Genomic DNA, 144,179 nt, shown 5'->3' with positions numbered 1-144,179 from the left:
CTGACCATCCTCCAGCCTGGCTTCTCCACCAGAGGCAGTGCTCACAGCTGGCTGCTGCTCTTAGTTGGGTAAAGGAAGAAAGAAAACCTGTGAGAACCTGGAAGGAGGTAATAAAGTGTGCACGCAGAACAATCACACTACTGAGTCCAAGTGGTCCAAAAGCCTTTCCTTAGCTGTCCCCACAGGGATGAGTCTCCAAGTGCAACAGAATCCTTGCATGGGTCACCATCAGGCTTATAAAACCCACTGCACATATCACATTTCTGACTTAAACCCCAGAGCAGGCTGGGGGGGATTTCTCTTGGGGGGTTTCCTCTGCATCGGGGCAGCCCTCTGGGCTCCTCTGAGCACAGCTGCCTTTAAACAGTGGAGGGGCAGGAGCCATGGGGGAGTTTCCAGGCACTATAAACTCAGACTGACTTAAAAAAATAAAAAATGTCTTAATCCCAATCCAGCAGTTACAGAATGCACCTCATGTGGTGATCTATGCGTATTCCCTATAGGCATATAATTCTGTAATGAAGAGATACTGAAAGTATGATCTGCAGATGAAGAAGAGAAAGCTTCCTGGTCCCCCTGTCTTATTCCTGTGTGCTGTGGCACAGCTGGGTCTTTCTTAAATCCATTTGTAACCCTGAATTTCCAGTGTTTACAAAGCCCCATGTTTTGCTTCAAATTGCTTACTCATTCTTGCAAAAGGAGTAATTTTTAAAAATGGTAGCCTAGTAATTTGATTTTGAGAAGCACTGTGAAGGATACAAGGGTAGACACATATAATTTGTCTCCTACCAGCTTTATGAGTGTCTCACTCTCAGGAAAGGTAACAATTCCACCCAGAAATAATTCCGTGAGACATGAAATATCAGAGCTGTGAATCACTGGGCCTTTCAGAGCATCATTTCACAAACAGAAGAGTATCTGAAAACTGCACCAGAGGCTGCAGTTTAATTCTTATTGTAGCACTAGGGAGGGAAGCTCAATCACAAACAGTTATAGGAAGTTGCAATACAGCAGAACCATCTGTTTTACTAGTTGCCTTGCTGGGAAAAGCAAACCAGGAGATTATAGTTATTCTTCCAGCAATTCTGTTGATTTGGTCAGGGTAGTAACTAGGATTCACAAAACTGCAATCAAGGGCACAAGACAATGTGTTAAATAAACCCTTCTGAAAGGTTGTATTGTAGCAACCATGCACAAGATGCTTTTGGGTATCTGTATAGTAGGATAATAACTGGTTGTCCCAAGGAAAAGCATTTGTGATTTTTTTAGAGGGCAGTGAGAATGATCGGTGTAGAAGCTTTATAAAAGCAGAATGGATTCTGAATTGTGGGGGTCAGTCAGTTATCACCAGTTTGAAGGTTTTAGGTCTGACTGCAACAGAAAGTTGCCCATTTCTTGTTCCTCTCTCTGCAGCTAGACATGACACCATCATTGCAACGCAGAAGAGATTTCCTTTACAAAGGAGGTCCTGTGAGATCGTTATTAGTTAGCCAGGGCAGTTGCTTCACCTGTAATTTTTAGAACCACAATGGGCTTTCTTACTCTTCCCCATCCCTGAGTTGGACAGAAGAAGAAAAATGAGCATGTTCATTCGGAACACTGTACATTGAACTGACAATACTCAGGGCTCTGCCGAGTTACCAGGCTAATATATAGACATGGGACCTGACCTTCAGGAGAAATAAATTTACAGAAATTGCTTGGACCTTAAGCACTCTGAAAGCTAGCACATTCTACCTGCCTTCAGATTAATGCTGCCTGTGTAAAACAGGTGTCAAAAGCTTCTATAAAAAAATGAAGGCCCTTGTAGCTGACATCATGTCAGACTTGTTGTGCCAAAGTCTAGGCAGCTAAAAAAGGTAATCTGCTGAGTATTGACCTTATATGTCTTAACTGGATTAGACTTTACATCCAAGGTGTCTGGACTGCCTCCAAAGGCCTTTTCTTGAAGCTGTCCTCCTTTGCATCCAGCTCATGGAGAGCCATTGTTCACAGACAGTCCTGGTTGCCTAATACCATGATGAAGATGGAGAATGTATGTTACACAAGGACATCCTAAACAAAAAACCTCTGCAAAAAGTGGTGGCAGTTTTTTAATCTGCAGTTTTTTGATCCTTGGTATCAAAATACTTTGCCGAGTCAGTTTTTTCATGATAGAGCTCTATCTTTCTTTAGGAAAGGTTTAACTTCTGTCTAGTTTTTTCAACAGGCTGCTGAGGAGCATATGTGCCCTTCAGTCCAGTTGTTTACCTGGCGATGATACAGAGAGATGAGTGCCTACTAACTTTGGGGATCCTCCTTCCCAAGCATCCAAGCCTGTGTCTGGCTGACACCCTGGGCTTCTGGTCTGACCATTCTGGAGCCACCTCCAGTGTTTGGCACTGATGTGCTTTTCAGGGGACTGCCCTGTAGCCAGGATCTGCTCTCTGTTTCTCAGAGACTCTCATCATGGCCTGAATTATCAAAATAATCTTTGAAATGTACTGACTGTTCCTCCTCTGCCCATTCCCATCTCTCAGTCCCAGAATCCCAATGCATCTCTCAGCTTCCCAGGACTCAGGAGTATAGTACAGTGAGGAACAAAGGCCTCAAGTGAGAGATTTCTTATGGAAAAAACCCAACAAAACAAAACAACAAAACCCCCAAAACCACTCTGAAATACTGAATACAATGTGTTGATCTATTTATGTCACATATTTTGTCTGTAACTGCAAAAATACTCTTATTTTTGGATTAATTCTACATTTAGCTGAGACAGAGGGCTTTGGAACAGAACTGGAACTGTCAGAGGTGCCTGGGTCTAAAGAGAAATGCCTGTACAGCAAAGAGATAGATGTCCAGTTTGGCAGAAGGCCTTATTAAAATAATTCATGATGTATTTCCTGCATCTGTCTTGAACTGTCAGGAGTCCTTCAGCATGTCCTTTGTAATTTCCCATCCTTCTTCTTCTTAAAATTTTATCTCTGCATCAGCAGAGACTTGTGGCACTGTGATCTCAGGTGAAATCCAAGAGGGATGCCCTTCTGGTCTCTGAAGGCCATTTTGCATTCATAGGGATGGGTGGTCATCAGCAAGTGACATGAGCCTCTCCAACCATTTATTTAAACATTCCTATGCACTGATCCACATAAAGTTATAAACAATGTGATCTGTCATGTGTGTGCACAGGTGCAGATAAAAAAGAACAATCTTGAGAACTGTGCCGAGATATCAAAGAATCCTTTTGGCTGGAAAATACCTTTAAGAACATCAAGTCCAACCGTTAACCTAGCACTTTCAAGTCCACCATGAAACTATGTCCCTAAGTACCACATTTACATGTCTTTTAGATACCTCCAGGGATGATGGCTCTATTACTTCCCTGGGCAACCTGTTCCCATGCCTGACTACCCTATCCATTAAAAAATCTTCTTAATATCCAACATAAAACTTCCCTGGCACAGCTTGAGGCCACTTCCTCTCATTTTATAACTTGTTATTGGGGAGAAGAGGCTGACACCCACCTTGCTACAGCCTCCTTTCAGGCAGTTGTAGAGAATGAGGAGGTCTCCCCTCAGGCTCCTCTTCTCCGGGCTAAACAACCCCAGTGCCCTGAGTGGTTTCTCCTAAGATTTGTGCTCCAGATCCTTCACTGGCTTTGCTGCCTTTCTCAAGACACACATCAGCCCCTCAACGTCCTTCCTGTGCAGAAGTGCCCAAAAGTGAACACAGGATTTGAGGTGCAGCCTCACGAGTGCTGAGTGCAGTGGGAAAATTTTGTATGTCCTTGCTAGAAATGTGTTGAGGTTGTAAAGGCTGAGCAAAAATAAACAAGAGGTAGAAAATTCACTGGTTCTCACCTGCCTCCGAAGAAATAAATCACAAAACTCTCCATGCCTGCCTTGAGATACTTCATTGCTCTGCCCTCCCCCCAGCCACAATGAAAAGGGCTTTTCTTCCTCTTGAACTGACCTTTGGCAAACATTTTCTTTACAATTAAGATCTGAAATGTCCATGTGGATTCCTGTTGCTGGAGATAGTAGAAAGAAGGCTCTCTGAAGCCACTCACACAAGAGTCTGAATTCACAAGGATTATTCCAGTCTAGACAGAGAGAAGTTATCTAGAGGTCTCCATTGGAGAACAATATGTTTGCCTTTCTGGACTCTTTGATCTCCTCGTGCTTACTGCTTGCTCTATTTTATGAATATTTCTCTCAAGGACTGTTGAGCAATTACTGTGTATGAGCACTCAGCTTCCTGTCCTCATGTTATTATCACTTTTATAGCCCAGTGTGAGCCTCCCAGGAATGAGGCTTTCACTGTGGCTTGACCTGGCTCACTGGAGTAAATGGAAAGCCTCCTGCAGACAGCAGACTGGGCGTGGGTGTTTGGCACTGGGAAAGTTGTTGCCTGAGTGAACTAAAGAAAAATTATTAAAAACATACATCAAAAACTTGCTGCATGCAAAATTATAGGTGAAGCTTAGAGTAACAATATAAAGCCCCAATAAAAATGGGCAGGATAACTAGAAAAGGAGAAACATCAGATTAATGACTGCAGGAACTTCAGAGGGTTGTACTGAGCATATTCCTGTCCAGTCCAAGTTCTCCAGATTTTGCAAAGTCTTGCTAAGGGACCAATATTTCAGGTGAATTACCGGCAGGAGACCAGCTCTGAAATGCTTGGGTTTTCACAGTGCAATTACCTGAGTTTTGTTGCACTGCTGTGTCAAGGCAGCTGTATTAACAGTGGTGGCACTGGTAGGATGGTTGAATGATAATATATAAGCTTGGCTTGTGAAAAGAAGTAATATAATTCAAGACACACCTAAAAATCTCTCAAATACTCCCATGCAAGAGAAAGGGAAAGAGGATAAACAGTGGCCCAGTGTCCATCCAGTTCTTGGTGAGTGGCACATACACTACATGCCATATCTATTTCTCAACTAGCAGCTCACATCTTCCTTAGGTCCTAAGCCTCCTAAATGGCTTTGGTGCTATCAGTTTTGCCCCCTTGCCAAAGATATTTCCTTTGTTTGGCTTTGGCAGGTTTTGCCTTTCTCAATACCTTTTTCCTTTTCTCTGGTTACTCCTTTAATGCTTCTTGTCAATGGCTTCCCCCCATTCTTCTCTTTTCTTCCTTTAAAAAGAAAATCTCATAATACATTAGTCATCTTCTCTGCATCCTCGCTGTGTACTCTTATGTGCTTATAAAAGTGACTCATTAACCTGGAAGTCACATTACTAGGCTAAAACTTCAATATCCTTCACATCTTACTTCCCTTCTCTTAGTCACTGTTCTCCTTGACCTCTTTCCTTGTCTTTCAGGTCAACTGTAAGGTGAGTTCCCAACTTGGCCTTCCTTGTATCAAAATGATTTAAACCTAATCTATGTGCACTGATAAGGAGATCTCCTTCCCCATTTCATCCCCTTCTGCTGCTGCTGTCTTCCTTATGATTGCAGCAAGCACAAATACTCTCTGCTAGCTTTCCAGGGTTCTATCTGTTTATTTACTTTAATGTCTTGTTGATTTGCATCCTCTGATATGCCAAAAAATTCTTGCCTCATTTGCCTGGGTATCTAGTTTCCTAGTGAATGTAAGCACATTTCTTCACCACAGAAGGAAGGCCCTTTTGATACCAGTCTTTAAAATCTGCATCTGATCATTTTGCTAGGCATTTTTATTGTGCTGCCTACACAATGGGGCCAATTAAACGTGATTGTGCAGGCATCCAAGGAAATAAAAAGGCGTATTCTGTGTGGTTTTTTGCCCACACATTTACATGTATGTGACTGAACTATTCATAGCTACTGCGTGATCTGTTTAAACAGGACTGAAGTATGTGAGGAGGAGGTAGTGTGAGTAAGTGCATAAAGAGCTGGGTTCTCTTGGCTTTGATGCCATCTCTGCCACTGCTCTGGCATGCTCTGAACAGTCATCTGCTTGTATCTCTGTTTCTCTGTCTTTGAAACAGGAATTATTTTGTGCACTCTATTTAGCAAGTGCTTTGAGACCAAGTGATAAAATGTGCTATGTAATAACCACTCAGAGTCCTTTCTTCTGTACAGTTCTCTCTCATTGTGTGCCACATCAACCCGTTTAATCTGCTGCTAAATTAGACCATGGACACCTAAAGGAATCCTACATTTCCCACAGTATGATGGCAGAGGTGTTCCAGTGCTCCTTTACTTTCAGGTACTAATGCAGCACAAACAACAATTTTCTTAAAAGCACCTCTCCTGGAGCTATGGACAGTGCTACAAAGGGGGATGTTAAGTGCCTGAGCTATATAATAGTGATTTAAAGCAATTTCTTGTTACATTTTATAGTCTGACGGTTGCCTGAAAGAGACCCCATATGGGATATTAATTGCACGTGTTGCTGCCATATGCTTGGGGAAGAAAGATCCATTTGTTCTTTTAGAACAGAGAAGCCTGCTGAATTCAAACCAGAAGTCAGGTACACATCATGTTCATCCCAGCCTGTGTTAGGGCTGTAGCAGTTCTTTCTTCTTTTGCTTCTGAGTGCTTCATAAAGCTCTGCTTGGTGTAGCTGAGTTTCTATCAATCACAGAGTTTGTATATTATTTTTGAAGGGATTTATCACATCCTGGTTGAAAACCCTGTTTCCTATGTAACATATGAAGGCAAACTCAGACACAAGCCTGACTTCCAGTCACATACACGAGAACTGAATTTGGTCTGAGGTGCACATTAGTAGACTGAACTAAGAATTTTCTGTTTAAGCCTTTCAAGATTTTTATCCTTCTCTAATAATTCACAGGAGAGAGGGAATGGGTAGTGAGTGTAGTCTCAGTTTTCTCTATTCTATGATTCTCTGTTCTGATGCCTTAATATTTTCAGGGGTTCTTGTTCCTTCTTTGACCCCTGTAGCACTTCCACAGCAATGCATAAATGCAACACATAGCAACAGGGGAGGGACTAAAGCTGCCAGGCTGAACATCTCCATTAATAAGATGCACAAGATTCTGACATTTCCTCACCCCTGCTGTAATTCTAGACACAAGGCAATTTTTGCTTAAGCTGTTGTGTTCTGACTGGAACAGCACAATAGTTTAGGCCCTTGAAAGTATCTGTGATTTCATAATAGCATCTTTCTCACTTTGCTTTTTTCCTTTGGCCCTGAGCCATAAGAATCACGAAACATCACCATGAGAGAGTATTTTCCCCCAGGAAAAAAAATGCCATGCTTTCAGATGTAAACTTTTTGCAGGATCTATGTACTAGTTATGTTCTTTTGCTTCTGAAGTACCTGTTACACAGGTGTCATCTGATGTTACAGGGTTTGCAGCCACTCATCAGCTGCATCAAACAAGATGCCACAGGACGGGTGCCTTTCACTTAACTTCAGATGTCTACACTGCTGGTACTGAGGCAGAGGTTACCATGTTTGCTGCCCTTGTAGGCTGGGGATAGAAACAGGAATTCCTGAGAGAGACACATTTCATCCTGATGTGGATATTCAAAGCAGTCCAGAGATCACATGACTTAGACTCAGCCATTGCTTTCTCCCAGCCATAAATGGGGTATACGTGACCCCCTCACATATCAATATCACCAGGGAGAAAAGTCCTTCTCCAAGTGTTTCCATGTGGACTCCTGAAGTTAATGGCTGCTTTGAAAATTTATGCAATTGACTTTCCTTGGGTCAAAACGTAAGTCTACAACACAGTCTGAGTAAAGGCTACAGATGACTCAGTTCGTATGCTAATCACATCCCTGTCTCTAGCTCTCTGAACCATGTTCCCATCTCTTTCATTGCTTATTTTTTTTGATAATGTGACCAAATTAACACTTTTACAGTGAACGTTTGAAAGAGCCACTCACTATCTGTCATTTGCATACTGATAAGTCATAAACCATGAAATAGGCAAGTCTTATATCATCCATTTTTCCACCTTCCTGCAGGGATTTGAATATGTCTCCTATGAATAAATTTGAGGCAGTTTACCCACCTCTAGGCAAGGGCAAAGCATCCCTCCTGGTTTTCTAACCTACATATGGACTGCCTACAGAGAGCATTACACTCAATACAGCATTTAAGAGAGGGAAAATAAAAAGCAAGCCAAGCCTGTAAAAAAGGTTCCTGAAAGAGAAAAAGAAAAATAAAAAAAGGAACATGGAAAAAACCCCAAACCACTACCACCAACAAGAAAAAAACAAAACCCCAAAACCAATACATTAGAAAAAGAAAAGCAACTATAGTGGGTTAAAAGGGAATTTTCCAGTGATACTGCTGATGAGAGCTTTTGTGGCACTTGGATGCTGCAGTGCAGAGCAGAGACCCCAAGCCATGTTGGGGGCTGCATCCTTTTGGTTCAGTCTCTGTGGCACGATCAGCATTGCTCTCTGTCTCCTCACTGCACGAAGAGTAGGGGCAGTCAGAAAGCAGACATCCCACCCTCAGGAAAGCTACAGGGTTTAAAAATTTGGTTTCATTCTGAGTCATTAATATAAGTGACTGTCACAGATTTTTTTTGGTGGATGGAAATGTTAAAAATTAAGAGCTAATTGTTTCTTTTGGACTTAATTAGACATCATTTTGCATTTATGTAGAATAGCAGTGTAATATAAAAGCTGCAGAAATAAGGTAAGAACAGGATATTTCAACATCTTCTGCAAATATTTTAATGAAAGCCATGTGCACCAGTAAAAAATTCAGTTGTGTAAAATCAGCATTTTCCACTGGAAAAAAAAATCTCTTAAAAACCCCCCACCCTTTCTTTCCAATACATTCACCTACCAGTTAAAAATAGGTATTAACAATTCAAAAATATTTATCTGCTATGCATCTCTTTTGATTACTTATCTGGAACAAAAAATGTCATCTAATGAATTATAGAGGCCTGTGAAGACCAATAGATTTTTTTTTTCTGATGGAGACAGGCCTGAGAATTTTTCGTCTCTGGATTATATCAGGATTTAGGTTTCTTTACAAAAAGTAAAGTTGGTAGAAGAGCAGGAAGAGACCATAAAAGAGCTGTGCTGGATGGTTGCTGATAAACAAAGTCCAACCTCACAATTTAGAACTAAGCCAAACTGGATGTCTAATATTTGTATAACATCATCATTTCTCATTATTATCTTGTCAATATGTTGTAGGACTTAGGGGCCAAGAGTCTACTGCATTCACTTCTGAAAGAAACAACACCACAGCCAGCAAGCAAATAAAGTCCCAGAACACTCAGGGAAGTAAATATTCCTTTGTGGGTCATTTGTCCTCTTCTCAATGATCTCTTTAGTAGTAGGTTCATATAGTACATTAATGTATGTGGTTGAGCATTCATGAACCTCTACTAAGCTTGCTTAGGCCAGAAAATGAGCTTGTGAACTTTTTGATAATACAGCATTTATTAATCATCATGTTAGTTTCCTTTGGGAAGAAACAAGTCACTCCACAGTGCATTAACAAAGCTTTCTAAATATTTTTACAAGGTAGCTAATACTTTACAAATTATTCTATAAATATATCCTTGGGAGGGGTGATTCAAATTGAAACTTAACTTAAGGAACACCTCTTTTGATTAAAAAAATATGTTCCTAAGAACAGCTGGAGCTATTCACCAAAATAAATCAGAAGCTACTTTCAACTTCTATGGCTTGCTAAACCCATGAAATGTATGGTCTGTCTAAGACTTGTTGGCTGCATTCTTGTACTATGGACACAGATACTGTTGTTCACTAATAAAGAAAAATGATGGACCTGGTAGGCTATGGCAAAGCTGTATTTTCTTTTCCTACTCTTACTGATTAGAGCTGAGAGAAAACTGCTCCAGTGAAGCCTCTGGAGCCTGCTGATTTGTCCATATTAGACATGAGCTGAAAACATCCTGTATTTCTTATTGCCTCCTTTACCTCTAGAAAAGAAAGTAAAGGAAACATCACCGAGATTTTTTTGAGGAAGAGCAGAAAGTTCACTAGCAAAGACCTGGAAAGAATAATGGTTTTTTTTTTTTGGAAGGCTGCCTGAAGAGATAATCTTAGGAACCACTATGTTGCTTGTGTCTCTAGCATCTCCAAGTTTATGATAAACTCATCTTTTTTTTTGGACACTGCCAACTTTAAGGAAAAAAAAAATCACTTAACCATAGTGTTGCAAAATCAACACAGGAGGAAATGTGTTGCATTATCCTTCCCCCTTCCTCCCCTCCCATGCAGGGCAGAGCATCTACATGGGAAAAAAAATACCCACAAACAGTCATACCTGAAGACTTTTTGCCAGGGAGCCATGGGGACTTGATCTGTAGTGCCCAATGGTAAACTTATTTTGGGTGCTGGAGACAGAGATGATCAAGGATGAGGATGATGTAAACAAAAAATACAGGTATAAATTAATAAACACAGAAGTCAGGTCACAAAATACACATGAAAAATCACAAATGTATAATGAGGAGGCACCACAAAAGGACAACAAAATGCTTTGCTACTTTGCAGTGGAAGTTCAGAGGTCACAGAAAGCTCCATGTCAAAGCAAGCCCAGAAAAGATGGGATATAAATGATCCGCCCAGTTCACATCTTGTTTCACTTTCCTGAATCTTGTGTTTCTTGGGTGGGGTGGCTGCAAAGGTAAGGGGTGGATGTACTGATGTAGTCAAGGGACTTAACTGATTTGCAGTGAAATGCATTGTTTCTTCATGGAGATCTTGCATTTTCTTCTGTTGTTTTGTTTAGTCTCTGCTACTATTCATGTTGCAGTTGTTCTTCTGCTAATCTATAAACTGCTTTGAAACTCTCTCAGCTGAATTATCAGCCAAAATTCAAAGTGTTGCTTTTGTTGGCAGCTAGGAGAGAAATCACAACATTACATTATACAAAAGTGTTTAGTCTTCTACTCCACTCCCTCTTTTCTTTCCCCTCTTCTTTGGCCTCGATAAAAAGCAATAGCAAATATACTATTAACACTCATGGGGACAATATTTCCATTGAGAAGTCTTCAGAAGATATTCTATTTAATTAGTGATTTCAATTCTGAACTTTCAGACTAATTGTCTTAGCAATTCCTCCAACGTAGCCTCAGGAAGAAGGGGATTGTGCTGAAATTTCTTCAAAAGCCATTTTAGTTGGTTCAACTATTACGCAAGATTCGAAAGAAAGTTATTTCAACCTTTCCTCCTCCTGGTTTGTTTCAGCAGTGACAACTATGTAGCCTTTTGCTATGTGGAAAAATCCATTTCATGGAAAATGCCACAGGTGAGCTCCATACAACACACCTGCAGTGAGAATGTCTTTCTCCACTTTGTGCCAAATACTGAGAATTCCCGCATTGCACTAATGACATTTTGAAAACAAATCATACTGCTTAGACCAGTCAAGGTTTATAAGTTTTAGAAGTAGTGTGGATTAAGTTAGAGAAAAATCACCCAGTTACAGAAACAAGCTATCTGTTTGGTAGCTTGGGTTGAAGTCATTTGTATAATTAAAGTTTCCAGAGAACTTTTTAGTACAAATGGCACTGCATAGGGTAAGTGTGGTCCTGCCTGCTCTTGTGGAGGAAAAGAAACAGGGGAGACCACATACAAGAAATGGCCTAAAGAAGAAAAATCCATACTTCCACTCCTTTCTCTCACTCACTCGGTCCTACATTCACAAACCTACACACAGATACATTCTCCCACCCTTTTTACATATTACACAGTGACTTGTGCTGGTAGCTAAGAAATGTGAGAGGTTCAAAAGATCAGAGAAGTGGTGTGTTTTTCCCACCTACTGGAACCAGAAAAATTGGGAAACACTATAAGAATTCATTGTAGCAATAGCAAAGAGTGCAAGCAGTCAAATAAATTCTCTAAAGGAAGTCCAGGGTGAGGTGTGTGTTTTGAAGCACCTGTAGGAGGAAAGAAGAAGAGTGTTTTGTAAGCCAGATCATTTCTGTGTTGTGTTCATTACAGAAAAGATGTGTTTTCAAAACTCTCAGAAATAGGGAAAAGGGATATCTCTGTATCCTTCCCACACTTCCTCCTTCTAGACTGGAAAGAAAGCAACAATGATACATTTCTGAGGATGTGTGCACTTGTTCTTACACAGGTACAGTGAATATAGCACCAAAAAGCCCAGAGGAAATGGCAGGCACATGGGTGGGGAGATTCTGGGAGGAACAAATCACTGGTTATTGGGAGAACTGCAAATGTGCATGGGCACAACTTTCCACGTGCATAGCCACCCTTTGCTGCACAGACATATGGGACATGGACACTCTGAAGGGGTATCAGCCTGTGGGAGGAATGTGGTGGGACAATATACTGAAATGATTAATAGGAGCATGGTGAGACTTGCTGTTTATAACTAGTTATTCTTCTCCCCTGCGTTAGGAATCATCTCATACACTAGAAACTGAAAACAGATTGAGGTGGAGTATGAAGTGCATATAACTGGGTAGCATTAAGGTAGCAGAGGCCATGCTGGCACTCTAGTGAGCTCTGCAGAGCTGCTGTCACATTTTTTCAATTAAAGAGGAGACAAAGAGTTTTTGTTACCGCCCTTCTCTGTCCATCTCACACAAGCATTTGGAATTTGGGGTGTGGAGGCAAGAGGCTGATGCACATACAAGGATTGACTCAGCCCCAGGTCTAGAAGTGGAAAGAAGACACACACAGATCCAGAAGCTGGGAAATGCCCCTAGGCTCCACAATATAGACTCAGATTGGAAACTGAAATTAGTAGACAGATAGATAAACCAGTAACTCAGTTTTCTGAAAGACTTTCCCAATATTCCTCACAGTCTTCTTCTCCACCAGTGCCTTTATCAGAAACCTGTAGTACAAAGCATCTTGGGACACTCTGCGGAGCCTGCTGAAGAAAGATTCATTTGGGGCAAAAGGGTGGCCTTCATTCACCCTAGTTAGAGGGAGAGGAAATCACAATACTGTCTGGTTTTATGTTCCCCTTGTCAAGATGTTTCTGCATGACCATAAAAACATAGATATCAGAAAGACATCAGGAGTTGAGTCAGAGGTAATGTTCTGATGGAACAACTGCTAAGGAGAAAGTATTGAGAATCTAATCCTATTTTATATCCTCTTTTTCCCTGTCCTTAGTATCTGAAATATCCCATGTGGAGACCTAGGCAGTGTCAGTGTCATACTCTGTCACGAGAGACCACAGGAGGTGCACGCAAAGATCCAAAGCCTGGGTTTACAACTCTGCATGCAATATTCATTATCATGTGCGCACACCCACACTTGGAGATCTGCCCTTGCATATAACTCTCAAAAAGGAGTAATCTTTTTAAAAAGGATTAATCAGAACACATGCCAGCTTGCAGTGATGTGAGGCCACTCATGGCAGGATCTGCATTGCAAGGCACTGGCTTTTCCAGGTGGTTGGCTCTGGACGGGATACCCTTATGCTGGAGCCCAGAGACACAGTCTGAAATATGAAATGTCCTTATTTTTACTTGCAGCACTTTTGCTAGAGGAACTCCCACTTAATACTGTAAATTTCTTACAGTGGGAATGTGTCTGTCAACAGGTATTTGAGGAAAGCATATCTGAGTCCCCACAGGCACACTGTTTCTGATGATGTTGTTCCAGAAGACCTAGAGAAATGGACAACATACAGGGCATTATTCCAGGAATCTCAACCACACTGGGGCCAAGAGGTCTCCTGAACCCACTCAGAAGAAAATTAAGGCAATGACTTATTTTCTCTTGGGCTTATACCTAGTTTATGTAATCTGTGCTGGTCATTATTATTTCTGTCTTCCCATCCTTTCCCCCTAACAGATGGTTCATCTTGTGTTAATTTGATTCGTAAGATTTCTGGGATAGAGAAAGTACCTCGCTGTGCTTGCAGTACATACATCTGGTATTTCCTAGCTCCCAAGTGCTTGAGTATGCAATCTAAATAAATATAGCTTTTGTATAGTGGTATTTGTAATACACTTGTATTGATATAGTTATATGAATAATGCATCATTAAACATTGGCATAAAGTAATTTGAAATGCAAAATGAAGAGAGGTGGATATGAAAATATTATAATTCTGTAAAATCTGGAAATTTGCAATATATTCACAAGATGACTGAATTAGGCATTGCACGGGTAACGACATACAGTACTTCTAATTTTCTAATGTCTGACATAGTAATTTGAATCTTGTTTCTTAAGACAAAGCCTTTGCATGTTTTTATTTTTTAAAGGTAATTGTCCAGGGTTTTTTCCATAAAGTAGAAAGTGAAAAAGAACGAATCACATGTATTTACAGTAACCAGCTGCCAATGTGGGAAGGGCTTGAAATCCTAACACAGACACGGAGGATGGGACTAATCTCCAGATCTGGACACCTCGGTTTAGTTGTTGCTAAAACAGGTGTCTACACACGAACCACTTACCTCTCCTGCTGCTGTCTCAATGGGGTCTGCAGAGCTTCCCTGAGGTGGGCACGTCTGCTGCACTCACAGTTCTCCAGGTTCTGCTCAATGGTACTGCCTCACAAGTGACAGTAATGGGAGCTGAGACACCTACCCTGCCTGCAGCCAACTATATTTAATTGTCTGAAAATGAAGCTGAATAAGAGGTTTTGAATCCCTTCTCTAATTGTAGACACCTGGTGTTATATTAAATACTAGAGGAAACCCTATTTTCTCTCCAGACGTCTTTTCAGAAGATTATGAGTCCCTTGCTTTTCCTTCTTCCCCACAGAAATTTCAAGAAGAGAGGAGGACATCAGAAATAGCACAAGAGATTTATAGTTGGACAATTGCATTGAGCCCTGAGTCCCCTCCAGGATGGGGAATTCAGGACATATTCAGGACTTCCACGCCCTACATGCTCCTTACTTACTCTCTGGAGACAGGGGGTCTTTTTGGCATGCATGGGGAAGAAGAGCTGAAGGGAAGACTGGGAACACTGGTGTGTAACATGGTGCCCCAGAAGAGAAAGTGCTCTGCTGCTGTGTACTGGTCTCAGAAAAATGTATGCTTGTACTAGGAGGGGGAACACCCCTGAGAAGTTTCTCTTCTGACTACTGATTGCTTCAGCAGAGCTGCTGGGGCATTCTGAGGGGACCAAGATGAGCAGTTTCTCTACAGTCACAGCCCATCCTTAGAAAGCTGATGGTGGCAAGGGAGCAAGTTTTTCCCAAAGATGAGAGTAAAGGTGATTTTTTTAAGGACAATATACTTTTCCACAATCAATTAGCCAAAACTAAGCAAGAATTCCACTTCTCCAGTCAAAAGGCTTTGCTGCTGCCCCCAGGAAACTGAATGTATCTGAAAGTTTCTCATGAGAAGTCATGATGGTCTTTTGTAATGGAAAGCATTAAGCAATGTAAAATGACAGGGCTCTTATCCACTCCTCTTGAAGTAATCAGTAAGTGGTATAGGCTTTTAAGAGGGGATAATGAGGATGTAGTTCCTTATCACAGACACGATGCCATTTACATGGGTGCCTGAGAGGCAAATTGTCTTGGAACGTGTGAGCACTCCACCAAGTCCCCACATTGTTTTGTGTGATGCTCACCGAGTCTGGAACACAAAATCAGCTGCTCTGATGGAAATCACAACTCTGTGAGCTATTTTCAGAAGACATTCATGAGATTTTGCCTTGGGCTTACCAGCACAAAATGGAAAGCCCAAGGAAGGTATAAAGAACAGTTGCTTCATCTACATAAAACAGAAGTTCAAGTTTACCAAAAAGTAAAAAATTAGTTAAAAATTAGTTTGAATGGGGCATCACCTGACTTGATACAGATCCGCTCCTGTGCCAAATTAGAAGTGTACTGGTTTTATGTATGGATCGCCCTTCTCAGCTATTTTACAGGCAGGGTGTCTATAACACCACAGTTTGATGTTCTGTCACGTGTCTTCCCACCTGGTGAAGACCTTGTGCCATTTGCCCAATATGTCCACAGCTGACAGGTGGTCATTTTCATGACTGTGTCATCCAGAAATGTATCCTGATACGCAGTCATCCTTGTATCCCATTTTATTGAAGGTGACATGCTCGCCTATTTATGTTCAGCCCAGGGATGTGATGTCAGTGAGCTGTCATGCCCTCTCTATTAATGGCATACTAGACCACACGTCACCACTGTGGCCAAAAACCTCAATGGCTGGTGCAGAACAGCAGACAGGTTTTGATTTCTCCTGGGATGCTAGGACTTTATGTGGCAGTCAGATGTTTTGTGGTTTCCTACACTGTTTCCAAACCGCTGTGTTCAAGAGCTACTAATGATAATTTTTGGTACCTTTGTCAGTGGATATCTGCATTGCCAGGCTGTGAGAGAGCTGGAATGACTCATGGTTCTGCAGCAGCAGTGGCAGAGCAGCCTGAATCAGGGACTTGTCCTCCAAGCTCCCTCAGCATGCACAAGTAGCTTTACTTTTTTTCACATCCAGCCTCTACACACTCAGAGGTGGAAAACAATTTAGAGGTGTCTGGGAGGTGGGTTGAACTGTATGTCCTGGCTGGTATGACCTGTGATTCTGTCTCTGATTGATGCTGAACTCAAGCTGGGGCTGAGGAAAATTGTGAATGAGCCCTCTCAGGTACCAGGCTGAGAACTTGGTATTTGTGCTTCTGTTAACTGTTCCTGTTAGTTCTTTCTCCAGGCTCAGACCAAATGTCTTAGTTCAGATTTTTCTATAGTCTCATCTGAGACGATATCAACTTTCCTGATAGACATTTTTCTTGTTTATGTCCTGAAGCAATAACAACACATTTCTGACCATCTTGTAACTAAGTCTTGTGTGATTCCTCAGGAAGTCTCTGGAAAAGCCCCTGATGTTGTCTCCCTTTCTACTTCTCAGCTGCAAAGTTTCAGACTTTGGAAGATGAGGCCACTTTATGATGGAGCAAAAGGCCACTGTGACCCCTGAAGAAAGTCATTGGAGTGCTAAAAAAATATCAGTAATCTTAGTCAGAATATGTGAGTGGGTTAAAAATCTACAGCTCTTTGTTTAAATATTGCATCCTGGGCAGAGCATGGAACTGCCCATAGTATGCTATTAAAATACAGCTAGGGAGAATACTTTATACATATTAATATATAGAGCATCAGAAGGGCTGTAATATAGAACTAAATCAAACCACGCATTTTGCAACAGCTTAAACTCACCCTCAGTCTGATTACTAAATTACTGCTGCAGATGCTGCATGGATATGCTAGGAATGTAACAAGAATTATTCTGACTGTTATTCAACCCCTTTCTTGTGGAATGACAGTTTCCCATTTTTCTGTCTCCAGTGCTTCTTCCTCTCTGTTCAAATGTGCTTAATTATTTAGATTGGTTTAATTATTTGTGTTCCTGTAGCACAATTCATATCCCAATACTCAACACAGTAACTGCCATACCAAGAGAAAAAACAAGATGTCACAGAAGACACCATCTTCTGAAAAGGTTATCTCTTCCTTTCTCTGTGGAAAACCCTTTTGTTTGGTTTTATCCTCTTAGCAAGATGCAAGCTTTTATTTTTTTCAAACAATTATTTCTTTTCTATAGCTATTCTGTATCTTAGTTGGTTCCTGTCCTTTACATTCATTTCTCCTTACAAGCACAGAACCATCCTGTGTGCCCTAAGTTCTCCACTGTTTTACTCCTGAACTGTTGCTACTTATCCAATACGAGGGTCTCATACCTGCCATCCCATGGAGATATATTTGTGGCTATGCAATATTATAAAGCAGGGTTTCTTGGTTTGTGGCTCCCATCCATCATTACCTCCAGGAGTTTCCAAATACCAACTTTCATTTTGTGGAGGGCTGCCTCTTTCTGCATCTGACTCCTCTTTCACTTGCTTCTCCCTTAGAAGGACCCTTACTTGCTGACTTCTGTTCCTCACCCTTAGTTTGCAGTAATGGGTGGTTTTGGATGGTTTTTAGGTTGGTTGGTTGGTTTAGGGTCAATGTCACAGTAATGGTTCTTTATCTCATTTTGCGTCTCTGGCCTTCTCTTCAGGAACTAGGCCAGAAGAACTGGTTGATGACTGCCAAAACTGGTTATTGGCTCTGTGTTGCTTCTTAACTTACTGCATTTGTGTTTCCTTCCTACTGCTCCTCTGGAAAAAGATGCTGCCTGAGGCAATGAAAGCTTTATAGCATCCTGAATCATGCCTCACATAAAGCAGGGTGATCTCCTCAAGGGCAACAGTTATGTTAGGAAACAGTCTGAAAAGTCTCCTAATCTCTCTCCATTCTGGTTTAAACATAGTGATCTCCTTTTCCCTAGGTTCATTTGCAGCAGCTGTGCTATTTGTTTAGTAGAGGATGGCCACTGAGTCCTTTAGATTTTATCCAACACTTCCTGAACAGTGTTACTAGCAATGCAGGAGTTTAAGAATTCGATAAATTAGGGGCATTTATTGAGTTAGTCTCTGTAGACTCACCAAAAGAGTCTGTAGAAGACAAATATCCAGTAGGGAAACTTATTACAACCTTTTTGTTGTCTGAACATTGATCCTATCTGTTCATAAAGATGAGTGGCTGAGCATTCAACTCTTATCTATTTCCTTAAATCTTTACTATGGCTTTTGCGGTATGGTTTTTTTTTTTAGCTTGCTACTAATATTAGCACCCTATTCTCCCTGACTGCTGTAGACACAAAGAAGAAGGTCCTTCTGAATTCTCCACAGAGCAAGAGTCACTCTCCTCTAGAGCATGAGAACAGCCCAGAATATATCGACAGAGGAAGTAATGAAAATAATCTACTCTGTGAGCAAAAACATTTTCCTTACATATACAAATGCAGAGGTCCCCTCAGTGTTCCTGAGGGGGCAGGGCAGCACAAATGGGTGAAGGGAAGCTCTTTGCCTGCTTCCACCAGCACACACCCCCCAACCCATGTCAGAGTCAGTGGATAGAGCCAGAGACCAAGCAACATGCATTCAGCTGAACCATGACTTGATCATATCTGATGACACAGAAACTCATTAGCTGAGCCTTGCACATAGAGTTCAGCAAAACCCTCAATGTTTTCCAGTCATAAATTGTTAAAACAACTCTCAGAATTTCTTTTCCTTAGTCTAAAATGTGAAAAGATATGAATAAATTAGCATGAGATCAGAGGAGACAAACTAAATGAGTTCTGAAAGCAAGATGTGGAACAGGTTAATCTTGAAACCAAACTTTTCCAGTTGGGCAGAGCCTCCAGGTAGGTTTAATGTAACACCTGGTGGGAAAACCACCCATGCAATGCTAAGAAAGGAACAGAGCTGACAGGGAGGAAAGAAAGTGCACTACTGGGTATGGAAGTTGGTGCAAATATTTCTTTGGTTTCTAGACATCTATAGACTCTCATATTTCTGTAGCAGACAACTTCAAGACACAGATACCTTTTGAGATTAATAGAGCCTTCTGCATGCTGAAAGAAATAGGTATGTTTTCTGTACAGAGTAAGAAACAAGAGCTAAAAATAGCCTGTAGAATCCAATAATTCTGAATATTCAATAATTGAATTATGCTTAGTAGTTGCACAATACCTTTCCAGAGCTGTGCACAAACAGTAATTAATTGTCATCATAACAGCCAAAAGATTCTATAAATATTATCTCTGGTTTATAAGTATGACAAAAAGGTGAAGAAAAGTAAGTGAAATGTCCAAGGCTACTGAGGAGTTATAAGGAGAGGCACAATGAGAAAGTGGGACCTCATCTTCCAGTGGTCAGCAGAATGGGTTGTTCTTCACACCATGGCAAGGTGAGCAAACACCATCACCAGTGGAGGATGGGAGAGCATTACACATGCCGCTGGCTGCTTCAAAAGGAGTGGTAGGTAATGACACATGAGGTTCTTTGTCTCCCAGTCCCAGGTTCAGATAGTAACAGTGCCATACAGCAGCCTTCTGCAAAGGAGGCATGGTTCAGCTACCAGGAACTCAGGGCAGAACTGGAATCAATTAACTCTGCATTAAAATTAAAAGAACCCCAAAACTTACGTTAAACATTAATTCTGGTAAATAATTTACCTTCTACAGAACAGTAGAAGACAGTACAAAGGGACTTAATAAATATGGGCCACTTTGTGTGCATAAATTAAGATCCATATCCCATTGAAGTCAGTAGGATCAAGATTTTACCTCCTTGGCTTTCATTAATTTAGTAAATTGTCCACAGGTTTTTAGTCTGAAGACTGTAGAGGACACCATATGATTTGTCATTCTCATTAAGCAGCAGGGACAAGGAAAAGGATGGAGAATTTTCATTTCCTGGCATAGGTTAATAGTAATAATAAAATTTTTCCATCACCCTGAGAAAAGGTGACACAAGTGCTTCACCAGGCACCCCTACTAATTCACATGTTTCTCCTTCAACTCCATTCTCAGATCTCTGTTGGAATAATTTTTCTGTAAGTAAAAAAGGGTTATATAAGCAGAGGGCACAGCAGCTCGATATAAGTGTGAGCTCCTTCACATGCCCTCCCAAGGCTGGCTGCCAGCCATCTCTGTCAGATTTCTGCTCTCATCTGAACATGCTGGTGGCTCCAACCACCAAACCTGAGAACTGTGCAGAGAGCCCAGCCATAATCAGGCTTTCTAATTTTACATGCCTACTACTACATTACCTCTAGTCAAATTCTGCAAGGCACTGAAATTGATCTCAGCAGTAAAACTGCACCCACGGCTGCTGCCTGTATGACCCTGTTTAAATTGGAGCACTGCAGAAAAGACAAACTATTGTGATTGCTTTTATTCCAGCCTCTACAACAGATATTTTCCAGCCTGATGTGTTGGTAGGAGTGAGAAGAAGAATAGTCCTTGACTGTCTTAGCTGTGTCAGCAGAAGCCTCTGGTGCTGATCCATCTATACTGGCAAGGGTTAATGTTTGCTGGGATAGTTCGGCTTGCACATAACATCCAGCTTTGCTTGCTTTAGGAGAGCGAAGCACAGAACTGGTGATACAGCTTCATGCCCAAGAGTGAACAGACCATTTTGTGCAAATGGGTGTACCTATATCACTGTGTAAGTAAAGCCCTCCTAGCACCAGCACAGCTTCTGACTGCCACATGTGAGCTTTGAATACCTGAGCTACTGCTTTAATACATGACCAACTCCAGCTCTCCCTCACTCCCAAATGCAAAGGCTGTCACCCCCCTAGCAATGTGAGATTAAGCAAATGTCACCTGTTCCTTGTTTGCTTCAAATGATGGTCCACAGCACTGGTTGAATGTGTGGGGCTGTGAACTGGGAGAGGTTGTAGCTGAATGCATCTCCCCTCCTGCTGACTCTTACAAGGTCCTCCCTTAGCAGAGGGATGGAGTGGGCAGCTGGAGGCAGTGACATCTCAAACTGCTACAGCAAGGGGTTACCATCTAGAAACGTCCTTTATAATGAAATGGTATATACTTAACTGAGAAATATAAATGTAAGTAAGATACCAGGGGCTAAAACTCAAACAAGCAAGGGGAATATGTGGGAAATTTCCTTTGTGTGCTAGCATTGCCCCAGGATTTGTGTGTCTGAAACCAGGAGCCACCCTGGTGCTTTTCCTTCTGACTCAATCTCTAACAAGAGAAAAGTGATATTTTTCCAGCTCTGTTGTGCTTGCTGGTAAGTAAATCTGCAGACTGGGACCTTTATGGTCCCTGGGTGTGTGGGCAGGGTACAGTATAATCCTGCAAACTCTTCTGGTAGAAACCTAAACATGCAAAGAACCTTCCTGCCTGCCCTGACTCTGGCTGGAAAGTGAGGGTGATGGAGCCAGAAGCAAAAGAGGCAAGAGTAAAACAGTTCCCCTTAAGACTTCAAGATGGACAGTGAGTGTCTTGTCCCCAAACACCCTGGATCCTACTTGGTGACCACTTGTGTTATTACTGACATATTTCAAGGAGAATTGTCTCCTGCCACTTCCCAGATGCAACTCAGACTCCCTCTTGCTAGCTTCCCTGATGAGCCCCATTAATGAGTGCAGAGGGGTCCTCTGTCAAGAGGAGAGTCAGGGGGTTCTTCATACTCCCTCCCTGGCACTCCTCTATGCTCAGGATGCCATACTCTGGTATTGGACAAAACAAGATCTTCTTAGGCTTGAGGAGAGCAAAGAGCCAAGGCTCCTCACACTCAGTGCACGTATTCTGCCCCCCAAAACTATGACATGATCAGATGGTAGAGAGAGGCAGTTGAAGAAAAAGATATGTTGCAGCCTTTTCTTTAGAAAGCTGCTGATCCTGCTCAGAAAAGCAGTATCTCTGCTGGAATGAGTCATCCAGCATTTCCTACTCATTTCTTAAATTATCAATGGAGAGAGAGAGAGAGAGAGATGCTCAAAGATGCTGAAGTCATATCTGGAAGTTTCTAGGGACACGTCTTTCCCTCTTTTAATAGTACAGAGAATTTGCTTTAGGAAGGCTTGAATAAATGTTTCTACGCCATAGGCTAGAGGCCACAAAAGTATATTTTTCTGACATAAATATTGTTGGGTGCTTCTTTGTGCTTGGACAATGCTAACTCAGGAGACATGCTGTAAGAGTGCACCTATTGTGCTCCAGCCACCAACTGGGCTTCAGCTCATGGGACCAGTCCAGAGCCAGACTCAAGTAAATCCCCTGAAATTCATATAGTAAGGATGACAGATCCTTAGTGCCAGAAGACCACTCCAAGGTGTGTTTCTGCTGCTTCTCTTTACTGGCTGATGTGAGCACAGCCTAAGTCAGCAGTGCTGCAGCTGCTGTGGCATTTATGAGGCAGGACTTCCCTTCCCTTCCCTTCCCTTCCCTTCCCTTCCCTTCCCTTCCCTTCCCTTCCCTTCCCTTCCCTTCCCTTCCCTTCCCTTCCCTTCCCTTCCCTTCCCTTCCCTTCCCTTCCCTTCCCTTCCCTTCCCTTCCCTTCCCTTCCCTTCCCTTCCCTTCCCTTCCCTTCCCTTCCCACTGCTTTTCTCTCTCCTCTTCTACCACTGTTTTCCTTCTCATTTTTTTCTCTTGCTCCCACTCAACAAGCTTCTTGTCTTCCAAGGGCAGTTTTGCCCTCCAGATCACAGCTGCTGCTAGTGACTGTTTTTATTTCTTGTTAGTGTTTGAGGAGTTCCCTCCCTGCCTCCTAGGTCTGTCTGCAATGGCAGTGATGACATATATATATAAAATATCTGAACCTCCAGTCTAATGACACAAACTCAATTTCAGTATTATTGAACTAACAGGGCATCTTAGCAGCAAATATTTTTTTTAATAATAGTATTCCCAGCCACGTTAAACAAGCACCTGCTGCAACAGGCAGAAGGATGCCCTAGAGCATTTTATTTTGTCCCACAACCTTGTTTTCTGTTGGCTCATTCTCACTGGAAAGAGTTAATGAAGTTAAGCCCATTGTCCCAGAGAGGTTGTCTTTGGTGTCCTGCCATCTTCTCAGAACAATATCAGAGAAGAAGCAGACCACTGTGCTCCTGCTAGCCACCCACACAGCCTGGAATTTCTTATTGTTGTTGCTTATGGTGATCTACTCGGAGGGATAATGTTTGAACTTTCTTGCATTGTCTCTTTTTACTGTGCACCCAAAGACTGCAACACTCCAGCTACTTCCCCAGCAATGACAGCCCTGCTGATACTGCTCTCTTTGGAATCAACCCTCAGCTGACATCAACTCCCTGAAGCTGTCAGAAAGCAACAGGTGACATCTCAGCTAACTTCCCTGACATGTCCTATTCATGATGCTCACCACAAGGTTTACCGTGCATTTCCTCCGGCCCTTACTAGAATTCTGGAAAGGTTTTTCCTTTAAAATAAATTTTCCTCTTGAAAATTAGATATAGTTGAAACATGCACACATCAGGAGTAATTGCAAACATAACCACATAGCTTTGGTGTTTTATTGTCATTGTACATTTTGCAATTACCTTTTTCTCTCCCCTACTAGATAAACTGTGAGACTGTGACACCAAACCATAATTTGTATGGTCACCATTATAAGTTCATGAAAGCAAGTAATAGTTTGTCTCATGGAATAAAATAACACAGCGTGAAATTATAGTAGCTTATCTTCATATTCCTTGGGCAGCACATTGTGCCTTTCTGATGAGCTGAAAGCTCTTTTGATTAGGCCCACAAGTATCTCTTTGAACTCTCCTAGTGAGATATTTTGGTGTGAGAAATATCCAGGGGCTTTATTTCACAGCATATCTCTACACAGGGTAAATCCATCCTTTCTTATCCCCAGCATTCACTGGGGTTTAGCTTTGTTATGGGGAAGGAACACTACAGTCATCAGAAAGAACAGCCTCTCCTAGCAGGTATTTTCCTGGGGATTGTTGGGCACTACATTATCCACCCCTCCCTATTTTTCCTCATATTGCTTCTCCACACATTTGTGTGTCGCCAGTAATGAATCAAGTGACACCTGAGCAGCTCTGCTGAGTATGGTCCAGCCATGGCCAGCAGGCACTTGCCTGGCTCTCAGGCACAGTGCTGGCTCCTCACTGACTCACTCTTCTGCAAGGCTGACTTTAGTCTAATCATTTTCTCTCTTTCTCCTGCCACCTTCCTTCCCCATTTACAAATGAGTGTTTGTGTACAGCTCAGGGAGAAACACCTTTCACAGCTTCATAAAAAAAAAATGTCAGCCTGCTGCTGGGTAAGTCAGGAAGTCTGATGGGTAAGTCTGATGAGGTCAAAAGCTGTTCAAAAGCTGCCATCAGGCATTATTTAGCCATTACTTCTGTGCTAAGTGGGTAGATGGTACAAACTTTGTGCATGGGCAAGGCAAGCGGAAATGACACCCATCACCCTGAAACACCCACAAAACTGTAAGAAATATGTGAAGAGTTACTGTTTGTGCCTGGGTAGCTGCACGTAATGTTGAAAGAGAAACATAACTCACCTCTGTCATTCTTGCTTGGGAAGGTTCTAAGTCCAAAACACACAGCATGACCTCTGCTCATCCCCAGCCAAGTGAAAGAAGTGTTTTGGGTAAGAAACCCTATCCTTTTGGTCTGAAAGCAAACAACTCTTCCTCTGACTCAGCACCATGTCATTAGTGAAAGGGACTGAAAGTGGCAGCTTCATCATTTTATTTGATTGCCTGTTGTGTTAATTAGATATGGGAACGCTTTGAAACTATTAATCTATTGATTTGTTCTTGAGAACATAATTTAATTACTTTTTTGGGGTGCATTTTTATTAGTTTTGTAAATAAAGTAAGTAGCATGCTTGCTTCAGTTTGTATTTAATCTATCACTCATTTTGATAAACTCTACAGAAATGGCCACTGAGCTGGTTTACTCTTTAAACCACACCAAGGCCCACCTGCCTACTACAACAAAGCCAAGTCTTGCCATGTGGGTCTTCTACACCACCTCTACACAACACATTCAGCTGCACTCTGTGTCCAGCAGCACTACTCACTACCCAGGATACTCACTACTGCAAATGCATCACAGTCCTTTTTTCTGATTTATGAGCCACATTTTTTGCATTTGCATTAACCAACCTTTGCCACTGTCCCTCTAAGCATGTGGCAGCTTCAAAATACACCTAGGTTTCCTAGGTGGAGCTCTTCTTTCCATTCACCCAGAGTAGCTGTATGTCCTGGTTTGGGTCAGGATAAAGGTGATTTTCTGTCTTGTACTTTTGCTTTTCAGCTAAGTCTCTTGTAAGTAGTTGCACTTGCTGAAATCAACAGCAAGTTTCTCAGTCAGTGTCTGCTTCTAGGACTGATAGCACTCGATGTTTATAGCTACTCCTAGAGACTGGTGTGCAGAACCAAGGCGCTGCTCAGTCCTGAGGAACATTTTACCCTCCAGAAGGAATAAAGAGGTCCCACCCGCAGCCCTCCTTTGGGGAGGAACGCACAAGATAAATGCCAGAATTGACCAAACAGAGTATTCCATCCCATACACATCATACTCAGTATAAATTTGAGGGATCACAAGGGTCAAGCCAGCTTCCAGTTTCCTGACCTTCCTGCTTTCCTGCTTCCTTTTCTTTGCCCATTCCCTGTTTTGCTTTGGCATCCTGGGAGGATTCCATCTGTTTGCCTGTCTGTGGTCCTGATCCATGCCCTCCTGAATCTGTGTGTTCCTGACTCCAGCTCCCGACTGCTGCTGACTCCAGGAGTCCAGCCTGGACTTTCCCAGGGCTGCCCTGCAGCCTCGGTGGTGATGTGAGAGTTATTGGGGGAGAAGGGGGGAAGGAACGGGAAACCAATTTCCTGTATATTTGTATATATTTAGTAACTTTTCCTATTTATCATTACTGTTTCATTAAAGCTGTGTAGTTTAGTTTCCAACCCATAAGTCTCTCTCCCTTATTCTCTCTCCTTTCTTTATCAGGGAGGAGAGAGAGATTAACAGAGAGCATCTGTCACTCAGTTTAATTGCTGGGCCAGTGTTAAACCGTGACACTGTACATACATCCATGAACACACATACATCCATATGAACTAGGGCAACCTGAACTCATAAAAGCAGGCAAGCTTGTGGTGGTTTTGACCATTCTTATTACTGTTGCACAGCTGAAGCAGGAAAGATTGATGTAGGCCAGCCATTTAACTTCCTGTTCTCCAAACATAAAGAAGTTTTCACCAGTGCTGAGATGTTAATTTCCATCCTCTGGTTTTGCAAGAATCTGACACCAGCTTTAAGGCAACACTTCTTGCTATAAATTTGTTTTCATGACTCTGAAAAGAGGAGATACCATGTAAGCTATAGTGCTGAGTGCTGCTTCATAAGCTGGCCTCAGTTTAACTTTGTTTACAGCTAGAGCAGCAATGCACTTCAAAGCACAAGTTGTAGGGTAGGTAGGAAGTGAAAAATCTGACCTTTAAAAATATAGCTTCCTTGCCAAATAAAAATATAATCACCTCTTCTTTCTCCCTCCTATGAAGGCCCAGCTTCCCCCTCCACGCTCTGCAGCATTGTCACCCTTCAGTTTTGCCGAGGAGATTGAAACAACTCTGGAAACTATCAGTGACTGGAAATTAACTGGTGACTATGAGTATTTTTTGATCATAGACGTTGACAGTGGGTAATTAATTACGTAAACAGTTAAGTATGAGGCTGCAAATTAACTGAGAAAAAAATGGAGAAATGCCCCCTCAAGTATTTATGCCTAAGCAGACATATGATCCTTCTCATCCAGGCTTGTATCCCTTCCCTTTGTTTTGCAGGAATATTTGGAGATGAATCATAGTTCACCAGCATTTGTATACAAAGACAAACATCAGGAATTGGTACCAGTCAGGTTTAAGCTTTGCCTTCCCATTGGGAGAATGTGAGGAAGCACAGGGAGACCAGGGAATAAAGTGTCGAACACCTTTACCCCAGAGCCACGTGAGTGATGGGTGGTGGTGGTGGTGAAAGTGAGGAGGAATCCTTGAGACATGGTGAAGCCCTTGACCAGACATGAAGTGTCCAAGGCCCAGAGCGCAGAATGGGGCATCTGAGCAGGAGCTGGGCAGAAGGCTGCAGCTAAAGACAAGCTCCTTATGTGCTTTAGCTCTGACCTTAAAGACAAATGAAATGGGCTTGTTTGGATGGAAGAGGGAGAAACTGATAACTGCTTAGTACATGTTTTAGTGGAAATGGATAGCTCCCAGATCTGCTGTCCTGAGGTAAGCATGGAACAAGGATTGCACATCTTGGCTAGATTTCTGCCGCAGCTGAATTCAAACTGCAAACGAATACATCATTCACAAACTCTTCAATCTTATCTGCCCCCTTTGCTATGTTGAATCAAGGTCCTCTGTCTTCCTGGAGTTCAGTGTTTTTAACTGAAGAACAAACCCCTGGTTTAGGGGCAGGCAATAACTTAATAAAAAGATTGGTATAAATAATCACTCGTGATTTGGAATAGTGCTAAAATAATTTGGGCCTGTAAAGCTTAGCAAATGTTTCTAATGTAATGTTCTGCCATGAGATTTAATTAACCTTATACAAGCCATTCTGTAGGCAAAGCACAGATGTAGAACCACGTAATGTTTATTAAATCGGTATGTCCAGAAACAACAAGGTGAATTTGTCCATCACTAGATATTATGGCAACAGTATACAGATTATTTTGGATAGATAGGCTCAGCTCTGGACTCCAGTTAATTACTCCAGTTTGCTGTTCTCTTATTGTATTAGTTGTGCTTCATGAATTCTCATGATTTTTCTGTGTACAAACAATAATTTATATTGTGGGTTTCTTAGTCATGTGTCTCTTATGCCATTAACGGGACAGTGCCACACCAAGGACTGGACCTTTTTCTATGGGTTTGGACTGGCAAGTCATCACTCCAAGAGCTTATGACTGATGTATGAGAAAGGGTAAATTTGAATTCACAAAAATTATAGTTGGATGTAGCCACAATTACCATATATTCACTTATTTTAATAAAGTGTCTATGACTTTCCCAATATACCTCCATGTTCTGTCCTTTCAATGTGCAGGAAATGTTGCACTTCTCAAAACTTAATAGAAATAAGCGGTATCATGGTTGGCTCTTACTTTAGGCAGTGCTATGTCTTAGTTAAGCTCTTTGTTTTCTTCTCATCAGTTGTGGTGGATTTGAATTACTGTGATTTCTCTCCTGGTCGCAGTGGTCTTTGACTATAAAGCTGGTTAAAACTTGCTCAAACCCAAAGTAACCTACCATGAAAAAGTTATCTCAGACAAAAGCAATGGGAAAGTGGTTAAAAATAACGTAAATGGAACTGAAAAGCAAAAGCTAAGAATGGAAGGAATTCAGCCAAGACCTGACATCTTCTGTACTTGATCTGCATTTTTCTTCATCACCTTTCTCTGGATAGGAAAAGGTGATATGCTTCTTGCAGTACCACCTGCCTGTTAACCAGGGAGATAAAGTTCTTCAATAGAAATTTGCAATGCAGAGCTGTATGCTTTCAGAACTAAGTCTGATTATTTAAATTCAGACCCCTCTCATAGTATGCTGCATTTCATCTACAGACTTATTCCCATGTTTTGAATTAATATTAAACACGAACAACTGGAAGAAAGGAGTGAAAAGCAGTGTTGCAGAAACAGCTCCTGGATGTGTACAAGTTCCAGAAGAGACCTTCAGCATTTCCCTTCCTTGTTTACTGTGCCTAACCAGAAGAAACTCCCAAATGCTCACATAAGCCTGGCACTGTGTGACCCTAAACTTGCCTTATCATCTATCTTCCTGATTTAATTTCTCTCTGCCCTCCCTCTATTACACTTTAAAATAAAACAGGACTAAATAACTTATTTTTAATGAGTGTTAACTACAAAATGCCCTAGTCCCACTCTTCTTAGAATGTGTGAATAGTCTGCTGCTAAACTGTTCTGAACTTGACCCTCATTCTACATCCAAATTCAACGATACCGTCATTCATCAGCTTGATTTTGGCAGTATTATACATGCCCTCTGAAATATTATTTTTGGCTGGCTCTCAAAGCATGAATAACTTCCAGTATACAAATCTCATTGACTTGCTTCATAGTCTCCTTCATGATCCTTGATCAGCATGAGTTCAAGACCTTGGCTGACAACCCAAACCCCAAACCAGTGCATTTGACAATGCAAGTCTGAATAACAATTAACGTGCAACCTCAGTGATAACCATCAGTATCCCTATCAGCAGCTCTGTGGCTGCTTTTCTAACCTTTGTCCAGCTAAGCTGGGTGTCAGAAGGAAGGTGCCAAAGAAGGACCTGCAGCTGGTCCTTCAGCAAAGCAGATGTTGCTGTAAGTTGATTTGCTCCACCAGGAACTGTCTGGAGATGGTAACTGCAAAGAGAAGGCCACTGAGTCATCCCTTTTTGGTTAGAGAGGATGCAGTAGTAACTCTGCATATTTTTGTAAGCTCTGGAAAAATTTAGAAGTGTTTCTATTCCTTTGACTGGTTACAGTTGATATTAGTTATCCCTGGGCTACCAACAAGGAAATGGCAGCACAGAACAGGGCAGGGGCTGTCACTGCCACTCAAATTTAGTACATGGGGACCAGTTCCCAGTCTTTTTCTAAAGTAACTGGATCTCATCTCTTCAAGTATTCAAAGCCTCTGGAGAAAAGTGCAAGGTGCCCCAGGATCCTCATATACAATGTGTCCCTGCAGCAGTTCTTCGGAAAAGCAGCAGGAAGTATTTGATTACTGCAGTGCTTTATATAATCCAGCAGCTAAACATCCACATGCAAAAGGCACCCAGTCTACCCACACCTGAAATGTGCTGTGGGGATCTGCTCAAGCTCACTTCAGCAAAATTGACACCACTGCACCCCAACCACCCTTCTTCAGAGAAACTCCTGTAGGAGAAAATCCAAAGGAGCTACCTGGGCCCTGGCATAATCCACCACACTCACAGGGAGAAGTCTCAAGACCCAAAGTGATTCAGCAGAACATGATGCAGCACAGAATTGATTTCCTTGGCAGGCACCCCACTGCAGGTCTGCTAATGCTGTGGCTGTACAACACCTTCCACTGATAATGAGCAAACCCTTGCCTTTTGTGGAAGGGAGATACTAAGCATGATGCTGTTCAGCATCGTATTATGAAGATAATATCCTCATTTAGCAAGTAGGAGTCATTCTTCATAACTAACCCACACCTCCTTTCTTACAGCCAGGCTAACCAGCATCTTTTGCTTTTGCATGGCCCAGGATCCAGCCATGGCCAGAAATATGGTTTTGTGCCCTTTTAACAAAAGAGCACCCAGACTACAAGCTTGGTTCTTCAGTCAGCTGTGCATATTTTTGTGCCACTAAATAACCGTGGTGAAATCTGTGTTGTAAGCCAGTAAAAGCTATTTTGTGCTGATGAGGGATCAGGCTTTGTAAAACATATCCAGAAATTAAACAAGTAAAACAGAGTAAACAGCTCTGGCCTATCAAGATAATTTATATCATGTTAACCAGAAAAACAAAAACAAAGCAAAATATAACAGGCACAAGAGACATCTGGAAGTGAAAATTAACTAAAACCAGCCTAATGACACAAACAAGAGAGATGCACAGCCTCCAGATCTGTGTAGCTGAGCCTGATGGATATCACAAGCAAGATTTCTAGGGCTTTTTATTTTTAAAAGAACACAACAAATCATGGAGGGAATTTTACATTTAAAGCAGTAACTACTTGATTCAGGGATGTGTGGGGGCACGAAAGACAAAAGCACAGAAAAAAAAAATTGGCTGCCAACAGCTCGAGATGCATGTTGAGCCCAGAGCTAATTTAAAAACAACAACCATTATTTAAGAATAATTTTTGTTGACAAAATGCACAACTAATATTATTTACAATCTGCTGTGTGACCACCTGCAGATTTAACTGAACTAAAAAAATACATATATAAATACACACCTAAATAGTCATGAAAAATTATTTGAAAACTGTTATTGCTTAAAAATGCCAAGTAAGCAAGTTCTCCCCCTGTTGCAATTACTGTCTTGCACTGAGGGCATTTGCTCCTGGGTAGTGAAGGAATTTCTGGTTTGCTGCATCTCCTTTAAGTGTGTGAGAAAGGCTGCCCGTGCCCCTGGCAGAAAATCTGGCCACAGTTCTCACCTCAATGCTGACCTTGAAACCACTTTACTATTTTCTTACAAATCTAGCTATAAAATCTTCATCCTAACTGCAGTGGCCCCAGCCATCTGGTCGATTCCCCTGCAGATTTGGACAGAGCAGCTTTATGATCTGCTTTCATGTCTATAATAGAGAGTATTTTTATAAAGGTGGCAAATGCTACTGCTTAAAAGGCTGAGAAGATGTTGCTTTCCTTTTGCAATGTTGGCAAAAATATCTTTATGGAGCTTTTATTTGCTCATGTTACCCAAAACCCCATCAAAAGAAATATTTGTTAAAATAATAGTAAGTTAAGAAAAGCAGGAATGATCAGGTTTTGCTTTATATACCATTATATATTATATATATTTGGAGTCCACAACATTTCTAAGCACAAAAGTAATTTTCAAGCCCCAGGCTCGGTTTGCAGTGCTGACAGATTAAAATGCTCTCTTTTTTTAATGCTTAGAAGTTGACCCAATTCAACAGAAAAATTTTCAGGAGAAAGCAAATACAGAATGTTTTATTTGATACTACTTTACCAGCTACAGCAATGCTCCGAAAGTCAGTGCCATTAGCCAGCTGCTAAAAAAAAAATCCTGCATTAAAACATGTCCCTGGAAAGTGTACCTGGTTCTCTCATTCCTGCATGGAAGTGGTGAAGTTCCCTCCTCCATCTTGCTCCCACTGTGCACTTTTTTAGTCCTGCACAGGAGTAATACTCTGTCAGTAATTCTTAAGTATTACAGAGCCCCTTGCTGTGCTTCTGGAGTCAGCAGAAGGTAGTAAAAAAGCCCAGTATATAATTTAGGTTGGCTTCATGTGCCTTGTGCAGTCCGTGTGGCTCCTACACTTACTGACACTGTGGAACTGCCATGGGATCACCTCCCCAAAAGTGGCCTGTGGGATAAAAGATCCTGCAGATGTCTGCAAGCTGGGCTGAGAACTGGGGAGGATTGTGAAATGCAATCTGGAAGTGAAACAAGCAAATTGCTTCCCTGAAATGGAAAAAGATACAAAGACAGAGAGAGTTCATTTTCTAAAGCCTGTAGGTTCCCAGCCACCAAAGTGCTGAGGAAGAGACTTACTGAGTTCTTTTTCTGTGTGGGGAACATCCACGTGTCACTGGAATGCCTTCAACTACTCCCATGGACTGACAGCACACTTGGTTTTGCTCTTCCATGAAGTCAGCATGATGCCAGGAAGACCTGGGATGTTCTGGTGTTGATCTGCAGCTCCTGAGCTCTAGGTCAGAAGCCTCAGGAGAAGCTGGACAGTGTGGGAAGGTCTTCAGAGAGTAAATCCAAGGAGTGTTAGAGTGCTGATGCTTATGCAGCCAATTTTTTATGTTTCCTTTCAGCATGTGAGGCTGAATATTGAATACAAGTGACTTTTACATCATTAATAATTCTTTTAAAATGAGTGAATAAATGCCTTATTCCATTTCCTAATACAGCTATACTCCTGTTGGTTGCCAGTCTGAAAAAGAAACATTAGCAAGCATATGCAATTGAGGACAAATATGGAAAAGAATTATACATTTCTAAGGCAATCAACCACTAAAAAATATTACAGACTCAGCTGTACATCATAAAAAAAGAGAAGCCCTATCTAATTCTGTGTTAATTAAAAATCTGCCTCCCTATACCATACTCAGTCTGGTTCCACCTGACTCAGCATGAAGGACCAGTGAAGCCAGCAGCCCTTGTGCCTTATGCATCAGTGACAGTGGCATGGGGCCTTGTCTGCTGTGCTGGGTGTTGGAGATAGGGCACATATTGTTTAGCCTGGAGAAGAGGAGGCTCAGGGGAGACCCCATCACTCTCTACAACTCCCTGAAAGGAAGGGGTACCTGGGGGGGGGTTGGTCTCTTCTCCCAACTAGCTACCAGTAAGACAAGAGGGCATGGACTTAAGCTCTGCCAGGGGAGGTTTAGGTTGGATATTAGGAAAAAATTCTTTACAGAAAGGGTTATCAGGCATTGGAATGGGCTGCCCAGGTAGGTGGTGGATTCTCCATCCCTGGAGGTTTTTAAGAAGAGACTGATGTGGCACTCAGTGCCATGGTCTGGTACCCACAGTGGTAGTGGATTAAGGGTTGGACTTGATGATCTCAGAGGTCCTTTACAGCCTTGATGATTCTGTGATTCTGTATTAGGAGCTGATCTCTTTGGCCTGATGCTATCTGTTGATGCTGTTGTTTTCACCTGAGCTAAGCAGGCAGCTAACACAACAAGGGCCCAAGAGAGACTCTAAGGCAAAGACAGGAAGGGGTAATGGTGACAGAGAGGGGAGGCCTATAAGCAGTAGCCACCTCAAGTTCAGGTTATCAGAAAGCAACACAGAAGATGTACCCCTTGGAGCTGCAGGGAGAGGACGCAGCCGTGTGTTATCCACCAGTATCCAAGGGAAGTGGGGGAGCATGAAGGAAGATGTCCCAGTGGCTTTCCTGTGCACTTCCCTGCCCTTCTGCTCTCAACTCCCTTTGCCTTGAACCCATCCTTTTGCTCCTGCTGCTCAAGCATATGCTGCTTTGTTCCCCGTGCCAAGGAGACTTTGCTTCTTGTATTCCCTGGCCTGAGCCCACCTGGGGTGGGTGGCCAGCTTGGAGCACAGGCATGGGCATGGCTACAACACAGCTCGGGCCAAGAGCACGAGTAGAGTGCCTAGATGAAAAGCATCTGCTGAGAGAAGAGCAGCCTTTCCCCCAAGGCTTCTCACAGCATTTTCTCAAGCACATCTTTGATTTAAGATGTGACACCAGCACCCATTATCAAAGCTGTCCATGAGCTCAAGCAGTCAGGATTCTAGGAATGGTAGGAGGGTGTGCTAGAGCCCTTACAGGTGGTGGTTTGTACTACTGGTAAGACTGGCATGGACTGAGCCTCTGACTGTTTTCTGCTACTCCATTTAGGGGAATGGAGCTTAGGAAACTGTCATGTGGTTGTGAAGGAAGCAACACTGCTCACTGAAGGAGCCTGAGAAGGATGAGCAAAAGATGTCTCCAGGAAACAATGCTGAGACTGCTCTCTCAGAAGAAAAAGGATGTAGGTGCAAAGCAAAAATCCTCTGCAAGGGCACAAGAGTTGCCCTCATCCACCTCTCTCTGGCCATCCAAGAAAAAAGCACTGTTTGGTTGAGCCATTCACATCTGCTCCATTCCCCAGCATCACAGGGCAGGAGCCTGATCCAGAAACAACAGCTGGACCACCAAGCAAGAAATAGATCTTTTGCATGCTCATGTAACAGAGACCTGTATGAAACATGCAATAGGTGGTCCTTAAGAATCAAGACCTCTGGCTAGACTGGTCCTGAGGTGGGCATGCTATGCTCTCAGTCTTGTTTCTTTGGTTGTTTTAAGATTCATTGTCATTATATTTTATCTGTAATTATTTTTTAATGTTATTGCTTTATCAGCTTAATTTTATTTGATAAAACATGCTATTAAATTGTAATTTCCCCCCCTTTTTATCACTAGCATGCCATTGTAAAATAAATGGCTATTTTAAAAGTCAATCTTGCTTTCTGAAGGCATGAAAAGGATTCATTGTTTAAAGGAGGAGACCTAGACACCACGTCAAGAGAAAACACATTGGCTCAAAAATAATGCACTGTACCTCAGAGTTCCTTTCACTGTGTATGTGGTCTCCTTTTGCCACCTTGAGCATTGCTCAAGAGCTCTTGGGCTCAGGAGGTCACTGAAGAGCTCTAGGGTTGACCATGGCCTCTGTGACTCTCTTCACACTGTCCTTTAGCCTCCTCTGTACCCTATAACGTTAGGATTCCTCCAGCTCTCCCAGCATATGTTCCTTCATCTGCCCACTGGAAATCAGGTCCTCCCAGTTGTACTCTGAAGTTAACAATAGAATTAGCAGGTTACTGATGTGCCCCTCTTCCTATGGTGCTTCACCTCATCCTATGTTACTGTCTCACATTAATGTGGTATCAGTTTCCATAGCAGTGGAAGTTCCATATCCTGACCTCCCTCAACAGCATCCCTGTTGTTATTAGTTATCCCACACCTGAGGTTTCCCAATCCTTCTATCCACAAGGTGAGGACATTTAGGAGTCCCTGTTCCCTGGAAACATTGCATAATTATCACTTACATGTCAGTCAGGAGTCTGCAGCTGCCCCATAGAAGATGTCTGCACCTGCAGAACAGAAAATCTGGAACCTGCTTGCTTGCCCAAGCTCTAATGGGAACACTTACAAGCCTGCCATGACAAAAGGTGACTTCTGCCAGTGCTAGAGAATAGGTCAGGATTCCCAGTTCTACCTGTACCTGCTGCAGGGCAGACTTGGCAGAAACCTAGTGAAAAAAATATTGTGGCACAGACAAGAAAGGAAAAGGAGGAAAACAGAAACAGTATCGAACACCACAGTGTTCAAATTTTAAGGTGCAGTTCTAGCATGCTTTTTGACAGAAGCTAAAGCACCCAAAATCATGGACAAGGGGGGGACCTCACTGATGCTCCTTAATTCCTCACACAAGGGGTTAACCTTTTTTTCCAGAAGAAGAAATTATCTAATTCCTCCCAAAGCTACCTCCTGAGCTTAAAAAAATGCCCAGGTTTTCTGGGGACACCAGGAGAATCTAGCACTAGTATTCAGAACTACAAAGAAACAAAATAATTTTTAAAAAGAGAAACCACAGATTGTGACAACAATGTAAGTGACCTGGTAAATGTGCAGGGTTAATTGTCACTTCATTGCTAAAGATGAAGATTATAAAATTGTATGGATCCATTTTACTTTCTGTGCGTCAAAACTCGTATCATCTGGAGATGTAATAATTCTTCTCCTGAAATAATGTAGATAGGCTCTTTGTCTATTTTTCAGCTTTCTGATCCTTTATCTTTTTTTGAGTCCTCCACTCTTTCTCTGTAAATGCTGGTGATCTTAATTTTTCATGTTATGGCTCTTATACTGAGTCATAAATATATTTCTATTCCTCTCCCTTCCAAGAGGACACTTTGCATAGCTTTTAGAGTAATCAGGAAAGTCATCACAAACTATTACAAGTGTCTGCCTAGAAATTTTACTTTTAAACCAAGGTATTTGCTGAGAAATAGAAAAAGTTAAGAAAAGCATATTCATATCAGTATTACTGAAAAAACCCAGAGATTCATTTCCTATGCTGTAGGAAAGGGGATAAAGGACATCTCTTCACCACACACTCCCTTCTGCCTCCACACGATTTGTTGGATTTTGGGATGAAGCTGCTCAAGCTTCAGCAGTAAAGCTGCAAAAATGTAAGAATTCCATTGTCCCCACAGCAAGGAACAATCCAGAGCCAAAGGGAGATCACAGCACAGCAGAGCCCTTACTTTGTCATCTAAGTAGTATAAAACAGCACTAAAAGAAACATGGCAAGTGGATATACCCAGTTGACATCAGGCTTTACCTCAGTTTTGTTAATCTCAGTACCATTTTTGATCTTGTAACTCATTACTTTGTATTGTTAGAGGTATAAAGCTCATTCCTTTCACCACCTTTCTCTCCTAAAACTTCTGCTGATTCTTATTCCCTTGACATCTTTTTTTTGGCTTAACATAAGCCAAAAGCCTTAATTTACTGAGCATAATTCATAAAGCATGATGTCTATTCCTATAAGGCGTGCTACAATTTTCTTAAAAGGTCTAAGAAAGCTGCTTTGCATTACTACTTCTTCCTTTGTAAGTACATACTGCTTGCTCACCAGTTTGAGGTGGCACTATGTTTTCAGTGCTGCAGATCCATCCCACAAGCCCCTTTTTCCAAACTGGTGGCTAATATGTGTTTCATCCTCACTCATACTTGTTGACAAACTGCTGAAGCTTACGTCTGCATTTGCTGCCTTATGTCTGTGCTGCAGCAAACTGCATGTTCCTCATCAGTTCCTGCAAATGGGCATTCCTTAGTCCTGATATCAACAACACATGTGCCTCCTTACAGGGTCTCCTCTGACATATCATCCTCTGAGACTGGCTGCGCACCCCCCCTGGATCCTCTGGGGACATGTAAAACCTGAAGCTTCCTTAGAAAATACATTTTGAGGCTTGAGACATGGTTTGGTCTCATTGGTGCACCTGCCAAAAGCAAGCTACTGACAGGTAGTCAGCTGCCATCCAACAGCTCTGCTTTTTTGGAGGCAAATTAGCACACAGAGGTGTTGGTGAGACAAGTACAGAGCCTGCTGGACTCACCCAACACAGCACAGCAAAATTATCAGACTCTTATTTTCCTCTCTTCTTTCTGCCTTTTGCAAAAAAATATATATATTTTTAATTCTGTGATGGGCTGACACAGGCTGTAGGTACTGCCAGCTGGCAGTACCTGCCACTGGCAGGCAACATGGCAAGAGAAGGAACCAGAGAAAGAAAAAAAAGTCCAAACATCTCATCTCAGGGGAGTCTGAAGTGAGTGTGAATTGTAAGCCTGAAAGCCCGGTGAAGGGCAGCAGAGGTTGCAACCTTTGCCTCAACATCACCACAGGGAATCTGGGGAAGGTTATAGTGGGTATGAAGAGAAGAAAGCACATTTCATAACATATGGTATAATTGTAGGAGGGTATGAAGCCTTATCATACTCAATACAATGGCTGTTTATGTCATTCCACCACTTGCCCCAGAAAGTGTCTATTTAACCACCAAATAAGCAATGTCAGATTCAGGTAAGGATGGGAGTCCTCATTTTCTTTTCCTGCAATATGATACTCTCCTGTTGTGAGATGAAGGAGCTCCTTCTAGACCAGTGCTCTGCAGACAGATTTATTAATAAAGAGGATATTCCCTGTTCATAATGAAGAAAAAGAAGCTCACTGTCACTGATTGTGAGAAGAATCCCCTGCAATACTGCTCATGGTTTAAAGAAATATTTTTCAAATGACACAGTTAGGCAAAAATGTCTTGTTTTGAGTAACTACAAGAATGTTCCCTCTGCGGGAAGATGTGAAGAGCAATTATGTTCCCTACTTCGCAAACATGGATTACAGAACTGAAAGTGTATTTTGCTTTAGAAAAAAATTGCTTTGATTTTGTTCAAGAGATGCTTGAAAATCTGTGCTTCCAAATCTGCAAAAATATGATAAAATAATTTAAAAAGGTAAACATGTTTCTGATGCACATATGGATGCTAGTGATTGTTTGGTAATTCCATTTAAGCTTTAAACATTTGATGGCTTGGTGCTGTTGTCATATTTCAATGGCATTTGCTGTAACCAGGCAGATCTATGTCCAGCTTGTTCAGACATTCTCATTTTAACACAAAATCTGCATCTGTGTACAATAAAGTATACACTGCTTGACTCTATGTCAAAAAGAAACCCATCTTTTCTCCAAAGACAGTCTCAGCAGAAGACTGTAGGTTTGGGTGGCAATAACATGGAGTATCTGGTTCTCAGTTCTAAGGACTCCTTAGAAGCCTGCACTGTTCCCTGCCAAGCAGTGGAAGCCAATGTTTTAGAGGGGAATGATTCTCTGGGTGCCTAAGGTTAAGCTGAGACAACTTAAGTATCTCAAGCAAGGCATGACAAAATGAAGTGACCTAAAACCACACACTACTGCCAAAAAAATGTACTAGCTGTTGCCTTTGTAAAAATCAACATGTACCAAGACAGCCATACATGCATTATGTTCATTAGATATTTAAATTCTGGTTGATATTATATTTTGTTTCACATTTAATTAAAGACACTTGAGGTGGAGGGGAGGTACAGCCATAGCTGCTGAAATAAATGTTTACTGACCCTGGCCTTTGGCATACACCTTGATCTTTTCCACAGCACATATGTGAGAGGCAAGAGGATAAGTTTCTCCTGCACTTATTTAGCTCTTTTCTGTAAAAAATATTACTTTAACTTCTGTGCAGTTAATATTTATAACTGTTGTTACTGTCAATATATTTTTTTGCTGTTACTGCACTTATTTACATTTTAATGGCCAAGTCAATAAAGATTTATGTATCTGTCATCTGAATTTACCACAAAAGCCGTGAATGATTAAAAAAAAAAGTATCTTCCACAGAATACTACCTCTCTAAGCATCCTTTAAACACCTTAATCGTTTGGGGAAACAGTAGGCTATCCATTAAAGCAACTAACTCTTGAAGTCATAAGTCAAACCCAGCAAAAAGTTGCAGCAGTCTTCATGGCAAAACTTCTGTGTCTTATAAAAACACTTGTTCTGTGATTCTTTTTTCTGTTTTTTAACACCATCTCCTGAATGGCAAAGTCTGGTTTATCGCTTTGATACGCTTCAGCCACACAAACCACATTGGTTTTGTTGCTTGAGGAGATACCCTACTTAGCACTGACCCTGTTTCGATTTTAATGCAGTGATGCAGTTCAGAGCACTGCTTTAGGGGGTGTGGAGGCACATCACTTGGGAGGGCCACTCTGTGCTCCAGCGTTCGCTCCCACGCAGGCATCCCCTCCTCCAAAATGTGGAAGGAAAGCATTCGCTCTATGACTCCCCATGGTCTGTGTGCAGCAGTTCAGGCTGTCAAGGTATATGTGCATGCTCATCCTGGACATGGCTTTTCTTGAAGGCGGCCACACCACACGCCTCTTATCCCTACCCAGAGGAGGCTGGAGAGACCCATATCAATGCTCTGCTGCCAGGAATCTGCAGGATCAGCTCCCTTCCCATTCCTCAACTAATACGGTTATTTCTCTCCATCTCTTGCTGGTTTTCATGGTGGTGACACTAACTGGAAGCAGGCTTTCTCCAGGGCTCTGTTGTATCTCCAGGGTATGTTGCTGCTCACCATCCATCCTGGCCCAGCAGAGGTGAGCCTGGTGTGCTCTAGCTGAATCTCAGAGGGTCTCAGAGACATAGAGAAGTACAGTGTTTCTGATTGGTTTAGGCTGGGATCCAATATCTGGATGAATTTTAGGATAAAGTTCAGAATCTAGGCTAACATGAAGCCAAGGTTGGGGACCAGGCTCCAGCAGTACCCGAGGTTCTTGGACCTGTTCTTATAAGGTAACACTCAGAAATCTAACTGCCCAAACCCAACGCCTTTCAGTAGGATTGCCCAAGAGACCTGTTTCAGAGATACAGAGATGGATGAGCTCTGATCCTTCAGATGGGCCTGGGGCAGGACCCTTGCTCTTCGATACAGCCTGGCTCACCCATACTACATGGCTGTAAGCAAAGCACCGTCAAACCTGTGGTGCTCGCACTTGCTACCGTCTCCAGCCCCTGAACGTGAACACAAACTTTCATCGTGGCACTGAAAGACATTTTCTACCACGCAGCCAATGTCCTGTCCAGCTCTGTTTTTCCAGCCCCCACTGAGCGCTTCCAAACAATACCTGTGACCATTTCCACAAGCCAAAGGGGGCAGCCGGCAGGAAGTGGGGGTGGGGGTGGGGGGGATGGCGTGGGGCGGTTCTTCCACTTTGCAATGCCTCAAGCTTCTTCAGTCCCCCACCCTGGGGGCAGAGCTCACTGTTCTGCGGCCACACACACCTACACCCTGGGCAGATAAAAGTCTCAGCGACTTCCTAGGCGCGGAACATACGCGGCGGCAGCAGTGGCGGAGCCCGGGCCGGGGCTTCACCCCCACCGCCCCCTCGCCCCTCAGGGTGGGGGTTTCAGGCGGGCGGCGCCCCCTGGCAGCGGGGGCTGGTGGCGCAGCAGGCGGCGCCGTGAGCCGGGCCCGGGAGATCCCAGCGCTGAGCTCCGCTCCCCCCGCCTTCCCCCCCCTCCGCCTCCCTTCCCTCCCTCCCTCCCTATCTCCCTCCTCCCGCCCGCCCCCTCCGCCTCCGCCTCCTCCTCCCGCGCCCAGCCCGCAGCCGGGATCTCAGTATTATGGCATCGAGGAGAATGGAGACCAAACCCGTGATAACGTGTCTGAAAACCCTCCTCATCATCTACTCCTTCGTCTTCTGGGTGAGTCCGGCGCGGCGCGAAGCGGGCGCTCACCCACCACCGGGCAGGGTCCGACACCTCTTCGGCTGCCGCAGACCCCCATCTCCTGCCCAGGGCGGGGGGCGAGGGGTGGGCGACCGGGCCGGTGACGGCCGCCTGCGGGCTGCGGGGTCTGGGGAGCGCGGCTCCGCGGGGATGTCACCGGTGTGCCGTGGGGGGACATGGCTCTCTGGATGCCGGAATAGATATGTGCACGCATATATATATATATACACATATATATATACATATGAGCTCACACACGTATATACACACATATACACGCACACACCTATATAATTTTTTTTAAATTTTTTTTTTTTCCTTTTCTTGCTCCCACGGGGAAAAGTTGCGGGGGTCTCGCCGGCTGCAGCCATGACCGCCCCCCTCCCCTCCCTGATCGGCTGGACCGCTGAGGGGGGGCTGCAAGGCGGCCCCGCTGCCTGACGCATCCCCGTCCTGCCGCGGGGCCCGGCCGGGTGCCGTCTCCGTGCCCGCTGCCCGAGACCACCCCTCACCCCATCCCTCCCCCCCCCCCCCAAGGTGCTCTTACCTGGGCGCACCGACCCCCACCCGCTATATCGGCCGCGCAGCGTTTCGTAACCCTGGCTCAGGCTCCCGTAAACCATTTTTCTGACCCAGATACATTAATTGAGTTGCAGCGATTGACTTGGGGGGAGCCAGGTTTTTTAGGCGACCCCGGGGGCTGAAGGGTTTCCGCAGCGTCCTGGCCTGTTGTTACTCAGCAGATCCCTGACGGGAGCATCGCGTTGAGGTGGCGATCTGTAGGTTGAAGACCTTTTAATGTACGTGGTGACAACATTTGATAATGGCTCCCCTGTGCACTGGCAGCGACTGTAATCTGGTACAATACACCGAAGCGAATTTGTTAATTCCTAGCTGACTGTATGTTTACCGTCTTGATAGCTTTGTGCTGTGAGAAGTGCCTGTGAAACTCAGATTTTCACCATTCTACTTAAAATGCAGAATTCTAAACTCCTTATTCACGCAAACATGTTTTATATCTTTATAGCAAATGTAAGACTTCCTGTTTCAATTTTAGCATCGTAGGTTTTTTTATTTAAGAAACCAAAAAATAATGAAGTCATTTTGCTAGTCCATATTTACAGCAGTACCTCTGCATTACTGACCCCCCCCCCCCACCTTCAGCACTGAATATACCCCCTCCTTTTTTAACAGTTTTGGTGGTAGCCACAGCAAGTGCGTCTGGTGGCTAAAACGGATAGGAAGCTGGAATCATCTGATGGGGTTTTTTTTTGTTGTTGGCAAGTAGATCCTTCACACTAGTCTTAAGGAGGTAGGTTGCTAAGTTTATACACTTGCCACAGTTGAAGGATTCATCCTTTTCAATGCTCTATTCTCAATGGATCTAGAAGAAACCCCTCTTCTTCCTGTGATTAATGAGCAAACTGCAGGAGCTCTGGTGAATTCCTGGTATTTTTTCAAATCACATCTTTTTAAAAGTAACCGCTGTCGCCTGAATAAACAGAGGACTTCAATTGGCATGCCTGTTGACCTGGCACATTTCATGAAAGCTAATCTCATTAAAAAAGGGAGAATTGTACTCTGAGCCAAGCAGCTGGCTAAGGGCATTTGTGCTGTAGGCTGCCGTGATGCCAGGCCAGGTTGACAGCTGGGATCTTGTAGGGTAAATAACACAGCTGAGTTCTGGTTTGGGCTTCAGCAGTGCATCTGTGCTGGTGGGATGCTATAGTTCAAATTCTTTTCCTCTGAACTGTCTGTCAGGCTCCCGGGTGTCCCAGTTTACTCCAAGGGCACGGCTCATTAATGTGGTTCTTACAGCTACCTCACACCTGACAGCTGTTCAGGTGTTTGTCTTTTTTGTCCTATTCCTTGAGCCTGGACAGGGAGGAAGAAAATAAGTCATTGGAGACAGAATCCTGCAGTCATGAGCTTAAAAATTTCTTTTCTGTCATGCTTGCAGTTGCATCTGGTTTCCCAGTACGCCAACCTAGGGAAACCTAGGCAGATCTCAATGGGAGAATATAACAAAGGGCTTGGTAAAGGTTTGAAGTAAGTGACAGAAGACCCTAAGTTTTCATCAGGTTTTTTTTTCTTTCCTTTTAGCACAGAGCCAAAGCTAATTCACATTTTTTGCCCTTTTCTGGGCTTTGAATCAGTCCATTTAGTAGAAATTGGAGCAAGACTACATATAGAAGAAAGATGGTGTGTTCTGGCTTTACCCTCATTTTCTTTATACAGGCAAATTTGAGAGATGAGGGATGAGTGGAGTTGTCTCAAGTCCCCTCAGTTATTTTCTGGGATGCTCTGTATACTCTCTCAAGCTTCTGGTTTCTGTCAGTGTAGCTCCTATTCAGTCCTTGCAAATTCTCAGAGCTGAAAATATGGAAAGTATTCAATAGGAGTAATTATTTTTAAAATATATTGCTTGTGACTTACCTAAATACCAGAAGGAAACCATGCCAGTACCACAAATGGCTGGTTTGTAGAATTTTATTCTGTCTTCCCCACATTTTTTTGAGAGGTTGCACTCTGATTTCTGAAGGAGAAAGCCCTGTGTTGCTTAGCTGCAGTTTGTACCTTTTTTTCTAGCTGCAGGGATGGAGATGCAGTATAACACAGGGAGGAAAGTAGTCCAGTGATGGGGAGGTATGTGATAGAAACCCTTTAGTTATCTGGCCAAGTGGTAATGGATTGTGATGTGAGAGAACAGGGAGAGAAGATGGTTCTTTGAATCCTTTGAGCTGTTCTGAAACCTCCAGAAAGACTTCCCAGTGTTTACATTATTTGTAAAAAAGAAAAAAAAAATCTATCTGCGTAGAACATTCCAATCATGAATGATTATTTCTCAGATTATTTCTCAGTTAAGTATGAACGCATTTGTATCAATGGGTGAGACATACGCAGATGAAGGATTTTAGTATAAGCACTAAATGAGGCTCCACTGACTACATGGGAGCTGCAGGGTGGTAATGAAGAGACACGGTTCATCCAAATTTTATACTGCGTAGCTAGTTCCTTTCCAGATAGGTCTTACTTAATGGCATTTTTTATTTTGGTAGCTTCCTCTCCTCTCCTCCCTCTGCTTCCCAACTTTTTTCCTTAAATGTATCAACATGATAAAAAAATTCCATAAACAGAGGTAACAAGCTTTTTATGTGCTCGTGTGTATTGTTATTCATAGTACATATTAAATGCCTAGGGTTACCATGTTTGGTCCTTAAGGGGCATGGTAATAAAAAATTCATCAGCTATTTTTTTCCTAATCAGAATTCTGTGTTGAATGCATCTCGTTCGGAACTAGAAGATTAAAAACAGGCAATAAAAGCACTGCTTGGCTGTTAGCTATTTTTATTTTTTTTTCCTTTTGGATATCATAAATTGCTTACATAGAAATCAGAGCTGTAACCTGTCTTGTTTTTAGGGGAAGATGAATTTTGGATTAGAATTCAAAGTGGATTTTTTATAGGGGTTTGAAACATTTGAGCACCCCTCAGTACCTAATACTTGCCCAGTTCTTAGGTGATCTTATTCCTTAAAATGTATGTATATTTAATATTTCATTCTAGGCTTTGAAAAATATTTTGTTATCAAATTAACAGCTTGCCTGAATGCGTTTTGGGAGAGAGCTTTAAGGGTCTATGCACTGCTCCTTAAAGATATAGGATTGCAGAAAATGGGTTTCATCTTCCATGATGATGGAAGGCTTGTTGCCTGAAACAGGCACAATAGCAAAGTGATTAGCTGCTGATTTTAGGCACTGTGAGACACTTGGCACTTGATTGAGTGCTTTGTGTGTACTGTCCGTCTGGTTTGGGGGTTTCTTGCTGTGAATTAATGTAATAAAAGCATATAAATTGAGCTTCCATTCAGATATTTTTCCAAGGTGGTTCATGGATCTGAACAGCATCTTTGGACCAAGACATCTGCTTTGGATACTAAATTAGGTTCTTAGAACTAATCTTATCTTTTGTTATGTGATAAAACCAGAACTAAGATACTTATTGGCAACAGTAGTAGTTTGGTTTTTCCAAGTATTTGTCACATAGAAAATGGAACTGTGCACCCTGGTACAACCCCTCAGAGGCTAGCAGGTGGCAGGGGACATCAAAATGTACTGGGACAGCTGGGACAGGTAAATGTTACTTGGGTGTGAGGGCAGAGCCAGTGCCGTGATTCTAAGGTTGTTTGAAATTGGGTTTTTTCACATCATTTATCTTCTTTTAGCCAGTTCTGCTGGTGGCTGTGGGAATGCAGTGTCACCAGTGTGGAGGGCTGAGGTGGTCAGAAGATGCCTTCGTGAAGGACCAGGCATGCAGGGATAGACAGACAGTGTCTGCTTTGGAGAAGCAGCCCCATCATCTCCCTTTTCTCCCAGGCTTCCCTGAAAAGGATGTTGGGTTGGGGGGAGATGAGGAGAGGGGTTGGGTGGGACTGCAGTGGTGGCTTCTGGTCCTTATGCCATAGCAGTACAGCCCAGGTGAGATTTGTCTACCATTTGGGGAGTTCACAAAAGTGTTTTCTGGGAAATGCCCAAGACAAAGAGCAAGGGGGATGGCCAGCTCTGTAACCCAGATTTATGGCTGAACTGATGACATCTTCAAATGTAGCCATTTGAGCCATACATTATAATATAGGATTAAATTTGCGTGTTCCTTTTGAGTTACTAGGGCATTATTCATCTTGGCTCTGAATGTCCAGCTGGGTTGCTGAAATTGCTGTTTTTCTCCCCAGAACTTATTTCCAGTGCTTCTGCATTGATTTCTGCAGATGTCTGGTCTCTCATCTCTTACCATGTTGTTTTTTTTTCCTTTTAATTTTTAAAATGTCTGCTAGCACACAGTTTAAAGATATTTTTGGGAAATGTTTTAACTTTCCCACATGGCTTAGACTGCTCAATCTTATGGTAGTCCATTGTCTGCAATGTCATCACTGCCGTTTTTTAGAAAGAAATTTTATTATTTGTACACAGTTACCCAAAATCCAGAAAAATTACACCCTCAAAAATGCACAGCAGCCTCACTGTGATGGATTTTAGGTGCTTCATTTTTCAGGCACCAACCTCATGCAGTTGCCTCCTTAAGTCAGTTGTTTCCTGGTCTGTTCTCATAATGACACACATGAAAGATTAAAGATAGTGGTGTTTTCTTTTGAGTGTAGCCCAAGGTGAATTCTGGTGGCTAAATAAATAACTGGATTTTAAAAAACAAAGGGATAGATAGTGTTTAACAACATACCTCCAGAGTCAGCTTTCTAAGTTCCTTGTTGGAGTACTTAACCTGGCTTGGCTGGAGCTATTCTGTCAGGACTGCTGGGAAGAGAGGCAGGGGCAGTGGAAAGCTGCCGTGTGGCATCAGTTGTGCCTTAAGACACCAGGAGGATCTCACTCTGTTCTCCTTCTCGGCAGCGAATTGGGGTTTTTGATGGTATTTAGCTTGAGTATTTTGGAGCAGAGGTGTTGGCAAGTTGGTGTGGCATTGAATGGGCATTGATGATGCCCATCCATGTTCTGAGTGTTGTGTGTGGATGGTACAAATTAGCACTTCACACCTTGTTTAAAGTAGTAATTGACCTCACTGTTGGTTAAATGCTCCTTTTTTCTGGCTGTTCCTATGCTTACGTCTTGATGGGGTACCTGCTACACCTTGACCTTGGAGTTTGTATCGGGACAGTTCTCTAGTTTGTGTATGGTATCTGTTTCACATTAACAGGTCAGTGTGGGCTGGCAAAGAGCCACAGTGGGTAACTTGAAGTGTTTCAGTTATAGTTGAGTGGGATGTAGTCATAAGTGTTGGCAGAAGTCCTTGCTCTTTCACAGGTGATGGGGTAGGGGTGTGCTGGAGTACGGCTGGGTGTGTAGTAAATGCTTTGGTGTTTAGTGTTCACACCTTCTCTAAACAATGTGTTTTATGGCCTAAACAGTCTAAATGCAAGTTCTAGGAAAGGGAGCTGGGGAGGTCTTTTCTGTAAAAAAGGCAGTAGAGTCCTTTTTCTTGCATGCTGGTTCATACCAGCCTTGCTTGCTTGTCAAGGAAATGGAGACAATTATCATAAGTAAACCAAGGGAATTTAAAATGGTTCAAAGAATCTGGTTCTGTCTCTGATTATGAGACTGTTTATCAATTCCCTGTGCTGTGAGAGAAGTAAATTGGGTTACCTAGTACTGTCTGCATCTCTGTAGTTTTATCATTGCTTCTTCGATCATTGCAACTGTCCTACAAATATATGTGCCAATGAGCTAATAGATGGATATCTAAAAAGGCTCTTTATGCATTTGAGCTTGCAGAAACTCCTTAAGTCTTTCAGGTGCTTTTTCAATCTGATGATACTCATTACAGAGGTGCTGGTGTTCCTGTCGCACTGAGCCTGTTCTGCATCCGCTAAATTGGCAGGTGAAAATCCTGTTGACCTCATCGTCTTGCAGACCTGGGTGACTGAATCTTTAGAATGAAATACAAAACTTCAGATTTGACTCTAAGAAGGCAGATGACAGTTCCTGTAAGGCCATTTTTATTTGCATAATGTTATTTCTTTAGGGTCATCACTATTAATCAGCGTTTAATCATCTCTCAGAGAACAGATCTTTAGATCAGTAGAGCAGGCCCCTTTCCATCTTATGGCAGATGGCTTATATTTTCTGTCTTTATAACAGTTCTGGCTTATGAGAGGAAAGCATTTAAATTTCTCTTTTACCAAAGGGACTCTGAAACTCATCAGGCTCGTGTCTTACTGGATTATCATTGTTTCATAGCTGAGCTGATTCTTTGAGCTCTGGGAGTAGGCCACAGAATTTTTAGGAGCTGTAATAACAGAATGGAAATTATTCTGTTAATATTAATTTTGCTGTAATTTCCATGTAGTGTTTTGCAAAATGTTTTCCAGATATTTTTTTTTTTTCCATCTGCCTCGTTCTGGGTACAAGGCTAAAATCCTTAAAGCAAGCAGCCACCTTTCCCACTCCACTCTTTGCTGTCTTCATCTCCTTGAATTGCTGTGATGAATTCAGGTGGTGGCTGGTCCCTGAGCAGTGCCCCCAGTGACCCTGTCCTGGAGCCCAGCCTGGATGCATCACAAGGCAGGAGGACTCAGCAGAGCAGCCGGTGCTGAGTAGAAGACTGAAACAGTGTTTTGTCACAATTTCTTTCTGGGAGTTATTTGCTGTCAGCTTTGAGAAAAGGTTGGGTTTGGTTTTGGCTGCATGAGGATTTGGGTGGATCAGGCTGAATTTTTTTTTTTTTCTATTTGAGAAGGTCTTTTTTTCCAAAGAGTTTATTTTCTAGTAGAACAGGGTGGTGTGGAAAATGAGGTGGTGGCAAAGTCTTGGGATCTTGGAAGCAGACATAAGGAAAAAGTTGGCATGCTTATGCAATGCAGTGGAGAAGGAAGAGAGGATGAAACCTTGTAAACATCCTAGGAAGAGAAACCTGTGTTATTTCCCTCTGACCCTTATAATCACACAGTCCCTCGATGCTTTTGAAAAGAAATGAGCAGCTCAGCCTTGCTGATGCCCCTGGATTGAATTTATCACTAAAGCCAACAAGTTCTTCAGGATCTTGTTCCTGACCTGATGACAGGTACTGCTTCAGAGAATATAGTCCATGGGAACAGTAAAAAATGTGCTGAATACCATTAGTGAAGTATGTTTGCGGCTCACTCCCAGGACACAAGAAATAATTCTTATTCCAAGGACCTAAGTACATTCCCTGCAATTGAAGTTTCAGCTAGACCGTGCTGATTTAATACTTTGGTGAGTTTTTAAGATTTATCATTTGGATGGGGTTTCTGATGGGTTGGCCTCCATTTGGCAACAACTTCAACGTGTTTAGAGAATTCCTTGCGTGATTTTTGGCAACCAAATATGAAAAAGTGCTCGTTTTGTATGTTTCTAAAAATAAATGGGAGCTATATTAAAACCTGAAATTTTTGATCCAGGTAGTCTTTTTAGGGATAGAAACTGCTGGTGATTTGGGAAATCCTAGAAAATAAAGCTTTCAAAGAACTGTGGATTTCCTGAATATATCAAAGTACTATCAAGGTTCTTTTTTGTAGCTGGACTTGAAACTGGGGCCAGCTATTGACATCGTGGGTTGTGTCATAGCATGATTGAATCAGTCCAATTAGGCAGAACCAAGGCTTGCCCTTTTGAAGATCTGTAAAGTGTGTTTGTTTCCAAGTTGCATCTGGGGCTTGGAGCCAGAGCTGAAAGTTGGTAGCTGAGATGGGGAACCTGGGGGCTGTGAGTCCATGATGCCTGCAAGGATAAATGCCTGGACTGGGATTTTTTTCCATGTCAGAAGATAACACAAAGGTGCATGACGGTGTGCAGCTCGCCTGGGGCTCTGGAAATGCTCTACTCTGACCTGACCAAAGCAAATGTGAAGGACATTGTTTAAAGTTTATGGGAACACCTGCAGATCAATTCCAAAAGCTACTTGAGATGGAAAATTGCTGCACATTTCTTCTGGTGAAGGGGATAGGGGAAGGTCCTATGATTTCTGTTGTGTTGCCTAATAGTCTCCTGCACAAGGCATTTTCATCACAACTTGCTGTTGCCACCACTGCATCAAAAGACAAGCAAAACACTAGAAATCTCTCAGGAAAATTGTGGCTTTTATTCTTGCAAGAATAGGTTAAGATAAAAGAGATTACACTTTTCAGGTATGTATTAACTGAAGATGGAGACTCAAACCTCCTGTATGCAGTTCAATTAATAGTAGTTAACACCTAACTGTCTCTAATTAGGCTTGGAAATATAACAGAACTGAGTGCATGTTTCCCTTTGGAAACAAAGAGGAAACAGAAATACAGAAGGGGCTACGTTCAGTACCTTGATGTTCTCCCTGGTGGCTGCCTCTCATTGCTAGGATCATATTTACTGGTGCAGCTGCCCTGTGCTGGATATAGGGCTTCATGCTCTGTGGTGTGCACTGATTGCAGACAGAGCATGATTCAGTTCACCTGTAAAATAATGTCTTATAGGGAACCAGCAGCTGATATTATTGAGTGTTTAGAGAGATTTATTTTTTTTTAGCTTTTCTCTTGGTTTACAGGTCACTGGTAACTACGTCAGAGCTGCTTTTTTGTATAGCTGTGTCTTTGAGTCAGTGGAAACAGATCCAATTTGCAGCTGGTAGCTAATGTTGAGATCAGTGTGCATATTATCTGGGACTAAGTTTCTCTTTCCAGTATACTTCAGGAAAAAACGTGGAGTTAAATTCCATAGATCAAATTACCTAGAAGGTTAAAATAATCTCTCCTGTCACAGAATAATTTGCAGACAATCTGGGCATTACCTGCAGACTTTAGGGTTATTTTTTTTCATGTGAGTGCAATTTCAAAACTGGAGAAAGAATCAGGACCTCAGGACCTCAAGATGTAGGGAAGGTGGCCATCAGGGGTATTTCAGTATTATTTCTTGAAACATACAAGCCAAGCCCCAGTGTATTCCTTGCTGCCTATTTTCATAAAGCAAGTGATCATGCAAAGGGACTGGATCATGATTTGTGAACAGGTCACACCTTTCAAAAAGAAAAAAAATATAGTTTGTGGGGACAGCATCATGGGTTTATTTTTGTTATGGGAGGTAAGACTGGGGAAGCATACAGGCAAGACCTTGCTGTATCTACTGAGTATGGGGGGATCTTTGAGCAGCTTCCAGTATTTGTACAAAACTCTTGCTGTCAGGATGGGGCAGGTATTGTTTTTGCTCATGGCCTTGTAGGCAAATACTTTCTTGCAGAAAAATACTCCTTTTTAAATCTTTGCCCTCCCTGCTTCAAAGTGATGCTTTCTCTCAGCATTCTTCCAGCATGGAAGAGGCTGCTCAGTACCCTCCATCCCTCTGCATGGCACTGAGCTCACCCACCTTTGGCTGTGTTTACTGGCACACTCACCATAGAGGCATGCAAGGCAGGACCACGGGTTCTTGCCCCATCGAGGTGGTCACTGCCACAGCTGGGAGTCAGCCAGCATCTGCCCAGCTGGAGCAGAAGCTCTGTTGGGGTCTGCCATGGGATGGGGGTGTGTGTGTGGAGCTGCCTCAGTGTGCTCCCTCTCCTGTGAAATTACAAGCTGCAGGAGATGTGCTGGACCAGCCAGTGTGGTAATAAACTGATGACTATTTCATCCTGCAGTTGCGTTGCTTTAAAATGAAACCAGCAACAAAAATAAAACCTCCCACTTGCAGGCGTTTTGTGTTTTGTAAGCAACAGCTATTTGCTTTCTGACGTGAAAGGTGGTTGTACTTAAAATAGGTACATCTGTGGGAGAGAGAATTTTCAGCTAGTGAAATTGTTCAAAATTATATGGAAAAGTCACCTCAGTTTTTGTGAGCTGGCATGATATACATGTAGTACTTAAGCAGGGAAACGAGTGCTCTTTAGCACCAGACAGACACTGTCCCTGTTGTACAGAAACCTGAACATGCTGCACCATAGCTATTTTTTAACAGAAGTATCAGATTCAAAGTGTTCTTTCCCCCTTGCTCGCTGACCTCAGATTGCCAAGGGACCAGACAGGATTAATCCCTGTACCCTTAAGAATAGCCAGTATTAAAGCAAGGCATAGGGCTGTTTCCTTGAGTAGTGCAATCCTCAAATCAAGAATATAACTGAGCCATAACCATTTAATTTATTCCTTTAATTTCATAAAGTGCTTGGCTTTGAAGTTTCATGCCAAGCAATAGACGAAAATAACTTCCTATTTTTTCCAGCACCATCGAATATGTAAAATGCGTAAGATGGCAGACCTGTAAACCTGAAGGATATCAAGAAGAATTTCATGCTAAATCTTTTCTCTTAGGCAATCAATCAATCAATCAATCAATCAAACTAATAATGATATAAAAATAAGAGCAACCTCATCAGTGAGAAGCAGATGGTTAACCAGTTTTTCTTCTCGTGTCACTCACCAGCCAATCAGTTCTGCACCCAAGCCTGAGTCTGTGTGGGAGTAACATAGAATCAACGTTTAGGTTGGAAAAGACTTCTGAGATCACCAAGTCCAATTGTTAATCCAGCTCTACCAAGTCCACCACTAAGCCATGTCCCTAACCACCACATCTACGTGTCCTTTAAATATCTCCAGGATGGTGACTCAACCACTTCCCTGAGCAGTCTGTTCCAGTGCCTGACAACCTTTTCTATGTATAATTCTTTCCTAATAGCCAATCTAAACCTGCTTTGGCACAGTTTAAGACCACATCCTCAGGTTCTGTCTCTTGTTAGTAAGGAGACAAGACTGACCACCACCTTGCTGCAGCCTCCTTTCAGGCAGTTGTAGACAGTGAGAAGGAGGTCTCCCCTCAGCCTCTTCTTCTCCAGAATAAACAACCCCAGTTCCCTTAGCTGCTTCTTATAAGACTTGTGCTCCCGACCTTTCACCATCTTTGTTGCTCTTCTCTGGACATGCTCCATCCTTTCAATGTCCTTCTTGTAATGAGGGGCCCAAAACTGAACACAGAATTTGAGGAACATCTCCCTTCTGAAAACATTTTCTCTATGTCATATATTAGTGTAATGCTGGTAAGAAGAATTAAATGAACCAAGGTGATTTAATGTACGTGTGGGCTTTGTTGGTATGAAATGTACAAAGTATCTTGTGAAGTCATCTTGCTCTGTTTAAAATCAGTGGGAACCATATATGACCGGACTGATCTATGCAGTCAGATTGTTTCTGAAACTCACGTGTGTTAATGTTCAGGTTTGGTGAAAAAAGGTTATTCTGGCTTGCATCCCACAGAGTCCCCACAGAGTTGGAATTGGGCAGGCTTATCACTCGTTGTGGTGCTGGATATCTCAGCAGAATAAAGCTTTTTTTCCATCCTCTATCAAGACAGGGGATGTGTTAAGTTCTGCCTCCTGTCTCTAGACTTGCTTTGGTTGGCCTTTGATTTTTCATCACAATATCATGTCACATTAGTCCTCCAGCGTGGTGTTTCCACGGAAGCTTAGGTAGACCCCAAAACAGGTGGAATTGCATATAGAATTTAGTAATTCCATAAAAACAAAGCCTAAACTAAAGAATGCAAAATATTTGATCTGTAGATGTGTTGATCAGACACTGAACTGTGAGATCACATGAGAGTCAGCTGGTGGATAGATAAATGCTGAGTATTATGGCCAGCATCAGAGAGCATGGCAGGGTGCATGTTGTTTGGATTAAATACACACACAAAAATGAAGCCTTGGCTGCTGCCTGTATGTAGATAAGCTGAGCTTTTTTATAGCACTGACAGTTGTGTATTATGTTTTCTCTCTTCTTCAAATACTGTTCCTCTTAAGAAGCATTGTGTGATGACAGGTAAACTAAATATTTGGGTTTATTTTTCAGTGGTAGTCCTCAAAACATAATAATTGGCATGGCCATGCTGTAGACAAGACACTGGCACAAGTCAAGCAAGATGTCTGAGGAACAGTTTGGTCAAATTTGGCACAGCTGTGAATCAGTTGTTTGAAGTACCTGGCTGGAATAATGGTTACATTTTAGCACTCATTTTGACATCTTATTTCAGTTGCAGGAATAGCAAGCTGAAATAAAAATTGCATTTTGCCTGCTGTTAAATTAGCTTGTAGAGTATGGGAATATTTCTGAGAAGTCAAATGAATGCTGCTTGTGGAAAGAGACGGTTGGATGGAGTAGCTGCATCTGAACTATGAAATTGGCATTCTGTCATGCTTCTATGTTCTGAAGTTCTATACAAAATGCACTGGAAAAGGAATTTCAGGTTGCCCAGTATGTTGGGAGAGCCAGCAGGTCTCCTTGTGAGCGGGCTTCCACTGGGAAGCTGGACATGATCCTGGCAACTTTTCCTGACTGCATGAATCACACAAGCCCTTTTCTGGGGAAAAGGTGATTTCCCCTCATTCAAGCCACAGCGGGGGTGGTTTTCCTTCAAGGAAGTAAGTGTGCATTTCTGTATGTGGGTATCCACCTCTCTTTTGAAAGATCCTTTGGCTTTCAAGGTATGTTGCCATACTTAGCTTGAGGGAAGAAAACTCAGTGTGCCTGCTTAAGAATGTTCTCATCCTCTTTGTGCCAAGTGTCAGTGATCTGTTATCTCTGTGGTATGTACCAAGTGTGGCAACCAGGATCAAGGTTAAATGTTTTCCACCAGAACAAGCCTAGTTTGTTTACTTTGCTGTGGACATGAAGACACAGAGAAGGGTTTTGCTAACATGGAGCTCTGGCTAAAGACCAGTATGCAGAATTTGGTGATTTGTGGATTCTACCAGATATTTTGAGTGAGACTCAACTGGTCCTAGGAATTGGACTGACTTCTTGGCTAAAGAAGGATTTATCTTAAATTTACTCATGAATTGACAGCTTTGAAGACTTATTTATTAGCACTTTTCTCTGCTAAATTTAAATCAAAAAGCTATGAAGTACAGTCCAGGTGGGAATGGCAGCTCCGAGGAGAAAGGGAAAGTACATTAGCACCTCCTGCTTGGATCCAAATTGTGCTGGGAAAGACAGAGCGGGCTTCCCAATCTACTGTTTAAGGCTAATACAGGTTGTGAGGATGAGTGTTTCAATTCACTTATGGCTGAGAAGAAGCACTTAATTTGAGGGGCTTCTTCAAGAAGAAGAGACTTTGTTCAGGCTTGGAGCCCATTCTATAGCTTGTTCTGTAGGTCTTTGCCATCTCCCATGCCCCATTGTGGCCCTGCTTAAAGAAGTGAGGCAGGCAGTCACTGTTTTGTTCTTATCCTCTTGTATGATCTGGTTAGCAAGAAGGGAAAGGGCTCAGCAGCAACTCAGCAAAAAAGTTATGAGAAAAAGCTCATTAATTGCTCCGGTATTCCTGGACCTTGATGTCTAAAAAGAAACTTTTCAGGTAAACTACAGTGTGATCAATGTTTCCCACTTCTCCATATGGTATCATGTAGAGACAGAGATTCATCTATGCCTTAGTTCATGCTTTGGTGGCTTTTATCACCGTATTTGGTGCATTTTAAATTACAGCTTTCAAATAGTAAATTATGAGTTTCTTAGGAAAAACTTATTAATGGCATTTTTGCTGGCAGTTTATTTCATCCTTTTCATGCAAGTAGTACCAATCTAGCATCCAGTGAGGTTGCCTGCTAAGCAGTAACAGATGGCCCGTGATAGATAGTACAAGAAGGATCATAGGGGCAGGAGCCAGCGTTATCTACATTTGTGTTTTGGATTGCATCATGAATGTTTCCCAGGAGGGAGCACAGCTGGCACTGGAATTCTGAAAATCTGATTTTGGTATTCTTTATTCCAAGTCTTGGCATATCTAAATATCAATGTGGTTCATGTTGGGCTCTATCATGAATACTGAAATTATACCCCTTCTTAGATAAAATTGCTGTACTTGCTGGTTTCTTCCTGGGTTTTTTGTTTTGTTTTGTTTTTTAGGTTTTTTGTTTTTGTTTTGGGTTTTTTGTTCGTTTGTTTGTTTGTTTTGTTAGGTTTTTTCTATTTTTTTTTTTTGGCTTATCCTGTAATCAAAAGGTGTGTGAGAAAGCATACAGAAGAGAGCAGCCAGTTCCATTATGTAACCCTGCGTCTTTGCATGTGCTGCCACAGGTTGGCCTTGAAATACAGTAGCTAACACAAAACTGAAGGAGTTAAACCCCCCAAAAATCAGTCACAGGTGTTTGGGACCATTTTTCTTTCCCCTAGCTTTACTCCCGCACTAAAATACATAGGTACTGTGATGGACAAAAAGATGAAGAGGAGAGGAGGTTGTGTCAAAAAAGCCTTGCAGAGCTTCTGTTCTGGGACTGTCTCTTACGCTGAGCTAGCAGCATCCTATACATCACCTGCAGCTTGGTTTTTCATCTGTAGCAGTAGGCACATCTCTAAGGCAGCAGGGAAAAAAAAACATGGATGAAGAAAGCTGTGATCTTAGGGACAAGTGTAGTCTTGTATCTGTGAAAGAACAACCCCAGGTACCAGTACAGGTTGGAGACTGAGCTGTTGGAGAGCAGCACAGGGGAAAGGGACCTGGGGGTGCTGGTGGATGGAAGGATGACCATGAGCCAGCAATGTGCCCTGGTGGCCAAGAAGGCCAATGGCATCCTGAGGTGCATCAGAAGTGGGGTGGTTAATAGGTTGAGAGAAGTTCTTCTCCCCCTCTACTCTGCCCTGGTGAAGCCACATCTAGAATATTGTGTCCAGTTCTGGGTTCCTCAGGGACCCTAACCCTAACCCTGAAGGACAGGGAACTGATTGAAAGAGTCCAGCACAGATCCACAAAGATGGCAGGGGTAAGGGATGCAAGTTGGGACATAGGAGGTTCCATGTAAACAAAAGAAAAAGATTTTTCACCCTAAGAGTGACTGCCGAGTGAGGCTGTAGAGTCTCCTTCTCTGGAGACATTCAGAGCCCACCTGGATGTGTTCCTGTGTGACCTCCTGTAGGTGACCCTGCTCTGGCAAGGTGGGTTGGACTCAATGATCTCTTGAGGTCCCTTCCAACCCCTAACTTTCTGTGATTCTGTGATCTTGAACAGAGTCTGTGGAGGTAAATCTTTGATCCTGCTCAGGTGGTTAAGGCTTAGCCACAGCCACTGAAATGACATCTTTGCTTTGTGTGTTTGTCAAGGTATCAGGAGGCAAAGGCCAAGAGAGCCTAAATGTGGCTGTGTGATTGTGATCTGGCAGATCAGGCAGTCCATCCAGCTCTTGGGGTACATATTAATATGTATTCTCTTGATACTGAGAAAAGATATTTATGGGAAGCAGGAAACTCCTTTTTCACATAAATAAAAATTGGAGAAACTTCTTACTGAAAAATACCCTTCCAGACATGGGAAAATCTTCACCTAGTGAATTATTTTAATTTTTTTTTGTCCTAGGAGTTTCCCATTCAAATCCACTTTAGAAGATAATTTTTCATTCAGATCTTCCCCTGCCACAGCTTTAAACTTAAATCCTTTTTTCTTCCCCTTGGATGAACAGAGGCTAAGCAGTTCTTGCTTCATATAAGGTAACTAGAACTTATGTCAACCATGGTATGATGTAATCTTCTGACTTCTTTTCTCAACAGTGGGATAATAATTCATAGGAGACAAAACACATTACAAGTGCACAGAGAATGATGCAAAAGATGACCTGAGGTGATCTTGTCAGGTTGAGACTTTATCCCTAAGCAGCTGAGCAAGTCTCCTCCTCAGCCTGGGCTGGAAGCATTTATCTTCCAACTTGGCTAATGAAAGTTGAACTTTCCTGGTGTTGCATTACTGCAATGACAGTAGTTCCTGCTGTCTTGGCATCTGTCTATTGAACATAATCAGAAAAGGCTGGCAATGTGTTATGAAAGAGCCATAAGAACTCCCTCTGAATTGCCCTGGGAGAGAAGAGCACACTAAGTAAGGTACTGAAAATTCCTCATCTCCCCCTACCCCATGAACACACATTTGCTTAAGTCTAGAGTAAAGCCAAATTCTGCACAGGCTCACTTAGAAGCTTTTCTGGTCATTCAAGAAATGAAGAGGTACATCTGGAGTCTCTTGACAAATTAACACAAGACTTCTTATTTTGGAAACTATATTCCCTCCATTTAAAGCAACTCTTGCCTCATCTGGTATTAAAGTGATCTCAAAGTCAATTAAAGCCTTCTTTGTGCCATTCTGTGTGAACTTGTTCTCTTCCATAGAAGGTAATTTGCCTCAAAATAGTCACTTCAGCTTATAGAAATTAATAGCTTTCAGGACCCTACTGACCATGGTGCCTCCTGCTGACTTTCCAAGGAAGGGCTGAGATGCCTCAGAAATTTCCCTTCCTGGTGATCACAGGATTCCACCATGAAGACCTCTTGTTCTGTCATCTTTCTTCCCAAACCTGCCTGCTTGTGCCAGCAAGACTCTTCTGCATGTGTTCATCACTACAATGTCAGAGAGGCTCTGTTCACAGTGGACTAAAAACTCCTCTTTGATATGATGTGAGTCCCTTGGGCAATGCTGTCACAAAACCAACCATCTTAATTGTCTTTTCCACATCTTTTCACCTTGCTGACCTGAAGCTGGAAGGTCGTTTCAAGGGTTGTTCTGTCTGAAGAAAAGTAGTCTCCATCATCTGCCTTGGGTGTTTTTCCATCTTGGCCATATGCAAGACAACTTCATAGTCTTTGTGCAATACATCTGCAAAGCTCTATTTCTGGGTACAACCTGCTGACAGTAATGCCTTGCTTGGCTCTTAGTTGAGCAGAAACTATCTCAAATATAAGGAAGGTCCAAACTTGAAAGGAATCAGGACTGTGAAGCCCAGTTCTTTGTGAAGGCAGTGGATCTGTTTCTCAGCTGGACCTGTCTTTCTATTACAGGGTAGTAGTGCTAAGTGCTACCTCGGTCATGGAAATTACATGATTGTTATGAAAGGTGGGCTTTTCCCTGCTTCCCAGGAGAGCTGTCTGGCTGCAGACCAAGGATGCACAGATTTGACTTTCTTGGCTTTGGTTGTACAGCTGCTCCATGGTGTTTTATCCCTACCTGTCCCTCATCTAAACTCTCCACAGTGTTTGAACTTTTGGTTTCTGTGAAGGCACCTCACAGGCAATGTGAAGTGCTTCTGTAGTGTGATGAAGTGATATTCAGCTGTTTGGGAGATGGGTTGTTCATTATAGATATGTGTGTGTGTGTGTGTGTGTGTGTGTGTGTGTGTATCCACAGAGAGAGAGAGAGAAAAGAGAGAGATGCATTTGCTTTTTCTCCACAGGAGCAAATAGTTCCATAGTTTATCTAATAAATCAGAGGATTTTAAATTTTTTTGTGTTTTCCCCCACCCCCTGATTTTGTACCTAAGCTGCTGAAGGATCAAAGTATTTATGCTAAAACTCCCTTGCACTTCCCTCCTTAAGCTCTGCTCTTGAGAAATGACTCAGTAATTTGTTAGCAGCTTGGTAAAGAAGGAGGAGATGGAAAGGCACTAAGAAATTAATTTGGCCTAGGTCAGATCTCCCAGCAGGGAGACCAGCAGTGGGATGATGAGGAGGAAGGTGCTTCTCTATGTGCTTCTCTGTTGTGCCATCTAGTAGTTTGGCTGCTGCTTATGCACTTGCTGATTATATATGTAACCTCTTCCTGATAAGCATGAGAAGTTAACTAAGAAATGATTCTGAATTTAATGACCACCTTCCTCCCAGAACTTCACACCAGAGTTTAAATGTAGTAGCTTGCTTTCCTTTTCAAAGATCTCTCTGTGTGTCACAAGCTGACAAGCAAAAAGGTCTTTCTAATAATACTTTGACCTCATAAGTCACCCTTGCAGATAGATAGAAATTGGCAGGTTCCTTTTTTGTGGGCTTGGCAAGTACTGCTAGAGGAAAAGACAGTTCATTACCAACTTAGGAAGGAGAATATTGGTGTCATAACACTATCCATTGCTGTCCTTTTCTCTTGCTCACTGGTGAGGTCTGTTACGCTGTACCATGAACTTTTTCCTTGGCTTTGAAAGTGGCAGGAAAACCATAGGCTGATTGTTAAGTGTAAAGGTTTGCACTTGCTTCTTATTGTAGGAATACATTGTGGATTTTTGCATTGAGAATGCATATTTCAAATGGGGTGGAGGAAGTGAGGATGCCTGACAAAAAATTTTACTATGCCTTACATTCCAGCAAACAATATGTGAAAGATAACTTCTCTACAAAAATAGGAAGAATTTAGTTAACTTGATCTCTGATGACATAAAAAGAAATTTGGAGGAAAAACTCTATCGTCATTTGCTTTGAAACTCTTTATGAAGGGCCGTAGTTACTCACAAATACCATACTAATGATGTTTTTACATGTCTTTGTTCCTGACATACCTGCCAGTGTTTCTACAGCACACCTGGGTTGCTGTAGGTGGCTTTGAGGCTTCCAGCTTCAGGAATAGACAGACAAATAGTGAACAGTTTGTTCCGAAATGCCTAATGACAAAATGTCATTATATATGTGCATCTAACCTAAGTAGTAATAACAGCAATGATGACAATATTGAACATCCTGGCAGTGTTCTCTTTAGTTTCTTTACAGAGACAATCCCATGCTTTGGGATCATTCTTCTTCTGCAGAAAGGCAGTGGATTTCTTGGGGTTTTGTGGTGGCCACTGCTACCAAGGGGATCTTTGGTCACCACGTTGCTAAGGCAAGCTTAGAGCTTTGCTATAGGCTCCCCAGCACAATGCCTGCAACTTCAGCCTGAGCACCATGGCAATATCTTGGCAGGAGGAGAGCTGAATTAACTCAGCCTGCCCTCACACCCTCCCCCAGCCTCTCACTGTTGCCTCTTCCATGGCAAATCTCTGTTTCTGTAGGCCTGGAGCTTCAGTCTGGAAGGGTTAAACTCTCCTCCTATTTCTGAGGTTGGACTTTCCGGTATGATCCAGTCTCTCTTTCCTAGTTAACAAATTGCTTGTTTTTAAGGAGTCCCCATCAGTGACTCCTTGCATCAGTGCAGCTTCCTGATGCTGCTAGTGTGTTGACATTCTCACTTCAAAACAGATACTTCATGCCCTCTTCTTTAGTCTGCATCATGCATTTAAGACTTCAACAATCTTGTATCCAAGTATATACATGCATTTGTTCTTGTTCCCTGCTTTCCCATGACCCTTTTAAATGGGACAGTCTATCCAGACTTTGTTTTTTCCCCTCTGCATTTTGCTAGCTCCTGTCCTGACTCTGGCTTGAGACTGCAGAGGATTTATAACCCGATCCACAGGGTTATGTGGCACCATCCTAAAAACACAGTGTGCTTTTGCACTGCCCTGTTGCTTTGGTTTATAAACACCTGGTGAAATCATCCCTCTCCTTTTTATTTTTATTTTTTTTCCCTCACTCTAAAGATTTACTGTCAGATTTTGGTTTGATTTAGATGAACCTAACTTCTCAATTCTGTTGGCTCCCTGTATCCAAAACTGTCCCCAGCTTCTCAGGAGTCCCAGCACTGCTGTGGCTTTTAGACAGTGACACAGTACTAGGATCCAGCCACTCACTCGAGGCTCCTTTCCCTGTGATTTTTGCCCCTGTGTAGCATTTGTGGAGAGTTATGTACTGGGGAGCATCTGGTCTTGGACACTAACACAGGGATGAGGGGGAATCATGCTGGGGTGGCAGGAGGCTGGCTGCTGGGCAAGGGGGCTTCATACCAATGCCTAATGGCACAACCATTCTAAATCTATCCTGTGCCAGCTGTATCTTTGGTTCTGTAGCGCTTTCCTAGTGAGGCTGTGGTTATTTGCTGTGCATGTTCAGTACAGCTGCCTGCCTTGCTCTCCTCAGCACCAGATCCCTGGGCAGCGTGGCTCATTCTCTCACCCTCTCACTCAAGTCCCTGCTCTGCCCTTGAGATAAATTGGCTTTTTTTTTTTTTTCCTACATTCAGCAGTGTGTAGGGAAAAAAAAAAAGCTGCATTGCATTAAAAAAGGGGAGGGGGAAGAGTGAAGAGAGGTGAAAAATTAGAAAATGTGAAAGCATCGGCTTTGGTGCAGTGCATGCTGACACAGGAGGCAATGGGATATGATGAAGGACTAGCATGCATGGAGATGTCAGGAGTGTGAACTGGGCTACAAGCCATAAAAAGCTTTCTTGCCATTCTCAGCTAACCACCCCCTGACAGTATGGTGTGCCTGTGAGCAGATGAACAGTCGCTTGCTGTGTGAGTGTTGGTAGCACCACCCAGGTATTCCCCAGAGCTGCTGTTTCAGGCAGCCTGCCTGCAGTGTTCGTGGTGGCCAAATGTCTCCCCCGTGCACAGACAAGGCTAAGCTGCTTTTGAAAACAAGTCAAGCACAGGGTTGTGTCATGTTGTATTTGTGTGTTATCCTCTGGTGACAGGCAGCGATGCTCAGGGTGCCGGGTGGCTGTGATGGGGCGGCAGTTCTTTGCTTACCACTCCATGTTGGATGGGACCAAGGAGACTGGCTGCATCAGGGGTCTCTCATGCCCCTAATGCCATTGTGGAAGTTTCTCTAAGGCCATGATTATAAGTAATGCCCTTAGGGCTTGGGTTTGTCCTTTTTTTTCCTTTGGGCGTTTTCTTCCTTCAGACAACTTTGCCTGCCTGGAGTGAGTGTGGGTGTTGGTGCCATCAGCTGCCTGTTTCTAGCCGTGTGAAATGGACACCAGCAATGGACAGAATTTGGTTGTATAGGCAAAGATGTAAAAATGGAAAGGGTGGATTAATGGGAAGAGAGGAGAGGGACTTATAGAGGAAGAAGGTAAAAATTAATGGAGAAGGTAAGGGCAAAAGGAAATGGACGCTTGAGGCGACCAGCCAGTCATTTGATGGCCGTTAAAATAAGTAAGTGGCTAAATAGAATAAATCAGGCAGATAGAAGAGGAGATGGGGCTGGCAGGGTATGCTGTTTTATTGCCCTGTGCACCTGCTTTCTGGGACATTTCACTTTTTCTAAGGCTGCCTGCCTCAGTAGCAGCAGACTGATATCCTTGCAGTGAAGGGCGATATATTGGTACCATGGGAGTGTGGCTGTTCTGTGTGTGTGTGATACCAGGTAGCTCTCAAACACTGCAGCACTGGGCATGTAGGCTTTGCTGTGGGGCTGATACGTCTCTTTCTACCCCTGCTTCAGTTCCCTGTTCCTCAGGGTTGGGGGCTGTTGCCCAGCTGACCCCATTCCTTGAGAGGATGAACACACGGGGGGAAGGGATCAGCAGATCTCGGGGGCGATTGTGTTGGGATGGAAGAACCACTGGGAATGGATAAGGGAAGACATCCCTGTGCTGTCTGGCAACATGCCATCATGGTATAAAACCCTTTTACCTGCAGGTGGGTCACTGCAGCAGAATTTTAGTAGCTGAGAGGAGGGAGCGGGGCAGGGTGTGAGGGTGGTGACCTCTGGTCAGGTGGCTTCAAAACCCCCGGCGGCCCCTTCCCCAGATAGCTTCATGGTGTCATGGCTCATGGTGGCACTGAGATTCACAGTGCTTCTACTGAAAAAGGAAGGTGCCAATGGCATTGGCCATTATCAATCTAAATGTGCAGGCAGAGCCCACTACAAGGCCTCTAGTGCTTGTGCAACTGTATTTTAATGCTACATTTTATATCCTGACTGCATAGGGAAATTGAGCATGTATCAATGATACTTAGAAAACATACCTAACTGCAAAGACTTATGTCACCTTCTGGGGGTCTTGCCACAAAGCCAGCCACAGCAACAACTTTGTCAGTCAGGTTGCTGTTAGTACATGTAAACACTAAAACCCCAAATGTGCCAAGCACTTCATTAGCTCCCTTGCATGTGGCTGCTTGCTATGCTGCTGCTAAAGGTTCTCATGCTGTGGGAGTGGGGCCTTTAATGTAATCCTGAGGACCATGGGCCCCATGTGTCCATTTAGCTGTACAGCTGAATGGGCTCCAGAGGGCTTCCTTTCCACCCCATTCCTATTGCAGTGCCATTTTCTCCCACTTCTTTTTCTTCTGCTGAATTAGAAACCGAATATGTAACTAATAATCCTATTTTTAAAAATAACTTTCAGAAATTAATGAGCTGCCTGGTGGGGACAGAGTATCTCTTTTGTTTATAGGAACAAATCATTAGATCTTTGGCAGACTGTGCTGGCTGTGGAGCATCAGTTTCCTTTTGTCCTTCTCTTCTCCATTAACATTTATCTTCCTCCTCCGTAAGTCCCTCTCCTCTCTTTCCATTAATTCACTCTTTCCATTTTTACATCTTTGCCTGCACAACCAAAGAGACTTTTCTGATGACAGTAAAGGATAGAAAATATTGGGACACCCACTAATAGTGAAGCTGCATTCATGGTGGGCAAGCCTGTGTTGACAGCAGAGAGACTGTGTCAGAACATTTGTACTAATAAACTTTCTTTGTGCTCTGCTTGTTTATCTGCTTTGTTCTCTTAAATGATGGTGCATTTGTGGATAATATCCTCTGCTGGTAAGCTACCCCCATCAAGTTGAAAGTTGTCTATTTTTAAAATGCCAGCTGCCTCTCGCATAAAAAAGCCACTGCTGATGTACTGTTGCTTGCAATGCATTATTCAAAGTCCTTTTTAGACTCTCTCAAATAAAGAGCTTCATTAATATTTCAACCGTCACTGTGGTTCTCTCCAAGGGGGCTCCATTCCTTTTCTCACTTGACACCCCCATATTTTCATGTGTAGAGAAGGTACTTGGATTTTGAGGTGATAGAGCAAACTCATGTTTTCATGGAGGCAGTGGATTGTAAAAGAAAATTTGACCTTGAGATTGGTGCTAAGCACATACCTGGTACGCCCAGCATCTTACTGCAGCCCTCAGAAAGAGGAGTGGTTGGGGGTGAGGGGGCTACTCTTGTGCACCAAATGCCAACTGTTTTGCTCCATCACATGGGCTGGTCTTTCTAGCTGGCTTTCCTATCGTAGAGGGGAAAAAGGAAAGGGATTTGGAAAATGAGAGTCAGAACAGGTTAGATTTCTTTACATAAAGATTTACTTAATAAAGTCCTCTTATTTAAATATTAACTGCATTTGCACTGATTTCAAAACCAGTCTGAGGGCTATTTTCTTCCTTCTCTATATTAGGCAAAAAATCTGTGGCAAGGTTGGGCTTTTGCTAATGAACATAGTGATTTCCTCACCTGAGGTGGAAAATCAGTACCAGGCCTGGAAAACATGCTTTTGGCTCTAAAGAAGGAAGGCTGAGAGAAAAAATACCAACCATTCTGAACTCACTGCTTAAGAGTGTGTTTTTTAATCCATAGAGATCTTACTCCTTTCCTTGTGATGCCATGATAAAAGATACCTTTGGCTTGATTGTGCGTGACGGGTTCTGACGCTGGGAGATGGGAGGCCTGGTGGTGCAGAGCTGTGTAATAGTTTCCAAAGGTAGTTTCTCAATACATCAAGCAATTAAGTGTTTGACGGGAAGACAAGCGTTCAAAGCTGTTGCTCACTCATGAAACGAGAACGAGAGTGATAATGCTTGCTAAAAATCAGTGCTGCAGTCCTCTGGGTGCACGGGAGCTTCGGTCTGGAGTCTTTCCTGCAAATGGAGGCAGCAGGGGAACAGATGATGAAGAGGTTGATCTAAATAGGATGGGGACCATCAGCAAAGAACTAAAGCAACCCCAAGTGTAGAGGGGATTCAGATGGTGGGTAGCTGGGCACTGAGTTCCCTGCCTATGGTGGGCCTGGTTTGTATGTCAGGAAGTTCTTACGTTGTAAGGCCTCTTGTAGGGACAGCATGCAAGTGGGGGTCTGCGGCTTTGTTTGCAAAATACTAGGAATGCTGCGAGCTGCAGTGGTTGAGCATCCAGAAACTTGAATTCTGGTTTGCTATTGAAGTAAATGATTCTGATGAGAGTTGTTAAGAATAACTTAATATTTCATTCCTACATCAGCACTGAAGTGCTACGCTGGGCAATAAATAAGTTCGGGGGGTGGGGATTTGGTGTTTGGTGAGTTTTTCTCAGTTGATGCTGCTGTGCTTTAAACTATGGTTCCTGTTTAGTTATCTTATGCAGACTGAAATTAAATGAGACTTAGTTTTGTGAAGTAAGTAGTTTTAAAAGGCCTTTTCCTGCTCTCCCCAAACGTACAGAGGGGTTGTTTATTCCTTCAGGAGGGAAATAACAGCTGCTGTTCTCAGAATATACAGATATTTTTTTTCCCCACTCCACTATAATAATTTATGACTCTCAGTATAATTTGTTTAACATAAAAAAAAAAAAAAAAAAAAAAAAAAAAAAAAAAAAAAAAAAAAAGAGTTGGCTTACAAGCTGTTCAGAAGGTATAGGAGAGCATATTGCGTGGTGCTGAGAAAACAGAGGGGATGCCAAAGTGATGTTATTATATTTTGACCAAAATACTGTTTCTTTGTGGGGGAAGGGGGGCAGTGTTAGGCAGCAGACAAGTCCAGCAGCCCAGGAAGGTCATGCAAACCCCAGGGGCTTGTGCTGTGTGGTGAGCTGCTGAGCTGCAGGACTCTGGGTGGGGATTGCAAGCTGTGGTATGGCCCCCGTTGGTGATGGCAGGTGATTTACACCCGCTCTGATAGCACCCAAGGAGTGACCTAAGTGTGCAGGAGGTGCAGGGGGGGGTACAGAGCCGGGGAAGGATGTGTGCTGCCTCTCTGTCACAGCCCTGCAGCGCCAGCGGGAGATTACGGTGTCACGCGCTTCCTGGCTGACCTTAATCTTCCTAATCCAGGATCACCCTCCCTGAGAGGGACAATCAGCAACCCAGATTTTCCCACTGATGGTCATGTGGGAAGCAAGGCTGTTGCTCCAGGAAGGGAGCACAAAGGATGGAAAAGAGTATCCTAGGGAAAACAGTGGCGAGGTGGGATTGCTTCCTGTTTTCCCTATGCATGTCAATCAGGACTTTTGGGATTAGGGTTGTCTGATAGGAAGTTCTCCCTTCTCATGTACCTTTTCCTGGCCAAGAAATCTTTACCCCTTTATGATAGGACTTCCCAAGTTGCTCTGGCTGACTGCCACTTGCTCTTGCACTGGAGATGTCCGTTTCTTGTTCCTTGTCCCAGGAGAGAGGGGAAGCATCCCTTCCCTTTGTGTTCTGCTCCTGCCACTGCTGCCTTCCCTTCAGCAAACTGTTCATTACAATTAAATGTCTGTTACTGGTTCTTGCAGAAAGCGTGTAATAGGTGGCTTGTTTTTGCATGGGCTGCAGAAGGGTCCTGTCCCAGGGGATCTGTCTGAATGGTGTTTGGAGCCGTTGCTCCCCATCTGCTGGTTAAGTGGTTGACAGTCATTATTTTACTTGACTGGTGGCTTCTGGATAAATTTGGGCCATTGTGTCTGTGGACTGGCCAGCGTCAGAGCAGATGTTCAAACAGGATGATAGGTGCTTGGGTCTGCCTGAACTTGCAAATGACTTATCTTGGGAAATATGAGCCAGATCTATTTGAAAAGCTATTAAAATTTGCTAATGGCAAATCTTTTTTCCAATATAGGAAGCAAGAGCTGTGTGTGGGAGGGGAGAAAAGTGACCAAAAAGCTGTCTAATTTTCTGGGCAGTTTGATCCAGTGTCTTAATGGATTGTGTTACCACATTAAGATGTGTTTTTGTAGCTCTAGCCACTTCTTTTCAAAGTTGTGTGTTTTCTGAAAATGCCCTTCAACAGTCAAAACTGGCACAGGTTAACTCCACACCCCCAGATTTGGATGACTGAGATTTTTATAAGGGCACAAAAGTACTAAGACTCTCATGGTGAGATGCATGTATCTCGCTTATTCCTGTCCATTTTTCTTTCCTTCTTCCAAGTCAGTTCTGGAAAAGGTCTCCAAGATTTTGCTGCTCTTCCAATGGGAAGAAGACTTTCTGCATCTTACTTGCTTGGCAAGGGACCCTTATATTCAGTCAGAAAAGCTGGTTTGGTTGGAGGACAGCCAAGCAAACAGGCACTCACACAAATTGGTGCTACTGATACAGTGAGACACTGCTAGAATTGACTCAGCTAATACACCCAGCAGCTACAAAGAAGTGTACAGAGCAAAATGTTGTTGTCAGCATAACATCTGATAATGCAGTAGGTAAACTTGTTTTTAAATAGAACCTGGGAAGTGAGGCTTGTCCGGTGTAGCCTTCTGGGTAGAAATCGAATGCTATATTCTTCGTTGTTTGCAAGACTGTAATGGTTATTTGAGAGAGTAGATAGTTAATTTGTTAATTAGATGTTCTGTCAACTTTCTCCTCAGTGCCAGCTTTTCTGAGTCACCACTTACCAGCCCAGCTTTTCTTCCTACAAGTGTCAGGGGCTTAAATTTTTACCGCAGGTTGGTCTACATGTACTAGAAACTGAACTTTGCTTGTTTAAACCTGTGCAAATGTAAATGTTGCCTGTAGCATAACCAGCATGGTTAAAGTTACCTCTTTTGTGGGAAACATTGTTAAACTGGTTTTGGGTTTCTTCTGGGAACAATCCCTCTGTTCATGGAACTGCAGAAACACTTCTGGTTTGTACTCATGGACAGGCAGAAAAGGAGAATATTGGCACAGTGTGCCATGTCTGTAGGATCCCTAGAGATCTGAACTGCTGCTGTGCAAAGCAGAGAATGGCACGTTCCAAGTGTCTACAGTGCAGTATCTCCTTTTCCTTCTTTTTTTCACGTCCTTGCCCTGGAGTTGGGGTTTTTGCCAGGCATCAATCAGTGCAGTCCCGCACAGCTGCTGCCTCTTCACAGCCAAGTTCTTGGTGGGGGTCCCAGCTGGGGAGGCTTATGGGAGACTCAAAAATGTAACTTGGAGAGATGAGAAAATCCACAAAGCATCTGTCATGCTGCCTCTTGCCTGGGCAAACTTCTGGCTTTAAATCTCTCTAGGAGAGTGCTACTCTAGAGCTGAGCTCTCCCAGCTCTGGGGTACTTTTGGGAGGGAACTCCATCCCAAAGTGCTGCCATTTCTCCTTGCTCATCCAGGTGACAAGAAGGGAGGCCTTTTGCTTCTGAAGTTTCCCAAGCCAAAAGGCTTTTGCAAGAAAGATGCTGAAGAGAGCCTCCCTTCTGCTGGCCATCCCAATGGGAGCTGGGGGGCTCGGTGACACCCAGAGGGGTCAGCACTGCTGTGGGCAGGACCTTGCTCTGCTGCTCTTCTGGGCTTGTGGCCTCTTGCAGGAACAAATCACTGCTCCTTTGCCTGCTGAGGTGTTAGGCAAGTTGGTGCACTGCTGATTTACAGCCCTTGCAAGAGAATCATCAAAAGAGTGCGGATAATTTTGCTAAGCTTGTGCTCAGCTGCCTCAATAAAAGGACCAAAATGATGAAAGTTTCTTCAAAACAAGAATGTGAGGCTTTCCTGCAGTTTTCAGTCACATCTTAGAAGGCACCTTTCACTGGCACAGCACAAAATGTCTCTGCTAAGAACTCTTACAGTGCTATTACTGCATAGTGAATTAGTTCTTGGGCCTAAAATTAAACCATTTGGGCTCCTTAACACTATTAGTAGGAGTGATTCAAAGCCTCTTTTCCCCTTTTCTGTATCTGCATTTCTCCCTCTTCTTGTTTTAAATCTCAGATGGTTTTAAAATTGGATGGACCTTCTGGGCAGAATTATCCAAAACTGCCTGAACCTGAGCAGCATAAAGAATATCTCCTTGAACTTGTGCCCATTAGTCTGATGGGAGTGAGGAGTGAAACTCTTGGCCAGGCTTCGCAAACATACCCCTGTGCCTCTTTATTTTGCATCCTGTAGAGCCTTCAGCTCCCACGTCTCTTCTGCTTATGGAGGGGAAGCTTGCCGACCTGGCCAAGCTGAGATCTCACGTGCTCAGACTTGAGCTGGGAAACCCAGTTCTACTTGCTAAGTCATAAAACCAAGCACTCTGCAGGTTGGCTGGCCCTGCAAAATATTAAATTCTTTTAATAATATTTTTTGAATTATTAAAGAAAAATAGGAAACTCCTTTTCTTGCAGGTCTGTCAGTTAAGCAGGTAGGAAACCCAATAGTGCAGCTAAAAAGAAGAAAAAAAGTAGTTGTTCTTTGCTTTATTCTGATGGTTTGTTTTTTCTTCTTCATTCTGTATCCTTTGTATAGTTCTTGTGTTCAGATACAGAAGAGGCAAATTTATGAATGCATGGTGTTCCTCCACGTCTGTTTGACTGCCTGGCATCCTTCTTTTACCTCTGCTTTCTTCCCTGGATGAGGGGGGGAGTCTGTGGCAGGTAGTGTGGAGCAGTGCTGTTGGATGGGGCTGGCTCTGCAGCAGGTCCCACACTGGTTGCAGTGCCAGGAGCAGGAGAACTGTAGTGCTGCTGCCCAGGGGGTGGGCTGGTTATCACAGCCAAGGCAGCAAAACAGGGTTCTTCAATTGGGACTCCAAAAACTGGGTATCCTTTTGTCATTGTCTCCAAGTCTCTCTCAATCTCCCAGTCTCCCTCCTCTTCGTGCCCCTGATTTTCTTTCTTTTGTTTTGTTTTTGTGGTGTTTTTGCAGTTGGTGGGTTGGGTTGGTTATTTTGGAGGGGAGGAGTGGTGCAGTGTTTGCTTGGGGAGATTTTCTGTCACCTTCTGGTAAGAAATTACTTCCTTCTTCAAAAGTTGTATTGCTTCCTACCAGTTCCTGTTCACCTAGGGAACCTGGAGCAATGATTGTGCAACTGCTGGTGTTTCCATGTTTTCCTGGTTCTCTGGAGAACTGCTAAATGCTGTAGATGATTGTCTCAAGGCATTGAGCTAATTTGCCAACAGCAGTGCTGCTGCACATGCTCTTGCCCACAGCATCTTAAGTCACGTGCTTTTTGGAAAATGTGGTTCCTTGAGTGGCAGAAGGTGGGTCAAATGCCTTAGAAAGCTGTACGAATGTCTGATGGAAAGTACAATTTATCCTGGATGTGCTTTTCTGCAAGACCATACTTCCTGGCACAATTTGTCCTCATATGACTAGTGTCATTAACTTTAATGGCTCACATAATCAAAACCTCACATTATCCTACCCTTCACTATATTTTACTTCTCACTCTCATCCAAACCTCTGAAGAACAGTGTGTGCTGTTTTCACTGCCAGCTGATGACGAAGTTCACAGGCTCCACATCTCATTGCCATTTGCCCACCTGAGACACAAGGACAGGGGGTTTATTAATTTGCCTAAACAACCTTCAGAAGCATATTTTACATTACAACTCACTTCAGGGTTCATATTTCTGTTTTCAGGTACTGTCAGCATCAGTAAGAAATAAGGATTGAGACCAGTAAAGGGTTTGTGCAATGTGCACCAAGCACTGAGGAATAATGGGAGCGCTGGCCTTAGTCCAGGGGAAATATGACCCAGTAAACTTCTCTAAAGACTGTTGAATCGCTGTCTTTGTTACGCAGGAGCATGCAGGCTGTGTACGGGGTGAATAGCATTTTCATGACCACTGCCAAAGGAAATATTTTCTATGCTGTGTATAGTAATTTTCTCCACTTTGGTGTCCAGGCTGGAAGCAGAAGAGAGCTGCCTCACACCTGTTCACAGGGGTGATTTGTAATGGTGTGGCTTGAAGTGAGGTATATGGGGACTTTTCATGGGTGTTCTTCAGCCATCAGGACTAAGCACAACTCCATTGGTCAATATCTTTGTGGAGGAATCCACTGGCTTTCCATAGTCATATAGATCAGGAGTGAAATTAAATAGGAAAAAAATGGTTTTTTGAAGAAAAAGGCAATGGATAGCAATGGATAACCAGATGAAAACAGCACTGTTCTTGCTTTAGTGGGGAGAGATGCCCTGTCACCTGGCCACTCTAGGCTCTTCTTGTAGCTGAGGGTTGCAGCATACAGCTCCTGCAGGCTCCTTCCCCAGGGCTCCTCAGCTTCCCTCCCCACTTTTGGATGACAGGAGCAACTTAAGACAGCTATGGGGTCTACTTAACCCCTGCTCGCCACTCCCCCACCCTTGCCATTCCCATTTCAACAGGCAGCAGGAAGAAGGGGAGACTTTCCTCTGTATCCCTGGTGACCCAGGCAGCTTAAAGGAGGATGCAAGGCACCTTCATCCCTTTCTGGCAGCTCTACTGGTGAACAAGCCTTGGCCATGAGACCCTGGCCACATCCTTGCACTGGACTGTAGGACATGTGGGTGCTGTTTGATGCTCCACTGAGGATGTAGGGCTGGTTAGGGTAATTCCTTGCACCCCGGCTGCAGTTTCTCTGCATCAGACAATCCAGCTTTGTCTGCTTTGTGTGGAAAGTACTATCTGTGAGAATTAGCATTACCATTTGACACCTGCAATGATGAAGTAACCAAGCAAAAATCCTCAATAACGTCAGATATAGTGCAGTCTCTCCAGGTGGTTTTTTTTAACGCCTCTAGCCCTTGCCCTTCTTGTTTTATTACTTTCCCAAAATAGGTTTCCTACGAGAAGAAAAATTTCCACTAGATTGGTTCTCAAGCCAGAGTGACATGCTGTTTATTTATTTAATTGGTTTTATGTTCCAACCAATAAATTCATCTCCTGTGTGTTTGATTTTTTGAGCAAGCAGAGCTAAGGGAAGGGGGAATGCATACCAGAGATGTGGGGTTTTCTTTTCATGTTTCATCAGTGCATTCTTTTAATAAAAAGCTTAATTAAGCATACTGTTCTCATTACAGGCTGTATAATTGTGGTGCCTAAAGAACAGGAACTGGGCTTGAGAGCAGTTTACTGTTCCTGTGCAGCCCATCATTTTCTTCACAAAAACAATTCCTGCATATAACTATTTGGTTATCCCAATATTTTATCTTTTGCAACTTCATACTTGTAGGGATTTTCCTGGCATTCTGACAGCCTAAGCTTCCCCAGCACTTAGACTATATTTTTCTCCCAAGTTTGTAAAATTGCATTGGAATGGAGGCTTTTTTCTTACTTTTAAAATCTGAATTGATTTTTTATGCTTCATGGGCCTCAGTGCTCACACTTGTGTGTACAACCCATCTGCCCACAAAATGAGAATAAAATATGCAGGGTTCATTAGTCAGATACAGTGAATGGCTTCACATGTTTAATTAAAGAAAAAACACAAAAGGCCCAGTGAATCAGGTGTTCACAGAGTAACAGAGATGATGAAATAATACTGTGACTAATATGCTGTTTGAAATGTAGGCTCCCATATTTGCCTACAGTTAGCTCCCACTGATGCCTTTCTGCAAAGAGGATCAGCCAATAAAATACATGACATCCTCAATATTATATTTCTTATGGGAATTCTGCTGTATTAATTCTTTTGCCTTGAAGGCAGACTTTTTGTCCAGTCTGTTTTAGAGCAAGGTATTTCTTGAGCTGACAATGTACCTTTGTTTAAGAATGAACTGCCCAAATCTTTCCCAGCAATCTCATGCCCCTTTAGTCTTAGAACTGAAGCTTTGGAAAAGTCTGTTCCCACTTGATTTTTATTTTTTTTAAACTAGCTTGCATAGCCAAATTTGTGACATCCTTGATAACCAGCACTCACAAAGTTAAAAAAAAAACTACAAAGAAGTGCTTTATTTCTCTTGCTGTTGCTGTAAAATTTTGATGTCTTTTTAAACCTTTCCTGATGATGCATGCTTCTTGTGAGCTCCTCATCAGTAGAGAAGCTGAACAGAACAGAGGTTATTTCAGTTAATTACAGGGTGACGTTATAGCTTGAAATGGAGGATAAGGAATGAACAAGCACTTTTGAGTGCTTTGCCCATATTCCATTTTGCACAGGCTTGTTAATAGCTGTATCTGTTAGTGTATTTTGGAGGCTGTGTTCAGTCTCAATAGGGTGATGTTTGTCTATGGGCCTCCCTCTTACTCTGTTTGTGCCCAGTGTGTTTCTGACAATGCCTGCACTGTCTCTGTGCCGTGAGCCGAATGGATAACTTGTAAAGGGGACTGAGATGTTAAACTGGCTCATCAATGATGCTCTTCATTTGTATTCTGCTCAGGGGGCCAAGACACTGAGGAAGAGACGTGCCAGAGAGCTTTCCTTATGAGAGCTTCTGCCCTCTAATGTTTCCTTGCACTACTTCCACCTTGTTGAACCTTTCTCTCTCAAGGTGTAGCTGTTTCTGCAGCACTGAGCTTGGCTTTAGAGAGTGAAACAGAGAGGATGTGCAGTACCTATAAACCTGGGGATTGGTTTGGGCTCTTTTATTTTTTTCTGTGAAATGCAGCATTTCAGAAAGCTGTGTTGAGAGCATCTGGTAGCTGCCCTCTTCCTGGCTGTGCAGGGGGATTCATCTGGGTAGAGAGGTGTGAAGCATATTGTAGGAGTATGTCCTGTGCAGAGCTACTTCTGAAGCAATAGCTAGTTTAGCTTTTTAGGGACTGACACTTACCCTTGGAAACTTATGAATGGGAAGCTCCCAGACAAATGTTGTTTTAAATTTTAAAAGCTGGTTTTACTTTTAATCTGAACAGCTGCATGTTTTCTGGACTTGGCTTGCTAATACAGGATGTTTTGCCCAAAATGATGCAGTGGTGCATCCTCAGTGGTAAGATAACGTGTAGACAATGGGAGGTGTCCTTGCTTGCTCAGCTGCTGGAGACAGTGGCAGCCTTCAGGGAGAAGGAAAGATTTTTTTAACACTATGAAGTAATTTTGCCCTGAAATTCTAGAGCACCTTCTTATTAAAAAACTTCTAATTTCATTCTAGGTTTTCTGGAAAGTGATGGGCACTGGTTTTACATGCTGACATCCTCCCCTTGCTTTAACTGCAGCAGTTCCCAAGTCTGCTACATGATGGTGCCATTTTGGGGGCTGCAGATGCAGCACATCACCGTTGGAAAGAGCAGCCACCCTTGAGTGATATCCTTGTGCACCTCACCTAAAGGAGCCAAGCGACTGCTGCTCATTTCCTGGCAGCTCGTGATGAATGTGATGTTCAACAGCACAGCTTTCACCCTCTGCTGTGCCTGACTTCCCCACCTCTCAGAGAAAGGTCTGACTGTTGGGGTGTTAGCTCCAGCCTGTGCTGCTGGCCACATGCTGGTGTGATTTTTCTCTCCTCCATCCTTTCTGCAGCTCCCTTTTGCCCTCTGCCCTTGCAGATCCCTGTGTAATAGTCAGATCAAAGAGTTCCCCTGGAAGGGAAACAAAGAACAGAGAAAAGGCAGTTTTGGTGAAGATTGCAGGTCAGACTTCAGGTCAAATCAGTGCCCAGTGGAGGGAGCAAAGGAAATGTAACATTGCATGAGCAAATGCAGGTTGCTGAGGCAAGATCAGAAGCTGGGTTTGATTGCTTCAGAGTTATCTGCATGGCTACCTACACACGCTCTCTGCACATAGATTCATGTGTTGAATTCTTCCAAGTGAGGGAAATGAAGACCAAGAGGAGGTTCCTGGACTGTGTGTGAGACACATTAGGAACAGGACAAAACTGTTCCTATCTCAGTATCCCAGGGAGTGCCAGAATGTGAATGAAGATGCCCATTTCTTGTACTGTACTATTAATTTCCTCTGAGGCTCTTACTTTCTGGGTGCCTGTCCTGAAAAACAGATATAATTCTAGATTTAGACAATCACAGGTCAAGTCAAGGTCAGTAAAAATTCCAGGATATATTCCCAAAGGAAGCTGTTTTCTCAGCCACACTTTCCTAGTTCTTTTCACTACATACTGGAGGCAAAGCTTGTTTTCTTCCTGAGTTTCATCAGCTTTTGGTATGATGGTTGCTCAAGGATCCTGGTTATATTGCTGCTGGCATTAGGGAGAGGGAAATTTCTTCTTCTTAAAGAGCATTTTCTCTGAAGGCCTCGTAACCAAAAGAAAGTTCAAACAAATTCAGATAATAATGTATCCTGGATCCATGCTAAACAGATCCATGTGTTATTAGAGAAAGCCTTCATCTTCCTGGGCTGTGAATGGACTAAAGTGGCTCCTAATTTCAAAACAATGGTGTCTGGAAAGAGTAAAATAAGTGCTGCTACTTCTACGGTTAGAAAGCTACCGTTATTTATTATATCCTAACAGCAATATAGATCCTCTATACAGAGTTAGAACAGGGATTCAATAGTGCCACCAATAACTTTCATTACTTCTTTCCATCTTTGTAGACTTACAGAAAGTGAAATCCTGTTAGCTCTTTTCCTTCATCAATGGTGGCTGCAGGAGAGCCATGTCACAGCAAATGAGGCAAGGTAGAATTAGATGGGTCTGGTTGTTCTCTGATTCATTTGGAACCAGGTATCAGAAAGAAAGGTCAGGGGAGAGGGTGATGGAGAGGGAAAGAAGAGGAGGCTGAGGGGAGACCTTATCAATGTCTACAAGTATCTAAAGGGTGGGTGCAAGGAAGATGGAGACAGATTCTTCTCAGTAGTTCCCAGTGACAGGACAAGGGGCAATGGGCACACAATGGGAAGTTCCATTTCAACATTAAGAAAATCTTCTTTGTTATGAGTCTGACAAGGCACTGGAACAGGCTGCCCAGGGAGGCTGTGGAGGCTCCTTCTCTGGAGATACTCAAAACCCACCAGGATGCAGTCCTGTGTGATGTGCTCTCAGTGATTCTGCTTTAGTGAGAGAGTTGGACTAGAGGATCTCCAGAGATGCCTTCCAACTCTGATAATTCTATGATTCTGTAATCATCCTCTGATCAGAGTAGGGGGATCTGTTGAGGTCCCAAAGCACTGCTGTTTCTGTGCATTACAGATTTGTTCTTGTTGTGACAATCACTGTGCCAGTGGAATTTTATTAGGAGGAGTACATCCCCTTCAACTCTGACAGGAAATGAACTTTTTCAGCAGAAATTTCCATTCATGTGTGCACTGCATATTGAGGGGAAGAGAAATACCATGATTTTATGTGTCTAAGCAAAACATGGTCTGCAACTGGAAATGTCAGTCCTTGAAAAGTAGTTTTATGTGCTGGTGACTGGATGTTTTTTCTTTGAAACTAAAATCCCGTCAGCACCTCTGCATACTGGGGTTAGGTTTGATGAGCAGTTTCTCACAAATCTGTGTATCATTTCTGTTACTCTGTGCCTTCCTTTTCTGCTTTTCCCAGTGCCATGGAAATTGATGGCAAGAAGAGAGCATGATTCGAATTGTGATTTTTTAGGCCTTTTGGGTTTTCTCTCGTGTACAAACTTTGCTATTTCAAAGCTAATCTTTCAGCCAAAACTAGGCATGTACAAAACTGATGAAAAGGTAAAGCAGTCACTCTGCTTACGAGTCCCAGCAGTAGGCCAACAGATGTAGTCTGTGGTACTGGCTAAGCAAAGCCTGTGAATTTACTACATTTTAATCAAATGAAGTGCAGCTTGAGGTAGCTCTGATACAAGTGTTTGAGTGAAGGACTGATTCTCTGTTCTGCAGTGTTTTCAGCAGGTTTAGGAAGACATTTTGGCACTAAATAGGCAACCTTGCCCAAAATGCACTCCTGACTGCAATTTTTCAAGACCCTTAAGGATGATTTCACCGCCTCTTTTTATTGCTTCAAGTTTTGACTAGACTGAGCCTCTGATGCAGATGTCAGCATGTTCCCAATTATTATGGCAATGTCCTTGACTGCAACTATCTCCAGTCAGACAAATCTGTACAGTTGAATATAGCAAAGTGCTGTTTCAATCCCAGTAAGGGCTTCTTCCAGCTGACATAGCATTTGTTCTCAAAGTCAATTCCAGTACAATTCTTTCTGTTTTTTTCTTTTCTCTCTCTTCTTTTTTTCCTTTCTCCACTCCTTTCTCCTGAAGCCATTTTAGGGAAGAAAAGTTATGTATCTTGTATCAGCATCTGAAAGATACAGTAGAATATGAATTTGCAGCTATTTTTCAGTTGATGTACTGGACTGGGGTTTTTTTGGCAGAATATTTTTCTACAGGCTCATATATGGGAGGAGATGGGATCTTTTAATGCACTTTGTTTGGGATGTTCATCTTTAAAAGTTTTCTTCTCTTTTTTTTAGAGCTAGCTGAGCTGTCTGCCCAGCTGTGACAAACCTGCTGTAATATGCCGGCATTATTATACTGAAAAACAGGAAAGTGTCTCTGATAATGTTCTTTTTGCCTGATAATGTTCTTTTGTTATGAAGAATTTTTGCCTGAATCAGCCCATCTTCTATTGTCGTATGAAGTTTCCATAATAATAATGAGTTCTGACTTCCAAATATTTAGAGTTCTCCAATTAGAAGAAATTATCTCTGTGCTCCACAGTAGGGGAATTGTATGTGCTTTCCTTGCCCTCCTGGCCCCAAGGGGGTTGGAATGAACACTGTGGTGTAAGAAAAAAACCTGCTGATCTATTGTGCCATGTGAAAGGCCCTTGAACTCTGGGACAGCTCTACCCAGGCTTTGTGATGTTTTCTAGACAGGCCACGCTCCACCTTGAGAAAATCTAGTGAAAATGGGCAGACCCCAACCATGAAATGTAATCTGAAAGGTTATGCTTCTCTCACTTGAAAGTAGTTAAGCCTGATGTTTCAGTAAGGCTGTGACATTACAGAATCACAGAATAGTCAGGGTTGGAAAAGATCTCTAAGATCACCCTGTTCAACTGCCAAAACCCCCTCCAAAAAAAACCCCCTATATCAGCATTCCCACTGGAGCATGTCCTGAAGTGCATCATCTATAAGTTTGGGGTTTTTTTTCCATCAGCACCTCCCTGGGCAGCCCATTCCAGTGCCTGACTACTCTATCAGTTAAAAAATATCTGGTCTAAACCTTCCCTGGTGCAACTTCAGGCCATTTCCTCTAGTCCTGATGTTATTTACTTGAAAGAAGAGGCAAACAACCACCTCCCTACAACCTACTTCAGGTAGTTGTAGAAAGCAATAAGATCTCCTCCAAACTAAATAATCCCAATTCCCTCAGCCTCTCCTCACAGGACTTGTTCTCCAGAACCTTCACCACCTTGGTTGCCCTTCTCTGGACTCACTCTAGAAACTCAGTGTGCTTCTTGTAGTGAAGGGCCAAGAGCTGAACACAGTACTCAGGGTGCAGTCTCACCAGTCCTGTGTACAGGGTCACCATCACTTCCCTAGTGAACATAAACTGTTCCTCTCCTGTAGCATCCTAAATTCTGTTTTAAAAAAAAAAAAGTATGTAGGGCCAGGGTTAATGATATAGTTTTTAAAAAAGTATTAATCTAAAAATATGCTGATGTCCTATACAGAGCAACTCAAGTGAGAACCCCAAAGCATGTTGGGATCCCTTATGCAGTAAAGGACATAGCCAAAATCCTTTAAGAAAATAAACCTAAAATCCAACTGAGACCTCATGGGTCAATGCTGTAGAGCCTCTTCTCTTTGTAGCTGGCTGCATTGATCAGGAAACAGCTGGCAGTCTAAGCATGGGTTTCTGGGTTAGGTGCTGTGTACACAGGTAAATGACACAGTGCATATGTACAAATCCCACTTTGTCCTGTACAATGGATCTGGCAATTTCATCCAAGCCCTGAGGCTGCCTGCCCAGCTGGTACAGAGTGTGCCACTGCCACAGCCATCGTCATTCTAAATTGGGGACTGACTGACCATAGGTGTTTCTCTTCATTGGCTCTGCTAGGGGATGAGAGTGAAATGTGGCAGACAGTCCCCTTGTTCTGCTAAACCTGTGTCAGCTGAATCCTGTCCTTAGAAAAAGACACATCCCTGCCAACACACTGACAAGACAACACAGATCATTTGTAACTTAATTTTCAGTATTAATGATGTACTTGATGCATGGGGGTTTCACGGGATTTGTTGTAACTCCTGTGGTTATCACATTGTTGTAGCTCTTTGTGCTTACAGTTGTAAAGCTGAGAATCATGGAAAACTGGGAAAAAATGCCTTGGAGGGGGAATGCCAGGAGGTCATCAAGTTCTTCTCTCTCCTCCTGAGTATGATTAGCAATATTTCAGACATTCATCACCAGTATTAATATACCCTGTATTTTAACAACTCTGCAAAATATCTGTTCCTTTGCTTTGTTATCATTAGATGTAGTTTTTATTATGTTTCATCCGAATCACTTTTGTACCAATTTCACCCCATTATTCCTTATCTGCTGTGGTTATGGAGAACAGAGTGTTCTATTGACTTTTATAGCATGTTTCTGTGTACATAGACGTCCATTATCACCTTGCCCATAGCATTTTCTGTCTAGATGAAAACAACACAATTCTAGATAACTTCCCTGTTCTTTGATTTCTCTTCCTGTGGTCCCCCCCCCTTTTTTTTCCTTTTTTCTTTTCTTTAGGTAATTGGAGCAGTAGATAATAGTCATCTGGGGCCTAATGAAGCCAAGCAGAGCAGAAGGATGACCTGTGTTGTAGGTGATATATCCTAGGCTGTTTAATTTTCAGAACAGTATGACATCACTGAATCAACATTCACCTTATGGTCTTGCTCCACCCAGTCTTTCTCTGAAGAGCTGTTATCTGAACAGTTTTCCTCAACCTCTACTTGTACAGTTGTTTTTTTTCTGGGTATGTTCAATAGCTGTACTCCTAGCCACGTTGAATTTCAAAGCATGTCTTCAAACGATAAAGTAATCTCATATAATCTTGTCCTCTGGTATAATTGCGTTCCCTCCAGACTTCCGTGCTGCAAATTTTAATATGCATGTCCTCTACTTCCTCCTCTCCTTCACTTATGTCACTGTGGAATAGAACCAAACACAGAAAAAAAGGAGAGGAAACGTCTTGTCATCTGAGCTGCCTTTTCACTTCTACAGTGGCCCATCAATGGCAATTTTATGGGTCTCCTACTTGTTGGTTTCATCAAGACTGTGCTTCCTTGGTTGTTCACCCAAACATCTTTAGATGCAGCAATCTAAATGGTGTGGTTACATGGACAGAAAGAAAATATAAAAATATATTTATACACAGAGATGTGGAGCTTTCCTGAAGAAGTGAAAACTCATAGGGTGCTAGTATACTGGCTTTCTCTTCAGTTTGACTGCAGTCAAAATGCAGCAGTGAACGATTATCCAAAACAATGGTGGTAAAGGTGCAAGTTCCTCACTTGAAAATCTTAATTTCAGGTAAAAATCATGCATAGAAACATAAATTGGAGTTAAATATAAGGATTTTGGAAGCTGCTAAGCAGCAAATATTGGTAGGACTACATTCCTGGCTTCAAATATCCAAGAACTTGCAACCAGGTGCTGGCATTTAGAAACACTGGCATTTAGGAATGCTGCCATTGAAAGCCTCTGTGTTAAATGACCCCATAGACTTGGAAGCTACTGTAGTTCACAGAAGACAAATGTAGGTTGAAGCACTATATATATCCCCAAATCCCTTGCCAGTGTGTGGGTTTTACAGTAGATACTTTTCATAGTACTTTTACACTTCTGTATGTGCATCTTAGATGTGACAGCTGGGGAGAATGGAGATAGGGCGTGTGGCACTGACAAATGCCACAACTGAAATAATCCAGAAAGAGTCTTCATGCCACTTTGTCTTTGGGTTTCTGATGGTAATAGCAGATGTCTGCAAAGATGGAAGATACAGGCTCCTGCTGTGAAAGACTGTAATAATGAGAAACATTTGATGAGCTGACTCTGTTTCATTCTTGCTGATGATACTTTAAGGATACAAGTAATTACAGTCACTTTGATCAGATTTAGTTTAGGTGCAAGGGAATTGATTCCAAGAGAGGCAGTTTGCATGGACTGAAAGTAACTAAGATGTGGTATGGCTGTGTGCACTGTCTTCCTGGCTTTAATTTCTATTCCTTCTCTATCTGTTTCCCCATCCACTTAGCACTGATTTGACGTGGTGGATTTGGCTTGTTATGCAGTTTTTACTGTTTAAGGTTGCTTAGCATTGTTTTGGTTGCATGGTTATCATAATTAGAAGGAAGGGAGTCTTCTTTTTGTATGCGAATCTTACAGTGATGCAGTGGCAAAGTCAAACTGCAGAACTACCCACCTATTGCTGCAAACCATATGTGCTTCATCACCTGCTTCTGTCTGTTGGAAGAAATCCGAGGGGCCTGTACTGCATGAGAAATGCAGTGGCTGGGGCTAATGCCGCACTTCACAGAAGTAATTTGGGGCTGGAATACTGGAACTCTTCCAGGGAAAGGATACTGATACCAAAGTATCTTCACACATCGCTGCTAATCATGGGAAGGAGAGTGCCTGAGGGAAGGACAAAACTCTGTAAACAACTCTGAGATGGAAATACATGCAGCAGTCCTTTCAGTTGTTCTTACCAAGGCCAGCAGGAGGTCAGTAGCAAGCTGTTGCTATCTCCAGGTCAAGGAAAACATTTCAGGAGTAATCTCCACCTGCTTTATTTTGCTTTTCATTCTTGTGAAACATTAGGGGTTGAAGAATAAAAGGGCAGCAGTTATTGTTTCGTGGCCAGAGCCCCAGGGAAGTTGTGTGCAAAGCTGGTAGCTGTGCTGCTTGCTGGTCACCTGCCTTCCTATGGAAACTGCAGGCAGGAGCTGCTTCCAGAGCTAACAATTTGGCCTCTACTTTCTCCAAGAGACCCCCCTAGATCTGTAGAGAGTTGAAATAAATATCATTTCCCCCTCCATAGGGTCTTGCCTTGAGTTTTCTGACTTGGAGAAGTACCAGGTGTCACCTGTGACACCTGCTTTCAGCCAAGCGTGACTGTCGAGATGTCAGGCTGTAAGAACTGGGCAGAACCGGGTCTCAGCTCTACTCCAGGAGGGCAAACCACTTCTCCTCGGTCCCTTCTTGTGTGGTGGTTGGCAATTAAATGGTGGCTGTGAAAAGGAGGCAGGCAGGAGCAGGTCGTTTTTGGAGCACTGCTGGTAAATGTATTGCAGAGCTGTCTTCACGCCACCCCGGCAGCAGCCGTGTCGCAACACCAGTGCTATAATTAGATGGTGGCAATCAGCAGCTGCTTGCTTCTGTCACAGGGATCCAGACTGTCTGAAGCAGTAAATATACAGAGATGTGTTTGGTTTTTTTCTTTAATGACCCCATCTCCTCCATGCCAAAACCAACTGGCTTCCTCAACCTGGATTTCAGACTGATTTGTGGTTTTCTTTTTGTAACTCAACAATAGTTGGTCTGTGCTTTACCGTAGTAAATTGTATAAGATGTGTTGAAGCATTAAGAGGCCTTATTGATGTTTCTGTTCAACCCCTTCAATTTAGAGCAAGCTTTCATCTAATTGAAAGACATCACTGACAGGAATATATGCCAATCCCTTTCTGGAGACAGTCTCTGTGCATCCCTTTGTCATCCTTACCATGTTAGTCCACTGTGCTTCAGCCACTTGGGAATACAGGAACTCTTAAAACAGTGGAAGCTTCCTTTTCACCAAAGGCATTTTCTTTACTTAATGTGGCAAGATCCTGGGTCATTTTTAGCTAAGACTGCTTTTACCAGTAATGGGTGGGCAAAATTATTCACCTTCCACTCTCAGACTTGCACCACTTACCTGTGGCTATCTCATGGAGAAGATTGTGGCAGTGCATCCTGCCAAGTGCTGCTTTGCAGGAGCTAAAGCTAGGGGAGGAGGATACCACATCCTGTTCTGTTTGTTCCTCTTTTTGTTAACAGTGTGATAGGCCAGTACATCACAATTTGTTCTGACTTTTAATAGGTCAGTTGACAAAAAGGGTTTGGTACCTGCATCATCTGGCAACTTGCCCATTTCCGTTTTTTTTTTCTGTGATAGTAAGAAATGTACTTCAGAGTAGGACTCAGAATAGTGTAAGTTTGGAACTTCACTATTAAGACAGTTCTTACATTTACACACTAGTAGATGACTATCTGTCATTCACTTTCTCCTTGCATCAAAAGCTTTCAGCCATTAAAAGCAAAAGAAAGGCATGAAAAACTCCATCAGTTGGGAGAGGATAGGTTTAATTTTGAAGCTACAGCATGCTCATGAAGATTTCTTTACCCAGATGAGTCAACCTATCCTCTATGACATTTATTTTTGTCTTTATGTATTTTCTTAAGTCTTTCTGTAATTTACAGCTGCTGATAATATTTTCATCTTTATGTCAAAGATGTGAATAGTGATTTCTATACATATTCAGTCATGTACTGCTTGTTTTAAAAGGAGAACATCTCTTCTTTGAAAGTGGAAGGCAAAAGTTGGAATACAGTGTTGAACAATATGTTTTAAGCCTCACCTTCTCAGTCTTTCCATCTCGTTTCATGATTTGTTTCTGTTGTGTTTATCTTCTTGCTGAAAGCTAGGAGGTGTTGTTTGGTTTTTTATTTTATGTTTTGCATTTTGGTTGCAATGCAGAGGGCAAGAGCTGACCTAACCACCCCTCCTGTCTCTGAAAATGTTCACCATACTTCAGGGTTGCTGTGGTTGGTTCTGGGTTATTTTTTGTTGCTGGCATGCCATCCTACAGCACTACCACTTCTCTGGCAGTTTTTAAAAACATGACTGGGAAAGGAGAATGAGGTCTCCCATCTTCCTGGGGAGCTGGGTAGGATCCAAAAGTCTGCATCGTATCAGACTGAGCAAGACTGATTTTGACCTTATTCTATCAAATACTGACAGTAAGTGCTTGAAATAGGCATTCATTTTGCTGTCTGCAGTTGCAGGGCATGATCATCCTGCCCTGCATTTGGTTAGAGCAGGACAAACAGCACCTGGAAGTATACAGAGTACTAACAACTTCAGGGAGTTTTTTCCAGGGAGGTTATTTTACAATCTATCATATAAAGCCTTTAGGTTTGCGTATCTTTTTTTGCAGCTGCAGTCAGCCCTTAGAGCACAGCTCTCCAGGGTTTGCCTTTAATTCAAGCTCCTTCCCTGCATGGAGTCTCATCTAACGCCTGTGCACGTCATACAGCCTCCTGCTCTCTTACGCAAGGATAGGGACATTTATATGAAAAAACACACAGTGAGCTCAGCAGGTGTGTGTCTGAATCTCTGTGGTGTGGCTCTGAACCATTAATCTCTCCTGTGGTTGCTGATGTGCGTTTGGTAGCATGAAATGATGTCATAAGGCTTTAAAGCAGACGCTGTCAGATAACTTTGCAGTCTTATCTTTCAAAGTCAAATGTGGTTGGTTTTTTTTCAAATCTGTACACATTGTAATCCTGACCACCTTCTTTGTCCTCATCTCTACCCTTTGTCTGCCCTCTTTCATGAAAATTATTCAGTCTCATAAATAAATGAGGACATCAGTATATTTTTGGAGATTTTGCAAATGCTGCTGATGAAATAAATTCATTTGGTACAAAAGATAGCTCTGAAAAGCATTTGGCATCAGAGGACAACACTGTAATCCTAAGTAGCCCACTTCATACTCAGGTTGCTGTAACCCTAGGTACCAAATCAGGAATTCTTAGGAGGACATGCTGCTTGCACTGTATGGCACTACAAGTGTCTGCTGCCTGCCATACAGGGGAACTATTGTACAGCCTTAGTGACTGTATTTATAGCATGCAACAGTCAGAAACACCACAACAAGCAGAACTGCTCTTCAGTGTCATGGGAATTCCCAAGTGTTATGGCTTAACAGAAGGATGGGGTCATCTCCTTGCTGATGTATTTGCTACCCAAGCCCTCTGAAGCAATTCTCATTAGACTGTACCCTGTGCCTCACATGCTGAGTGTTTTATGCCGAGGCTGGCACAAACCAATTTGTTGACGCTCTGTTTACCTTGTGCTCTATACCGTGCTGTGTTCCAGATAGCAAAGGAAAGCATTGCCTCTGCTGCCCTTGTTTCCTGGGAGAGGGATTAGGACGGGAAGCAGAGCATCCACTATAGCTGGAGCTGTTGCCCATCTATCTGCTGCTCACATAACCGATAATCTCCTCCGTTCAGCGCAAAGCATCCGGAACAAAGTGCTACCCACACTGTTCCCCTGCTGATACCCATCGTTCCAGTTCCCATCTGCTCACAGGTTTCCAGGGCATCAGCTGTGTTCCCAGCTGCTGGTCCTCTCACTTACCATCCAGGTCCTGGGATGGGCCTCGTGAAGAGCTGCCCAGTAACTCCATCCTAAAGGCTGGCAAATTCCTGCCTCCAAATGTGACTCCTTAGATTTTTCCATACTTGGATGTAGATGTATATGTGTATTCATCTGATGCAATGTATAAAATCTTGCATGCAGAATTTCTAGAATAACAATTGCCATATGCTATTGGCTGCTTTGCTAGGCTTCTCTCCCCTTGCCTGATGTGCACTTTCAGCCCCGGCTCAGTCCTTGAATGCCTTCAAGTTTTAGACATGTTTTTTAGTCATTCAACATGCCATTGAAATATTTTTCTCCTCTGGACCTCTGAATTTCTCTGCTTGAAGCCAGCCAAAGATGCAAATTAAACAGCCATAATTTTAATCATATTCTTGGATTGCTGCTGAAAAAGATTTGCTTTTTCCTTTCCTGTGGGATTTCTAGCGCTTCCATCTTACCTTGGAAAGGACCCAATATACCGCTTTTTAACATTCTTACTATCTTCACAAGAAAGTGTAAGTACTCGGTATCATTTAGAGGCTTCAGCATCCTCCAAGCCTTGTATCAATCATATTGAAAGGATACAAAAATAGTTGTAGTAGGATTTGAAGCATTTGATGTATTTCCAGAAGGGTGACATATGGAGGATGCAGAGCAGTGGACTGTAAGGGTGGCTTTTTTTAACTTTTCCATCTTGCCATCCAAACCCAACCGTGGCTTTACCACCTGTGTACAATCCATGGTTTCAAATTCATGCTGAAATCACCTTGTATGCACTCTCTCCCCATTGCATATTCCAATTCAGACTCTCAGGCTCTGCAACAGAGTGATTTAAAGGGACTCTTCAGATTTGGCAGGAAGAATGTGGCTGCAGTAGAGTCTACAATGCATCCATCAGTATTTTACTCATCACTGACAGAGGATTTGGAGAGGGTGGAGATCTGAATGAGGTGTGTAAAAATTTTCTGTGAACAGCATGCTAATTAAAGGAGAGAAGATAACAGTATATGTAATAATATTATTACACATGCACAAAGCAGGGCTGATCTTAACGTTGGAAGTTAGGTATTTCTGAGCTGTGTGTCTTTAAGACCTACATACTGCTGCTGCATTACCTTAGGGTTTTTCTTTTGAATTTCTAGCTTCAGAAAACCAAGCTTACTCCCCACCCCTCCAATCCCCTTCCTTCCCCTGACATTACTCTCAAAGCCTAGGGGTGTTTGTGTGAAAGAAGGCTCACTGCATATCAGTTATTATGGATATTATGGTGTGTTAAGGAATGTTGCAGTAAATAGGGGTAGAGTCGCTGTCATAGTGATGGCATGGCTGAGCTGACGTTCTTACCTTCCCTCTAATACCTGCGAGCTTTTTGATACAGGACAGCTACAACTAATTTTTCCCTGTTGCTCTCTGACATCTGGTGGCAGCAGCAGGTAATGCAATTAATTGGCTTAAAAATCTTGCCGGGAGGGTAGCTCAGACATAAGATTTCGAAGCCTCTGTAGCTTTGTTGGAAAAGATACGTCTCTTGGCACTGTATTTTGGTGTCGTCTTCCACACTGGGTAGGAGCACTCCTATAAAGGTGGGGTTTGAGCGGGCCAGACCCTTCAGTGACTTGTATTAATATATATCACATCAGAAATTAAATGGTAAGCTTGAGTTACCTGGTGCATCTTGATTTAAAATGTTGCCAGTGAAATCTCACCAAGAACTGCTTCGATGGTTAGGGACAGTAAGCTTAGTGATAGCAATGCTGCAGAAGAAGTGAAGGCTTTTGGCTGTGTCTTTGGTACTTTCTTGCTCTACCAGTTAATTCCTCAAATGAGCCAGAGTTTGCTGCTAGCTCTGAGAAAATGGCCAGCCCTTAAATTAAAATTATGCTGTCGTTCTCTGGTAGCAAGAGAATTATTTTTGCTTTTTGCTGGAAATGATTGAGTCCTTTCTGTTCTTCTCCTTTTTTCCCCTTCTTAAGAGCTGAGCAGAGACAAAAATGAGGATAAAAGAAAGAAAATGGGCATCAGGTGCATGTATGTGCATGGCAGGTGCTGCAATATATGAGCTCACTGCAGATGCAGCACAGGGGATTGAGGTTTGCCTGTGGCTGTGGAGAAGGTGTCAGTGAACCTCCCCCCCCGATACTCATGGGCTGCATCACTAATAAATAACATGGCTTCTATGTGAGAAGCAGTAGCAGGAATAGATGCATGAAATGTTGTTAAAGGCAGGTTGCTTTGTAATGGCTCGTTTTATACCTGTTTCTGCCTTCTGTAAGAGTAGTGAGATCTCAGTGGGGATGTGATAGTGATTAATTTTGTGTGGCATACTGCAGGTTGTACTCCTGTTCCACATCTAGGCAGAGTGCTTGGAAGTCCATGTGTCTTTGCCTCCTCAATCTCCAGTCCCAAGATTAAAAAACAGACAGCTAGTGCTGGAAAGTGTAATCCCCACAACTCCTGAGATATGCAGGGAGAAGTGCTGTATCCAGGAAAGGGTTTTTCCACTGTTACTTATGCTTTTGCACACTGTGCCATCTTGCCAGTACTTATGTGTCAGTGGCATAGCATTACCAGCAGCTTGTCCCATGTTTCTCTATAATCAAATGAGTCAACAGCTACAAATATTACCTTTTTATTCTCTTGGGTTTTTTTTTTTTGGTTGGTTGGTTGGTTTTTTGCTTATTCCAAAGCCCCCTCCATACTGGATCTTGTCTAAGAGACTGCCAAGTTTAACTTCTCAGGAACAGTTGCCATTTATTCATTGCTGCAACTTTTCTGGCAGAGTAGATGGCTGTATATTCCAGATCTTGATGTTTCTTGCTATAGGTCTTGGAGGCAGAGCAAGAACAGGGGTAGCTCTTCAAACAGCCCTGCTGGCTGCCCCCCCAAAAAACTGAGGCAAGTACCAAGGTTTATGTGTATCAGCATTTAGGGATGAACTCTGCATAGGAGAGGCTTTAGGAAGGACTGGCTGTGTTCAGCAGGTGGGACAGTTATGTGGCTGCATGCATTTTGCCCAAGCTTTGGTGCTGATATATGTTCTACTGAAATACCTGTGGAGCCCTGGCCCAGCCTGTAGGAAACACAAAGTCCCAGACCCATGAGCCATAACATTGTCCAGCCACACAGGAGAGATGGGACCACAGAGGGTGTTTTGGGGAGAACAAAAGTGCTCCAGCACAATAGAAGATATGGTGCCTCTGGACCCAGCATCTTACATTGAAGAGCACTTGCATGTTGCCTCTCTTGCTCTGCTTGATGGAGCCAGGCTGTAACCAAAAGGGCTAAGGGCTCCAGAGAAAGCTGTCTGGGTTGAAAAAGAAAGCAACATCAGGATACCTTGTGTTTATCATTCCCCATCCTTTGAGGTTTGCCTTGGGAAGTTTTAATAAAAATCACTCCATAGGAAAGGGCCCAAATCAGTAGTTCCCTTTCCACTTTGTCGTTGGTAGGGCTGTGAGTATAATCCATTATTTTGCAAGTATTTTCCAAATGACTTTGGTGATAGTATCCACAGTGCCTTTTTTCAGCTAGACCGTTACAGAGATTTTTCATCCTTGTTTGTGGTGTCAGTGTGCCATCCCATGTCATAAAAAAAAGCCCCTAAGGATTAAAACCTGCATTTTAACAGAACGTATAGTAATCTAAATTATACTCAAGTCTATTATAGTTTATTGGGTGAAATATTTACCATATTTGTTTTCCCACTGTGAAAGACAGCTCAGCTTGATTAGATGTTTAAATGCTCAGATGCTTTGGATAAGGAAGCTCTTGGTTGGTGGCAGAGGTAGCAAGAAGGACAATGTGTGCCTGTGATCTCCCAGACACTAAAAATGAACTTTTGTGTTCAGGATGACTTAATCTCAAACTACATAGCAATAATTTCCTGGTCAGCAGTGAATAAGGGATCTTCATATGAAAGTCTGCTGAATCCTTTTGTGGGGGAAGAGTAAGATCCTGAGTTGTCAGTGAAGCTGGAGCAGCCTTAGTGCACCTCCTGCCATGGGGAATGGTGTCCTTATCAACTAACATCTCCTCCATGTGGCAGAGAGCAGTCTCTGCTCCCCTGCCTGTCAGCTGGCTTTGTGTGGGTGGCAAATAAACCTGGTGTACTGTAGTGCTGGGTTTCACGTTCTTCAATGGCTCCAAATTCTTCTGTAGTGCAGCCCATGCCTTAGCAGAAGGGTAGCTTTGTGGAACTTCAGTATTGTGTAGCACCCCTGGAGTAGCTACACCAGTCACTTCTGTATGAAAGTGCTGATTTCATGTATTTTGGCTACATTCACTGCATTTTAGCAATTGGGTCTAAGTAGTACCAGAACAGGTCTCTGCTTGCTGCCATGCATGCCATATGACTTGAGAGCCAGCAGCACAGCTTATTTGTAAGAATGTCCCAGCACTGCTTGCTTGTAGCATAGCTCTGGGGAAAATGTGTTTGGGAACCTGCCACCACAGAGACAGGAGGGGTTTGCAGTCGCTTCCTTTAGTACAGAAAATGCCTCTGCCTTGGCACAGAAGATTTTGATGTAAAAGCTTAATTTAACATTTCAGGGAGCTTTTTTTCCTGTCCAGTTATGACTGTTAAAATAGGTTGAGATCCAGATCATCATAAATCACTCCACTTTTAAAGGCAAATATTTTCCTATGTGGCCCGAGGGACTGAAATCACGTCTGACAAGGCACACAGACCTGCATTTTATCCTTGGTTTTTCTGCACTGCTTCTGTTGGTTTTGTTTTTTTTCTCCATTTGGTGAGCACTGCTTACCTTGCTCTGCTGTTTGTGGGGATTAATTAATCCCTGTGTTTGCACAGCACTTTGAACATGCCCAAATGAAATGCTGTTACTTTAATTGCCTTGTGGCTTGGGGCAGCCTCCTGTGACAGAAGGATCCAAGAGCCAAATAGATGGTCAGAGAGCATCCAGGGCCACCCGGTGTGCTCCTTCCTGAGGTCTGCCTGCCCCTCCTCCCTGCCAGCCCAAAAGGAAAGGGACACTCACCCAGCAGTGTGGTGGCCTCAGCATGTGGGTTGGGAACAAGTTTACCAGGGCTCACAAAAACTCCTGAGCTGTTTGCTGTCCCCTGTGGCTAGAGCAGTCCCTGGAGGAGGAGCTGCCTGCCCTGGTGATGAGGTTACTCCTGGAAAAGCCTTCTTCAGCAGGACTAGCTTGCAGGTAGCTGGTTGCTGACTGCTAGAAATTTGGACCTAAATTTAAGAGCCAAATGGTAATACTAAGTTAGCTATAGTTGTTTGGAACACAAGTGGGAATTTGGCCTTTGTACAGAAGATGTCAAACCAGCACAGGGTGATGTCCTACATCATATGCAAATGTCTGAGGACAAAATGGTCACTTAGCCATCTTAAAGGTGGATTATCAACTTTATCTGTAATCTTCTAGGCATTTAAGGCCATAAACCAGATCACTGGTGTTGTCTTTAGAGGGCAGCAGGGTGTGTACTTTTTTTGGCAGAGGGCTGTCTCACATACTTTGGATCTCATCTACTTGAATTTTCTTTGTTAAATAGGTGACAGTATTATTTTAGGACAGAAGGGCTGGTTCACAGTAGAACCAGGGGCAGGTTAAAGGGATAACAAGGCTATTAACCAGCTGTATCATTTGCATACCAGTGATTGATTTTCTTCATACCTCTCCTTACAAAAGAGTTACATTAGTAAAACATACAAGGCTTCACAGGTGGGCTGTAAAATATCAAGAGAATGATGACAGTGGTGTTTGTTGCCTCATTTCGTTCCATCTCTTCATTTGCTGTCTTACTCTGTCACTCTACTGTTTTTTTTCTTGTTTTTTTTCTTTTTTTTTTCTTGTCTGTCTTTATTTCTCTATTTCCTCTGTTCCTTATTGGCGAAGCTATTTCCAAGTGAAACTGGCTGCCAGCATGGTGATACTGAAGCAATAAAGCCCCCACTTGCCAGAGACCCATAGTCTTGGAGAGGTTGGCTATACAGGAGCTGCAGAAATGGACAAGGGAGGGTAAGCCAGAAGACAGAATTGTTGTCCTCATGCTGGTGGATCCTTTTCCAGTGATAAATTCAGGACACATGGATGCCAGTGGGAGGAAGCAGGTTATAAGAAAACACAGGGAAGGAAAGGCTTCCAGAAAAATATTTCAGTTATTAATTATGTGTCAGGAAACAAACGTAGAATGACAATCCTGTATGGGCAGTGGTGACTGTGGTCAGCTTATGGTGACCTACTGGAGCAGTGGTGTGGGCTTCCCCTTGCCAGGAGGAAGACTATGAAAAGGACATCTTTCTCAAGTTACCTAGGATGAAGAACTGCTCTATTGGTGTAGCTTTCAGAAAATTCAGCTCAGGCATCAGAGAGGAGCTGTGGGGAAGGTCTGAACTACTCTACTTCTCTGAAGAAGGAAAACAAAACATTGTTGTATCTACAAAAATCCATCCAGGAATGCCACTATACGTCAGGATGTTCCAGTCTGGTCATAAACATGCTTTCTACACAGTGTCTGAAAAGAGGTATTTTGGTCCTATAAGAACTGAATTTCACCCATCTTTGTTCTGTCAAGTCTATGCTACATTGAGCATTCCTCCTGAATGGAAGTTTCATGGGTGACTCACAGCAGTAGGAACTGTGATGTCAGACCTGTTTCTGTGCTGGAAAATAAGAACCTAGAGCTGAGAGACAGCCTAAATCTCACATTGGAGTGGTACCAGTGTGTTTTGAGGTATAGATTACTGTCATTTCCATCCTTCTGCAGGTATTTCACCGTAATGTCAAGGGCTCGTATATGGCATTTGATATAAATCAGTATCTGTAAGAGGGTGAATGATGACTGATTAGCAGCATAGCAGACTGCTTGACAATGTGTCATTTCAACATTTACTGAACTGCTTTCTTCACTTAAAACCCTTTGCTTTCCTCCTGCCACAAGCTATGTTTTGTGGAATAATGCAAGACCTTCTCAAGGGCACTCCCTTAGTCAGAAGGTTCCTCTTGGCCATCCCTGGAGCTATTTTATACCTTCAGCCCCTCACTCAAGAAGGACATCAGTTTCTGGAGCTAATCCAGAGAAGAGCAGCCAAGCTGGTGAAGGGTCTGGAGAACAAGTCCTATGAGGAGATACTGAGGGAACCTGAGGGGAGACCTCATTGCTCTCTACAGATACCTGAACAGAGGTTGTGATGGGACTGGTGTTAGCCTCTTCTCCCAGCTGAATAATGATGGGACTAGAGGAAATGGCCTGAAGTTGCATCAGGGGAGGTTTAGACTAGATATTAGGAAGAATTTCTTCACTGAATAAGTAGTCAGGTACAGGAACGGGCTGTCAGGGAAGTGGTGTAGTCACTATCCCTAGAAGTATTAAAAAAAAAAACCATGCAGATGAGGCACTCCAGGAGATGCTCTAGTGGGCATGATGGGATTTTTTGTTTTGTTTTTGTTGTGTTTGTTTTCTTTTACCCAGGGTGAATTGTTGGATTTGGTGATCTCAGAGGTCTTTTCAAATGGTGACGATTCTTGGTAGCATCCCTCATGCTAGCTACTCTGATGTGAGCTCCTCTGAAAAACAAAAAAATTAACACAGTTGCCTTAGGTGATGTTCATTCTGCCAGCGTGCTCTGCTGCGATAAGAGGAATGACTGCCGCTTGAGATAGCTGGGAAAGGAAATGAGGGATTTATTCAGTAGAGTGCAAATCTTACTGCTTTCTCTTCCAGGGAGCCAGCAGGTACCAGTGGTTGGTGTGAGGTGGAGGACTGCATGTTGCTGGAGACATGATTGTGCTCCACACCACACACATGCTGTGCCTTCACCATTCATTGCTTGCTCCCATGTCCCTCTTTCCTCAGAAAGTGTGAAGACAGAGGCCGTGTGGCCTCTTGTTCCCTAGGCAATGGAAGAGCAGCCTTAACTCCCTTCTTCCTACGCACTGGATCCTTGCTATTCCAGCCCTTCATCGGGGCCTTTCTTCTGCCCTTCCTGCTCATCCCCACAGGGCACCAGAGCTCCTCTCCATTGCCTCTGCCTGGGCTGGGTGCCATGGACCCACCATGCTGGGGCCTCGTGCTCTGGGTGCTGGAAGCCCGAGACCCACATTCAGGTTCTGCCACCTCCACCTGAGGGAAAGCAGTATGAGTGGGTAGCTGGGGCTACTGGGGAGGAGAGGCAGAGTTTTCACCTTGACTTTTAGCAGAAATGTCCAGGCTGCCCCCATTTTGTTTTGGTTTGTCTGACGGGGAGGAGCATGGAGTGTGGGAGGAGTAATCCTCTGTGACCAGCAAGTTACCCCTCCTCTGGCTTTGCTTTTGATATGTGGCTTTTCCTTGGCTTCTTCAGCTTCTTCTGCCCACAGAGTTGCTGGTGTAGAAGCTGCATGAGCAAAGCTTGGCCGAGTGATGGTGGCACTGAAGCCTCTCCACGTGACACCATGCCTGCTGGGACCCAACCAAGGCTGCAACCTCAGTTTCTTACTTTCAGTCACCTAAAGGAGCTCCATACCTGTTGTGTCCACTGTGTGATCACTTGGCCCACCAAAATCTGCTTTCCAAGGTTTTCCAAGGCTTTCCAAGACCTGCAAGGCCTTGGCCAGGTCTGTTTGACCTGGGAGCCATGTGTGACCTGAATAAGGCAACTCCTTCCAGCTGGAGCAGCCCGAACTGCAGCTCTGCAGGATCCAGCTTGGCAGCCCTTACTATATTTCTGCTGCCCTGGGCAACTCTGTGCTTTGTTTTGCTGTCCTCCTGGTGGCCATCAGCATTGGAAGTGATGAGATGAGGTCTGCTCCTTTGCAGGTGGTGCATGGTGCAGTTGCAGCCTCTCTCCACCTGCCCCATCAGTGTCAAATGAGACACAGACCGACAGGAAACTAGGTTTGTGCCCTAGAAAATGTGCTGGTTTTGTCTTCCTTTCTTCTTCCCAGGAGGCAGGAGTGAGAGGAGAGGGAAAAGGCAGAGAGTGGAGAACACAGACAGAAGGGCTGCTTGTGGAATTGCTGGCAGGATGGGCATTTTTCCCTGGGGAGCATTTTCTGCTGCTTCCCTTGTGCTGCCTGGAGGTACTTGTGGAAAAAACACAGTCCCCTTGAGAGGTGGCCTGGGAATGGAGGATGGGAAGCAGCATCTTGTTTTTCAGAGCAAGGGTCTGAAATGGGGCAAGAGCTTAAATCACTTGAATATACTCAGGATTTTGTAAGGTCAGACCCTTTGAGTAAAATGTATGAAGTATAGTTGTCAATTTGTATGGGATGAAGGGAGTGCTTTGATGGTTAGTTTCGATCAAAGTACTTTTAGATGCAAACCAAATTATGTACAGTATTCCAGTGTTTTCGTCGCCCTACTACCTAACATCAGTCAGTCATTAGAAATGTAGCATTTTTGTCTTTCACCTCTAAATTGAAATAAAGAAAATAAATTTAATTGGAACTTATGCTCAAAAAATTACTTCAATCTGTCTTGCTACCTCTTAGAATCACAAAATCATTTAGGTTGGAAGAGACCTGTAAGATAATCAAGTCCAACCAATAACCCAGCACTGCCAAGTCCATCCCTAAGCCATGTCCCTAAGCACCACATCTGCATGTCTTTTCAAGTACCTCCAGGGATAGTGAGTCCACCACTTCCCTGGGCAACCCATTACATTCTTAACGTTGGTTTAGAACAGAATATTGATAATTGCACTGTATTCATTTATTTTTAACTTGACTCTGAGCCTGAAAGCTTAGAATAAATGTTTACTCACCAAGAAATTTAGAGGACTGGTGCACATAACCTGATGTTGCTAACATCATTCTGCAAAAAAAGATTAAGTGCTGTTGCTGTCGTCATTTAAAATTTAGGGGTGGGAGGGAGCAAGGAAGGGAGAGGGGATATGTCTGATCCACTTAATGCAAAGTATAAATTGATGTAGTTTTAATTTTCTTCTTAAAAGATTTAACATATTCCATGTAAATACCAGCCAGTGATGTAGCTGTGTTTGGTCTACTCTTCAGATGGTGAATGTATTCAGCTACTGGAACTTAACTGATCACAGTGAGTTAAGGGGAGGATAATAAAAAGTTATGGAGTGAATAATGGAAGGGTTTAAAAATTAAGGATAGGGGGGCAGAAGATAGAAAACAGAATTTTGAAGGTAAAACTATGGCTGAGCCTAACGGTATATTTCTGGACATCTGGCTGATCTAAAGTCTGTGGGATGTTTATGTGGTAATTGTTAAACCTGCTGCCTTCATGTATCAGATTAGATCTGTTTAAATATGTGTGCAAAAAAGTAGAATGGTTATTGATTCTCTAGAGCATAATTTGTATGGATCTTAGTTTGGAGTCAGTTTCTTCTTTAGTTCATGTGTATTTAGTTCTTGGTTGCTTTTTCTGAAGTAATTTTAAAATAAGAGCATCTGTGAGAAGCTTAGTGATAGGAAAGAATTTAAAATCAGAAAGTTATCCTATTTAGAGGAACTGGTTTAGGAAAGAAAAATTGGCATTTTTAAAGTTACTAAAAATGTATCTTTTGAACAACTATATGAAAATTAGCATCTAATAATGCTGCATCTGTATTTTATCCCTTTCACTATTAGAGGTTTTTAATTAAAGATTCTTTTGTCTTTAGGCCAGTGAGTTTGAGATCCTAACATTTATGCTAAATAAAATGGTTGCAGGAGCTCTGCTGGCATCCTCAGTTCTATTTGTAAAGAAAGAAAACTACCAAGAAAACCACATTAATATCAGCTCCCATAGAAACACTCGAGCATTTCATTAGCAGTTGTAAGCTGGAGAGACAGCAGGGAAGGCTTTATTAGGCAAGAGGTGGTAAATGGAAAAGTGGCAGTAGAAAATTGAAGTTGATCATGAATAGCCCCCGACAACTGCAACATCATCTTTTTGTTTGTGCATTTGCATTTCCATCATGCCCTGATCACAAGTGTCTAAGGCCACGTCACAAATAAATAAATAACCCAACCTTCATGAGCAAGAAAAACCAATATGATGGCTCAGCACCAGCAAAAACTGCTCTGCGGCTCTACTCATCATCAGCCCAGCACCAGCCAGCATGCTGCAAGCAGGAGGTACAGATCATTCCTTGAGGCCTGATGGTCAAAATGTCACTGATTTTATGCAGAGGATATTTAATGTGACCTTTTCCTTGCAGGAAGCATCTCTGCTGGTGTTTCTAATATACACAACTATATTAAAAAATCACTGTAAATACGTTGTGTCTATATTAAAAGGCTAAGGGGAGGGAGCTGAAATACTGAATAATTTGGTATATTATTCTGAGATGGATTAAAGGGGCAAAAAATTAATACATGGGAGAAGGGTCAGGTTAATACAGTCATGAGAGCAGTCAGCAAAGGTAATGTTTATGTAGTGACAGGTTGCTGAAGTTGTTTAAGTACCTAATGATACAGACAGATCCTGGGCTGTTCATATAGTCTGGTTGCTGGACCTTTCTGCGATGGAAGAAAGTTTTTGAAAATTGGGTGCCTGTTTTCTAATGCATTATCCCTTGTGAATACCTTTTAAAAATGTCTCTATTTACATGCTGGGCTTCTTACAACCTCAGGTGGTCTGGTTTATAGTAGTTACAAAAGCTGTATTTTATCCTTGGGCCTGTGATACCCATTCTTGAGTGTGGTCTTAGTAAAGAGTTGACAGCCAAGTGTGAACACTGGGTTTTTGGAAGGAGATACCAACAAAAAAACCAGAGGCCACAGGAGTTTATAGCTCTGGTGTAGAGTTTAAATGCCTAAAGTCTGTTGAAATAAGTAGTTTGTAGTCTGCCAAATGTCTCTGTGGATGGAGACTTCTGAGCCTTTACTTCAGTGTTTCTGAACAGTTGGGCAGGCATTATTCTGTGGTGTGGGTGCTCTTTTGTACTGATGGAGGTAAACACTCTCTTACATGTTAAAAAAGAAAAAGTTAGATCTGAAAACTCAGGTAATACTGGATGGATTTACTTAGAGGCATGGTCTTCAGAGGTGGGGGTTGAAAGCTTAGCAGGCGTTGTCAAGTCAGACTATAAAACCCAAAAACCAGAATGAGATCTTTCCCACAAGAACACCTACATTTGTTTTTCCACTCGTTCTAACTCAAACTGGCTGTTTAGCCATTTTTATGCATGACATATGTTGACGCATGGATCATGCCTGCTAGAGAGAAAGGGTTGAGAGTATGACTGGAAATGAACCTTAGACCTTGCACAGTGTTGCTGCTGGGGAAGAGGAGGAACCCCCTGGGCAGCTTGGGCAACCGATTTCTGCAGAAGTCACAGTGCTGGTGGGGGCATCCAGCAGGCACCAGGATGGAGTCACACACTGGAGTTTGAGAAGCTTCAGTCTTCTGATGAAGACTTTAAAGAAAAAAAAAAAATGAGAGCTTGCTTTCTTACACCGCCTTTGTTCCTTTTCTAGGTTTTGCTGCCAGGAAATGCATGTGTTAGATTTGGCTTCCAAACAGCCTCGGGGATGTTCACTGCTGTGTCTCTTGAACGCAGTATTACCAGGGTTCCTAGGCAATACAGAGCACTTCAGGCTTTAGTTCACTTCAGGGCTCAGGTTCTTCTCTGGGTCAGAGAGAGCAGAAGTCTCATGCAGAGAGCTGGAATTCAGGGGCAGCCAGCTAGGTTAAAAAAATTATTATAGGTATGTTTTAACACTGAACAAGACCTATCATGAATATGGATTTTGTGGTATGTGGAAATTTCTAGAACTGTAGAAATGTAGTATGGAAAGAAAAGCACCTCCTGGAGGAAACAACTTGACACCCTGCTACTACTGGTAGCTGCATCATCTGATGCCTTTGTGTATTGACCAAACTCTGTCTCAGAGCTAACTGGCTGTTGCCTCCAACAGTCCTGTTGGAAGACTATTCAGAAACTCATCTGTATGAGGGGTTAAACGTAATTTTATCCCAAGACAATACAGTTGTGATTTTGTACCCTTGGGGTTCCCAGGGAATAAAAAAGAGAATCCAGTTTATGTTCAAAGACAGTTGGAGTTTTTCTCAGGTATTGCTGCTTTCAGCAGAGCAAGCCACCTTCTTCTGATCTCTTCCCACACACTAGGCTCATCAGAAGAGGAAGAGCTTGGCATTCCTTCTCTAGATCTCCTGCACTGGCATTTCATCATATTTGAACATGGACAGACAGAATCAGACTCTACTCCAGAGAGTTCATCAGTGCTTTGTTCTGTAGCACCCACCTTTGTTCTGTTGTTCTGTGCTTACCAGAAATACATCACTTGCTCAAACATTTTTCACACCTGCATTGCACTGGTAGATAATACCCACCTTCTGAGCTCCTGCTACAGATCTTTCATCTGTAATTCCTGATGACCGAGACCAGCATATTGCAGAGATCTGTATCCATGTGCTGAGGGCATTACATAGTTAATAGTCTTCCTTTTGTTTTAGTGTGAAACGTCCTCCATTTCCTCCAGTGCCCTCTGTGTGACAGTGTTCTCCAGTGTCATCAGAAATAAAATTTCCTTAGGATATTCCTGGGTTTTTTTGTGACACTCAGCTCTGGTTCTTGCAGAATCTCTCTAATAACACCTTTCAGCAAAGGCTATTGCAGCTCCCTCCATGTAGCCAGCTCCTTTATCATCAGAATGTTTCTGTACAGCTATTTTGTGTTTTCCACGTGCTGCTCTGTCAGCAGGTTTGCTAAAGGGAACTCAGATGGTTCCAGTGGATTTCTGTTGCATAAAAAGTGAGTCAGCTTTTCAGAAAGAGTTATTTGGGTTAATTTGCAATAACTAAGCTTCAGTAAGCCATGCTGCATGGCTTTATCCCGCTTCCTACTTACCTCTGTGCCTTCATTTGATAAAGCAAGTCAGGCAGGATAGTAAAAATATTTTTATTTTTAAAAAGGATATCTGTTGAAATTAATCAAACCTTTTGTTTTCTTTGCTTCTTTTAGCAGCAGTAAGCAGGCAATGCTGCTAAAGATGTATACTGGTGATCTAGATTTGAAAATTAATGCTGGTTTTAGGTTCTGAAAGGAACATTTTCTAAATTTTGTTACATTTTAGTGGGATATTCTGAGCTTAAGAAATACCATAGAAGATAATACCTTGCTGATGGCTTGCTACCAAGTGCAGGCTATTCCAAAAGGAAGAGGCAATACCTTGTAAACAGTGGTATGCCTGATCCTAGATACTTCAAAGACTGTGTTTTTTTCATCATGTAGGGCTTGGGGTTCAATTTCATTTGACACTTTATCTGCTTGGACAGTGAAAAAGAAAAATCAACGCTTTTTAATAGGTTTTACTTTCTTCCTCTATTTGCTTTACTAAACAGTACAATTCCTGATGCAGCAGGGGTGTATTTACTTATGTTGTCATTAAAATATTCATTTGAATGAGAAAATGTTTTCTTCAAGAGATGTATATGTGTTTTAGAGCCCTACTGATCTGAATTTATCAGCAAATTTGATCAAAGTAAATTCAGCTTACTTTGTCAGGTTAGCACAAAGGGGAATTTGCCTGTGTTTGAGCAGTCCCATTGGGCAGGAAGGCAGAGTATGTAGAAAGGATATTTCTTCATTATAGTTTAAGCATTGCTTTGCTTTGAAAGATACTTCTAAGTATTCTTTATATGTTCTAAGAAAGTAAGCACTGCACACAGTGCAGTGGAAAAGAGCCATTCTGTTCTGACTTTCTGTACACAGCAGATCATGAGTGGCTTTTAAATGCCCCTTCAAGGAGGAGGAGATCTATAGCCACTGAAACATTTGACAGTTTCCCCATGCTTTTTGTCAGATTCCATTTGTGCTGCTCTGGCATTTAGGAGAGAGAAAACCTACCTTTGGCTTGTAGACCCCAGATATCTGGCAGGAAGGTGTAAAACAGGATGCCCAGGCACCTGTGAGAAGTGTAAAACACAGAGATGGAACGAAATAGCACTCAAGAAATGAAAGAATATGAGGGCAAGGAGGCAGAGCCCCCTCCTCAAAAAAATTCTTTATTTTTCATTGGTGAGTGAAGATATATACCAAAACCATTCCTGCCAGATAACTAACTTGAGCTCATTTTCTTCAGGAGAACCATGTTTGCGTTTCAAGATTTGCTTTTTTTGCTCTTATTTATGCTTTTTTCTCTATTTATATTTTCCTGTATTCCTTCTTTATCTTCTTTCCATTCCTGCTCTCAGTAAGAGTGTTCTGCTGTGCTGTCAACTGCAGTATCAAATATCTAAAGTGAAACTTCTCCCACACATCAAGTACCCTAGAGCAAGACCTTGAATTGTGCCGGCAAAAATATTTATGTGTAATGAAGGCAACGTATTTGTATTGGGGCCTTCTGAGTTCCCACTCTATATGGGCCACTATAGTGAAAGGAAAATTAGCTTTTCAGAGCTTGTCATCCTTTTGTGACATGTTTGGTGTACCCAGTGGGTAGGTAGCAAGAGCTAACCGAATACATAATAGTTATTCCAAATTTACCAGGTTCCCTTCAGGTTTGTTTTCAGTCTTGTCTAGGATGTGCTGATGAGTTTTTCCCAGTGGGTGCCAAGAGGATGCCCATACTAGCTGTGACAAACTGGCCAGTGCTTCCCTTTGTGCAGTAATGCAACAAGTATTGCAAGGTGCTTGCTTGTCCCAGCCCCTGTGAGTTGGTTTTCTCCAGTTTCATAGAGCTGTGACCTTGCTCTCTGACTAGAGGTGCAGCATCTCTGGGATGTGCACTTGCCTAAGTTTTGTTTTATAGACAACTCCATCTTGCTGTGAAATCTTTTATCCAATGTGAGGTATTCTTGTGATGTGTTCTTGTCTGGAGACTCATTTATCCTTTTGTGCCTTAGCATCCATTTTTTTGCCTTTGTGGATGGCACACACCTTATACTTCTAGCTGAAGTTTGCTTCCCTCCCCAAGCCAGAGATAATGTTCAGAGCTCCCAAGTTCCTGGCTGCTCTTGGATGAGATGCATCAAGTCCAATGGAAATGGTTGTGCTTGTTTCTGCTGTAATTTCTCTAGTAAGAGATAAGCTTGGATCTTGGAACCTGAAACCTAGGAATTTGGTGGTCTGAGAATCATCTTGTTGCCTGGTATATTGGGACAGTGTAAGGATAGAAGAACTTAGTTGTAAGTGATTTTCATTGTGAAAAGAACTCTGTAAGTCAGATTGTTTTTCTTTCTTGTTTTATTACAGAATGGTACTCTTTTTTTTTAATGGACAAGGCATTAATTTGGTATTCCATTTATGTCATGCATGGAGTTTGAGTAGCCTACAGATCAGAAAGTTTCAGCCCTTTTGTGCTTAATTCCCAGAGTATCTGAAATATCTTTTTGAATGTCTCATCCTTTTGGTACAACCAAAAAACATAAATTCCTATTAATCCTAGGTTTTTATGTTTCTTGGTGTGGCATGTTTGGGGATGCTGTCCACTGATTATGAAGGAATCTCTGTAGCTCCAGTTCAGCAAAATGCACTGCAAAATACCTCAAGTCTTCACAGTGTAAGTGAAGTATAGACAGAAATGTCTATGTACCAAACATCTGGAAGACACAGCAGAACAAGGGTTAAAGGAACAGCATGTTTTGTATGTATGAGTCCTGTGTATGAGTCCAATGAAGGAGCCAAATGGCAAGAAGAGAATGAGAAACGTTATCTAAAGACAGGGTAAGATAAAGAACAAGACTGGAGCTGTCAGGTGCCCAGTTAAAGAAAACAAAATAACTGTGAAAGTCAGGAATTTTTGTCTAAGCCTTCTGAGCATAGTAAAAGAATGAGGCAGAAGCTTCTGAGCAATATTTACTTATAAATGGTATGGAAGATGAGCCCCGTATCAGCTTTTTATGTCCCATTGAGAAGAACACAGGAGATGTTGTGAGGCCTTTGCAGCCAGTATCTCCTGCCTTCTGTGGTATGTGTACAGAGGTGGTCCTGGCCAGACTAGTTGGTTGGACATGGGTGTCATGGTGCTTATGAGTATTTGATTGTGGGAGTGGAAGGAAGTAAAATAATCTTTGGAGTTTCATAAAATAAAATCACCTTTCATGAAGTTTTATACTGAGTTTTGTTACACTAATGTTCTACACCTGTAGGTATAGTCTTGAAGTCCAAGAGAGACTTAAAGGCTGAGGAAGCCAACAGTGATATAGACTCAAAAAAGTTCCTGTTATTTATCAGAGAATCATAGAATGACCTAGTTTGGAAGGGACCTTACATATCATCTACTCCAACCTCCCTGCCGTGGGCAGGGATGGCTCTCATCTACACAAGATTGCTCAAACCCTCATCCAGCCTGGCCTCAAACATTTCCAGGGAGGGGACATCTACAGCTTCTGTTCTACAAGCAATCTTTTCCAGAGTCTCACCACCTTCCTACTAATGAAACTTCTTCCTAATATCCAGCCTAAACCTATTGTCTTTCAGTTTAAATCCATTTCCCCTTGTCCTATATCTAGACACTGATAAAAAGTCTCATTATATATTGGGCTGTGTCTTCTTCTCCAGAGATCTTGGAACACTTCCTGATGGTAACACTTAGATGGCATAAGATGTTTTTGGAAAAGCAGAATGTACTGGAGATGTTTGTCAGGGCTCTGACAGCTGGAAGCAGCTTTTATTGTGCTTTTTCTCCACATGAATCCTAGAAAATTTTCCTAGGGGAAAATTCCTTAGCCTTGTCCTCAGCAGTGTTCAGACAGGAGAGCTCTCCAACAGCCTGGCATGTTTGGAAGCCACGAGGTCCACCTCACAGAGTCACAGAATAGTCATGGTTGGAAAAGACTTCTGAGATCACCAAGTTCAACCATACACAGAAAAAAACCCCACCAAAACCAGCCCCAAACAAACACAAACACCACACACACTCCACCAACACCCACAAAAACAAAACAAATCAAAACAAAGCAATAAAACAACCCTGCCATCTCAGCCACTAGAGCATACCCTGAAGTGCCACATCTACATGTTTCTTAAATACCTCCAGGGATGGTTACTCAACCACCTCCCTGTGCAGTTGAGTCACCTGTTAATAGAGCCAATATTAAAATGCATGTGTGTGTATTTTTATGTATTAATTAAGTCAGGGGATGTGCTCTGTTTGTATATGCTGGGAGTTTGGAAGTGAAAGCACTGTAATGTATGCTAACAATGTAGTTGGCAACATGAAATGGAAAAGAGATATCTGGTCTTTTCCCATAATGTTTTGTGGCAAAGTGTTTGGTTGGTTGGTGTTTTGGGGTTTTTTTTTCACTTAATGTGGGTGAATGTATCAACTTTATTTGCTGTTGCCCTGCTTGCTGATATTGCTATTTCATTCCTGGACTGTCAGGCTCTGATGCCCTAAGCTTAATGTAGCACATTTGGAAAGCCATCATGTCACCAGTCTGTCATCTTGGATTAACAGTGAGCATCAGCTACAGCCAGCTAGGATGGCAAATTTGGGAGCTACATCCCTGCCTGGAGCCAGTCACAGTATGGTCTTAGTGACAGCTGCTGGCAGTGTGTAGTAAGAGCTGGTGAAGTGAAAATGGAAAGCTTGGTACATGTGTGCAAGAGTCATCAGCTAGGAATTAGTATGGCTCAAACTCAGCCTTTTAATGCCTTCTATTTTCTCTCGTTAGTAGCTTTGCTCCCCAAATTGGAACCTTTAAAGTCCATAGATGAAGCTTAAACAAGACTGACTGGCAACAGTGCAAACATGAATTTTACAACAACCAGTCAAATGAAATAAACCAGGATGATGTGTATCATGATGGTAACATTAGCTTGCCTTACTGCTAATACGAATGTTTGTAAGATAAATATTGAAGATCTGTAAATAAACTATCATTGTACTACATGAAACCTCCTTTCAAACCGTAATTCTACTTAAAAAAGAGGCAATGGTTTTCTTTAATCTTTTCAACAGTCACTCTATGCTGAATCATTTCCTTTAATTGCTGTTTAAAACATATAACAGGTTTTTTAATGCCTCCTTTTTGTATTTATCTTTTTACTTCCCATTAATTGCACTGATTCCATTCAAGCCTGAAAATGAAATTGCTTCCTCAATGTATTTCTCTTCTGCTCTATGTAAACATGGGCTTTTTTTAATTAGCTCTGTTTACAGTGGAGCTAAAAGTGCACTAGTGCCTGATGCCCCACGAGGCTTTCTCCAGATGTCTGAGTTACACGTGCATTAAAGGACACTAAGAACAGCTGCCAGGTAAAACAAACCTCACCTTTTTCTCTTACTGTGGGGAATTTATCTCATGATGGAGGGACTGAAGAGCAGCAGCAGGAGCCAGTAGGATAGATGCTTGCCTCTCCCTTTCCAGGGGCTGCTCTGGGCAGCTCAGCAAGGCTTTGCAAATTGAGAGTCTGAAACTGTGTGTGCCAAAGCTCTAGGCATCATGATACAGTCCTCTCCTTTTGTTTGAACAATCCACCTACTTATTCTAGAACTATAGGATGGTTTGGGTTGGAAGGGATCTTATAGACCATCTAGTTCTGACCTCCCTGCAGTGGGCTGGGATAGTTCCCAGTGGACCTGGTTGCTCAAAGCCCTGTCCAACCTGACCTGCAATAATTTGCTTTGATTGCAGATTTGGTTGGCAATGGAATTGGTTTGGTTAATGGTGTATCAAAACCTGATTAGAGCTGATGAGATCAATAGGAATAACGAAGTCTTAAAGCATTTTAAGATTAATCCTCTCTCATAGCAATAAAATAAGCAAAGTCCAGTACAATTTAGTCTGTCATTAGTTGTTTTGGGAAAAGAAAACGTGAAGCAGAGAGCAGTGAGTGAGCCAATGACTGAATTTTTCACAGTGTCTGAAATAGCAGGAGCATTCCTGCTCAGAAGTTTTTTGGCATTTCACTGATTTTGACACAGAACATTTACCAGGCTGGGAGCAGGTATGTCACAGGGATGAGCAGTCTGTAAATGAAAGCAGCAGCTGTTGACTCCTGAGGCTCTTCTGAAGGGACTCAGAACCCCAGCTACAAACCCTGAGAATGTCGGTCCCTCTGCTCCCAGAGGAGCTGTGGCAAAGCTTCAGGGTGGGATGAGGGAATCCTGTGTGTCCTACAGCTTCTGGATCCACACCAAAATGTAAGCTGATTTTAAGTGGTGGGAGACCTCTGATTAAAAGCTTGCCTGGTGGCCTGACCATCCTGTTGGAGCTGCAGGTTGGTTTTGTGTTTCAATAGAGCATTAAAGTGCAAGCAAAATTGTTACATGTGTGTTATGACAGTCTGGAAGTGTCACCTGGTGTTAGGATTATCTGATATTTTCTTTCATTTTTTTGGTAACAACACACAAGTTCACAATTTCAAACATCCATGTTAAAATTTTTAAGGTTTTGTTCCTCCTTATGTCTGACCTGTTTTGGTTTTGTTTCAGTCAGAATTTAGCAGTGTGAGTGCAAGTCTAGATAAAAATCAGTATTTTTTGACACACAGTTATACACACACACACTCTCAAGAGTGTCAGTATTCTCATTAATCAATTCGAATATGTAGCAAAAACCAACTTCTGTGTGACAGATGTGCCTTTATTTTCAGACACATACAGATGTGCAATACCTACAAATATTTTAGCAACAGTATGTGCGTATATACAGAAATATAAAGCACAGTTCAGTTGGTTCTGGTAATGCAATCCAGGGAAGTTTGGTGAATAGTTACGGGTCATAAGCTATTTTAAAATAGTATTTATAAGCTATAGTGTGTCAGCTGTGTGTGGGGGAGTGTGTTGATCACTTTGAATTTTAATTCTTGGAAGTATATTTCTTTTCATAAGATGGTAAACTACAAGGCCTGTTCACTGCAGTCTTGTGTAAATGCTGGCAGTGTGCTCCTCTTCTGCAGTCCTTCAGAGCTGCCTTGTCACTTGTTTAATTCTACTAGTTCAGCTTTTGGAGCAGTCATTTTTTTTCCACTGAGGATAAGGATATTCTGATTACATAGCTTCGGATGCCCTGCTGAGCATCATCTCCTCAAATATCCAGCTTGTTTGCAGATAAAGACATGGTATCCATAACTAAACCTGCAAAGAAGGGAATCAATGGTCACTCCAGCTAGCAGCTGGTCTCTCCCAGAAGGCCCCTGACATCTATATAATTGTTTCAGGAGTGTTAGTGTCTAATTTATCTGTAGGCAGTTGCTGATTTTAAGGACTGTACATTCTAAAAAGGCACATTTACACATTTCACAAGACTTTTAGAAGTTAGGAACTGGCTGCAGATGGTGTCTGTTTGCTGTATGGACTCTGGAGGAACTAACAAATTTGATTTTCATCATCCTTCTTCCTCTTCCTTTTATGGATTAGAAAGATAGGACTAGAGAGAAAACCATGACTATTAAATCCATCTCCCGGCAGTGCGGGAGAGTGCTCAGAACATCTGCACACCACAGTCCATAGGAATGCCTTCCTGTTGGGATTTGTGGTGGATATTTCCTTCCTCTCTCTAAAAAGGCATTTGAGCATTAAAAGCCACGTCTGGCTTTGACTTTGGCTTCTTCAGTAGGAGCAGCACATGACAAACAGAGCAGCACACAAATGAAAACCAGAGCAGTATAAAAAAACTGCTGAGTAGACACAGAGGCAGACTTCTGGACTTTTCCTGGGACAAAACTGTGTTATTTTAGAGTGTAAGAAACCATCCTTTTGCCTTCCAAGACTACTTGTTTTGTAACCTCTTTTGCTTCCTTGTCTGCCTTACTGCCTGTGTTTGAGCGGATGAGCACTAGCCAAGGTATGGGTGAAGGGCAGATACAGATGATTATAGAGAACATAATTGGTTCTGAAGAACTGACAGGTATGCTGAAGTGAGAACACTTGCTTTCGCATGATGGCCATGTGTGTGCTGTACAACAACGTAGTGGGGATCCACCATATGTACACTGCCTGCCAAAAGCAGACCTGTATCCACCAGAGAAGTTCACTGCAGCATGGTGCCTAGAAGAGCTGGAGGGAAATACCTGGCTTGTGCGTAAGGAAGAAAAACCAAAAGGCAGTCCTGCAGTAAGAACTGCAGCTCTCATTTAGGAGAATATAAATAACCAGGGATTTTCTGTAAAATGGGATCAGTACGTTAGGGGTTTGTTTGCAATAATAAAATCCTTTTTAAACTTTAAACAAAGCCCTTATCAGATCATTATATGTACTCCCAAGGTTAATTCTGCATGGACTGAACCAAAATGAAAACTGCAGCTGATGACCTTCCTGGGAGAGGTGGCCTGGTACTGCACAGATGGAGGCTCCAGCCCACCCCTCCCCAAGCCTTTTTCTCCCTCTTCCTAGCTTCCAGCCAATTTGGGATTTTAGCAGGGACCTCTTGCTCTCCAGTTGTGCTCCACAGCCCCCCTTCCACATCCGAAGGGATGAATGCTGCCCAGCTGTCATCTTTTGCAGGCAGCAGTTGCGTTGCTGGCTTCACCTTCCCTCCCTCCCTCTGCCAAGGGGAGGAAGCTTCTCCCAACCCCATGACTCTCATTTCCACCCAAAATGCATTTGTGGCCAGTGTGTGCCTGCTTTTTTTTTCCAGCTTTGGAAAAAAAAACTTTGTCCTTTGGCTTAAATAGCTCTCTCTTGTCCTTGGTGTGTAATCCCCTTACAGGCAGGTTTCTATCCCCTTACCCCTCCTTATCCCACTTCATGAGAGGCTTTGAAAGCCACGTCTTACCTCCTGGCTAGAGGCTCTCTGTTGCCTCCTTGTCCTTGGAGCCTCAGTACCTATTGTAATACCACCTCACCTTTCTTCAGTGGGGACACCCAGATGTAGGCCCACTGCAGATTGCCCCTGTCCATCCTCTTCTGGAAAGATCTTGCCTTTGGAAATGCACCCTTGGGTCGTGTGTGCCTTTTTGTCTGTGTATCTGCCATCAGTGGTTTCCTTGCAAGCACTGTGGGCAGCTGGCATCCAGAACTTCTTTGTGCCCACTATTATGTGCAAATTCAGGAACGTGAAAATTCTGCCAGTAGTCCCAGCAGCGTGACATTGAATTTGGTACTGTTGAATTTCATCACAGATCTATTATCACACATTTCAGTGCCATGTTCTGCTATTTCTGAAGGTTGTTAAGGAACATAAACACTTGAATACAAAGTGGTTCTGAGAGTTTCACACCACTGCTGTTGTCCATGGTGGCTAATGAATGTATAAATCACTTTTTAATTTTTTTTTCAAGCTTTCTTACTGCTAAATCTTATGTTTATAAAACCAGCAGATAAACAAACTGATAGCTCAGCTTTTGCTGCAGTTCCCACAGCAAGCAAAGTGAGGAATTGCTCTGGGTCTCATGGTGCTGTGGATGTTGTTACTGTCTCTTCATATTCAAAAGGAACTTGTGTAACATCAGCAAAGTCATAATTACAGAGATATCATAGCCATATGGAGAGTAGCAGATTAGTGCCTGGTTAAGGATGGAATTGGATTGATACTGCTCTGCATCTGCCCAAGAATTTTTGTGTCCAACAGGCCTGATTTCTACCCTCATCCTCTGGGCAAACTCCTGCTCATGGTGCAATGGAGAACCCTTTTTCCATGTGCTGACTATGTGTGTGGTTTAGGTGGGTACAGGAATCCCCTGTAGAAGCTTCCTCTCCTAAATTACATTCCAGCAACTCCGCTTTGGGGTTTTTTTGCGGAGTCTTTGCTGACTGTATCGATTCTGACAACTTTTATGGTGTCTGCTGTCATTCAATGCATGTGCTAGTGCAAAAGTGCCTTTTTTTCTGTACGTTTAACTAGGATGCACTCATATTTTCTTCCCCTCCAGAGTTGGATGAACTGCACCACCTGGTCACTGTATGCTCATTACGTGCTCTGTCTTCTTTTTTATTCCAGTTGAGAGATGAAGAAGTTTTGATGCTGGGTTTAAGGTGGTGTAGTATGATGCTGTAGTTTGTTGCTGCATATCTGAAGGCAGTTATGCATGCTGGGAGGAATTCCTCTGCTGAGTGATACACTCCAGCTACCAAAATGTCCTAATGGGAGACTTTTTCAAAGTCTTCCCTACCCTTGCCACTCCTGAGGTACAAGAGAGTCTTTCCACTGAAGTCTAGATCATTCTTGTGCTAGTCTGAGGGCCATGGATAGCACTAGAGGCTGTTTTTCAACATGATTAATTTTCTTCCTTTACTGTCTTCACATTGGGATTATGGAAGTTTATATTTTGCATGAATTTTTTAGGAGGCAAGCAATCCACAAATACTTTTGAGAAACAATAAAGGGTTTAAATAGGGGATGTTCGTGTTTCAAAACATCTAGTCTTGATTATCTTGCATTTCTTGTCTTTTGAAGTCTTATGCCTCAGTAAAATTGGAGAACTGTATTAAAATTCGAGGTCAAGCTATATTATGCTCTGCAAACCACATTTTTGTCATCTTTGGTTATTGCTTCTGTAGGATTTGAAAGACTGATTATGAGGAATAGCTGCTGCATTTAAGCTTCCAAAAACTTTCAGGTCCCTTTCACATCTCGGGCTATATCAGTTGATATATGATTGGTTGGTTTCTTCTGTTCTGCTGTATATAGTACTAGGCCTTCAAAACAACCAATGTTTCTTTGGTTAGGAGTGTGCCTTCTCTTTTATATTAAACTCAGCATACATGTATTTAAAGTTACTATTTTGAAGACTTCGCAGTTTTCAGTACCATATTAATCACTCAGAAATATACTTTGACACTTTTTAAAGCACAAAAGCTCAGCAAGGAGAGAAGGACATGTCCTAAAGAGAGGGAAATAAGTAAGCTTAGCCTGCCCTAAATACTTGCAAAACAAGCAAGTAAATGGAAAAAAACAAAAAGGCTACATAGAATTGTAAAATGGCTTGAGTTGAATGGGGCCTCTAAAGGTCATATAGTCCTGTCCCCCCGCAGTGAGCGGGGACATCTTCAAGTAGAGCAGGTTGTTCAGAGCCCCATCCAATGTGACCTTGAACATTTCCAGGGATGAGGCATCTACCACCTCTCTGGGCAACCTGTTCCAGGGTTTCACCACTCTCATTTTAAAAAAATTCTTTCTAACATCTAGTCTAAATTTACCCTCTTAGTTTACAACCATTACCCCTTGTCCTATCCCTGCAGTCAATGCTAAATCATTTGTCCCCATCTTTCTTATGGGCTCCATTAAGTACTGTACCTCTGGAGAGAGGAAATGTGAAACATCCATGGGTGCTATGTCAAGCTCCAGCAGCATCCTCAGTCCTGGCTTTGTGCCTGGGCCTTTGCCCAGCTGCTGGCCCTTGAGAACTGAGCTCTGTGAGCCCAGTTCATGACAGGGGAGGCTACCTGCTCTCTCTAACCACAGCTCAACAGAGGAGGTGTTGGTGAAGGGGGGAGAGACCATCACAGCTTGGACAAACAGGTGACCTGGGTGAGCAGCCACCCACCAGAGGTTGATGATTCTGTCTGATGCAGACTGCAGCTCTGCAGGGGTTCTGGCTGCTGAACAGCTGGAAAGCTGAAGCTGTCCAGGCACTCCCTGGAAACAGCGTGTGACCCCCCACAACCTCAGCCCAAAGCGGTCTTGCCCCCCACCAGCCTGGTTTTTATTCTGAGTGGCCACAGACCATCATGCAGCTTCTTCACAAGTGCCCACACCTGATAGGCACAGAAGCTGTGGGAAGCATGATGGATCAGTATTCAGGAAGGAAGGAATGGCCACAGGGCTCTCAGCTCTGTTCCCTAAGGTAATGGTGGGTGCTGAAGGCACCTCCTTTCTTTAATTCCCTGCTTTGGCTTGCAGAGCAGGATGCTGCTTTTGATGTCTCCAAACCATAAGTTCTTTTTTCTTAGACGTTCAGTCATGCATATTTAAAGCTACGCTTCAAGAAATTAGGTCTGAAAATGCCCAGTAGAAATGTATTTTTGCATTCTTTTTTTATCAGGAAATGACCACGTTTTTGTCTGCAGCCGACTTAAAAGATACATCAATTAATAGAGCCACTGGTGACTAAACTGTAAAATAGAATTCTTTCTCTCATTTAATTAAATGTCTTACATAAAATAAGCTTAAGTCTCATGATGGAGAACTTAATTTTACTTATATTTCCAAGTATTTTTCTGTAAATGCAAGGTGTAATAAAGCTGAGTTTTTCACCATAAGAATATGACTGTTTATTATAAACATTCATTATCTATGTGGTCTTAGTATGGAGATCAGGTCCTAAACCTCATTACTGTTCTTGAAATGGCATGTAATTAATTATTTCCTAACAGGAAAACTCTATAAAAATAGTTATTTGATACTGTATTGCCAAGAAATTATTAGTTCTCTGCTGTGCTTCAAGGGTGTTTTCAAGCTCTTGTGTTGTATTCCCCTATACTGGACTTTTTCTTAGTGCTTTTAGGACTTCTTGAGCCATAACCAGTTCTTCATCCTGCAGTAAACAAAATTAATCTGTTGTTTTCTTCCCTGCTGTTCATTAATGATCATTTGCCTCTTCTGGTCGCAAGGAGAAGGTTGCAATTACGTTGTCTGTGATTTTCAACCTGCTTTCCCTACAGAGAAAGTGACAAAGCCCTGTTTGTCTTTTCAGCCCTGGACTGCATGGAAAGTGTTATTAAACTGTGGTGCATAGGTAATGTATGTTTGGGTGGGGGTGCTGGGAAACAGCTGGGCTGTGTATACAACTTCCTTGTAATTGATAGAGGCACTGTTGAAGTTAGGGTTAAGTATTCACTGTGTTGTCTGCTGAATTGGTGGTGAGTAACGAGATCACCTGTATGATAACTTCATATTCACTTCAGCATCTTACTGAGAGTCAATATTTTACTTCCTTTTCATTTTTTTTTTTTAACCAATAATACAGTTTTACCTCTGAGGGTATTAACCTGGTGGCTGCTCACTCACTCAGGACAGCTGTTCATACTTCTAATGGCATCCCAGCAATGAAAAGCACTGAACTTCAGAAAATATTTTTGGAAAAGAAATAGGATAGTAGCTCGCCTACAGATAGTAGCTGCCTGAAACCAGATTGTTAAGCTGGACATCAGTGTGTTTAATCAAATTCTGCTCTGTTGTATTGCAGGGCAGGTCTGACGGCTGTCCCCTGAAGTGAGTGTACTTGATACTCAGCTCTGACCTGGTGGCAACAGGAGCACAGAGGCAGCATCCCTGTTGCTGGGGTTTGCATGTGCTGGTATCCCTGGTGGTGGTTTATGCAGGGAGAGCATGGGCCAGTAGTTTTAATAAATAGGAATTGCAGTTTTGGTTGGAGAGAGCTGTGGTGGATAATCCATTTTGTGACAGCAGCTAGTACTAGATGGATGCTGAGCAGCAGGAATCGTAACTCAAATAGATGGCTGGGGTGAAGGGAGGAAGCCAGACCTGTTGTGCTGGGACATCCTGCATGTACAACAGTGGGAGACAACCCTGAACCCAAAGGGTTGCAGCCTACCCAGGTGAGACAGGCAATGGACCACAGAAAAAAATGTAATCTAATGAATTAATCACATGGCATTTTTTTTTAAAATCCTTGTGGCTGGATTTTATTAGGAAAGGATTGTTGGGAAATTCTGTCAGGCAAGAAGTGTTAGAGGAGGGACGGGCCTGACTTAGAAGAGCAGAGAGACAAAAGATTGTCATATCAGGTACTGGGGGATGTATTAGGAAACGTTGAAGTCAGGGACCAGAAGGTACCTGACCTTCTGAGCAGTTATGTACCAGAATGGCCACTGAAGGTGTTTTCTGCTAACAAAGTGACCTTTAAAGGCTGTCTTTCAGTTTGCAAATGGTCTGGAAATGGATATTTGACTCACAACTTTTTCTTTATTAGATTCTTCACTGAGAATACTATAATTAGAGTGGATTTCTCAAAAAAGACAAGGAAGTTTCACCAGAAGTACTTGTTTCTATCTATCATAATAATTTTTTTTTTAAAGCATGTTTCATTTTTAGTGGAAATATCAAACATTGGTGACTACACCTTTGGTAGTGGCTTTGTGTTTGCCTTTTTTCTGTCAGTGGCCATAATTTTTTATTTTTTCCAGCAGGGAGGAAAAGAGTTGCTTTCATCCAAAGGTAGAGCTCATGGCATCTTTGCTTCTTTTTAGCTCCAGCAGAGGTCGATCCTGTGCAAGAGGTAACCCCAGTTGGCTTTGTAGGTGTAGTCAAGATGATCAGATGTGAGGATAGAGAACTGGGCTGTGTTGCTGGCTTACATGCATCTCCACGTTGCATCATAACTTTTCTTATTGCTTTGCTCCTGACAGAGATGAGCTGACATTGAAGCTTAAAGGAGGATTTATGTTTGTTTTAGTTACCTGCCTGCCTGATAAGAGCCCAGAGGCAGAAGCAGGAGAAGATTCAAAGCCAGCCACTCCCATTGCTTGGCAGGCTGTAAAGTGAGAACATTTTGAATGTGATCCCTTGCCTATTTTGGGAAAGTTATAAAAATTTCAGAGGTAGGCCAGTTATTTTTAAGCCTCTCTGGACATGCCTTTAATGCAGGATTTGTTCTGGATGCTGTCAAGGTCAACCGTTTCCTTTGTGAAAAAGTTTCCCTCCTCTGGGGAAATGTCTGGTAGATCTAATTAGCTGTGTGCCTTGGTCCTCTCTCATTTCCTCATAGCCTGCTAAACCCATCGCTAGACCTTTCAGCTTCAGACAAGATGGATTGCATTAGTCCTTGTCTGCTTTCCCCTGGCTTCATCCATTTTATGTACAGACTTTTCCAAGCCTATTTGAGAAGAAGATTGCAGTAGAGCTATGCAGAGTCAGCATACTTCTGCCTAAATCCTGGCAGGCTGGTGTTTGGAAAACAATTATTGGAACCAAGGAGTTGAAAATATCAGCAACATGGGTATTTCCCTTGCATCTGACTCTTTGTTGACACTTGAATGGCTTTTTTAAGTTGCATACTTTTTATATACATTTAGCAAGGTTGCAAATATGAAATGAAATAGGAAAATGATGCCTACAATGAAATCCTGATTAATGAAGCTGCCCTGCTGCATCTCAGTTCTGTGGATAAAGAACGGGTCCAGGGAAATACTGAGTTCTCCCTGCTTCTTTTGGAAGCAGTAGGGATTGCTGTTTGCTTTGTACCAATCAGGATTGGGTTCCAAGTTTTATTTTGCCAGAGCTTAGGAATCAAAATAGCTGACATCTGTAATGAACAGGAGGACATGAATTATGTAGACAAATAAACCAGAAATTACTGCTGCACATTTATCTTCACCTATGTAAATTATAAACTTCAAATGTTCCATATGGAGGCCTTGTGTATAAATTAGTTCCTCTGCATTTGGGCCTTTTGCATCTCTGTATATGTGAAATATAGTAGGTTTCATATCTCCTATCTCTGTTTAAGGCAGCAGCTCCCTTTATGCCATGCTAGCAATGCTCCATGAGATTTGGGGTATGAAGACAACAGACTTGATTGGGATGTAGTGTGCATTCAATTATTTAAAGAGTCCACAGTGTTTTCCTTACTAATTCTGACAGAATTAAACATATTGCACTTTCAAAAGTTATTTGCTCAATTTTACATATTTTGTTGCTGTCATCCAGGTGGAGGGGGTTGATAATTTATTCTTTTCCCAGCAATATTAAAAAAAATAATTCTTAGATATTTTTCAGTTGCCTTTATGAAAAAGCTGCATGTGTTTAGCATCAGTTCTGATTTCAGCAGTGCTCAGCATTGTCAGAATATCACTCTCCCTGTCACCTGTAAAGCTGCAGCACATACCCTCTTGACCATATCTTTGTGTCTCTTCCAAGCAGAAGATGGTTTACTAGGCAAGTGAAGTTAGAGTTAGCATTCAGTTCAGTGGTATTTCTTCTCCTTGTAGCATGTGAACTTCTCCACCACATCAAATTGGCTCCAGAACTGGGGACAATAGGTAGCATTGGAAACATCTGTGCTAATGCTGGAGGAAGTCAAAGGAGCTAGAAAGCCCACCTCTAGGTGAAACCATAGAGTGGTGGGATGTGTCTGTGATTCCAGAGGCAGGACAAGGCTTGGAAAGATGCTTTGTCCATGTGCAGTTTTGCTGTCGTACTGACAATCCACAGTTCATTCAGATGTCAGAGTAAATGTGAAATAAATTAAGAAGTCAGCTGAAAAGGAGCAGGGGACCATAGCAATATTTGGAAGGACAGTGAGGTTTGAGCATGATGGACATAGCCAGAGCAAGGGGTAGAGCTGGTTGGGAGGGATTTTTTATTATTATTTTTTCTAGATTAAATGGGAACATTTTCAGTTCAGTGGGGTTTTTCCTGGAAAATGACCAGGTGGTTTGCCTGCTTCATTTCATGTCATCTCATCAATCAGGGGTTTCTGGGGTGTGTTAGCCTAGCCTAAGTTCAGATGCAGCGAAATGTGAGACCTGCTAGCACTGAACAATGTGATTTCTAGTTGCATGTAGTTTTTACAATCCTTGCCCTACTTGGATATCTCCTACGTTGTTGTTTTGTTTTGTTTTGTTTTGTTTTGTTTTTTTAACTTTTAAAATGGTTGACCTAAATGAAGGGCAGGTCTAATAATGTTTCATTGAATGCTGCATCTCAGGTTTCCTGGCTGCAAATATGTGAATCTAGGGGCTTGCACTGCAGTGAGGTTTTGTGGGGAAGACATGAGCTCCATTAGATGAAATCCAGGATGAAATAGCTTTCTAATTATGCTGAAGGATGGAGAAAGAGCACAGAAAAGAACCAGAAATAGCAAGGTGGGGTTTGTTTGGGTTTTTTTTTCCTTCTCTAGTCCCTAAAAGATAGAATTCATGGGTGCTGGTTGGTTCAGGAACAGTGTATCTAAAAGGTGTCTTAATTTCCCCTGTTTCCCTCTTCAGTTTGTTTCTTGCTGAGACTGACAGACTTTTCCCACCCCGTAGCAAGTGAAAGGAGAGAGCTGTGCTGCTTGCTTTGGCCTGGGAAAATGTGCAGAAAGGGAGCATCCATCAAGGTAGTGTGAGAGGTGAGACAGGTTGCAAGCATTTAAAAAGAGCTGACAAAACTCAGCACAGACCTCTCCTAAGCCTGTGGACCCAAAACACACCTGAGTTTCTGGGGCTTGTTAAATGCAGTAGGACCTGCACAGCTAAGCCAGACCTGCCCTACCTGTTGGCTCAAGGCATAGGTACAGGCTCTCTGTAATGATGACATCTGATGGAGGATTAATGTCTGCTTTGGCTGTTTTATCCAGGTGTGGGCTATTGATGCTTAAACCAAGGTTTGTGTAAAGTCCAAGGAGAAATTCAGAGTCAAAGCATCTGGTATGTTTGTGACAGGCATTGCAACCTGGTATCTTTTTTACTAGAGGTCCCTTCCAACCGAAATTATTCTGTGATCTTAAGGGCTTTTTCTCTTTTGCTTTCCCTTAACCACACCAGAGAACAGGACAGCACAAAAAGCTGGATAACCTCATTATGTAATAATCAGCCCCTCTGTTCTTCCATCCTTGCTGTGAGTTTTCCATCTTTAAGCACTGAGCATGCATTTCACCTTCCTGGCTCTGCTTGCATGCAGTGTCAATAGCTCTGCCTCACAGCCCCTGCCATCTATGGGACCCCGTGCTGTGATGAAGGAGTTTGTCAAGAGGTCTGTTTTAGGAGGGCAGAGTCCCCATGTTTGGGTTCCCAGCAACAGCACTGAGTGGGCAAAGCTCCCCAGTGCAGATTGGAGCCAGAGTGCTGCCAGCCCGGTTCTGGAAGTGGCTCCATGGGCTTCACAAGTCCTGCCTTGAGGGCAGCATCGTGCCTGCAGGACACCCCTCAGCCCTCTGACTGCACAGGGGCTGCTGCCTTGCCCTGCACCATGGAGGCAGACCCAGCAGCAGCAGATGGGCAAGGGGATACATGGCATCAGGTAAAAATTGAAAATGGCTGAGCAATCTAGGCAGCCCTTCACTGTGCATCCTTCCTCCAGTCAGCTCACTCTCTGCATATTCAGACTCTGAGCTTGAAGCCACAGGAACAAAACACAAAACAGAAAGAAAGAAAACAGAAAGAAACAAAAACAAAAAATCCAAAACAATCCACAAAGTCAGAGATGCTTGAGGAAGGGTTGTATAAAAAGGAACTGGGAGGAATAATGGGGTTCTAGCCCTCAAAACAGAAGGTACTGACAGTTCTCCCAAAGCTCCTTACATTTGAGCATGATCTCCCCCTGTAGTCCCTTTTTAGAAGCAAACCTTGTTTTTTGTTTTTTTTTTTTTTGCTTTGCTAATGGCCATTTTTCTGTACCAGTCCATCTCATTAGGGGCATCATAGGTTCTGCAGCTGCCAGTTCATTTCTTCAGTGTCTACTGAGGAGCTGCAGTGGGGTTGTCTCCCCTTTAGCATAGATTGTAGTTGTCATTCCATTGTAAGGACAAATCTCAATTCTTGGAGGGAGCCATACAAAGGCTAGGTGTTGCTACAGAAGTCCACCAGCAGAATGGCAATGCTGTTTTCTTTCTCCATGTGTGCTGCCTGTTGCAGGTATTTATAAATAAAGCTAATCTGCGTGGTGAATCTTGGCTCAGGTGAGGCTCTAATAGTCAAAAGGGTTGTGGTCACTCTCCTCTGCCTGCCAAGGTATCTGAAATATTTTGTATGTCTCCCTACATACATACATCTGAAATATGTACGTATGTATATACAGATACATATAGCTGTATCTATCTGCCACTGTTAATCTTGATGGTTTCCTAATAATTTTCCATTCTGCCACTGGGCTATGTGATCACGGTCTGAAGGGAAACATTACAGTGGGAAGGGAGTGGGAAATACTGGAGAGAGATTGTGGATTTCAGGAGGTGCTCTGAATTTCCTTTTGGACCCTTCAGAGGCAAATGGACCCACATCACCTATTGGTCCTGACCCACAGATCACGCTGGATGCAGAATTAGACGGACTTGGGGGTTTCGGGTCAAATGAAGAAAATAATTAATCAGGTGCAACCATACAAGGTTCATTTCTGCAACCTGTTGGGGGGAGAGGTAGAGTAAGAGAAGATGTGTATGGTGATGGTGAGTGGCAGAAGCAGTGTGTCTTCCTGCTGCCTTGTTTTCTGGCCAGTGCTGTCCTGATCTTCTGTCTGCCCTTGTCCCTCCTGCTTTTAAAGAAAAGAAACCTTAAACAAAGTACGTTGATTGTTCCCTTGATTATGTGATGGAGCAGAGAGAGATTAGGATAATAAGTGTATCTTGAAAATAAAAAGGAAAGAAGGTTGGCCTTTGGTGAAGGTGGGCATTAGTCATACCACTGCACTCTGTTAAATAAAGATCATGAAAAAGTTTAAAGAGAAGTCTTCTGGTTTTTCCTCTTCACAAGTGAAATTCCAGGTGGTGCTGCTGCAGCCCAAGGCACAACTACAGCATGTCTTTGTGGAAATGCCCCATCCCCTCAGCACAGGACCAATCTTTCTGGGGGTTTACTGGAGGGTTTCCTTAAACCCGTGTAAATCAGAGCTCTGTTAAGAAATACAAGAGGAATGACCCACCAAAACACTTTCCTCTTTTTTTTTCCAAAGTCTGTGTGTGCCATAAATTGGATAGGCCCCCCTGAGATGGGGAAACCAAAATCTTAAAACACATAGTAAAGGGTTAGTAATTGTTTCAAACAGCCAACTGAAAATATTTTTTATTACAAGGCTCGAGTTCTCTTTCAAATGTGAAGTTGTGTGTTCATTTTGGCAGTGAAAGCTGCTTTTATGTCTCCCTGAGGACAGTGGTTAAACTTTCAGCAGCTCAGGCACAGAAACCAGCCCTCTGTTGAACTGGAGGTGAGAAACCAAAAGTTGTTCTGTGGATTTGTGAGCCCCCCACCACTTGCTTTCTGACTTTGCAGATTAATCTGCATCCTCTGAAAAAGCTTTTGTTAGGAAAAAGAGTTAGAGGGGTGAAGATGGTGTGTGGGGATAGGACCAAACTCTGTGGAGGTGTTTGATGCCTATGGGGAGCTAAGCTATGTGGTGATTTTTGTTGACATTCATCTGTTAGCTGGTGGGATGCAAGAGCAAGAAATCAGAACTTTTCATGCAGTTACATGGAGAGATGGACGGGAGCTGGTTTTATTCTTGTCACCACCGTGGGCAGGAGAGCAGAAATCCTGTCCCAAAGGTGTGATGGAAACGCTACTGCCTGCTAGAGCTGGTCAGAGGCAGCAAGAGAGGCTTAGTGAGACAGGGGGATGAGATGGCTTTCCATGTCAGTGATGCACTCCAGCATGCAGTGAGTGGATCCATGTAGGGGAACATCTTCCTCACAGCTCAGGGGGATGTGGAGAAGGAAGGGGATGAGCTAGGAAATGTCAAAATTGTCAGGTGAGATTATTTGCTGTCTGGTACAGAAAGGATCTCCTGTCCCTGAGGACACATTGACTTGCTTTTGTTTATCTGTTCTCTCTTTATTCTCTCTTTTTTGTGGTTTCTTTTCCTCCCCTGCATTCTTCACCTTGTGTCTTTCTTCAGAGCATCTATTTCATATCCCCACTCCTCCTGGGCTTTTCCTGAGGTGGCTCTGATTATTCAGCAGCTCTGCTGAATGCAGTTCCCTCTTCGGAGAGGAGAAATGCTGCACCAGAGCTGTCACTGCTTCAGGCACAGGTCGACCAGAGGATGGGCTCCTTTGCTTGCTAGTGCTGATCAGCAGGATGGTGGGAAGGGCAGAGTGGGAAGGCAGCAATGGGGGTACACCCTGCATAGTCCTTTTTGAGCCAAGGTAAAAAAAATCAAAAAAGCTGCTTTTCTTTTTTTCCTTCAAGAAGGCTTTCCCTGAGTTAATTCTTCACATTAACCTGTGTGAAAAGCAGCTGAATGATCTTACAGCATAGCTCAGCTGGGATTTTTTAGGGGCAACATAACTGTGAACAAGGATCCTCTCTCTCCACAAACAACTCACTGGAGGGTGACCCTGGTGTACTAGTGTTGAATTTCAAGATTTCACAGCAGTTTAAAAAGATGCTCACAAGAGAATACTTGTAAAATGAACAAAAGAACATCAGCACATTTTTTCTTCTCCTGCCCCTTGACAGTGGCCTGGGAGAGATTTTGGGGAAGTTTGGGGTAAATTCAGAGACTTTTGCAGAGCTGGCACTCAGGACTGACCCTTATTTTTCAACCTTTGGCCATGCTATGGGCATAAAGTACACATGTACAGTCTTTAAGCAGGTGTGCCAGCATCAGGCAATAATCAGCAGATGGTGCAGGCATCATCCCTGCTGTGAGCACTGCTCAATGTCAGTGTAAGGCACACCACAGGATCATAGAAACATTTTGGTTGGACAAGACCTTTAAGATCCATCAAGTCCAACCATTAACTCTACCAAGTCTGGTGCTGAACAGTGTACTAGAAATGGTACAGAATGGTGCAGAAATGGGCACCGGGGACTTCTCCCACATCCAGCATGCCAGTTCTGAGAGCCCAGGTGCCCTGCAGCGTGGCAGCCTCTGCTTGCATAGCTCAGTCAAGGGGGTGATCCCAGGGCCCACCACTGTCCTCCCACCCTTTGTCTGGGGGGAAAGTTTCTGTGCAGCCAGGGGCTTGCTTGCTGTATGGCCTGGGAAGTGGAGGAAGGCTCTCTTGCCAAAGTAATGCACTACAATGGATGCTTGTGGTCCTGAAATGAAGAAGGATGAGACACCAGATAACAGGATCTTGTGGTTTGGGCAGTTTTTGTGGAAAAATCCAGGAGGTGTGAGGTGGCATTGTTGGCTTTTGGTGAGAGGATGGAGCTGGCCACCTCTCTCTATGTGCTTTAGGAGCAGAGAGCTGTTTCTGCAGGTGGTACACTAAATCATGGATTGGAAATCATCAGCTTTGTGGTGATTAGTCCTAGATGTTTGTCCTCTAGTGGCAGTTTTAATATAACATCTCCAGATGCTGGAGATTAATTTTCTTTGTTTGTCTTTCTGGAGTTAGTGAAAGTCTTGAGGCTTCCTTCTGCCAGCACAACAGCACCAGTGAGTCTCTTCCAGGATCACAGTGTACTGAATTTGGACACCTTCCCTGGTAGCTTCTGATGAATTTCTCCTCTTGCTTTGCAGATCACAGGCGTTATCCTTCTTGCAGTTGGAGTCTGGGGCAAGCTTACCCTTGGCACATACATCTCTCTCATTGCTGAGAACTCCACCAATGCCCCCTATGTGCTCATCGGTACGGGTACCACAATCATCATCTTCGGGCTTTTTGGCTGCTTTGCCACTTGTCGTGGCAGCCCATGGATGCTGAAACTGGTAAGCACACCACAGTGTCTTGAGCAAGAGGGGAAAAGGTTTTGTTGATGTATTGGGATTCCCTCCATCTCCTGCCAAGCTTCGCCAGATGTTAACGTGTTTTTTTAGGCACATCAGCTAGATTTTAATGATTTTAATGTTCAACACGTGTGTCTTTTGGACAAAGACAGGGAAAGAAATCTTTGCCAAACCCAGCTGTTGATTGTGTATGAATGCATTATACTACTGCACAGCATACAGGCTCATGTGTGGTTGAAAGCAGGGTAAAACATTGCTGAAGAACTGCTCTGTGAGTAATTCTACAATCGTTCTGTTTTTCTGTGAGCCAGACAGATAGGTATATTTACAGTCTTCAAAATTTCCAAAGCATTATAGATGTAGAATTAATTTGAAGTGTATTTTAAAGGGATCACTTTAATACTCTGATGTGAAATCTATGCAAAAAATAGTTGGTGGCTTCTAGAAGTACTCCAACCTTTCGTTTTTTCTGCTAACAACTGGAATAAAACAAACCAACACCAGAAAACGAAGCTGTGTATGACACACATACACATCCTCATCTCAAAAGCAGCATGGACTTGAGGTACACTAAGCAGAGTACGGCAGCTGTCTCTCAGTCCAGTTTAACCCCTCTCCTTAGAAGTTTCTCTGTTCTGGGTTTTCCAGCCCACTTTAAAATGCAATGTAACTGCAAATAGGTGAAACAAATATGATAAACTGTGCTTTGAGAAAAACTTAGGAGCAAAATCTGATACACATAATGATTTGAAGAGCAAGAATAGCACTTGTGATGCGCTGAAATAGTGGAGAAAGGAATGACAGTACAAGGTATCTCCTGTGTAATATTTTGAGGATAATGCTCTAAGGAGATGGGAATGATTCTTCTCCAGTTTGAACTGGATTAAAAAAAAAATCCAAGCAAACCATCTTAAAGAACATTAATTTCCTCAGTTGGTGGCACAGAAGGGGAGAGGTGGCAGCTGCTGCTGAGTTGGCAGGTATATGCTGGTGGCCAGCTGGCACGTTCTTAATGCTGTCATACACACACCACTACTGTCTCCTTCTGGTGATGGGCTATCATGTAGAGCCTTGTTGGAGTTATTGTAGTCCACACCAGAAAGGGAAAAAGGTGAAAGAAGATCTAAGTCCATAGAAACTCAGGCTTCATAAGTCATGTAATGTTTTTATAGCTGTGTCACTCACAGTGTCACGTGCTGTTCCAACCACATGGTTCTATTTTCATTTTACACATAAGAAATATTTCAGAACCTTCTCTCCTGAACAGAATACAGGCAGTGACTTGACATCTGCATTAATTGTAGAGAAAGACTTTTCTACTCCCCCCACTGTTGTCCTCCCTTTTCGAACAGCCTTCCATTAAAAATAATATTTCCCTCTTTCCATTAAATCTTGCTAGGACGGAATTTAATTTAAAATGTTTCCTTTTTTAAAGAACTCTTATTTAGCATACGGAGAAAAAATGTAATTTTCCCTTCAGAATATTAATCCTCAACTTGAAATTTTACCATCCCACTTTGCATTTTTTCTTTAGCTCATTTATTTCTGCTTAGATGTATTTTTAATAGCTTGTGAATGTCTACACTGCGAGTGCTGTTTTCAAGGTTTATTTAGCTCTGGATCCAAATGCTGCTTCTAAAGTCAAACATGAACCTTGGCTCAGCAACATATTTGCAGCATCTGTCTAGTGTTACCATGAGAATATTTCCAGTGAAATCAGTGATTCATTTCATTCATTGGAGAAACTTAAGGAATCAGGCAGCAAATCCCAAGGTAGCAGTGAGATAGATAAACATGAACTAAAAATCTGGAAAAGCCAATTTACTTTAGCAGAGTGCCATACAAACATAGAGGGTCTGTTTGTATTCCTTAGTGCAAGGTCAAAACCTGAGTGACTTGGATCCATCTCTGGCATGTGGCTATGTTTGAATTTATATTAGAACACTAAGAAATACAGGAACAGAACTGTCAGTAAATCCAGTAATTAGACAATATATATAATTTGTGAGCTGTATAAACACATGTTCAGGCAATAGCCTATCTATCACCTCCAAAATACCTTTTGGTTTACTAACACACCTTTTAAAGGATGTCTAAAGTGAAAAGTTAAATTTTATGGGGTAACTGGGCAGTGTCCGTGCTGAGACAAAAGCCTGTCACATCCTGACTTCTCTTGCATCTTTCCTTTTCAGTATGCCATGTTCTTGTCCCTGGTGTTCCTGGCTGAGCTAGTGGCTGGAATTTCAGGGTTTGTGTTTCGCCATGAGGTAGGTGGAAATGTGCTGAGTTTGCATGTGGCAATGCCTCCCTGGGCAGGAGCTGCCAAGAAGTTCTTTGGAGCGCAGAGAACGTGTAGGTCGCTGAGCTCGGCATCTCCATACGCATCTCTGTGGATGTGGCTGCTGTGCAACAATAACGTGCACAGCTCTAAAAAACTGATGTAATTCCAAATGAAGGGATTTAGCCAAAGCTCTTGGCCTCAGCTGCCTGATAATTTACTCTGAAGCTATCAGGTTTTGTGCGTCCATCATGTAACATCTTATTTACTTTCTTCCATATGCTGAGGGCTGCAAAATAGATTAAATACTTTTCTTAAACACAGCTTCTTCAGACAGGCAAGTGGTTGTTTATGTAAGGCAGAGAGCACTTCTGCATCAGATCAGACTTAAGGTTTTGTAAATTTTTTTTTTTTTTTGGGGGGGGGGGGGGGGAGTGGGGAGAGAAGGGAGTGGGATGGGATTTTGTTTCTATCCTGAGAATAATAAGGAGAGATTAGAAATAGTGAGGGAGGAAACTGGGGCAAGAAGAAGCTTTAAAAAAACGTGATGGTTTAGAGTTGTAGGAGCACTTCTGCTTTATCCACTTTAATCAGGTCTATCTCTGGCTTTAAGTCTGTGGACCCGCATGCTGTTTGTGCTGAACTAGGACAACCCTATGGACCCTCCTTATCTCTTCTCTTTTTATTAGCTGGTTTTCTAGTCTTCTCTTTTGACATGAGATTTCCCTTGCTACAGGCTTTTTTGATGTCTGCCCTTGCAAGTGGTGGACAGCTTTTAATTTGATGCTGAAATACCTGTCCATCTGCTGAGGATTGCTGTTTCATCTGGCCTCACTTGCAGCAGCCTCAGTGTCAGGATGCTGCTCCCTTTTGAAAGAGACAGTCTCTTGTGAAGGTCACAGTCATGTGGGTTGGTCAAATAATCTTCTACCCAGACCCTTCAGCACCCAGTCAAAATGACCTTCTCCAGAAGCCTTTGTGAGGGGGACAAGGGCTGCCACCTGGTCAAGGTGTTCATGTCTTGTTTTGATGCCACTGGCTTTTGTCACCAAGGTGTTTACACAAGCTTTGGCTTCCACCAGGCGTCCATGAGCAGAGAAAAGCATGCAGCCTCCTTCATCCTTAGTGCTGGAACAAAGTTCTTGGGAAAAAAAGCATCAAAAGATATCTTTCTTCTAGGTTTAGTAATTTTCTGCTTTTTAAAATATAGCAGTTTGCTGGGGTAGTTTCCAATCTATGTGCAATAGACTCCACTTGAAAAAGGGCATGAATGACTCCTGAAAGTTAAGGAAGAGCTCTGCCAGCTCTGAAAATAGTCTTAAAAATGGGTGGGAAGAGCTAGTTTGGGTGCCTTGTTGGGTTTGGAAATATGAATTTGAGTTAACTTCCTGCGAAAACTGGTTCAGATGTTACACTTTTCCTTGCTGGTATTTTCTTTGCCCTACAGATCAAGGATACTTTCCTTAGGACATATACTGAAGCAATCCAGAATTACAACAAGAATGATGAGCGCAGCCAGGCAGTGGATAACGTACAGGAAAGCGTAAGTCTAAAATTGAATATTAAAAATTAATGAATAAAGGGAGACAAAGAATATATTCGGATTTAATCACAGAACATGAAATGTCAGTGGTTTAATCTGCAAGCAAAATCAGAGGCTGGCAAAGCTGGAAAAATATTTCAATTGATATACTTGTCCAAGATGCTTAATTTTTAAAGAGCAAGCTACTAAAGATGGGGCCTGTCCCATTGCTTTTTTGCTGGTTCCAGATCAGGAATTAGGCTTAGGAGCCAGTTTTATCCCTTAGGAATAAGGTGCTCTTAAGGGAATCTGTCAATATGATTATGAAATGTTGTAAATTTGAGCTGGATGAGACACGATTTTGTAATCTAGTATGCTGTATTTCTGATAAACTACAGCAGTTCTCAGAGGCTGGCAGAGGAGACCTAGTGAGTTAAGGGGAGAAGCAGAATGTATTTCCTCCAAAGGAAAAGTGGAAGCAGTTCTTTGGCCATGCTGGAAGGATGAATTACATGCTCAGTGTAAGAGCCTTTCTGACACAGAGGATGTGGTAGCAGGGCAATGGGAGATTGCCTTGCCTTCCAGCAGGGCACAGGGCACGAGCAAATGCCACAGCATGACAAAACTATCTGGAGATTCCAGCCACAAGGAACCAAATCCATCAACCACAACACAGAATGATAAAATCCACATTTAAATTCCTACTGGAAACTATACCATAGCAAGAAGCTGTCCCTCCATCTCACAATTCATTCTGTGAGCCAGTTAACTTTTCACATGATTTTAACTTGCTGAACAGCTGAAATGTTAATGTAACTCTATTAATGACTACTAGATCTTCAGAAATTACATAATTGCATGTTGGACCCCTCAGCATCTTTGAAACAGTGGTTCTAACCTGGCTTCTCTGGGTTAGCAGATTACTGTACGGTCCTAAACTGAGTGTATTCTGCTGTCAAATTGTCTGGCTGCCTAATATTAACTTGTATTTGGAATTTTAGATTCCTTGGATTTGGCTAACGTAAATATTTTTGAGTAATTGCTCAGCGTTTCTGTTGTAGAAAAACATTCATTTCATTTGTAGCTCTGTTTTTACTGGAACAGCCTTTATAAGCCTTCCTTATGCAGAAAATTGAGCACGCACTCCATATCTTTGAGTGACTATCTTCTAGCTTAGCATCTAGAGCAGAATATCCTTCCCAAACTTAAAGTTTTTCAGCTGATTCCGTAGACACACTCTATGATCATATGGTTTCCTTCTATTTATGGCTCAGTGAATTTCCTAAAAATTGTTTTGTTGAGTTCAAGAGGCTTGGTTCACCTTAGCCCTTTTTACTAGTTTGACACGGTATGTGCTACATGTAATTCTAATACTTTGGGGGTTTTAAGGTCATTTTTTTTTTACTGCATTGTGAGGCTCTGTCTTGAATTTCCAGAATTACTTTAATCAAATAAATAAGCAAAGCAAACAAAAGAAAAATATAAAAATCCCCATTTCACCTGAAAATACTTTATGGCTGGAGCTTTGTCAAATGTTACAAGCAATAGCTCTGCTCATAAAAAACTATTTTTTTCTTTAGTAGGTCATTTGTTCCTATCTTCTCTAAATGACATTCCTGATACTTTTGTGATAGAGTGGGGGATGGTACCTACTTTTCAAAAGTGGAACTTGTCTTTATTTTGATGAGCATCTCATTAAGTGGGCAGTGATTATTCTGTACTAGTTTTAATTCTGGCTTGTTTGTTTATCTGCTTGTTTGTTTTAAATCTACCTCTTATTCCTCATAGCTGAGCTGCTGTGGCATTCAGAGTTACACCAACTGGAGCACCAGCCCTTACTTCTTCAAACACGGCATCCCTACAAGCTGTTGCATGAACTCCAGTGACTGTAACACTCAGGATCTGCGCAACATGACTGTGGCTGCCACTAAAGTAAACCAGAAGGTACCAATAATGTTATGCCAGAGGCACTTGTTGTGAAACCATCCCCTACACCAGTAGAGTGTGTAGCTGCTTACATATAGAATCACAGAATCATAGAATTGGCTGGGTTGGAAGGGACCTCAGAGATCATCAAGTCCAACCCTTGATCCACTACTGCTGCAGTTACCAGACCATGGCACTGAGTGCCACATCCAGTCTCTTTTTAAAGATCTCCAGGGACAGAGAATCCACTACTTCCCTGGGCAGCCCATTCCAATGCCTGATCACCCTCTTCGTAAAGAAATTCTTTCTAATATCCAACCTAAACCTCCCCCGGCAGAACTTGAGACCGTGCCCTCTTGTCTTGCTGAGAGTTGCCTGGGAAAAGAGACCAACCCCCACCTAGTTACACCCTCCTTTCAGGGAGTTGTAGAGAGCGATGAGGTCTCCCCTGAGCCTCCTCTTCTCCAGGCTGAACAGCCCCAGCTCCCTCAGCTTCTCGTCATAGGATCTGTGCTCGAGTCCCTTCACCAGCCTGGTTGCCCTCCTTTGGACCTGTTCCAGTACCTCGATATCCTTCCTAAACTGAGGGGCCCAGAACTGGACACAGTACTCAAGGTGTATTTCATTTCAAATGGTTGGTTCATAACATTTGTATTGGGCTGGAGTTATGGTAAGGATGGACTTCACCCCCACACTTGCTTTCACGTTCTTTAGGGTGGCCTTTCTCAAATGATCAAATAATGGTTTTGGGGAGAAGGGCATTTGTTTCCCTTCCTCACAGCAGAGGATGAGGTACAGCACTGCACACAGAGGCACAGGACCAAAAATGGTACATGTGTTGAGCTCCCCTAGAGATCTAGGTCAGTCAGCACTTCTCTGCTTCCCTGCTTGCTCCTGCTGAATGCAATAGATTTTTGTTGTGGACAAAGACATAGCTAGGTGGAGGGAAGGGCAAGCTTTACTCTTGATTGTGTTCAAACAGTAATTTCAGTTGCCATAGCCTACCTGTCATTCCAAACAGAAAAAATACAGATGATGGACAACAAATGTTGTGGTTGGCTGGTACCCTGACAGTAACTGTTTAAGAAGAACTTTGAACATGTGCTGCTGCAAGCATAGCACAGTTAATGTGACCCCTTCCCTGGGTTCACCTGAAGGTGCACATTAGGTAAACAGGAAAGAAAGGAAAAATTGGATAATAAAAATACAGAAAACATGGTGAAAGGAAGGAATAGAGAGAAAATACTGCAGCATACATAGCAGACGCTGCACTGCAGAAACACAGCTCAAGTTAGTGCTTTAAGTACTGCATCACCAGTTCTTTCTCACTTGAGATTTGCAAGAGAGGAAATTTGTTTGTTGGTAAAAGGAATATTTTGGTCAAATCGTAAGTTGCATCATAGCTTAGTCAGACTTACAGAGTATTTTCTTTTCTTTTTTTTTTTCAGATTTTAATTAAAAATAAATAAATAAAGATCCTAAGCAGATAACAGAGGAGGTATGAGAATGCCTCTATCATATGTTTCTACCATTTTCACTTTAGTCACCTATGAATCAGGAGATTGGAGTGATGGCTGAGCACAGCCTGAAACATCTTTCTTTGAAAACCAGTCAAGTGGGCCACATTTTCTAGCATATATTTAAAAAAATACATAGTAGAGGATTATTTTCCCCTAAGCCTTTCTTTTCTGTAAGAGTTTAATGAGAACCACTTGTTGCAGACATATATTGAACATTACCGATGTCCATCTCTTACAAAACTAAAAGTCACGACCAGCAAATTAATCTTGCAAGGTTTCATGGATCTGAAGGATGAACCACTCCATTCCATTGCACTTTGTGAACTTTTTGTAACTTTCAGTTTTTGTAGAAGGGGAAAGAAGGTGAGAGGCAGGACAGGGTGGATTTAGGGGACATCCACTATAGCCAGCATCCCCTTAAAACAGACTGGGCAGTCCTGCTTTTGCCCACCTTCCCAGCAGGAAAGCTTTTTGGTGATACTTTCACTCCACCACCAGGCCCCACCTTCCCAGCTCAGCATGGACACACACTCTGAACCTTTCCTGGCTGCATAACTGAGTGGGTCCCATGTGCATTCCCAGCACCAATCTGGTGTTTCCCTGAAGTGTTGGGCTTGCTCGGTGTGCTCGGCCTGCACAGAGAAATCTCTGTCAACTTGTGAGTTCCTCCTGGCAAAGGAGGTATGCAAAATTGTAGGAAGCAACGAAGGGATGAATCAGCTAGTCCAGGGCTAGTAACTCACTTTTTCCTGTGCTTGCTTCTAAGTGCCTCCCCTGCATATGCACAACTTTCCTGGCAGAAGAGGAGTGCTGATTCCTCAGGAAGCAGTTGACTTAATTCCTTGATTTAATTACCTAGGGGAAGTGTGACTGTCCTGCAACATCTGAAAGCTTTTGTCCCATTTTCTGAGATAGCCATTTGTAATCAAAGGCTGCAAAGGTTTCTGTTGAGCATTTATGAGGTCTCAGAGTTGTTCAAAACACTGGAGCAATGTGGGATGTTTCTGAAAGGGGCATGAGAATAAAAAGCAAGTGGGAAGAAATATTGTATGGCCTTATGCTCACGCTTCAGATAGGAACTAAACATTGTTGCTTCTGACCCAAGACTCTTGCTCGTCTTGGGAATAGGCACTTTGCTCTGTGAATGTTGGAGAAAAAGCAAAATACAAATTGTCTGTGTTGTGGAAGACCTTTGTTAGAGTTCCTGTAGATCAGTAAATTTGGTGTACATCTTTTCAGTGGATCCTGCAAAGTGATCAGTAAGACAAGTTCTCTATGAGGTAATCAAATTGCTAGCAGTTTATGAGGACTAATAGTGAATTATCCAAAGAGGATTAAACTAATGATCTATTTGCAGGATTAAAAGACAACATTCTTGGATTTTCTTGGCCAATTCTACACTAACTTACTTAGTGACCTTGGGTAAATTATGTAGTCTCTGTCTGTTTCTTCATCTCAGATGGGACAAATTCCTAACTTCAAGAGCTGACATTAGGATTAGCTAATTAATGTTCATACAGTTCTTTTCATTACCAAAAAACCTCTCAAACTCCCTCTTTCTAAAATCTTAATAAAGCGGTGGATGCATGGACTTAAGAATGCTTGAATACTTACTAAATTGTCACTTCTGTCCTCCAAATCAGCACCCAGAGGTGCACACACAGTGCTTCACATACTGCACTGTAACCGTGTGTGCAACTCCTGGCTGCCTCTTGCACCCTCACTCCTTGCCCACTAAGAACTGAGGAATTAAGCCAAATCTGTGCAATCCACTTCAGGCAACAGAAGATTGTGGTTTGGGAAAACACAGCCTTCAAATGAGGAGAGCGATCAAACTATCTCCCTTTCATGTTTCTTTAACAAGATCTTCTGTCTCCCTCAAATTACCATTGCTGTTGGATGTTGCATCACTTGAAGGTTGTTGAACAGAACAGATTTCAGAGGAGCTGGGAGAACATTAAGCCATGTCAGACAGAATTAAAACACTGCTTGAGAAATCTAATCTCATTTCATAATGTGTAAGATACACACAACTATAGTTGCTTGATGTGTTAAATAAGCAAGCTTGAATCTGACATACTGTACACAGTTGTAAGATGTAATTAAGGATTAATAGGTACACATAAACAGTTCAGAACTGAATTATAGCTATGCTGGTCCTCAGCAACCAACAAGTTTACCACTTCATTACTCTCAGTATTAAATAAAATGTCCTCTGCTATTATAAAAGAGGTTGAAGAAACCATCCTTTCCTTCTAGCTGTTATTTTTTAACAAACATCCAATGCTCTAAAGTTGTATAAAGAGTTCCTGATGTGTTTGCAGAAGTGAAGGGAGTGTGGATGGAGGTCAAGTTCTCTCTTATGGGCTGGAAGTCCAAACTGGGAAAGGGAATTAACTGTTATTTCTGGGCTTTTTCCAATTTCTGGTAAGTTGGATAAAGTTAGTAAATAAAATGCCTCTGGACTGGCTTTGCACTGAGTGCTGTTGTTCATTTTAGGAAGGAAGCATAACAAAAGGGGCCGAGAAGTGGATTTGGTGGGCAGATAGGTTAGTAATGAAAAAAAAAAAGATGGGAACTTTTTATTTTCTTCAAGTTTTGCACCGTTTGTTTAGATCCATTTAGACACCACAAACTGGGAAAGCTTATTTCAAATGCTGTTTTGGGAAGCAGAGTAGGTGAAGAGAGAAAATGATCACACTGAAGGGGGTATCTCAAAAAAGCCTATGTAAGAAAAAAGCAGAAATGTTTATGAATCTTCTGGCCACAGTGTAGGCTGTGAATTGAGGCACAAGAAAGCAAGTCAGCTGAGGGATTCAGGGTCTGAGCTAGAGACAAAATGGAGTTTGGGGTGCAGGACAGGGAATTTTATATTCAAGAGCAAACAAGTTTCAAAACTTCATGCAAACCCCTTGATAACTTTATTAGATGGTTTAAAATTATACAGTACTCAGTACCTTGCCTGGTGTTCTGTGAGGGCAAGCAGAAGGCTTAGGTGCCTGAAGCATCTTTGTGTTAAATATATGGAGTATTAGGAAATCATCGTCATTTATTGGTTTTTGACACTAGTTTTGTGTTATGACATTACCTTATATTTTTGCTTGTTTACTTTCAGGTCAAAGCTATATTAATGTTTTTTCTAACAATGTGAACAGACTTTCTTTAATAAGACCTATAAAAATGAGTGCAACATCCCTTTTACCTTTTTAATGTACTGAAATAGATTTATTTTTTAAAATAACTGGGTTTGCCACCACTTTCTATCATTCATTCAGAATTGTTATTAAATAAAAAGGTGACACTGTTGGAAATTACAGCAAAAATATTGTCTAGCCCAAGTCCATTTTAAATGAGAAATTTGTTTGCATGCCTTCTTGGCAGGGAAGGTCGATATAAGGAATGATTATGTTTGTATTCCAGGGCTGTTATGACTTGGTGACCAGTTTTATGGAGACAAATATGGGAATCATAGCTGGAGTGGCTTTTGGGATTGCATTCTCACAGGCAAGTGCATAAATGTTTCCTTTGCCCCCTTTATTTCCCCTATCTCTTTTTCTTTACCCAGACTTGAAGGAAGGAAGGATTATGAAAAGGGACTGAACTCAGCATGCTCATTAGTCCTGAGGTCATCTGTTCATTGATTTTCTTTTTTTCAACTTAAATGAAGTTTCTCCCTGGGAATATCAGTTACGGCTGAGCTAATGACTAGCTCAAGGAAAACAACTTGCCCCTCCACTGGGTCAAATGGAGGTTAACCCAATAAAACATTGGCTTCAATTGAGCATAAACAGCTAAGAAGACAAATAGCTTATCCATTGTTTGGATAGGCTTCTATCTTTTAAGCACTCATATTTTTTCATTCAAGCAACACTGAAAATATGAATTTATGTTTTGAAAGACTTATGTTTATCCAGTGGCTGGAAAAACTGAGGTGCTAGGAGAAATTATTTGACTTGTTAAAACTCATTAATTCAGTTAGCAAGCTACTTGTAGGCTTAAGCTGTGCTGCACTGGAAACAAGGGACTTGCCAGTGCTGTTGTCCAGGATGGGCAAGTGAATTAATGTGTGGACTGTGGGGTCCTCTTGCCCCTGCTGCCCCAGTGGTCAGCCTGTGCTTGGCTACTCAGTGGTGTAGTTACATCTCTCAGAGATCCAGTTTGCTCAGCAGTTACAATGGTTTCCAGGTTCTTCAGAGTAATTGTCCCCAGGCCATATGGAAAATATCCTCAGAAGTGCACAGCCCAAGGGAGCTCTGGAACTGTTTGGGCTCAGCCCAGCTGACTGCCCTGTCTTGGGCATATCTGGACACCTGATTTCTTCTAGCCTAGGTGAAGTCAGGTGTGAGAAGCCCATGATTTGGCCAGTCATTCTGTTTCACGTGGACGTAAACATTGGTTCATCATCTTGCCAGCAACTGAGAGCATGTGCACGGCTGTCAGGTCTTCAGGATCCAGAACCAGTGAAACCACCAGTCTGGAGTTGTTGGCGTGTGGAACAGAGAGAATTTTGGTGTGTTTCTTTAATAGGCTATTCTAGTTCTTGTTGAATAGTCACAGCTGTCTTGATAATCATCTCCAACTTTGATTATGACTCAGTTACTGCTGTAAGACTCTGAGCTCTGATTGCAGTTTAGTTTCTAGACAGCCAGAAGACTATAAAAAATATTTTTAAATGCCTTGTGCGGAACTATCCCAACGAAAAATGGGATGAGTAGGATTTTACAATTCATTTGCTGCAGGTGCAAATGCCTCACCTGGGACCAATGCTACCTGAAAGCCTTTAATTGGTGCATCCTATGGATAGGCAAAGCATCATCTTATTTCACCTGAAAGTTGTTTGCAGCTGGGATGTTTTCTCTGGGTCATTGGTTGTTTGTGAGCTGAGGTGTGGGCAGTGTGGCCCCAGCCACGGTAGCCCTTTGGCACAGGGCAAGACCAGCCTGGCAGGCTGCAGGCAGTGATGGGAGTGGTGGCACCTTGCTGCTGCAGTGCCCAGTGAAACCCAGAGTCTGTTTTGGTGCGGTGCTGGCACTCTGAGCAGAAATCCAGCTGCTTGGGGTGTTTGTGAGTGCCTAAAAAGGAGAAGGGATGCAGGGGAGAAAAATGCAGCTCTCCTGGGGTGTGAAGAATAGAAGGCAGCCAGTTATAGTTTACTGTCTAATCTGTTTTGCTGGACCCAATTAGGGACGATGTTTACAAATTGATTTTGGGTTAACAGTGGCTGGCAGTAATGCCAGGCAGTGTTCCAGCTGTAGGCGAGGTTTCATTGTTCCCGCTGAGAATAGGTTTAATCTAAATAAAAGACAAATTAGATCATGTTGCTCTTCTACAGTAAAGCATGCTCAAGGGCCTTTCCTTCCCATGATTTGTTAGGTGTTGACTAGCATGGGGAATGTGCTGATTCCCAGAAATAGGGAAAGTTGATGTAATGGCATCACACATCTTACAGATCTGGCACGGACCTCCCAATCAGAGTCAAGAGTTTTTTAAAAAATTGCTTTGTTGCTGACATCGTCTTCTTGCTTCTCAAGTTTGAAATAATAATAATAAAATACAATTTGATTGGTTTTTGAATTAGATGCCAATGCTGACTTCCAGCTGGAATAATTTCAGTTTAGCAGGTGCTCTTCAGAGCAGCAAAATGATGGCTGTGTTGCGTCCAACAGAGAATAAGATTATGCAAGCAGCGTAGATTATAAAGGGTTTTACCTAAATAAAACCCCATCACAGGCATTAGCTTAAGAGGCACAAGAGGCAGTGGTTGCAGTAGGGTCCTTGAGCAGGGGAATCTCAGCACAGTGTTGAGGCCAAATTGCTCCTTTTGTACTGAAGGACTGGAAGCCAGGCACTATCCACATGCCCACAACCAGTTCTTGAGCATACACAGTTCTTGTCATTTGAGTAGCTGTTCCCATGTAGCTGCAGACCCTCTCTACAGTGCAGCATCCACCTGCCCTCTTTGCTGTTCACATTAATATATGAGTAGCTCTGCCTTGCTGTGACACAGTTCTGGTGCAGACAGCATCCACCTTGCCTGCTGCAACACCTGTCTGAGTGACTGTAGGGAGGCTGAGACTTGGCCCTAGTCCAGGATTACACCTCAGTCACCCCTCACACCCGGGTTAGACTTCAGTCTAGTGTAAGACTGATTGTGTTGCCTCCACCTCTGATCATGGTGGATTCCCCACGGAGATAGGACCTGTGCCAGAGGCATAGCATGGCACTGGAGACTGACTTGGATAAGTGATTTGTGGTATGGAAAATTTGCTGTTTTCTAAAAAAGAGGCAGGGAACCTGGATGCTTGGAGATGTGCATATTGAGAATATGGCAAGGTAAATCATTCAACTAAACAATTATTCCTGATGGATATAAAAATCCAATTTTATCTTACCTGCCCCACTGATGAATTCCCAGTTAGTTCAACACATTTCTATTAATAGAAATGCTTTCAAAGAATGAGAAAAGGTGAAGATACCAAGAATCAAAATAAACTAGGAATTCAAATTGCACTTGAGTTTATCTTCAGTGTAATAAAATGTAATAAATGTCATGCAGGACAGCTTCCAGTCAAGGTTAACTCCTACAGAATAACCGCATTAAGAGGCGGTTATCATATTTGTGATGGGAGATAAGATTGCAATGAAGATGCTGTGGCTGGATTTCAGTGGTCATATCTGAGACAAGCATGAGACGACTGCTAGAAGCTGTGAAGAGTTGAACGACACAAACACTGAATTCTGCACTCTGCAGTGAGCTTTGACCAGCAGAATGCTAGGAAAGAAAACCCACCGGAGGGATAGGGGTTTTCCAGTGCTCTAAGCCAAATAATTTGTCAGCATTTTCAGTTAAAAATCCTGTGGCAGGATCAGAGGGTACCAAGTCAAACTTTCAGTTTTCCCTGTAATAGTTCAGAGGCTAAGATAATCTTAGGGAAAAAAGAGAAGGAAGGGGAAAAGTGAGAGAGAATACAACTGCAGAGCCAAGTCTGACTTCTTATCGCTCAAAAAAAAAGGTATTATTAAAAAAATAATAATAATAAATGGATGAAAGTTGAGATGGGGCATTAGAGAGACAATGTGAGTGAAGGGAAATGAATGGAACTTCTTGCAGCTAGTGTCTTTGCAGGGATCCTTTTATGCCAATTCCTCTTGTGTTTCAAAGGATCTGCGGGGACCTGCTACACAATAGGATAAGGGGCTTCCCCCTGCCTGAAGAACAGAGGTTGCAAGTGATCAAGAAAATGCAGAGTAAGGGGGATGTGGAGACCTCTCATTTCTGGTTTGCAGGCTGGGAGCCTCTAACATTATTTAAATGCAGAGGACTGTAATGAAAGAGCACCATGAGGAAAATTCAGCAACTTAATACAATATTGCCTCTTCTTGGCTACAAGAGGGACAGTACTCTTGTGGTTAAATGTGAAAGTTTACGCACCTTGGAAAAAATGTGTTCTGTGTGTTCAGATTGCTTCTAAAACTGTTATTATAGCTAGAATATAACTATATATGGCTACATATATATTCATTATAGCCAGGTAGTAGCTGGAAATGCTGTATAAAATGTTTATGCAGAGGCTCAATAAGCATGCCATTATTTTTGAGATTTAGCAGTTTAATATTATAGTACTATAACAAATGCAGAAACCAGAATAAGGTCAGAGCCAACAGTTAATAAGTGGGTCAGAGATCAGAAAGATACATTCATGTATAACTTGTTATTCATCTTATGAGAGTGACTTGAGTAAATCAAAACATTGTCACATGCCTGCAAATGCTACAGAACTTAGACATGCTCATTATTAGAGTTACAGCCTGTGTAAATCAGAGGAATTCCTAATTAAACATAGCAGGGGAGTTCTGCTACAGCTGAAGGAGGAAAGAAGCTCTTACTCTGTTCTACCTAGCAGAGCACAGCAAAATATATACACCATTCTCCAAAAGGGAAATCTCATTCTCCAAAATGGTACTGAGCTAAAGAAACATTGCACATGTCAGCAGTGGTAGTGTCAGAGCCTCTCCAGTAAACTCACAGAATGTGGTGGGTTTTCAGCAACACTTCCCAAACAGCCTAATTGATAAAGTCATCCTCCTGGTGATGGGAGTATTTAAGTGTGGAAAGAAATCCAAAGCTAGAACACACTGGCATCCTCATAACCAGTCTGTGGACTCCTGGATGAGTGCATTAGCACTCCAGCTAAAAATTGAGTTTCCTGGTGGAACACCCATCTAGAAAAGTTTAGTAGAAAAGGCAACCAGATGGCTAAAATGTCTTCTTGGTATCAAGTGAGATTTTCAAAACCTGAGGAGCACCCACATCTCTTTTGGCACCTGCCAAAATACAGCTCCTGAACCCTAGAAGCTCAGGTTTTTATTGGAGGTTGGTCAGGAGGGTTTATCTATGCCCCATGTCTAGTGATAAGCAAGGCAGTGTCGTCCATGGTATTTGGTGCCAAAGGTGGGGGTGGTGGGGTAGTGGGGGTGTTGGCCTGCTTTTAAAGGTGATTCTTTGCCCTTTTGAGATGCTTGGAACAGTCCTGCTGGACACTGAAACAAAAGAGGGAGCAAATTTCTGGCAAATTAAGCACGGCCTGACCAGAAATGTGACATCTTAGAGGCAGAAAACAATTTATCCAGATTTGAGGTACCCTGGCTTGGTCTTGCTCTGGGCTGATGCCAGCCTAAATCAAGCAGTCACCTGGTTGAGGAGATGTGTGTTTTGATGATGATTGGGTTAACAGGGAGCGCTGACAGGATGGGGGAAAGGGCAGGCAATGAGAGCTCTTTTGCCTCACCCTTGCAGCCAGGGGTGAGCTGTAACAATCTGGATATGCTCATGGGTTAATTAATTGACCAGTTCAAATGAGCAAAGCAAGGTTGAATTATTTACAGTATATTAACGCTGTTGGCATATGCAGGAAATGCTAACAAACTGCAATAGGCAAAACGCTGAAATGACTGAGTGCTTATTGACGAGTAGAAGCCAGGGATCTGTTTTCAATAATCTGAGTGACAGCCAAGGGAATAGTGAAAGACTTTATTTTTATTTATTTCCAGATTTATAACGCTCATTTTTCCGGTGCCGCATCATTTGTAAGGAAAGCAGAACCACTGGGGGGCAATAGGAAGGTTTTCCCCAGCACTCTGATAGCAAAGTTAAAGGGGCCACCATCTCTGGGTGGTGATGAGGAACCCAGGTGGAGCTTGTGAGTGACCTGCAGCTGGCAGTGTGCTGGTACCCCCACCAGCTTACACAGCCCACGTCTGACTTGTCCAGCTAATGACAGCTGGCTTGAAAAGTAGCAAAAAGACATGCTGTCTATCAAATAAATATGCTCTGGGAACAGTCAAGAGGAAGATGCAATGAAGACAGATGGGAGAATTTAATGCTGCTCTTCTGATTAGAGCAGTCCTTAGACAGGGCATAAATATGTTGTGCGTAATAACCCCAGCACATTAAATCTTTGGTCATCGTGGCCTCTCTTTTGCTCTGCATTTATTTATCTTAACTTCTTACGTTTTACTCTCTTTTGTAACAGTTGATTGGGATGCTGCTGGCATGCTGTCTGTCCCGGTTTATTACTGCTAACCAGTACGAGATGGTGTAACAAGGTGAGCTTTCCCTACCCTTTCCATTTGCTGTTGTCGCTGTGCTGCTTCTCCTGAAGATAGTGGGCAAGTTGTAGATGCTCAGCGTGTTCGTTGAGAATCACATTTTCCCAAGATATTATTTGCTTTAGGATTTTCACCCCAATATTCAGCCAGGGGTGGGGAGGGGGATGAGGGGGGGAAGAAAAAGAAAAGGCAGGAAATGTACTGTTGAATGTTTTGTCATTTAAGTTTTCTTGAAATGAGAGGGAACCCACTTCTCTGGGGTTTTTTTAATCCCCCTCCCCTCTCTTCAGTCTTTCAGGAGTGCGAAGTCCAGAGCCTGTCTGAAGATCAGGAGCTGCAGAACTGGAGAAAGACTGAAACGAATGTTATAGCACACACTGTCTCTCGCACGCACGCACGCACACCCACACCCCCACGAGCAAGCACGTGCGCGCGCACACTCGCACCCCACCTCCCGACCTCTGTCCCATGCGTAGTGTACCATTCTGTGAAGTACCACGGTGCCACCGAGAGCAGCCAGGTCCTCCGGACCCCGACCCCCCCATTCCCACAGCTCGGCCTAGGACGGCACCGTATGTATGTTCTTGGTCACACAGTAGTTGCATTGTAAGTTAACAAAAGTAACTCATTAACAGCGTTGATCGGGCTGTGCATGTAGTGACTGGAGGGCACAATTAGCCTTTCACCATGGTTAATAAGTGTTGCACACGTTCATATAAACTGGTATATGAAATATATATTCTTTTGGGTTTCTCTTAATTTCTTGTTTCGTTTGTTGCTTTACTAAGGTTTTCATCCTTTCCCCCTTCCCGGCGCCTGCCCCCCTTCCCTTAAAAAACAAAGGAATCAGTAACATAACATAAAGATACTTGAAAATGATGTTAAAATGTTGTGCTTGAAGGGAACCGTTATTCCTGATGTTCTTCTACATCTTTGGTTCTTACTCAGTGTTGTATGCCTAGTGCGTATCCCGGTAGGCTTTGTCTAGTGCATTTTGCCTCTGAACCTGATCCTGTGTAATACTGTTATTAAGCTGTGTTGTTGCTTACTGTGAAGGCAGGAATTTTGCTTCCTTTATTTTTATTAGGTAGTTATGAACTAATTGAACTGTGCTGTACTGCGGCCTTCATACTCTTTTCCTGTTCTTTATTTTTCTTTCTTTTTGCATTGAGATTGCAGCCACCAAGTACATTGTTGAATCAAATAAAAATAAAAACAGAGACACACACACAAAAGCAAACAAACAAAAAAAACCACAAAAAAACCCAGGCATATGAAATATTTTTGGGGGAAAGTAAAAGTTTAAAACCTTTTTAAAAAAATAGGACTTTTTTAATAATGCCTCTGTCTAGCATGCCAACGAGAATGCATTGATATTGTGAGTATTTGTGATATACGTATTAATAAATGGAACCATTACAGATTTCTAGCTGCTTCCTTTTCATTCTTTAGTTGTAACAAATTTTTTTCAAGGGGGAGAATGAATGTGAAATGCAAGTGTACAGCTTGGGGTGTTGTGTCTTTTTGCATATTTTAACAACTAACTTGCTTGTGACAGAAAAATGTTATTCATCTGGGGAAAAAAGGGCTGGAATTGTTTCAGAACTAGAAGAACCTTCCACAGCTGGTTTCACCACGTGGCAAATACATACCCTCTGCTTTGCAATTTTCCTTATGACTGGTAACAATCTGCGGTGTTTAATTACCCCATTCTTAGCCCTGTGCTTGATCTTGACATGACGCATTTCTCTCTGATTTTGCTGAGGATGGAGAGAAGAGGGGTTTGAGGCTGAGAAGGCTGGGTAATAGCCATCTTTGCTGCATCGATGGGAAGGCAGGCACTTAACCTCCTCCTCAGCTGGAAATGTGGTTGTTCAAGATCTGGTGGAAAGCCCATGAAAGTTCAAAACTGGAAGTTTTGGACCCAGCCCTTATGTGGGTAATGTGGACAGAGAAGAAGAGTTGAGGAGGGAAGCTCTGTGTCCTTCTGGCTGTGAAGGAGCTGTGCAGAACCTGATTCTGCACAGCCTGTACAGCTGCAGGAGTCCCATCCTCCATCTGTCCATCCATCAGTGCTAATTACTGCAACCCTGGAGTTTTCAGCATCACTTTCCAGTGAACCTTTGAGTGGTTCTGAAGTGGTTGCTGTGCTCTGGCCCACAACTATAAAAAAATCTTGCAGCTTTGCACAGGCAAGAACCTGTTGGCATACAGTGAGGCGGCATGGCATAAAAACCCCCGTGGCATCTTTGGATTTATTCAGAGAGCATTTTCTGAGCAGGGAGGGGTGGATCTTGGAGGCTTTGCCAGGGGGATGGGAAATCAGTATCCCATCTTGCTTCTGAAACACAGGTAGTGGATTTTAAAGATTTGGTCCACTGCCAAAACGAAAAGCCCCTATTTGCATCTTAGCCTCTGCTTCTGTATTTGGTTACAACTTAGAGCTTCACATTTGGCTTCTGTCACACTTTTTCAGCCACACTCTGAAATGCGTGACCCCACCATCTGCAGTCTTCATCAGGTTGTGTTCTCTGGTGCCCAGGAACCAAAGCTCTGGCTGTGCTGAGGGCCAGGCACACTGTTACACCCTTCCACAGGCCTGCTTTGTCTCACTGAAAACATGAGCAACTGCTGTTTTCTTCATCACTTGCATTTTCCCTGCTATGGGGATAAAAAGGCTTGATAGATTTGGGTGAGAGGGGCACTAAGGTGCTGGGAAGTCTAAAGTGCATTTTGTGACAGGATGCTGTCATGGCTGGGGGTGCACTGACTTCCAGCTGAAGATGTGGTTTCCCAAGGTCTTCTGTATCTGAGATTGAGATGTTCCCCTTCCACTGTAAGTAAATAGTACACAGTAAAGTTTGTAGTATTTGTCCTATGAAAGTGTGGAAGTCATTTTATTGATTTTTTTCCCTACCAACCAAACGATTTTACCTTGGAGCAAATAAAGCACTCACAAAGGCAAGCCATCCATCTCCCTCCCTTTCCCCCTGGCCCCCTCCTCCCCCCCATAGCCTGTCAAAACTAATTTGAAATAGAGATTTGTAAATAAGAGAAGAGGAGGTCGCTCCAGAAACTGAAGTCTGCTCTCAATAAAACATTTACCACAAGGGAGCAGGACATCTTTAAATGTGGAGGAAGCCAATACAGGTCCTGCATAAATGCTGTGCAGTTGGCATGGACTTTGCTGGGGACAAAGCCACTCGGTGCTAGTTGCAGCACTCACATTTAGAGTCCCTTCCAAGGGCTTAAAAGCTGTTGCAGCCTCTCGCTCGGTTGCTGGGGCTACACAATGCTGGAGTGATGCCCTTCTCTTGCAGGCTCAGGAAGTTTGCAGGGGGATGTTTTTTCACAGCAGAAAGAACTGGCTCACCAGCTGCCCCAGTTTCTCTCCCCTATTCATCCCTGGGCAAGTCTCCCATCCCCATGGAGAGGAGGGAAAGGGGCGAGGCTGACACCTCCTCCCTCAGGAGCCACCAACAACCTTCCGGAGTGGAAAAGCACCAGCATCTCCTCAGTTTTCTTTCCTTATTTTTTTTTTTTTAATTTATTTCTTTTTTTCTTTTTTCCCTTTCTTTTTTCTTTTTTTCCTTTTTCCCCCTCCTTATTTTTCCTGAAAGAAAGAGTTGTTTGTGCCAAGAGCTGTTTCTTTTGAGGATGCTGATGTTGGGTGACAGGTCAGCAGGCCCCCAAACTGCTCCAGCTTGCCTGCCCCCATTCAGTAAAGCATGTGCTCAGCTTTAAGGCATAAGCAGTGAATTAAATCCATTCAGCAAAGCCCTTCAGTGCGTGCTCAATTGTTTCCCTCAGCCCAGCAGCACTCCTGCTTCTATGGGATATGTGGGTTAATTGGGCTCTCCACAGCTTCTGTGGAGAGGATCAGGCTGTTGAAGGACCCACCAAGGGCTTTCCCTGCAAAATCTCCCTGGCTTGGGCTGGGGCCACACAGCAGCAGCTCTGGCAGAGAAGGCTGCAGTATTGTGGCATCTCCTGCCCTGGGTTCCCCCATGCTTCCCTGCCTCCCTCCTTGGGGGCAGAAGTGAGGTGGTGGAAAGAAGCTGCCGAGTATGGGTTAATTCAGCCAGGCACATGATTCAGGGGGTACCCTGGAGGCTTTTCCTCAGGGGCTGAGGTTCACTCCCTGGCATGAACTGAATCAGCGGTGGAAGGGGGTGGCTCTGCCTGCCTCATCCCTTGGTAAGAAAATCGCATTCACTGGACCAGAGATGGGTATATAAGAAGGGTGGGCAGGTCTGGGAGTCAAAGTGGTGATGGGACAACTGGATGAGTCCCAAGAGAGGAGGGAGGAATGTGGCATGGCTGGGGCCCAAAGAGAGTGGATGATGAAGTGGGAGGAGGAAGAAAAGGGGTTGAGACCACCTCATTTTAGCCCTGGTGAGCTGCTAGCTTGGTTTGGCTGCTAGGTGGACCAGCAGTCTTGGTTGGTAAATGCATCCCATCCTGAGCTGTCTCCCAGGACTTGCTTCTGCTTAGGAGAAGAGTCCAGAGAGGAGCATCATGTTGAGAAGGTGTTTAGTTTTGGACAGGAGGCTGCCCTTGTTGCTCCAGGCTCAGTGGAAAGCCAGATGCCCCTGGGGCATGGTATGGGGACTTCTGAGGTGAGTTCTGGAGTATGCTAAGGAGCTCATCCCCTCCTGGTGGGAATGTCATAGCTGTCACCTGCAGGCTGCAGCCAGGTAAAACTTGGGTTGCATCTGGCCCTGCCTAGCCTGGGATTGCAGGGTAAGCCTCAACCACAGAAAACTGGACCTTGTCATCATTCAGCCCATTCATTCATTCACACTAGCACCAAACTGCAGCTCTGGGAGCTATGCTGGTGGGCCTTGCTGGCTGCTGCCACCCTCGACCCCTTAAGGGGTCAGCATTGCTGAGGAGGAGACGAGCTTTGCAGGACTGCTTACAAGGCTTCAGCCTGTTGCTTCTCAGAGGACCTGATGCAGGGGCTAAATTGTTTTGTCTTGTGTGGCTCTTCCCCTTGACTCTAATGGCTCAGTTCCATTTAAGACAGGAATAGTGAATTAATTTGCTGCCAACCAAGCTTCATGCATAAAATACTTGGCATCCCACTGGAGGAGCAGGATTGATTGGGATGTCAGGCTTCTGACAGGGCTGCTTCAGTATGGACCTGTGTAATAAAACTAGAGAACTTTATGATTCAAAATACAAATGACACTTCTGAGTTTTAAGTAAAAAGTGTTTTGTCCTCCAAACCTGCAAAATCTAGTAAAATTTCTGCAAGCTTCTTTTACCAGCTTAGCCTATTTTTGAAGAAAAAAAAAACTATTGCTGCCCAGCGTGGAGAAGAGGAGGCTCTGAGGTGACACTATAGCAACTTGCCAATATCTGAAGGGGGGCCTACAAGAAAGGGTAGGGCTTTTTACATGGGTGTGTAGCAAAAGGACAAGGGAAAATGGCTTAAACTTTGAAGAGGGGAGATTTAGGTTAGAGATTAGGAAGAAATTCTTTAATTTGAGTGTGGTGAGATGCTGGAACAGGTTGCCCAAGGATGTTGTGGCTGCCTCCTCCCTGGAAGTGTTCGGTCCATTCAGGTTGGATGGGACCTTGGGCAACCTGGTCTAGTGGGAGGTGTCCCTGCCCATGCAGGGGGGTTGGAACTGGGTGATCTTTAAGATGTCTTCCAACCCTACTCGTTCTATGATTCTGTGATTCTATGATTGTCACCTGTTCCTGTTGCATCCAGGAAATGTTTTATTCAAAGGATGTCTCCTTTTTTGTCTGGTGTGACTGGAGATACTTGGTATCT

At 42.8% G+C, this 144,179-nt stretch overlaps 1 protein-coding gene across 1 annotated transcript; it reads left to right on the top strand.

Moving 5' to 3' along the window:
- The first annotated feature begins 40,873 nt into the window (after window positions 1-40,873).
- Window positions 40,874-139,820, top strand: TSPAN7 (tetraspanin 7). Its single transcript, XM_030460246.1, has 8 exons — window positions 40,874-41,252; window positions 121,333-121,521; window positions 123,732-123,806; window positions 125,265-125,360; window positions 127,128-127,283; window positions 132,206-132,289; window positions 138,319-138,391; window positions 138,685-139,820. Exons 1-7 carry the CDS (start codon window positions 41,172-41,174, stop codon window positions 138,385-138,387), a joined length of 750 nt encoding a protein of 249 aa, XP_030316106.1. The 5' UTR covers window positions 40,874-41,171; the 3' UTR covers window positions 138,388-138,391; window positions 138,685-139,820.
- Window positions 139,821-144,179: the final 4,359 nt, after the last annotated feature.

This window comes from Calypte anna, chromosome 1 (genome assembly GCF_003957555.1).
Source record: "Calypte anna isolate BGI_N300 chromosome 1, bCalAnn1_v1.p, whole genome shotgun sequence".
Lineage (NCBI taxonomy): Eukaryota > Metazoa > Chordata > Aves > Apodiformes > Trochilidae > Calypte > Calypte anna.
Note: the sequence above shows the minus strand (reverse complement) of the source record. Positions and strands in the feature narration are given on the sequence as shown.

Excerpts from the sequence above, each read along its gene's own strand:
- TSPAN7 (XM_030460246.1), top strand. The coding sequence starts at position 41,172 with ATGGCATCGAGGAGAATGGAGACCAAACCCGTGATAACGTGTCTGAAA. Across the intron at positions 121,522-123,731 it reads GCCCATGGATGCTGAAACTG|TATGCCATGTTCTTGTCCCT; the intron begins GTAAGCACACCA and ends TTTCCTTTTCAG. Across the intron at positions 132,290-138,318 it reads TTGGGATTGCATTCTCACAG|TTGATTGGGATGCTGCTGGC; the intron begins GCAAGTGCATAA and ends CTTTTGTAACAG.